The following is a 144,179-nucleotide window of genomic DNA, read 5'->3' as shown; positions in this document are numbered from 1 at the left end:
TAGCTGGATCACCTATGTATGGCTTCAATCAGCTACCATTCACCTTCCCTAGGAAGGGTTTTCCATTCAATTTTATCAATTGAACTTCTCCACCATCAGTAATCTCCTTAATAACATAGGGTCCTAGCCAGTGCACCCTAAATTTCCTTGGAAATTTATCAAATTTACTGTCATATAACAAGACGAGATCATTTACCTTGAAGGTGTGCAATTTGATGTGTTGATCATGCCATGCCTTTTCATGCTCCTTTTGAACTTGTTGATGAAATCTAGCTAGAAATTGGTCCTCCTCGAGCTCTTCTAGCTATGTGAGCCTCTCTTCCAGGGCTCTGTGGTTCATCATTTCTATGAGTGCCACTATGCGCAGACTAGGGACAAGGTATTCCATTGGCATCACAGCTTCTACTCCATGTACAAGCCTGAAGGGCGTTTTCCCAGTCAACTTCTTGCAAGTTGTTCTGTAGGCCCATAGCACAGCGAGTATGTGCACATCCCAGTCATTTCTCTGAGAACTTCGAACCTTCATTAGTGCACTCTCTAGTATCTAATTAAAGGCTTCCACCATCCCATTGGCCTGTGGGTGATAAGGCATTCTCTTCTGATGATACACCTGAAATTCTTTTGTCAACGCGCTGATTGTTTCATTAAGAAAGTGTGTACTGTGATCACTCATCAAGATCTTTGGGCAGCCAAATCTTGTCAATATGTATTCAAAAAGAAACTTCATTGTTGTCGCACCTATATGGTCCTTCACATGCTATGCCTCCACCCACCCAGTCAAGTACTTAGTCACGGTGATGATGTATCGCGCACCTGTCTTCTTTCCTGGAGCCTGAATTGGGTCCACAATGTTGATCGCCCATTTCTCGAATGGTTGTAATGTCACTTGCAGCATCAAAGGTAGTTCATCCCTTCATGAAGGCCTGTGAGTCCTTTGACATGCATCACATGCCCTACAATATGCTTTCACATCCTTATGCAGGGTTGGCCACCATAACCCAGCATGTAGAACCTTCTACGATGTTTCTTTCCCTGCATAAAGACCTCCTACAGCTCCTCCATGAGCCTCCGTGAGGATGCTGCTTCGCTCAAAGTCAGGTACATAACGTCTCAATATCTCGTCTGACCCCATTTTGTATAAGTGTCCTACAATGACAGAGAAGTCTGTTGCGTGCACTACTAACTCCTTCTTTTGCTGGCTTGTATACCCTTCTCGAGTTGATCCCGTCGTTAGGAATTGTATGATATCTTCAAAGTGGCTATCTGCTACATGCACCACAAAGAGCTGCACGCCAAGCATCCCTTCCTCTAAATTAGTAGGTTCTTCTCCTATTTCAATGTGCGATAGATGATCAGGTCTCGCATTCAGTCGTCCTGGCTTCACAATAACTTCAAAGTCATACTCCTGAAATAACAACAACCATCTGTAGATCTTCCCCCTCAACACAGGCTTATTGACCAAGTATTTCAATGTAGAATGATCCGTATACATATTAAAATGCCCACTTAGCTATAGTTCTTGAACTTTTGGAGCACATATACCATGGCTAGTCCTTTATGCTCTGTTGTGGAATAGTTTTTCTCAGCCTTAGATAGCTTCCTGCGCGCGAATGCTATAGGATGGTCAAATTCCCCCTCACTCGCCTTTGTCAGCACGGCCCCCAGCGCGATACATGAGGCATCCACGTGCACATGAAATTCCTTTTTCCAATCTAGGAAGACTAGGATAGGCGCGATGATCATTTTCTCTTTCAGCACGTCCAAGCTCTTTTGGCATTCATCACTCCAATAGAACGTAGCATCCGTTTTCAACAATTTCTCCATGGGCGCGGTGATCTAGGCATAGCACTTGATGAACTTCCTATAGTATCTGATATTCCCCAGGGTTGTGTGCAACTGTTTCACATTCCTTGGTGCCTCCAAGTTGATTATCACCATGATCTTCGTGGGATCCACCATCAATCCCTGTCTTCATACCACATGACCCAGCAGGATCACAAAAGGGACACAAAATAGACACCTCTTTAGATTGAGCGCGATTTGATATCTCTAACATGTATTTAACATCAAGTGGAGACTTGCCACATGACACTTGACCAGTCCAAACACTGTCCAATCGTCAAAGTATACCTCCATAAACTTATGAATGAAGTCTTTGAATGCTGCAATGACTACGCGTGAAAATATTGCTGGCACATTCTTCAACCCAAAATGCATTATAGTGTACTGAAAACATCCCCATCCAATCACGAAGGTCACCTTGCGTCTATCTTCAAGTGCGATTTTTATCTGATGGTACCAAGAGAACCCATCAATGAAAGAGTAGGCTTCCTGGCTGCCTGCATTATCTAGGACTTCATCAGTGAACAGAGTCGAGAAAGGATCATGCACACAAGCGTCATTCGGTTTCCGGAGATCCACACATATCCTTATTTCTTCTTTTTGTTTCTTCTCCTGAACCACTATTGAGCTTACCCAATCAGATTCTTCTACTAGTTCAATAATTCCTGCCACGAGCATCTTATCTAACTCAGCGCGAACCCTTTCCTTATACTTCATATTAAGGTGGTAAGGTCTCTGTTTTATAGGCTTCGCATCTAGCTTCAGGGTGATGTTCATGACACCCAGCTCTCCTATTATCTCTTTTAAATCAGAAAAATTCGTGGGGAACAAATCCTGATATTCACGGAGGAGCTCAACGACCTTGTCTACTATTGCCTCATCCCAATATTCCCCAATATTTGAAAATTTCAACTCTGCCTCTGTGCCAATATTGACCTGCCTAACTTTTAGCGGTGCGGTTATGTCTAGATCCTCTATCTGCAGACCTTCAACCTCGCAGTGACCTTCAGTTTCTAGAATATTAGTTTTTTGGAGATCCTCATCTTCTTCTTTGGCGATCACGTTATAGAATTCTAGTGCATGGCTCAGCTGGGTAGTCCAATCAGGTTGGATCAGGTCCAAAGGATCTTGTGGGACCCAAAAGATAAGTGCCTTAACCGCTTGTAGCACCGCGTCAATACAATCAAACCCATCCTCAAAGCTGAACGTCATTAAAAATCCCTGGCACAAGACATCCCATTCCTCAGTGCCATGGAAGAGCTCTATCTCCAAGTACCAATTCATTGGTATGATGCCCAGGGTATGACAAAATAGATGCACCCATTCAGGCTGGGGCTCCGCTCCATAAGCCTTAGTCCACTTAGCTAGGTGATCACATCGATCATCCTTCCCATCATACTTGTCTGTCATCCACACCTTCAGCTATCCAAAATGTATTCTCATCATCCTCTTATAGTCGCGCCAATCACCAAAATTACCCTTGTGCGTACCCCACCATCTTGCAGGCATAGCACGCAGTACCCAGTCCAAGGTCTGGAAGTGATGTTTCTCTGGCAATTCTCTTTCAAATGATTCTAAAAATAAATCAACATCAGTTAGCCCATTGTAATGAGGTAGATCCCTGACTTTAGATGACACACAACGTAGCGACTTGGTCATCATATTACAATGTAGCGTAGATACTTCATGCAACCATTCTGCCAACATTCTAGTTCTTCATCCAAATCTGATGTGCAGGAGCTCTCGCGATCCCATGCAATACGTCTGTCTGCGGTTGGGTTTACCCAATCCTGGTTGTGCACCATTATCTTGAAAATCTGGTCCAAATCATCAGCACTTTCATAATTGCGGACCAGTTCTGTGTAGCACGATCCTTATGTAGGGTCTAGTGGCACCACTATGCGGAGTGACTTCTTTTCAAATATCATCTTTTGCTTCTTCAGGTTGATTACCCCATTCATGTCAGTGGCCCAATCGATTCCAAGGATTGTAGGGTAGGGATTTCTATCATCCACGATCTCTATCACCTCGAAATCTGCCAGGGCGCTTGCGCCTTCTATATCAACTATCACCCCCTGCAGCCTTCCCATCGAGATAATCTTCTGTTGATTCACCATCCTTAACTGTATCAGAGACCACTAGAGCGCAGGTCTTCCCATTCTTTCCCAAGTTTGTTTTGGCAAAACATTCGCGTCAAACCCCAGATCCAGGATAACATGGTCCATCTCGTATTCTCCTATCTACGGGGTGAGTCTCATCTCACGCCCAGTCCTTACCTTATGCTTGCCAAGATTCCTGACCACGCGCAGTTCACCAGTAGCACCATCCTTACCATCGCACCAATTGATCAGTTCCTGCAAGCCCTTCACAACCTTATTGTCACGAAGAAGCTTCATACAGGTCTCCAAGAATGTGGTAGTCATGGATGGGTCCATTTCTTCCACTAGCTTCTCCTAATGTCCCGAGGTAGAGGCCTCAGCGAAGCTTTTCTTTGCTTCCATGAATGTTTCTTTCGCGCGCTCCGAATCAAACTCAATCTCCTTTTTTAGTGCTTTGTAAACCCATTCGCCTTCTACAGGCTGCTTCCCTTTATCCTCCCCAGATGTGGTTCCACTCCGCATAATAATGTTTACCTTAGGGTCTTCCTCGCAAGGCTCAACCCTCATCATCTGGAGGTTCTACGTCGGCTGTAGAGGCTGCGCCCCTTTTCGCGAATCTTAGCCAATAATATTGGGCAATCCTCAGTCGCATGGTCAAACTGAGTACAGTAGCGGCATGACAATCACGTTGGATTCAGACAGTCCCTCGTGTAGTGTCCTGGGCCTCCGCAATTGTAACAAATCAGCTGCCCTCAGCCTCTCCCAGGCCCTCCTCCACCTCGGCCTTGGCCGCGCCCCTGATACTCACCTTGTGTTCCCCCAACACCTTGGTCTAGAGGCCACGTTTCTATCTGCACCCTGTATGCAGGTGTCCTGTCCATCATCAATTCATAACTTTGACAATTGCGCTCGTCATGGCCTACTGATTGACAGAAGTTGCAAAAGAGTTGTTGTGGTGTCTACACAAATTTCTGCAGCAAATGACAATTATCGGTCATATGTTTCCCAATCACCTATCATATAGCACACCATAGTGCAGACCCTGCACTTGGCCCTGTCGCGGCCTCTGGTCATATAGGCATTGGTCCTCCTGCTGCAACATAGTTTGCGAAGATTGGGTAGTGATCCTTGTCATGCCCCTATCCCTTCCATTTTATGCACCAAACTTCTTTTCACGCCTCAGGCTGAGCTATTCTATCTTGCTTCAGACTTTGCATTTTGAGACAAAGGTTTTGCAACTTCGTATGAATCTGTTGAACTCCCAGATTAGCATTCTGCATTGGTGTTTCATGCAGCCACATCATGATTTCCAGAGCTTCTGCCTGGGTCCCAATCTTCTGTTGTGATAGTGCAACCCTTAGATGGGGTAGGAGCGAGACTGCAAACCATTCGTGATGTTGTCCATCAGTTAGGTTTATGTTGGCTTCATGGATTGTACACTTCAGTCTCTGATCCAAATCCTAGGGTGTCTCCCCCCCCATCATCATAATGTAGTTGAACCCTACAATCGACTGTGCTTGAGACTTAGTTCTAGTGAATTCTTTATTCGGCACAACTTGGATATCTGCCAACGTAGATGTTGGGTTATCAATGTTGTACTTAATGTACCACATTAGTGCATGGTCCTGCAGAGTGCTAACCAGCATGGCTTTCTTCATTTGGTCATTTGTGATACCCTAGGCTTCCCATACAGCCTTCGCAACGAACTAGAACTAGTCCAGATCTTCATTCCCTATGCCCTTGAATACAAGTAGTTTTACGGAGTTTGCCATATTGAATAGCAGAGGTGGTGGTTGTGTGGGTGATGGGGTGAGCAGTGAAGGCGAGGATGGAGGTGGTGTAGATGGATCGGATGAGGGTGGAGGCGGTGTGGTTATTCGAGGGAACCCTTGTCTTATCAACTAACTAGCCCTCAGGGGAGAAGTCTGCAGTTCTCCGTTGTCGTCACTCAAAGGAGGCATGATCAGTGGGCTATACTCAGGATCCTTCCTTCCTTCATCCCTGAAAGGCCTTCCACTTCGCGTAGCTCCAAACATCAAAGTAGTTGCATAACTCACTTTTCACACAAGAGCATCTTAATCCAAGTATTTAGTGACTTTAAATACTTACCATGCAGCCCCTTAAAGTAGCGGCGTTCTTCTTTGCTGTAACTAACAAAAGTATCAACCGAGAACTCTGTCACAAATCCTCCTATGATGCGATCGAGCCAATGGTCGACAGCACGCATGATATTATCTTCAGAGGCTTCCAATATCTGCACTAACTCCGGTGTCTAGACAATCGAATTTTTGAGTCTCCACCTTCCTTGGCAGTCTGCCAACTTCGCAATCCACTCATATAACTCAACCGGGAAGGAGAAGAAGAAGATTTTTTGTATTTCAGTGTACAGATATATGTACAACCACTGCTCTTTCGTCAATCGCGGATTCTTGTTCTCTTGCGCCAATAATTTGTGGATCTTCTTATCCAGCCAGTCTTCGATCCCTTTCTTAGTTGGATTCCAATGATACGATATCACACATCTCATTATGCAGATCCTAGTCCCGGCAATGGAACCATTTTTTGGCTTGATGGGCCTTGACCCAGGTTCAACATTAGGCAGCCAAGCAAATCCATACACTACTGGCCCTTTCGGTATCAGCCCGTGGAGCGTAGACTGAAGTCTCACCCAAAGCAGTATGGGGGGGATGCAGGAACCAAGTTTCCGTACCCTGAAATGTTTGTGATGTCATTTTATGCCCTAGCTCTATGTTCATCTAGGTTGATAAGCCTTTTAGGGCTTATCAATATACTTCTCTTAATCACCCTTAGACCTTCGCAAAGGTCTACGATTATCTTTCACGGACCTTAAACATGTGAATCTACAACTTCAGCGCCTCTGCGATCACTCCCAAGTTTGTTATTACCTAGATCGACTTAAGTATATAATAACTTTAACATGCATTAAGACATTCCTCGCATAAACAAATATTATGAAATGTGTTTGTGTAATAATGTAAAACATACAGATTTGCGCATCTACACAACATTCAATCATAAACCCATTATTCATCATACCATAATCACATTTATTCATAATAGAAGTAAGACAGGTAAACACAGATAATTCCAGAAAAATCTCTTTATTAATGCTTCAGATCTTCCCAGAGACTCAAACTACCCTGCACACTCAGCTACGGATTCTACTCTAGGCCTCTACGCACATAGCTGCAAAGCCTATCTTCTACTCTAAGACTCTTCACTCCTCACTTCTAAAGAACCATTGCATTCGTTCTTCCCTTATCAACCAAAAACTGCCTTATACTCTTCTAAGACTCTCCCTTTTATACAATCCCCTGGTACGTGGACCAAGGGTAGATCTCCAAAACCGACACAAATTTTCTAAACTAAGGGTAGAAAACCCTTCTATATATAGACATCTTTGCGCTCCGCGACAAAAAAATGTGGAGACTATACATTTCTTTACAAAATTCGGGACTTTAGCCCCAAAAACTTGGGTGTTTAACCCAAAATTAACCCTAGGGGACCCGTTCCCAAAAACTTGGTTATCTGTCATCTTGCCTCTGTATGAAGAACTTGTTTCTTTTAGTCCATGATACGTCGAAGGAAAATATGTACTGTTCGAAGTGAACCTTGGTGAAAACACAACACTTGTGTGCTAAATGGTGTCACCTACTCTAGTCGGTTGTTTTTGGGTTAACCCTAGTCAACTCAGTAAAGTAGGGTAAGGTGAGGGGGAAAACCGTAACAAGCACGTCAGAGGTATAATGAACTACTTCTCTACTGGAACAACCTTTTCTGCTCACAATAAGTCGGGATCCCTCTTCCACCTCTGAAATGAGTAAGTTCTATGCACAGTTACAAAAATGAAAAAAGTGAAAAAAATTTGAAAAAAAAATGAAAAATGAATAAGGAGAAAGCAGAGAAAGGCTTCCTATGTAGAGAGGTGATGCAAGTAACTCTGCTGGGGTACTGACCAAGCTCATTGGTAGCGGATCCATGCTTGTGTTCCTATGTGACTCCACCGGGGTACTATCCAGTCCTGCTGGCAATGGAGCAACACCAGAGATGAAACTAAGGCTTTGGCGACTATACCGCTTGTGCATCAATATACCCCTCAACCCCAATCGAAACAACTATGTTGAATTTGCTTGGAATGTGTGTCAATCAACCAAGAGTTTGGAAGATGCTACATCTTACAATCAAGCTAGTGTGAAACCAAGAGGAGCTGAGAACTGAACAATAATTCCGAATTTGTTAGACTTGCTTTTCACGAACAAGGTCCATTCAGAGAGCTGGAGTTTTACCAGTGTGTCGCCAAGTGTTATAGCGGCTACAACCACCCTCCAAAACTTTGCCTTAGCTTCTTTTTGGAGCCTCCCTTCCAACCTTCACAGTAGCTTTCCTTGTTTCATCAAGTTCACAAGCTTCAGTGTATTTCTTGCATAAAGGTAGCCTATCAATCATAGCTTGATGCATTCCCCTCATAGGCTGTTCACCCTAACTTGGTCTAGCTACAGGCTGAGAAGCTTCCCCAAGAAAACTGTGCATTTCTGGAGGTCAACCAGCCTTCCCTCCAGAAATTGCGCAATCTTGTCTAGCAGCCTGTTGGGCTCCAAGATTGTGCAATTCTGCCAGTCAACACTCCCAACAGGAATTGCGCAATTTTCCCTAGCAGGGCTACTCAGCCAAAAATTTGCACAAATCTAGGCAGCACTCAGCTGCTCTGCCTAGAAATTGTACAAATCTCCTGCGCAGCCAGCCCAGCTCCCAGCAAAAAATGTGCATTTTTCTCCAGCAATCAAGCAGTCTCTTGTATGTGCAGTTGAGTTGATTGGTTCCCTCTGGGACCCAGCAAAACTACCTTGCATGCATGGGCTACTTCTCCCAAGGAAGCATGCAAGGACATACCTTGTTTCAGGGATCTATGTTTAGCAGTTGGAGGTTACATGCAAGGATCATTTCAGAAACCTCCCACCAAGTGTCGCTTTCCTATATTTGTGGCATGTGCATCACAACCTCGATGTTTTCAAAACATATCAACCAAACGTTGCAGAGCTCATTCCTCACATCAACCTTGTAGCTATGACACCCCACATCACATCTAGGAGCAGTCGGCACATTCATCTCAGCTGCTTTGAGGTAAGCCCACTTCCCATGCCTTCTATTACATTTATATCACTTTTTGTTTTTTCGCTTGTATGAGTATTGTTTTCTTGATTTATTTGAATGCCTATTGTCGTTTACATGTATATTAGCTTGTCCTAGCACCATTTCATTGTTTGTCAATATCTCATTGTTGTCACATGCATGTTGTTCCATTTTCTGAATTTGACATTCATCATTTGCATGTATGATCATTCACTTATGCTTACACTCAATATTAATATGCATTCACTGTCCTATTTTCTTTTAGTTGTCCGTTGGCGAGTCGGGCCAACCTTGGCCTGGACTCTGCCTTCACCAAGGCTGCATTGCACAATCTGGGGAAGGACGACTCTACCTTCCTCTCTAGAGATGTGCATTTTTTCCCAACACTGGCCTCGAAGACTGTTTTGCACATTTCTGGAGGACAATGACTGCTTGGCCTAGGAAATTGCGCAAATCAGTCCCTGGGCCTGCAGTCCTTCCCAGCTAGAATTGTGCAATCCCAACAATGAGAAGCCGGACTAGACTGTGTATTACGCAGTTCCAGCAGCCAGTCAGTCTCCTAGCAGCCCAGACTGTGCCTTGCATAGTCTTGGCAATCAGTTTCCTGACATCCCGACCGAAATTGCAAGTCAGTTCTCAAGTTCATTTTGCTTTTCGACTGACAGATTGCATGCGATGAGTGTTTCCATGTCTCTAGCTACTGCAGGTGTTCATCTACCTCTCATCAATGCAGGTACAATGGTTTCCATAGGGCAGAGTCGAAAACACCATTTAGAGCACACTTGGAGATGCAATCGATCAAATGTCTATGAGCTTGCCTACTCACGAAGATATTAGGCTGTTCGTAGACAAGGACATCAAGATATGACAACAACAGCATCACAGCAAGCAACATCATAAACAACAGTTGAAGGCAACATATCGAATTCAGCAAACACAGTGAATGGAGTGAACAAAATGAATGCAATGAATGCAAGAGGAAGGTTGTTGACAACACAGGGGTGGAACAAAGTCACAAGCTCAAGATGACGAAAGAAACTTTGGAGACTCAGGCTATGAGGTAATGGAACTACATGATGATCGCGCGAAGACGGGGAATGGAACAAAGAAGGAGTTGCATGTGCTGAAGCAGCAACTCAAGGAAGAACATGAAGCTACACAGATGGACAAGTGAGTTGCAGCAAGAGTAGGAATAGTAGTGGTCGCAACATGCACTCACGGATGAAACTGCGCCTGTACCAGTTAAAGATACATCCCAATAGCTCGCAAGGAGCATACATGGTGAGCAGTGTTGTTGATTGCAGGTAAGGGATTCAGCAACATGCATCCTATTGTGTGCGCACATGTATCCCAACCAATTCAGCATACTCACCCAAGAATACCATGCACATGATCGCAGATGAGTTGGATGAAGGGACCGAACCAATGCACTGGTTGCAACAGAGGCAAGAGTTCGCTTTAGCAATATGTCACCATGAGGTGCATGCACACCATCATGGACAACCAAGCTTGGCATCAACTCACCACCTTCACCATCACAAGAATGTCAAATAGTTGATCTCATCACAGCAGATCGAGTGTTAGTGATGTCTTTCTTAGCTTTCTCAAGCCATGTTGTCTCACATGAGTACATGTGCATTGTAACGTTGAGTCATGTCAAGTGTAAGTCAAGTGTCAATAATTGGATGTAATAGTCCTAGAGTAGGTGAAGAGTCATGAGGGTAGTTGAACTGTCATAAAGGGGAATGTCAAGGGTCACCTAACCCTTTGCTATAAATAGCCCCTCATAGCTCATTGTAAGGGATTTTGGTCAACCAAGCTTTTGTTAAGACTATCTTGAAGAAATCTTGGACAATATTGTAACGCGCCTTGGCTTCTCCACTGCATGGAGCTAGTTCATATCTTTGGAGGAGTAGGCAGATGTGGCTATAACGTTTCACTGTTGGGGCTAGCAGGTTTACATGGATGTATTGTATGATTCGAACTTACACTTCTTTATATAATAAGAGCCAACACATTTTCACACATGTATTGCATCTGTTGTAAGACTGATCTTTAACACTTGTAATGCATGTTGCATTAACCCGTGTTCTACATCTGAACTGATTCATTTGTTGTAATGCATAATCTATTAATGGAAATGTGTTGCATATGTTTTTAATGTTGTCTCATCCATGTTGACTGCTCTGCCAAACATCAGACAGACCTTTCACATGAGCCTTGATCTAACAACTGTTACACTCGTTCAGACTAATCCATGAGTGATATACGTGTTATCTTACCTTGTATGTTGTGACTAGCGCATCCGAGTGGACTGCTCCACTAGAAGCTGTGTATGTCCTATGTGTGTGTGTTCCTAGCCGAGTTGGGACTGATCCCTTTCAACCTCAAACTCACCTTCACCCTCATCCTTACCCACCTGTGTTAGGACCTCTCATGCACCTTTCTTGACTCACTGCAGCAGTCACACCCTTGCTACTGACAGGTTTAGCTTACTTGCCTCTGTGCAACATCGTGGTCAAGGCCTTATTATACAACCCACTACTGGGACTCCTACACCAAAGGGTGTGAGGTCTAATTGGGACTTCTTACCAGGGAGATCCCCTTACATGTTGGCGGGTCCAGCACCGTCAACATTTTGGCACTAGAAGGAGGGCTAGATGACAAGCTAAGTCCTCACGTCTATTTTGAATCTGTACACATCTATCATGACCCACTATCGAAACGCTCTTCCAAAATGTATGTCTTATGGAAATGATTTCATCATCCCGAAAGGATCTCGGATAACTTGTCTCATAAAACTTTTGATGGTGGAGGCTACATAGCCTTGGTAAGGCACGCAGTCGGCAGTGTAGGCTCATGTGAAAGACATGGATTGTTTGAAGAATACATGAGCTGCGCGGTGTTCATCTACACGCTTTGAGGGCACCCAATGCATTGGTGTGCCATGCTGCCCAAAAAATCCATTCATTCTCTTTCTCATCTGGTCACAGAGATAGACCGTGCCTTCAATCACTATGACCGTAAAGCACTCAACAAAGAAATTATAAAATTACGAAAAGCACTCGATGAATCCATTGAACAATTTCATGCACGCTTTTGCAATCTTGCATATCGATTCCTGGAAGATGATATTGATTGGGAATTTATTGATGGAAAATTTGAGTATCTTCTTCACATATCCAAACCCTTCTCAACACACTTTGGTGATGGAGCTGCACAATCACAGGCAAGCATAGTTGTTATCACAAGTGATTGTCCACCTTCACCTTATAAAATATCTCCACCACTGTAGAGTGATGTGGGAGATCATGCACACACCTCGGTTGAACTGTCACATCCTCCCACCCCACCTGCTCTTGAGATTTGCGCAGATTTGACTTGCAAGCTTATTGGTTGTCACGTGGACTCATTCCCTCAACCTTTGTCCCTGTGTTCTGTTGATCCTCCAAATTATACTGTCTTGTATTCACCCACTCTGGACTTCTCACTAGTTGTGAACAAGGATCAAGATGTCGATGGTGTTGGGGTTAAGTAGCCAACCTGTGCCATCATTCATGATGAGTGTGTGCGAAAATCTAAAGAATATCCTGCGGTGAAGGATGACTCCCTCCCAGTCGCACGTCCTCCACTTCATCCTGACATCCCTTGTGATTCTACCACTGTGTATTTCCCCTGTGAAAACTCATTTTCAGATGCTTCTACTTCTTATCATTCACAAGACACCTCAGATGTCAGTCTACCATTACAGTGCAGAGAGGACACATCTTCCTCGGAAAATCCGTTCAATCTATCATTTATATTTCTTGAAAACACAGAGGCTGAACATATTTGCTTCTCATCTACCCCTCTGACCAATTCATCAAATCATGAGGATGCTGACAAACATCTCGAATTTTCTGATCTTGGTTGTCGTGATCTATTCACTTTCTCATCCGATCACGATGTTAATTCAACTGTTGTTAATCTATCTAAGACATTTGTCTATGATGATCTGTATTTCCATGAGGCTGAAACCCCCTAGACTATTGAGGCACTTCAGCCCAAGCTGATGGTTATGTCAGGCCCTCGCTGTCCTAAGGTTGGTTTCGCTTCCGGTTAGGAAATTGTTGAAACACTCAAGGCTCCTCATCACTCTCTACTCTGCATAGAAGATCAACCAAACACCCAGATTTCGCTTCCTCCACATGAACTACACAATCCCATCGCTCATGCATTGGAGGAATCTTACACAGCAAGCACACATGCACAACACAAGTGGTCTACCTTCCTAACGTTTTCTTGCATGTCACAATCAAGAGAATTCATACACTCAACATCTTCATGCAGTGAAACACAACATCATGGCAGCACCACAGAATGCTTGTCATGCACTTTCATTCATCTTAATTATGTGGTTGCTTGTAAGTTCAGTTTGTGTTTGTCTTCACTGTTATATCTTTCTTGTTTGTTGGTTCGCATAGCTATCATGTTCATGAACCATGCCTTCACCAACATGGGTCAACAAATGTGCCGGTGGCTGAATTGGAAGTATCACTTCACATGAGAGGACCCATGCACTGTTAGCTTAGGAGTAGGAGTAGTGTTTCCTTTTGAGTTGTTTTCTTGTATGCTTGTTTGCTTACTTTATTTGTTTGATGGTTTGTTTTCTTGCTTGTTTTCTTATTGACTTTTCTTTTACTTTCCCTTCTGCTCTTTCTTTTCTTTATTGTTTCGTATAGTTCGCTTGTTTCATTTGTAGGATAGTTTTGCATGAAAACCATGTATGTCTCTTGAAATGAGCTGGGTGAAGTACAAGAGGGCTTGTAAAGTTATCACTACTTGGTTATCTGTCATCTTGCCTCTGTATGAAGAACTTGTTTCTTTTAAACCATGATATGTCGAAGGAAAATACATACTGTTCAAAGTGAACCTTGGTGAAAACACAATTCTTGCACACTAACTGGTGTCACCTACTCTAGTCGGTTTTTTTTGGGTTAACCCTTGTCAACTCAGTCAAGTAAAGTAAGGTGAGGGGGAAAACCTTAACAGGCACACCAGAGGTATAATGAACTACTTCTCTACTGGAACAACCTATTTTTCTCTCAATAAGTCGGGATCCCTCTTCTGCCTCTAAAATGAATAAGTTCTATGTACAGTTACAAAAATGAAAAAAGTGAAAAAAGTTTGAAAAAAAAAATGAAAAATGAATAAGGCAAAAGAAGAGAAGGGCTTCCTGTGTAGAGAGGTGATGCAAGTAACTCTGTCAGGGTATTGACCAGGCTCACTGGCATCAGAGCCATGCTTGTGTTCCTATGTGACTCCACCGGGGTACTGTCTAGGCCTGTTGGCAGTGGAGCAACACCAAAGATGAAACTAAGACTCTGGCGACTATATTGCTTGTGCATCAATATACCCCTCAACCCCAATAAAAAAAACTGCGTTGACTTGGCTTGGAATGTGTGTCAATCGACCAAGAGTCTAGAAGATGCTACATCTTACAATCAAGCTAGTATAAAACCAAGAGGAGATGAGAACTGAACAATACTTTCGGAGGTGTTAGAATTGCTTTTCACGAACAAGGTCCATTCAAAGAGCTGGAGTTCTACTAGTGTATCGCCAAGTGTTGTAGCGGCTACAACCACCCTCCAAAATTTTTCCTTAGATTCATTTTGGGGCCTCCCTTCCAACCTTCACAGTAGCTTTCCTTGCTTCGTCAAGTTCACAAGTTTCATTGTCTTTCTTGCAAAAAGACGGTCCATTGATCACAACTTGATGCATTCCCCTCATAGGTTGTTCACCCAGACTTGGTCCAGCTACAGGTTGAGTAGCTTCCCCAAGAAAACTGCGCATTTCTGGAGGGAAACCAGACTTCCCTCCAGAAATTGTGTAATCCTGTTTGGCAGCTTGCTAGGCTCCAAGATTGTGCAATTCTGCTAGTCAACACTCCTAGAAGGAATTGAATAATTTTCCCCAACAGGGCTACTCAACCCAGAATTTGTGCAAATCCGGGCAACAATCAGCTGCTCTACCCATAAATTTTGCAAATCTCCTGGGCAGCCAGCCTAGATCCCAACCAGAAATGTGCATTTTTCTCCAATAGTCAAGCAATCTTTTGCATGTGCAGCTGAGTTGACTGGTTCCCTCTAGGACTGAGCAAAACTGACTTGCATGCATGGGTTGCTTCTCCCAAGCGAGCATGCAAGGGAATCCCTTGTTTTAGGGATATATGTTTAGCAGTTGGAGGTTACATGAAAGGATCATTTCATAAACCTCCCACCAAGTCGCTTTCCCTAGATGTGTGGCATGTGTGTCACAACCTCGATGTTATCAAAACTCATCAACCAGACGATGCAGAGCTCATTCCTCACATCAGCCTTACATCTCTCACACCCCACATCACATCTAGGAGCATTCAACACATTTAGCTCAAGCCACTTTGGGGTAAGCTCGCTTCCCATGCCTTCTGTTGCATTTCTGTTGCTTTTTGTGTTTTTTCTTGTATGAGTACTATTTGTTTGAGTTTAATTCCTACTATTGTTTACATGTATATTTTCTTTTCCTAGCACCATTTCAGTTTTCATCAATATCTCACTGTTGTCGCATGCATGAAACTATTTTCCATGAACGGTCACCGATTCGGCGACTCACCTCACCCACATGCATGTTGTTCCATTTTTTGAATCTGACATTCATCATTTGCATGCATGATCATTCACTTATGCTTACACTTAGTATCAACATGCATTCACTGTCCTATTTTCTTTCAGTTGCCCATCAATGAGTGAGGCCAACCTTGGCCTGTACTTTGCCTTCACCAAGGCTACATTGCATAATTTGGGGAATGAAGGCTTTGCCTTCCTCTCCAGAGATGTGCATTTTTCCTCAGCACTGGCCTCTAGGACTGTTTTGTGCATTTCTGGAGGACAGTGACTGCTTGGCCCAAGAAATTGCACAAATCAGTGCCTAGGCCTACAGTCCTTCCCATCTAGAATTGCGCATTGGGAAATCCCAGCTGCGAATAGCGAGAATAAACTGTGCATTGTGTAGTTTCAGTAGCCAGTTAGTCTCCCAGCATCCCCAGACTATGCCTTGCACAATCTTGGTAGTCAGTGTCCCAACCTCCTTGCCAAAATTGTGCAACCTTCATGATCAATCACACAGGTATGTTGCAAGTCAGTTCTCAAGTTCATTTTGGTTTTCAACTGACATATTGCTTGCCATGAGTGTTGTAATGTCTCCAGCTACTGCAGGTGTTCATCTGCCTCTTAGCAGTGTAGGTACAATGGTTTCCAGAGGGAAGAGTAAAAAACACCATTTAGAGCACACCTAGAGATGTAGTCGATCAAATGTCTATGAGCTTGCCTACTCACGAAGATATCAGTGTGTTCATAGACAAGGACATCAAGATATGACAACAACAACATCATAGCAAGCAGCATCATGAACAATAGTTGAAGGCAACATACTAAATGTAGCAAACACAGTGAATGCAATGAATGCAAGAGGAAGGTTGTTGACAACACATGGGTGGAACAAAGTCGCAAGCTCAAGATGATGAAACAACTTTGAAGACTCAGGATATGAGGTAATGACGCTACATGATGATCACGCAAAGATAGGGAATGGAACAAAGAAGGAGTTGCATGTGCTAAAGTAGCAACTCAAGGAAGAACATGAAGCTGCACAAACGGACAAGTGAGTTACAGCAGAAGCGGGAACAACAGTGGGCGAAACATGCACTCACAGATGAAACTGTGCCCGTACAAGTTAAAGATCCATCCCGGCAGCTGGCAAGGATCAAACATGGTGATCAGTGTTGTTGATTGCATGCAAGGGATTCAACAGCATGCATGCTATTGTGCACACGTATACAGCCCAACCCATTCAGCACACTCACCAAGGTGAAGACAAGAAGCAAGTCCAACTGGAGTTGAACATGTACTTCGGTAAGTTAATTCGCATGACCACCAGCACACACTTGAATGTCAGCACAGACATTGTGCAGCAGTGTGTTGTCGGTTCAGCTGCACCTAAGAAGACCATGTGCATGATAGCAGATGAGTTGGATGAAGGGGTTGAACCAATGCACCGGTTGCAATAGAGGTAAGAGTTCTCTTCAGCAAGATGTCACCATGAGGTGCATGCACACCATCACAGATGACCAAGCTTGGCATTAACTCACCACCTTCACCATCACAATCATGTCAAAGAGTTGGTCTCAGCATAGCAGACCGAGTTTCATTGATGTCTTGCTTAGCTTACTCAAGCCATGTTGTCTCACATGAGTACATGTGCATTGTAACATTGAGTCATGTCAAGTGTAAGTCAAGTGTCAATAGTTGGATGTAACAGTCATAGAGTAGGTGAAGAGTCATGAGGTTAGTTGAACTGTCACAAAGGGGAATGTCAAGGGTCACCCCACCGTTTGCTATAAATAGTCCCTCATAACTCATTGTATAGGATTTTGGTCAGCGAAGCTTCTGTTAAGACTATCTTGAAGAAAGCTTGGATAGTATTGTAACACGCCTTGGCTTCTCCACTGCACGGAGCTAGTTCATATCTTTGGAGGTGCAGGCGGATGTGGCTATAACGTTTCACTGTTGGGGCTAACAAGTTTACATGGATGTATTGTATGATTGGAACTTACATTTCTTTATATAATAAGAGCCAACACGTTTTCACAAATGTATTTTATCTGTTGTAAGATTGATCTTTAACACTTGTAATTCATGTTGCTTTAACCCGTGTTCTACATCTGAATTGATTCATTTGTTGTAATGCATAATCTATTAATGGAAATGTGTTGCATGTGTTGTTAATTTTGTCTCGTCCGTGTCGACTGCTCTGCCGAACATCAAATAGACCTTTCACATGAGCCTTTCTCTAACAACTGTTGCACTCGTTTGGATTGATCCGTGAGTGTTATACGTGTTATCTTACCTTGTATGTTGTCACTAGCGAATCCGAGTGGACTGCTCCACTGGAAGCTGTGTATGTCCTATGTGCGTGTGTTCCTAGCCAAGTTGGGACTGGTCCCTTTCAACCTAGAACTCACCTTCACCCTCGTCCTTACCCACCTATGTTAGGACCTCTCATGCACCTTCCTTGACTCACTATAGTAGTCACACCCTTGCTACTAACAGAGTTATCTTACTTGCCTCTGTGTGACATCGCGGTCAAGGCATTGTTATATGACCCACTGCTGGGACTCCTACACCAAATGGTCTGAGGTTTAATTGGGACTTATTGCCAGGGAGATCACCTTACATGTTGGCGGGTCTAGCACCGACAACAAACACATAACGACATGACAATTGACTTAGCATCATTTGACTCAACGATAATACTCAAAACTAGCTAAAGACTTTCAATGGGGTTCAATTAACTATAAGACAAATGGATTTCCCAACCCAGACACAGGTGTGATGGAGTGTCATGTTCAAGAGCAACATATTGCCTTTATGATAAATGTAAAATGAACACCTTTCCCCAATTTTCCCCCACATTTTTGGCAAGTACCTCTTTATTTTTTACAAGCTTTAGGAGGATAACATATGCTTGTCTTGTAAGCTCATCCTTCAGATGATTCCATCGAAGTATTTTTAACGAACCTTAAGAAGGAATGGTTCAGTCCCGTTATGCTTAACGAGTCCTATATTGTTTAATTTTTATGAGTCCATTAAAGGGGTAACTCAAAATCATTTTCTCTTAAGAGTTTGAAAAAGACACAAAAAGAGAACTCATTGAGTTCTTTTAACGTAAATTTTTAATGAACCCAAAGAAAGCAAAGCTCGGCGTTTTTCACTTTTAGAGAGTCTGAAGAAAAACATAAGTAAACTCCATCATGTTCTTTTCGTACATTTAGTCTCTCGGGTCTGGAAAAGGTTGAAATAATACAAGAGAGAACTCTATTGACCATGTTTGATCAACGTATACATTTTTTAGAAATAATCCTAGCTCAGTCTATAAAAGGGGTAAACTTATACTCAGTGGGCGGTTTTTCATTTACTTTTACGAGTTAGAACAATCAAGTGCTCAACAATATTTTCATGTTTTGAGAGTCTGAAAAGGGATTAAAGGAGGACCCTATGTTTTTTCTTTTCCTTAAGTTTTAACGAGTTCGATAAAAATGTACTCATATTATCGACTTTCAATTTAATTAATGAGAAGGAAAAGACGGAAAGAACTCGGCATTTTCATGTGTGTTTTACGAGCATGAAATGATAGCAAAAGAAGCTCAAGCTTTTCATGAGTAATGAATCTTGAAAATAATAACCAAAATAGACTCAAGATAGGTTTCATTTTTACACAAGCTTGAAACAGAGAAAATTGTGCTTGAGATAAGTTTTCATGCCCCCAGCATAATGACTGCAAGGGCACATGCCTGCCAAATTTTGTTTCATTCACCTTAGTAGACTATGGTTACTAATAGGTGGATGAAATGAAGGTTCATTTACGAGATCAAATGAAAAACTTTCTTAACATTTATGAGTTCTAGTTAAATACTCAACTCAAATAGGGGAGGATTTGTTTCATTTTTTAATGAGCTTGACATAGGAAAAGAACCATCCTCGTGCACTTGTTTCATTTTTCAACGAGGTTGACACAGTAAAATAACCATCCTCATAAAGATTTGTTTCATTTTTTAATGAGGTTGACACAGTAAAAGAACCATCCTCATAAGGATCTGTTTCATTTTTTAATGAGGTTGACACAATAAAATAACCATCCTCATAAAAAAATTTCATGGCTTCCAAATGGAAGAAACACATATCAAGGGACACCCCTTGATCATGGCTTCCAAAAGGTCTTCATCATATGGAAGAATAGTTCCCTGGAAGGAACACATGTCAAGGGGATCAATAGGGAGAAGAAAATCGTATTCAAACACCCCCATTGAATTTTTTACCACGTCAGTTACCAGATATAAGTCAAAATAAGTCAAGCACATAGTGAGAGACTTGCTTGTATTGGTAACTGAAAACATGGGATAGGTTGGCACAAAATTAACCCGTGGCGGGGTAGGTACCACTTCCATATAAGGAACATTCAGGGGTGTCGTAAGACTGGTAGTTAAAGCAAGATCAATATAAGAAAGTTGATCAACTATCATAATGCTTCCATTGTGAGGGAAGGACATCAAGCGAAAGGGTGTTGATACGACAACTTTCATGGCATAAACATAGTCTCACCCAAGGAGAAAATTAAAATATAAGGGACCTTGGACTACCATAAGATCAATACAGATAGTTTTACCTTCCAAGGTAATAGGTAACTTAGGAAGGATCCCTAAAGGTTCACTAATGGTTCTGTTAAAACCTAACATATTATGTGTAACATGCACAAGGTGAGGGGAACCCAAATCTTTCCAAGTAGTCAAGGATAAAATACTGACAGAAGCACCTTCATCTACATTTGTGCGATGCACATTCTTACCATAAGACTTCACAATGATTTGGAAAGGGGTGGAAGAAGGAAGACGAGGTTCTGTCAATCTACTCCAATCAAAATAAATAGCCTCATTACTTGGATGGGGTTCAAAAGAAACAAATGAAATGCCCCCATGTGTATAATAATCTGAGGTAACATGAAGAACCTAAGTGGTATGAAGTTCACTCTCTAAAGGGAGAGTGGGATTTCTCGAAGATGGAATCGATTCGCCCACTTGATCAACAAATGGTCCATCCACCTAAGTGACACATGTTTTACCCCCCCATGTAAGAGTGAGATTGTCTGTACTTGGATTTAGATCAATCGCTTCGTCAATTGAAGGTGGGGGGGAGAATGTTTGCGGTAATTAGTTGGAAGTTGTTGCTGTGAAATAGTAAGTTTTTCCAGCAATTTTGAGGCTTCATCCATGTTAGGAAATAGGTGACTATGATGATTCCCTTTGCATAACCTACAAGGAAACCTGACTTTAAGCTTTTTCCCCAGAATATGAGAATCACAAGTTGATGGATCAATAGTAAGTTGATGAGAATTATTTGACCATACTTCCAAAACCTTAGGAATACCAGGACAATTAATAAGGAAGTGGTCACCCTTACAAATCTTACAAGGGTATTTTGGCTTATGATGCATTGTAGAAGTTCCCTAAACATTACCAATACTTATGGCCATGGTTGGTTGGTTGACCACTTTCTTATCTCGCTTCTTCTTCTTCTTCCCTTTCTTCTTCTTCTTAGTCACTTGGTTACTAGCATCAAGGTTTTTACCAAGCGAAGAAGAAGAAAGGGAGGAGGACATGTTAGATGAAGAAGGTAAAGGGTCAATAGTATGTTGGTGATGTTGAGATGGAGAAATTGGTCGAGGTGAAAAACTAGGTTGAGCTAGCACAATTGGAGTATTTGGAATTAAAGAAGTTAAGAACAACCATACAGGTAAACCTATCATGAATCTAGGAAGTGACAATGTAGCCATATAAGGAGGACCGACATTTTCAAAATCAGGAAAAGGATTAGGATTCTTGTTAAAAGGGAGGTATTTATCGGTAATTTTCAGCATTGTTTCCATTAGATTCAATCCAAATAAATTTTTATTATTAAAAATAAATAATATTCACAATCCACACCTAAGGTCTTGTAAAAAGTAAAAACAAACAAGATAACACATGCTAAAAAATATAGGGATTCAAACCATACAAACTAACTTGTCACAAAGATCAATAATTACTAGTTGGTGATGAAATCCAACGTCATAGAGATCAAGGTGATTTTTTTTATAGAAATGCACATTTGGAACCAATTACGCTGACAACCTACTCAATGAAATAGTATGGGGCAAGTGAATTTTCTTATGCCATCTATAGCAAAAATTACCCTCCAAAAAGTCCAAGTGAGTCTAGTCAACGTCTATTCTATGTACAACAAACCTTCCCTCTGTTGTCACCTTAGGTAGAGCCCTAGGATTATGGTCACTAAGTTTACCAACTACAACAATCTTACCTAGGGGGATAGTCATAAATCAGATGTACATGCAAGGGAAAAGTAGAAAAGCTCAATCCCCTTGAAATCTCCTCAACATGGTTAATTAGGTTTACTTTCAAGTGACCCCAAGTACATTTCGGCATCGTTTTAATATGCACAAATCACTTTATCATAGCCAATTAAGTGGGTATGATCATTTCACCAGATGCGACATGATCTCGTTCTTAACTCATGTATAAGAAGAGCTTCCCAGAGAAAATTTGAAATAATTGGATTTCTCTCTCTAACATAAGATTCTATTGTTTGTCTGTAGCTTTGGAAATTTTACTCACTTTCCTATTCCAAAGCCCTACACTTAAGCTACTGTAGGTGGTAAGAGCCCTAAAAATAATAAAAAATCTAAATGAATTTTATTAATGTTGCGTTATTAAGAAGTTATTTACTCAAAGGGTAAATGGACATGAAACTGATGGTGTTATGACTTGACTCAAAACTCTAATGCATCAAATATAAAATTTGTAATCTCTTCATTTCGATGAATTCTAGCTAGAGTAAGTAAAGAGGTTCTTCTTTAAAATATTAACTCCAGAATGCACCACTTCTAATTTTTCAATGCAATTCAAAGCTCTAAGTTGCAAACCACACAATGTAATCTATACACAATTTGCTTGAAAACTATGCAAATGTAATCTATGCACAATTTCTGTGAACACTATGCAAATGTAATCTATGTATAATTTCCTTTCATGAAATGAGAATTCTAACCATGCAAATGTAATCTATGCAAGAGAATTATTAAAAACAAACACAAGATGATTCCAAAGCAGTGAAAGGACAACAAGGCTATTTCCCTTCACTAATCCAGCTAAAGAACTAATCAAGTGTAAGTAAAGGAAATTGGGTGAAAATTCCAAAGATAAAAAATAATGACACTCAAATGATTAACACTAAGACACAATTCATCCAAAAACATGAAAGAAAAAAGCATGCAAAAATTGTTTAAAAACTGAGACAAATCTTTGAGCAATGACCAAAGGAAATCAAATTCAAAACACCCAAATAAATCCTTAAAATGAAAATTCTTGAATGAATGTTATGAAATCAACGTTTAAAGTGTAATTCTGATTAAACTTCAGTACTGGAATAAAAATGACTTATGTTTTCAATGTAGCATAAGAAGCACATCTCGTCAAAACACTAATTCTTGAGAAACCCTACCTTTCAATCCTTGAAAACAAAAAAATATCAAGAAAACTCCTTCACAACCCCTGTTCAAACACACGAAGACTAACTAGAGGCATAAACAAGTGTAATGAAACCTTAAAAAACAAAAATTCAGATTTTAATGAGAGGAAAAGTTATTTTTTCAAAAGTTCTCAAATATGCCCAGGTAGACAGTATAGTAAAATGCATATACACATTGTTGCTAAAGTTAATCTGTGTATATCTATGCTCTGTTTCTAAACAAAAACTGTGCAGATTGAGAAACTTAAAGAAAAAACAAAAAAATATCCAAACAAATCACAATATATGAAAAATCATTAACTTGTCAAGACCCAGATAGAGATATCAAAAAAAAATCAAGAATAAAAAATAAGGAGATGGAAGAGGATAGGACATTCCCCAGCGGAGTCACCAATTTGTTATAGCTGACAAATCCCTCTTTCTGACAAGAGAAATCTCCTTAGATCCTAGAAGGAAACTAGAAACAAATAGACAATTGAAATGACTTTTTCCCTAAGTTTATCTCATTTGAATTATAGATATAAAATATGGTAAATGAGCCTCTTACCTATTCGCGAAATACTTTATGAAGATCCCTTATTGTGTCTCAATGTAGCCTCTCAATGCTTGAGAAAACCTATAACCATGAAAAAAAGAAGAGTCAAAATCATATGCGATATAATAATTCAAGCAAACTTAACCTAATGATCAAGGAGATTAGGAATTGAAATTGCTTTAATGAACATCTAAATAATTATAGACCATTCATCATTCTGATAAGACAATTCAATGGGGAAAATCATTCATTTGTATTAATCAAAGATAAAGAAGAGCCTTACAACCTTTGCCTTGATGTAGTGAGGTTCCTCCCAAATTCATCCAATCTCCTCCTTATATGATAAAATTTCTAATCTCAAACTAGCAGCATAAGTGTATCTTCTCTGGGTTCTGACCTCCTCAATCTCTCTGCCCTCTAGTCATTTTATAGGCCAAGAGGAAGAAGTTTTAGATCCAAAAGAGGAGGGTGAGATCCTCTAATTGAGGGATTAGGGTTCCTTGAGGAAAGGGATTAATATCCATCATCTGAGGGTTATAGCTTGAATAGGCATCACCTAGAAGCTTTCATTTGGGATATATTCGACCAACTATGTTTCTAGAATGTACTTTTTTATTTTTACTTTCTTTGCTTCATCTACGCGGTCCACAACGGTAGACAGAGTTAAGTTATGCACTATTCTCAGGGATAAGTTCAGCGAATGCGCAGAAAATTCTAAGGAAAAGCATCCAAGACCTACTTAACAAAGTATACAAGCTATTTTTCCCAAATTTCTCATCTTCTTAAAGGTATTTTTGGTTTGTTTGACCTCTAAGGGAGTTCAATGAAACATGTTCACAGATGGAAAGAAATATGTTTATATCGATCAAGTGTCATGGTGAAAAAATGATGTGTAACAGCGTTACCACAATCCAATCCCGAATCACTAGGCCCTAAATCGACACCAGTCTCTCAAGATTTACCACAATCCAAACCTGGATCACTAGGCCCTAAACTGAGACTTCTCCCTCATACTTTACTGTGTATCTTGCCAAAACCGGTTAAGGGATTCCTAGGCATTTGGGAATTAACCTTGAGACCACCTCCACCCTAGATTTTGAAATCCATGTGGCAAGCCAAAGCTCAAAACTGAGATAAACATCCCAACATACCATGGCATCCAGAAAAAGGCAAGGCTAGGCTAAAAACCACTGTCATAACCCGACAAAACCATGTCATTAACAGTAAGAGAACCATACACCAACATGAAAAGTCATGCATGTCTAAACCAACTAGGAAATCACACATGCAAAAGGTTACCTACAAGTATTCCTACTAAAGCTACCTGATCCTTCTTTTCCTTCCTTGATCCTTACTTTCTTTCCTTTCCTTTCCTTGTTTTTCCTCCCTTACTCCAAAGCTAGAGTGCTCCAAGAAAACTCTAAGTGACCAAGAGTGAGAGAGAGAGAGAATAATGAGAGAGCTCTAATACTTGATTTAACAAAAGGTTACCAACTGATCCTCAGAAGCCGTTTTATTAATGAGGGCTCTAATTTCTTCATTTTCCATTATTTTCCTTCAATTTCCTCCTCACATGCAACTTGTAACCCTTCACCTTAATTTTCTCCTAATTTCCTTTACTTTCATAAATAAATGTGCCAAAATTTCCTTTTTTAATTTTAATGTCTTTACCTTAGCCTTTGCCAATTTTCGTTAGCCAAAAATACACATCTAGTGATGCCCACTAGGATATCTTTGCCCAACTTTCAGCTTGGAATAAGTGTCCCTTAATCGTGGTCTTATTTTTCCTTTATTAACTTTTATTACATGAAATTTTCAGCAGGGCTATTACAGAACCCTCCCCCTTGGGGAACACCGTCCTCAGTGTTAAACCACACCAAAACCTCATAAAAAATGCTGAAAAGAAAACATACTGCCCATAGAGCTTTGTAACTTAGCTCATTGTAGTATTTACAATGAAAGACCTGCTCAAAATAAAACCATCATGACAACACGACAATATAACAACCATAATAACATGACACCCATACTTCTTATTGGATATTTATAACTTAGCTCATGGAAGTATTTACATCCATGTACATATACATACATATACCAAAACATCAATAAAACATATGCTAAACATATACCAACATCAAACTAAAACTGATTTGTCTCAACCGACAAACAATGAAGGATACAAGGCCCGCAACTAATCCGTCATCTCCCATGTAGCTTCTTTAGGCCCAAAGTGTTTCCACTACACTTTAACTTGCTCAATGGCTCTATTCCTGAGCATGAGATGTTTCAACTACAATATGCATTGAGGCTCCGACTGGAACTCTCCTTCTTGCTCCACCTGCAATACAGACTAATCAATAACATGATCAACGTCCTTTATATACTTCTTAAGCAATGAAATATGGAAAAAATCATAGAATTTAATTGTTGGAGGCAATGCAATTTGATATGCCATTGGTCCAATCCTCTCAAGGATCTCGAAAGGCCCACAATACCATGGTGCCAACTTGGCACATGAACCAATCCTCAAAGAGCTTTTCTTGGGCTTGATGTGCAAATACACTTGCTCCCCAACCTAAAATGCCTTGAATACCCTGTGCTAATCTACATAACTCTTATGTCTATCTTGTGTTGTCTTTAGATTCTTATTTATAACCTGCATTTCCTTCTCCATGTCCACCAACATATCTAGTCCAATAAGTACCCTGTTCACTGGATCACTCCAGCTAATGAGAGTGTTACAACTCCATCCATACAGTTCCTCGAAAGGACTCATCCTCAATGACTCCTGGTAACCATTTTTGTATGTGAACTCAACCAACGGAAGATAATCCTCCCATTTCCTCTATTGGTACATCGCGTACACCCTCAACATATCCTCCAAAATCTTGTTGAGTCTCTTTTTTTGTCCATCTATCTACGGATTATAAGTTGTACTAAAGGCCAACTCTGTACCCAAACCTGCAAATAGCTCCTTCCAAAACATGGAAGTGAACTTTTCATCCCTGTCCGCCACAATATTCTTTGGAACACCATGCAGTCTCACTATCTCCTTGATGAACACCTGTGCTACCTCACTGGCTGAATATGTAGTCTTCACTAGAATGAAGTGAGCTACCTTTCTCAATCTGTCAACCATGACCATAATATAATCATGTTGCCTCACTGTCCTGGAAAGAACTGTAATGAAATCCATGGAAATGACCTCCCATTTCCATTCTAAAATCACTATCGGTTGTAGTAACCCACATGGAAGCTTACATTCTGCCTTTACTTGCTGACAATCTAAACATATAGCGAAGAACTCTGCCACTTCCTTCTTCAGATTCGGCCAATAGTAGAACTTCTTCATCGTCATCAATCTCTTCTGATATCTTGGATGACCCGAGTATGGATTGGCATGAAACTCCCACAAGATAATATTCTTGAGCTTACTACAATTCAGCACATAGATCCTGTCTCTAAACCTCACCAAACCATCTGTTGTGAGATGATAGTCTTCATCCTGGTCACCTATACCTGTACTTGTACCTACACCTGTACCTAAACCTATACATGTACATGTACCTATACCTGTGCTCTATTGTAACCTATGAATTATCTCCATGTACTTTTCATCTCGTTGTCGTACCTGCAAGATCTTATCCTATAACTCTATCTCATGGGAGCTCATAACTGCTATATGATTTACCTGTACCTTCCTGCTAAGAGCATCTACAACCTGGTTCTCTTCCCTTTGATGTATCTAATCTCAAAGTCAAACTAACTAAGGGAAGGAAACCATCTAGCTTGTCTAGCATTTAGATTCAGTTGGTCAAAAAAATACCCCAACCCACTTTGATCTCTCATCAATGTAAACCTCCTGCAAAGAAGACAGTGTCTCCACATCTTTAATGCATGTATGATCGTTGTTAGCTCAAGATCATGCGTCAGGTAGTTCTTTAGGGGAATTTTGAGGTCTAAAATGGGCCTCCTAAGAAAAATGTACAACCAAAATAAACTTTATAAGAACCAATAGGATTCAATATGATGATGTCAACCATGGTGGATGATTCACCATTTTTGGAGTAAAAAAGTAAAAAGATTAAAAAATATTAAAATAATAAAACTACTTTTTCAACTCATATTTTCAACTTATCTCCATAAGGTTTTGCTCAAATTTCAAGCAGGAGTACTCATTAGATGAAAAATTTAATTCCGTGTCGAAGGAGTACCCATGTTGCATACTTTTGATGGACCCTGCTACACGAAAAATGAGAAATACATGAAAAAACGTGATTGCATTCAAATTTTTCATGTATTTTTCATGTTTCATGTAGCAGGGTCCATTGAAAGTATTCAACATGGGTACTCCTTCAATGAGGAATCAAATTTTTCATCCAAAGAGTGTTTCTGCTCGAAATTTGAGTAAACCCATAGGGAGATAAGTTGAAAATATGAGTTGAAAATTCATTTTTTTCTTTTTTCCCTCTAAATTTTGATGATGCAATCTAATATTATTTTATTATTTCCACCATTATTTTATAATCTCCTTAGGAGGCCCATTTTATACCTCAAAACTCCCCTAATGCTTCTCATGCTTATTTAGTTTCTGTGACTCATAACACACTACCTGTCCTTCTTACATGAGAAATCCACCAAGTCCTCTCTTGCAACCATCTGTACATACTACAAACTCCTTGTCCAGATCCAAAATCTTTAGCACACGGTGCATGTCTCAAGAATTGCTTAAGATACTAAAAACTAGCCTCACATTCTTCTGTCCATTCGAACTTCTTACCTTTCTGTTGTAATGATGTGATATGATATGTAATGCGTGAGAAGTTCCTGATGAACCTCCTGTAGTAACCTGCCAATCCCATAAATGATGTCATATTATCCACATTCTTAGGAGTTTCACACTCCATGATTCTTATCTTTTCTGGATCCACTGCTATACCATCCTTGGAGACAACATGCCCCAAATAATATACCTCAGTCTGAAAGAAGCCGCACTTGCTAAGTTTAGCATATAATTGATGCTCTCTTAGCAATTTCAATATTGTTTCTAAATGTTCGGCATGCTCTTCCTCATTTTTAGAATATACCAGTATATCATCAATGAATATATAACAAACTTTTCCAAATAACGATGCAACACACTATTCATCAAACACATAAATGTAGCTGGAGCATTAGTCAAACTGAATGGAACAACAACAAACTCTAGTGCCCATACCTAGTTCTAAACGCAGTCTTGAAGAATCCTCTTCCTTGATGCATACCTGATGGTATCTCAATCTCAAGTTGATCTTAGAGAACATTGCTTCTCCCTTCAACTGATCAAACAAATCAGCAATCCTTGGCAAAGGGTACCCATTCTTGATCATTACCTTGTTCAATTGTTTGTAGTCAATGCAAAATCTAAGAGTACCATATTTCTTCTTTACGAACAACATTGGTGCGCCCCAAGGTGATACACTTGGCCTAATGTATCCCTTGTCAAGCATTTCCTTTAGCTACAACTTTAACTAAACCAACTCAAATGTGCTCATCCTATAAGGTGCTTTTGATGCTAGAGCTGCCCCTAGCACCAACTCAATAGAAAATTCTACCTCCTTGTGAGGTGGAAACTCTGTAATGTCCTTCGGGAATACATCCTGAAACTGCTGCAAAATTGGGTACCTGCTTAACATATTTGCATACTCAACCTCCTTACCCTTGTCATTAGAAATATGTAATGCAAACATGACACAACATTTTTTGCAACTATGTGTAGCATGCATAGCGGTAACCATCCTCACTGACGTAGGCTTCATCTTTCCCTGTAAAGCCCTCTTTCCCCACTATCATCCACACACCCAATGGCCTTGTCGAAGAAATCCACTCTGGTTCTGTGAAGATATAGCCAATCCATACCCAAAATCATACTATACGATCCCAATGCAAATACATTCAAGTGTGTTTTTGTAGGCATACCATTTAACTCAATGCACAAGCTCTTACCCAATGGTGAACTCACTTCTTTGTACCTGTAACCAATTGTACCAACCAAGATTCTACATGCACTTATTTTCTCAAACCACACTTATCCACCAAGTCAGGATTAATATAACTATAGTTAGATCCAAGATGATTCAAAATAGAAATAACTTGATCTCAAACTTTACACTCCATCTCAATTATTGACACCTGATGATCCACCTGCCTGTTGTCCACAGCTGCATAGATCCAAGGAATGCTATGACCAACATCACCAATTGTATGTGCCTCCTGAGCACTGTAGATCTGGGGTCTACTACCACTCTGATATTGTGGACAATCCCTCTTACGATGATCCTTACTCCATATCCAACACCGCAATAGTTCCCTACCACTGCCTCTAGCTTGTTTCTCTCCACGTCCCTTCTTAGTTGTATTGAACCTCTTGTAAGGAACTACATTTTCTTTCTCACTTGCATCTTGAGGTCTTCCTCTCTCTAGTGGCCATTTTCCTTTAGCTTTCTCATTTCTTTTCAAGTCATGCTTAGGCTCAACTTTGCACTTTGACTACTCATAACAATGCTTCAACTTTTGGATGGCCTCCTCCAACAATCTAGGCTCATCGAACTCAATTCGGTCTCTGTATTCAACTAGAAATCCATTGATGGATCTTTGAACCTTGGCCTTCTCCTCCTTGAGGGAAGGGACATACCTCAACATCTCCAAAAACCTACTAGTAAACTCATCATCTATCATAGAACCCATCTGCAACTCATAAAACTCCTTATCCCTGTCTTCATAGTACCTCTATGATAAGTACTTCTTCTTGAAGAGCCTTTCAAATGTATGCCAAGTCAAATCATCCTCATGTGTACCTTTGAAATTATTCACATCTTCCCACCAGATATTTTCTTTACATTTGAGACTGAAAGTGGCTATCGTTGCTTTCATGTTTTCTGATTTCTAAATAATGATGCAATTGGAAGAATTTCTTCATAGCAAATAACCATTTGCATCCTGTGATTTATTCATCTCTCCACCAAAGGTAGGTGGTTTTTCTTTCTTAAACTCATCTGGAAAGTATCCCCTATCACTCCTCCTATAAGGATGATAAAAATGATGATCATGATGCCTTTCAGAGCCAGAACTGGAACAGTACCTGTGTCTATCACCTCTCCTATCTGGAGTGTCCAAAAACTTGTCATATCTGATCGTGTTAGATCTATCCGACCTATTTCTACTAGGATACCTACTACCATATGCCCCATTAGTTTTTTCCTCGTGTCCATGGCTGATCCAAAGTGGCCCCTATCACTGTAATTCTAAAAAACTCTAACATAGTATAGCATTCACCTCTTCTTGTTTCTCTTGTGCCTGCATGATTTTGTCATTGTCTGCTTTGCAACTCCTTATTTCTTCCTTCAGGGTTCTAAATGTGTCTACCAAGTTAGAAGAGTGCCCCACACCACATTGTCCATCTTATGTATAGGGGGATTCTATGTAGTCTACAACCTTGCTAGCCATCTTATCTCTTTCTTGTAAGGCATACTATGTCAGCTAAACCAAATCACAATAAACCAATGCACCTTAGCATAATTTGGGGAGGATACCTTGTCTGCAATATCATCAAATCAGTGTGATACATGTATAACATAATCATGATAGCATATAGACATATATTGAATAAGTGCATCAATGCATAAACATCATTCTAGTTAGGGTCTAGTCATCAATGCAAGGCCATATCAAAAATGCATGCTATGACCTCATGCATGACAACAACCATTACTCCATTGTACACATTTCCACATGCAACTATCAACATGCATATGCAATTCCTAATCAACTACACATACGTATGAACACATGTAGTCGAGCATAAGTGATCAATTCTTGTAACCAACCTACAAGATTGATACATGTAATAAAACAACCAAGAATGAAACCTAACATACAAGGATGTAATCAAGCTGCATATAATCATGGAACCAATCATATACTCTTAACTCTGCATCCCACAAAATCAACATCAAGTTCCTCATGACAACCTTACTACAGTGATGATCAATCATTATACAATGCCACAAGCAAATGCAATGCAAGTGTAAGAGATAGACATGCAACCAACATGCTTGCATGACCAACACATTCACCCAAGGAGAGTGCAACCACACTCTGATACCAATCTGTAACACCCCCTCCTCCCAGGTCTAGCCAGGAAACTGACCATCCGGGGTAAACATGTGACCAAAGAGGCTACTATAAGGGATTCAACCTCCTTGGTGAGCTTAAGTAAATGGAATCGATGACACACCTTAAGAAAACCCATCCACATTAGTAACAACGCCCTCATAAGACATTTCAGCCACTCAAACATCCTTTCCCTGAGTCCCACTGATCTTTTAATCCTTTTAAACCCTGGTCGCTCTCATGCTATAAGCAAGACAACGTCCAAAAGCCAACTGATGGGCCTCTAAATTAGACATAAATTAAGGCCCATCTAACCATCCTTCAGCACATTATACCTCTATTTTTTCATTAGATAATGTATTTTTAACTTTAATATGTTCATTAAGAAGGTTTATGAATAATTGCATATTTGTGCCTAATATTATTTATTTTTGTGGAATATTATGAGAATATTGGGCATATTATGAAGATTTGAAGGAGGAGATAATTTAGGGACTTTCTCCCTACTACAGGAAGATCAATATTAAATAATAAATAAATAAGATATTATGGAATTATGGCACAGATTGTGGAACTCCAATGATTGAGAAAATCTAGGAATGTGTTCCCTGCCATTTAATGGATATTCCTAGTATTGGGAACCAAATCCACTAATCAAGGGATTTTGGTGGGGAAAGTTTCCTCCTTTCATAGGGAATGATTCCTAATCATTTTTTATAAGTACCAAGTCGAATTTTCCTCTAGGGGTGGATTTTTATTAGTCTTATTGTGGAGAGAACTCGTATTTTTGCATCTCCGCTATCATTTTTTGCAGGGATGTAATTGTATTGATGAAAATAATGAAGATTGGTGTCATGTTCAGCTTCTAAATCTTGTTATCATCTATAGGACTCTGATTTTCCTTGGGCTTGGCCATCCTAGGAGCCTTAGAGCCATTTTGCATCATTTTTTTTTATTCTTTTCACCTCTTATTCACATGCATCTCTTGTTCTTGTTTCTTTCTATTTCTGCATTTAGTATTAATGATTTCTTGTTGTAGGATTGGGTTAAATGGTTAATGTAAGTTATTTTGTAGGATCACAAGCATCATTTCATCCTTGGAAAATATTTGTGAGTTCATAGTAATCATTGAGTTGCTTGGATTAATTTACTTATTCTCAAATCTAGATTTCTGGAACTCCTTTGTGGCAAATAGCAACAAATTTCTGTTATTTTTTAGAGCATGATAACGAGCTTCAATCAAGTTGATTCCACTTGCATTAGATCAAAAGAACATTCTATTTAATAAAAAAAATTACCCCATTTCATTTTCACTTAATTAGGTTAGGCATTTGATAGATTTACTAGCTCACTAGTTCTCGAATGTTTGGATTTTAGACTAGTAATTTTTCGTTATTTAATAAAACTTTCCCATGTATAGATGGATTTTTGGATAGATGCAAGCAATAATGTGTGTTTTTTTAGGATCTTCTACATTTCAGGGATACCTCATCTCATTTTCCTCATCCAAGTCTCATCCGCCCATGTCGCCAAAATCCACTAAAATCTCAATCCAAATTCTTGTTTTATAAACAAAAATTGTCATTTCCATTGAGCAAATCCACCCATCTTGAAGCCCTTGCTTGACTTTTGGGTAGTGTCCACCACCTCCATACCTTATTCTTTAATTATCCACCTTTCCCCAGCTCCATTCCACCTTCTAGACCACTTCCTAAGCTTTCAGCATGTTCTTGTAATAAAATAGGGGATCCTGTAGGAACTAGTACATCCTGTAGACATCCTGTAGGAAATCTTGTAGCAGCCTATTTTGAGCCCGAATTGAGAAAAATCATAATTTAAGATAGGATTAGGCCTCTACTTTACCTCCAAGCCATCAAAACCATTGTACCCCTCTTCCTCCACACCTGTCTCCCCTGCCAAAGAACAAGGAAAGATTAGCATTTTCATTTATAAAATGAAAAGATAAAGAAAAATAGTTCTTTTTATTTCTTAATTAGCACATGCATGCAACAGTTAATACTCCCTAGATCAGATTCCATGCTCAGTTATTTTAAATCATCACATGTGATAAATAGGGTTGAGTTAGGTTTCTTTTACATTTAGTTCATGATCTTTATGCAATTAGAATATGTTTCTTTCCTTGTAATTTATTTCTTGCAATAGGTTAGGGTTTCCATTTCAAGCAGTTCATTTTCTTAAATTAGTTTAGAATTTTATTTCATTACATGCACTCCATTACATCATGACAGAAAAGGAAGGAAAAAATTGTATGCTGCACATATAGTGTTGATACCTCTTAATTTTGTACGAACCCCAGGTTCATAATTAAAGTCGGTAGCCTTGGGAGTTATAGCATTCTTGTTGCAATACTGAGGCTCACTGTTGCAATATCGAGGCTCATCACCAATGTCTTTCTCACAGGCCTATGTGCCAGCATCCCTAGACTCTTTTCAGCAGACCTATGCTACCATCCCCAAGATTTGAACCACTTTTCTAGCCCAGAATCATGGCCTCTGCCCAGAACTTGTTACAACCTCTAAAATCCATCAAAGACATGATGACAAGATAAACAAATCAAAAATCAACCTTAGGACTAAGCCTGAGCATCCCCAACTAGGACTGAAATTCTGTCAAACACTTGGCATCAATTCAACCTATAGGTCTAGGATACAAGACAAAGCATAAATGACTAAAAGAACTTATGAAACATAACCAGAAGGATCACCACCTTCTCCGTTGAACTATTATATCATCAATTAGGTCTTGCATCCATCCATTTAGCAATTACAATTAGATACATGAAATAAACATGACATGAACCAGTCATATAACCAGCATAAAATCATACAAATATTAGAGATATGACAGCCATTAAATCCACATATAAACAAGTGTAAAAGTAAGATAACTTAGCTTTTATTAATTATAGGAAAATATGACCAGGTTCGAGACTTCCATGTACCACTCAACCATAGACATGGTTGAAACAAATACCTCTTTCAGCCAGTCACCCCCATGCCATATTCCAAGAATGAATGTGGGATCACCATCATCAAACTATGATCACACCAAAACCGGTGCTCTGATCACAATCGAACTAAACTTGGAATGTCATCCGGAATCCATCTCTATCCTTAAGGAATTTTGTGTCTCCTTGCCTCTCAAGCTTTACCGCAATCCAATCTCAAATCACTAGGCCCTAAATCGAGACCAGTGTCTCAGGCTTTACTTCAATCCAAACTCAAATTACTAGGCCCTAAACCAAGACTTCTCCCTTGGGATTTACCGTGTATCCCGCCAAAATCGGTCAAGGGATTCTTAGGCCTTTGGGAATGAACCTTGAGACCACCTCCAACCCGGATTCTGAAATCCATTTGGAAAACCAAATCTCAAAACCGAGATAAACATACCAACATACCATGGCATCCAGAAAAATGCAAGGCTGGGTTGAAAACCACTGTCATAACCAGGCAAAACCATGCCATCGATAGAAAAAGAACCATACACCAATATTCAAATCCATGCATGTCCAAACCAGCTAGGAAATCACAAATGCAAAAGGTTGCCTGGAAGTATTCTTGCTTCAAGAAAAATCTAATTGACCAAGACTAAGAGAGAGAGAGAGGATAATGAGAGAGCTCCAATACTTGAACTAACAAAAGGTTACCAACTTATCCTCAGAGCCTTTTTTATTAATGTGGCCTCGAATTTCTTCATTTTCCATTATTTTCCTTCAATTTCCTCCTCACATGCAATCTGTGACCTTTCACCTTACTTTTCTCCTAATTTCGTTTATTTTTATAAATAAAGGTGCCAAAATTCCTTTTTTCATTTTAATGCCTTTGCCTTAACCTTTGTCACTTTTCCTTAGCCAAAAAGACACATCCAATGATGCCCACTAGGATATCTTTGCCCAACATTTAGTTTGGAATAAGTGTCCCTTAACTGTGGTCTTATTTTGTCTTTATTAACTTTTATTACATGAAATTTTCACTAGGGATATTACACTAACTCCCAAAAATAATCTAGGAGTACATCCATTGATTCTTAATAGACCATGGTTAGTTATAGCTGATGCATTCACAATTTCTAGATATGGTGATATGTTCATTTCTGATGGCAATACTACTAACAAATTCATGTTACATCCACCTGAAAAAACAATAACTGAAATAAAAAAATGATGTTTGAATTGAATATGATGATGATGAATACTTTGAAAACATTCAACCAATATTAACTATTTCAAAAAATGATGAAGAAGGAGTTAGTGAATATAATGAACAATCATGATTTTTCTTCATATAGTGAACAAAATTATTGTGTGCACATGATAGATCAAAGTTTTTAGGAAGATTATGGAATTGAATATTTTTCATATCGATGGTAAAAAATATCATTAAACTCTATGGCAATGTTTGGAAATTCTTTGGTAAAAAATCATCTAAGTAAAACATTAAACATTAATAATAACTTAGAAGAAATTCAAAAGAAACAATTGATAAAGATACTACAAAAACATTTATTTGCATTTGTGTGAGAATACACTAATGATGAGCCCCAAAAATGTACAATTATTTGGGCTCATTCAACCTCCTAATTTGACTTAATCCACCATTCTCATTGGTTTATTGCATGTTTTTGATTATTTTCATGTTAATAGAGTGAATTTGGTTAGTCATTATGCCAACAAGTCTAATGGGTGCTTTGTGTAGCCTTTTTGGTCAACTTGGAGACAAAATTGAAGGTCTTAATGAGCACTTGGCAGCCAAATTCGTGGGAGAACAAGCTAGAGGATTTGTAGGAAGGTGTCCCCTTCATTTATGGGCCCTTACCTCGAATTCTCCACCATCAGCTCGGAGTTCAAGGGCCACCGAATCAATCAGCACAAGGGCAGCCAAGCAAGTCAAGTAGGACTGCTGTTAACTCCAAGTTTTGGGCAGCCGAGTCCCTAAAGTTTAGGAGGACTGTTGGGTCCTCAATTTGTATAAATAAGAAGGCTTAGGGCCTCATTTTGGTTAGCCAGTGTAGCCAGTGGATGTTAGCTAGTTAGCCAGTAGATAGTAGCTAGTGGTTAGTCATTTTGCAGCCATTAGTTAGCTAGTTTGTAGTTCGATTTTTATGCAATAGATTAGCTTTGCTTTCAGCTCATTTTCAAGTCCTTCTTGTGGACAGTTTTGATGTAACTCTTCATTTCTTGATCAATAAAGATGAATCCAGCTTTGCACCAGCTCTAAATCTCTCTTGGGAGGCTGTAGCTCTTGGGGTTGGGCCCATCTCAAGCGCCCAGTACCTCCTTCGTTTATCTTTATGTGTTTGCTGCGTTCTTAAAATAAAATCTGCTATCTAGATTTAGATCTTGCTTCGTTATTTAGATTTTAGAATATATTGGTAGGATAATAACAGGAAAAAGCTCCAAAAAAGGGTCAGCAAACGCTTTTGGTTTCACCTCTTCCTTATTGGATCAGGGGCTGGAGTTGAAGTAACCATGTTGTCCCAAACAAAAACACTTTCTTTGCTTCACCATGCAATCATTAGTGTTTGAATCTCGTTCGTAGAACTTGATATCAGTTTGGATGCATGCTTAGGTTTATGATCACTTAGTTTCATAGTTGTTTCACATGGTTTCACTGCAAATAAACTTCTGTTCATTTCCTTTTGCTGTTAGGTCAGATTAGAGTGAAGTAACTAGGTCATAGGTTTTATAACTAGATCTTTGTTTTCTTGCATGTCTTTGTTTGTTCAGTTTGAAAAACCACTTGCAGAGTACCTGTTATCCTTCCTTACCTGCCCATACTCCATCCAACCTACCTGCTTCACCCTTCACTTATAACCCTTACCTTACGTTTGCCTCATTCGCTTACTTTGTCATGATTCTCATCTTCTTGTGCATCATCGCTTCCTCCATCCTTGAACAAATCCAATCGCTCCTTAGCCTCATCCAACAAGCCCTAAACCTCTTCACACCCCTATTTCACCTCCATACTCATTCCTCCATATTTTTCCCTCCATCCATGCTCCAAAATCCCATTTCGAAACATCCTGTAGAAGAATTACAGAACTTCCTGTAGAAACCCCTGCAGACTTCCTGTAGAAGTTCATAAACACGGTTGCATGGCATCCAGACTTTGTGAAACTCTTTGAAAGGATGTTAGGGACCCCTTAGACCCTCTCTAAACCTTCCCAACCTTTCCCAAGCATTTATCCTCCTTGATCCACCTCTGCACAGTGAAAAGCTAGTTAAAAGCACATGCATGATAATTCCAACAACTTAATCAAAAATACAAAAAGATGTTTTCTTCAGATAGTGATAACTTAGACACATGCATTTTACCTTCCTAGAAGTAATGGCATCTCTTCTCATAGTTTGCATTCTCATTTTTGCATCAGTATGACTAGTTGGTAGAATTAGGGTTTGCTAGGGTTTGTATTTCTTTTTGGCTTTCAGTTTCTTTCCGCAAGTAGATTAGCTTCCTTTGAGTTAGCTTTCATCCATCAGTTAAAAAGCTTCTTCTAAGAGCTCATAGAAGTTGGCTTGAGCCCCTAGCGGACTTGTGCCAGCTGACCAAGTGACAGCTGCGGCAAGAGCTAGTACTTGTGCATACAGCACCGTCGCTTCCAAGTTTGTTACGAACTACCGGGTTGATAAAATTAAAGAAGGGAGTTCCAGGAGTTGTAGCATTATTGCTACAATACTGGGGCCCACCATCTTTTTGGCGCCGTTGCCGGGGAAGCGTCAAAGTATTGGTGATTGTTGCTATTCTTCTATTTTCTACTACAACCTTCTGCTAAGTAGTTTATTTCATTTCCATTATGCAATTTCATTTATGCGAAAGTAGATTAGCATTTCTTGCTTTCATAGATTAGCATTTCAATTCCACAATTTCATTTCTGCAAGCATAGATTAGCATTTCAATTCCGCAAGCGTAGCCTAGCATTTCATTCCTGCAATTTCATTTGAGCAAAATAGATTAGTCCTTTCATGCTTTCATTTCAATTCTGCATTTTCGTTTTAGCAAGATAGTTAGTTGCAGTTCAATCTATTTCAGTTTTGTAGGTAGAAGTAGAAAAAAGAAAAAAATCAACCAAAAAGATTTCATTTCATGCCTTGTAGGAGTAGAGATAAGTTAAAAAAAAAAAAAATGATTGCACAACCCCCCACTGCTTCACACAGCCAACGTTATCTCTTCTCCGATGGTTGTGATTAAAGAACCCCTGGGTGGACATCAAGGCATATCTGAAGAACCTCTAGGGGAGAAGAAGAAGAAAACATTCCTCTGGAGCAAATGGCTACAAGCAGAAATGTTGGGAGCAGTCCCTTATCCAAAGATGAATTTGCAAATCAGCTGGAAGATTTCAAGAGTGATATGAGGCAGTTTCTTGCCATGCAACTGGATATCTTGCGGATCCAAAAGAAGCAAGAAGAAGCCAAGAGGGCTTTGGCCATTTTTTGTCCTAGGTGCACTAGAAAGCATCCTAGGAACGAATGTCCATTGTACTCCATAGAAGTGTGTTTTGTCTGTGAAGCATACCATCCTACAGATCAGTGCCCTTCCTTACCCAGATTCAAAGCTGCATATCAGAGAGCAAAAGGAGCCACTGAATCACCCTATTATATAAACCAAAGGAGGCCTCATGGACCCATACCCTACCAGCAGGGAATGCAAGGTACATCCGAGACCTATTATGACCCCTATCAAGCCACTTTCATGCCTTCTTGGGGTCCCCCTGCTCATCCTTCCTGGTTCACACCTCCTCCTTGTTCCTTCACAGATCCATATTATGCCCAACCAGTTGCTCATTCATTTCACTCTTATGCTCAGCCACAGCCTCAGTGGAATGCACCTTATCAAGAGTGGAGGCCCCAGTACAACTCTCATCCCGCTCATTTTCCTCCACCACCTGCTCATCCACAACCATCGCCTCCTCCTCCACCAAGGCAACCCCAAATGCCTACCCAACCACAATGCCATCCATCTCCATCTCAATTTCACACCTCCACTCAACTACCCGTACCATTTCCAAAACCACACAATGGAGCAGCTCAACCCCATTGCAAATCTGAGGCACAACATATCCAAACAACTCCTCTTGAGCCCAATGATCTTCACCAAAGCTCAGGAAGAGTGTTGCAAAGCAGAGATTATATTGACATCGTTGAAGGACCAAAAGCAAAAGAAGATTCCAAAGAGGAGATCAAAGAACCATGGGCTGCACTTGATGAAGAGAAGAGATCAGAATCAGAGATCGAGAGAGTTCCCTCATGGTTACCATCAAATCTTCCATGTATTCAAGAGAAAGATCAACAAAAAGAGGAAGATCAGAAGGTCATGATAGAAGGTGACATGAAGAATGATCCAGATCAGCAAAAGAACCAAGGATATCAAAGCTATATTGAGATATGGTTTCAGAAGGTCACTAAGTTGCAGCAGTACTTTCTTCCTCAGCTTTGTTTGATCCCTTCAACGCCAGATCATTTGGTCTCTGAGATCTGGATACTTGTCCAAGCATGCATTTCGAGCCTTCACATCATTTTTTCTCTAATCTCGATGTGCACATGGCTCCATTGGAAGTATTCTTATACTTGAAAATGATTTTGTTTTTCAAGTAGGGTAGGGTAGAAAAAAAAAAAAAAAAAAAAGAGAGAAAAAATGAAAATAAGAGAAAAATAAAAATCTAAGGTGAAAACCTCCTTGGAGGCGCCTTAGATTGGCTCATTGATTGAAAACCTCCATGAGGCGGTCAATGGGTTGGAAAAAAAAGAGAAAATAAAAGGGAATAAGATCTTTGGGTGAAAACCTCCCTTGGAGGCGCCCAAGGCAGGGAATTAGGGTGAAAACCTCCATAAGGCGCCCTAGTTGTTTTTTTCAAAAAAAAAAAAAGAGAAAAAGAAAAAAGAAAAATAAAACTAATTCCATTGGCTAATTGCAGGTTGCAAGAAGTACGTTTCATGACAGGAGGAGCACTCAAATCAAGGTTAAAGGAATTTTTCTTGTGCCTTCTACAGGAAGCTCTGTATTTCTACAAGAAACATCTTGTAGAACCTTTGGACGAGCCAAATCCAATTTCAAAAGTGAATCTAATGGTGGGAATCTGTTGATCAGGCCTACAAGCACTTGTGTGTCCATCCCTTGCCTCTCTCCATCATTTTTTTCACCTCATTGTGCTTCTCATTGTGCTTCTACAGGAACTTCCTGTAGAAATTGTGGGAAACTAGACATGGATTTCGAAAAGTGGTTTGGCGAACATGGTAGCTTCTTCAAGGGTTCAGAAGCCCTCATGCAATCTTCCAACTCCTCCTCCATCATCTCCATACCTGCATCACAGCCCAAGCTCAGTTTTCCCTTCCATGCAAACACATGCAAAGTGCCTTGAAGCAAAAACACATGGAGCAAAATTTGTTTTTACCATAACTTGAAAACCATGCATCCATTTGACAAACTATTTTATGGGGAATTGTACAAGGTTGATGGCAACATGCCTGAACAGTTCCATGCAATTCCGGTGCACGGTTTCCAAGAAATCAGCCTCCATCACCATTAGCCATTTTTGCATTTTCTCCATATCCGTGCATCCATTTCAAAACCTGTTTCATGGGGATATGCATGTGAGTGATGGTAACCTACCCAAGCAGTTTCAGCCGATTCCGATGCACGGTTTCCAAGAAATCGAGCTCTGAAATCTTCAGCCATTTTCCATTTTTCTCGAAATCCGTGCATCTATTGATCACGATTTTGCTATGGGAGATGCATAATGATGATAGGAACATGCTCACCGAGTTTCAGATCAATCCGGTTTACCGTTTGAGAGCAATGGCGAAAACAAGTTCTGGTTTTGTGACCATGCAGCAGCAGCAGCTTGAAGGTGCAGATCTGAATGTGGAAACAATTGCATGCAGCTCAGATCCGGCCAGAGGACACCTGCACAAGGAAAAGCAATCAAAAATCATCAGCCAATCCCTCATGCAATCAAAGGATCCAAGCATGCAGCAGCAGAATCAGAGCATGCAGCAGCAAAAAGCTTCACAAGCAGCCGTTTGACTTCAGGTACGTGACTAAACCTTGTTCATCTATTGCATGAATCTAGTCTAAGCATTGCATGAACGAATGGAATGGTGAAATTAAGCCATGGATGTAGCAAGACACCCAGTTCTCTAGCGCTCAAGGAAAAATCACGCAGCATACGTGTATGGTCATTCATGAAAAATTTGAAAAACACAGTTAATGGAAGATTTGTTGAACTCCAGTGCACAGGGCATCAGATGATTGACAGATAGATGAAGACATGCAGTTCATAACATCACTGCAGTTCTAAAAAGCCAGCGCACATGTTTTCGCCAGCTCACCACAAATCACGCAGCAACTAAAGTAGGCTCGGCTGAATCTCACGAATTGTTGTTCATCTGCACTTGCCACATCGTCAATTGAAGTTTGCACAAGCTGTTAACTTGTCGTCCTCCACCGAGCTTCTCGGTCCAGTTTGAAATCCTCCCACGTACCGGGCTCATTTAGAGGCGCAGTGACATCCTTCACAAGCAGACGAGAGTTCTACAAGAAGAAGTTCTATAGGAAGTATGGCATATCCTTCCAAAGCAGAAAAGCTTGGACTTTTCTTCATCGAGTTTGCAGTTCTGAAAGAGCAAACCATGCAAGATCTCGATTTCTGAGGTTAACAGAAGCTGTGGACAAACTTAAACTCCAGGCTACTGCTAGTGTAAAGGCTGGCAAGGAATCTTCTGGAAAAAAGAAAGTGCTGCAAGCTTTGGAGAATTGTAAAAAACCATGTGGAGCTTCTTGATGAGCCTTTGACAAAGCTTGGTGAGGCAATCTCAGTAAAGGAAACCCAATTAATTAAAACGATAATGTCTACACGTTTTGACATGGATATTGAAAAAGAGACTGAGGGACCAGCCAGAGTTGTCTCTTCCAAAGAAGTTGCATCTTGTGCCAAAAAAATTAGTAGAACATTTCAGTTGGATCCAGGCAGCAAGGATACTAATATGGATGAAGTTCTAAGAACTGCTGTAAATGATGCTGGTGAAAACGACAACAAGATAAATCAGAAAGTAGACACCAAGGGCCTTTTGGCAAAGAGAGATAAGATCGAAGATGATTACTTCCATGCAATTTTCAAAGGGATTGACTCATATCAGAGCTTCTTAATTTACCTTGACGAACAGGTAGCTGAAATGGATTCAAATTTGCATACATTTCTCAAAATTTTCAAGTTTGATACTTGAGGATGCTAGTGTAGGCAACATTCACCACTAGAGGGTCAGGTCTCAAGGTCTTGGAACTAGCATCAGCAAAATTGAAGAAGAAGACACCCCCAGCCATGCAAGCCAAATCAGGAAGTGTAAAAACGGCTTCTACAGGAAGCCAGAAATCAGCTACAGGACTTTCTACAGGAAGTCCTGAAAACACTATTTTGGCTTAGTTCTGATTGATTGTCTTGTGTCTCCTTGTTTCACTGATGTTTGTGAAATTTATAAAAGAGGAAGGTGTTTTCAACTTGGGACTTGGGTGTGTTCGTATATTGCTACTTATTCCATTTACTAATATGCTTAAGCACAACAACCTGCTTACCAAAGCCTTTGAAAAGTGGGGTGATTTGGTGATGGCTTCATTCTGCTAACTGGTCCAACTTAGCATTTGAGGAATTGTTGGCAAGATGTTCATCTTTGGTGATTTCTGTGAAGATCTTACTTTGGAGCTGAGAGGTGATAGTTTGATGGTATATTTGCTTTCACACAAAATGCTGGTGAATTGTCTTTGACAGAGAAGAGGGCACCATTTCTTCCATATGATTGCATATACTTGTGCACTCATAACAAGGCTGAGGATTCACTAAGAAAAGCAGCAGACAGTGAGGAAGAAGAGCAGAAGGGCGAGAAGACAAAGGCTGCCACAGCCAAGCTGAAAGGAAAAGCACCCTCAGCCAAGCAGGCTAAGACAGTGCCGACTGTTTCTACAGGAAGACAGAGAACTGATAGCAGACTGTTTCTACAGGAAGTTAGCAGACTGTTTCTACAGGAAGACAGAGAACTGTTTCTACAGGAAGTTTGAAAAGAGGGAAGCCAAAGGAGAAATCGGCCGAGACTTTAGCCAAGGAGGCCACCAGGGCTATCAAAGATGAGGAGAGAGATTGGTTGCTCAGAGGATGAGCAACACTTTCAGTAGGGGGGTGATGATGAGCCCCAAAACTGTACAATTATTTGGGCTCATTCAACCTCCTAATTTGACTTAATCCACCATTCTCATTGGTTTATTGCATGTTTTTGATTATTTTCATGTTAATAGAGTGAATTTGGTTAGTCATTATGCCAACAAGTCTAATGGGTGCTTTGTGTAGCCTTTTTGGTCAACTTGGAGACAAAATTGAAGGTCTTAATGAGCACTTGGCAGCCAAATTCGTGGGAGAAAAAGCTAGAGGATTTGTAGGAAGGTGTCCCCTTCATTTATGGGCCCTTACCTCGAATTCTCCACCATCAGCTCGGAGTTCAAGGGCCACCGAATCAATCAGCACAAGGGCAGCCAAGCAAGTCAAGTAGGACTGCTGTTAACTCCAAGTTTTGGGCAGCCGAGTCCCTAAAGTTTAGGAGGACTGTTGGGTCCTCAATTTGTATAAATAAGAAGGCTTAGGGCCTCATTTTGGTTAGCCAGTGTAGCCAGTGGATGTTAGCTAGTTAGCCAGTAGATAGTAGCTAGTGGTTAGTAATTTTGCAGCCATTAGTTAGCTAGTTTGTAGTTCGATTTTTATGCAATAGATTAGCTTTGCTTTCAGCTCATTTTCAAGTCCTTCTTGTGGACAGTTTTGATGTAACTCTTCATTTCTTGATCAATAAAGATGAATCCAGCTTTGCACCAGCTCTAAATCTCTCTTGGGAGGCTGTAGCTCTTGGGGTTGGGCCCATCTCAAGCGCCCAGTACCTCCTTCGTTTATCTTTATGTGTTTGCTGCGTTCTTAAAATAAAATCTGCTATCTAGATTTAGATCTTGCTTCGTTATTTAGATTTTAGAATATATTGGTAGGATAATAACAGGAAAAAGCTCCAAAAAAGGGTCAACAAACGCTTTTGGTTTCACCTCTTCCTTATTGGATCAGGGGTTGGAGTTGAAGTAACCATGCTGTCCCAAACAAAAACACTTTCTTTGCTTCACCATGCAATCATTAGTGTTTGAATCTCGTTCGTAGAACTTGATATCAGTTTGGATGCATGCTTAGGTTTATGATCACTTAGTTTCATAGTTGTTTCACATGGTTTCACTGCAAATAAACTTCTGTTCATTTCCTTTTGCTGTTAGATCAGATTAGAGTGAAGTAACTAGGTCATAGGTTTTATAACTAGATCTTTGTTTTCTTGCATGTCTTTGTTTGTTCAGTTTGAAAAACCACTTGCAGAGTACCTGTTATCCTTCCTTACCTGCCCATACTCCATCCAACCTACCTGCTTCACCCTTCACTTATAACCCTTACCTTACGTTTGCCTCATTCGCTTACTTTGTCATGATTCTCATCTTCTTGTGCATCATCGCTTCCTCCATCCTTGAACAAATCCAATCGCTCCTTAGCCTCATCCAACAAGCCCTAAACCTCTTCACACCCCTATTTCACCTCCATACTCATTCCTCCATCTTTTTCCCTCCATCCATGCTCCAAAATCCCATTTCGAAACATCCTGTAGAAGAATTACAGAACTTCCTGTAGAAACCCCTGCAGACTTCCTGTAGAAGTTCATAAACACGGTTGCATGGCATCCAGACTTTGTGAAACTCTCTGAAAGGATGTTAGGGACCCCTTAGACCCTCTCTGAACCTTCCCAACCTTTCCCAAGCATTTCTCCTCCTTGATCCACCTCTGCACAGTGAAAAGCTAGTTAAAAGCACATGCATGATAATTCCAACAACTTAATCAAAAATACAAAAAGATGTTTTCTTCAGATAGTGATAACTTAGACACATGCATTTTACCTTCCTAGAAGTAATGGCATCTCTTCTCGTAGTTTTCATTCTCATTTTTGCATCAGTAGGACTAGTTGGTAGAATTAGGGTTTGCTAGGGTTTGCTAGGGTTTGTATTTCTTTTTGGCTTTCAGTTTCTTTCCGCAAGTAGATTAGCTTCCTTTGAGTTAGCTTTCGTCCATCAGTTAAAAAGCTTCTTCTAAGAGCTCATAGAAGTTGGCTTGAGCCCCTAGCGGACTTGTGCCAGCTGACCAAGTGACAGCTGCGGCAAGAGCTAGTACTTGTGCATACAGCACCGTCGCTTCCAAGTTTGTTACGAACTACCGGGTTGATAAAATTAAAGAAGGGAGTTCCAGGAGTTGTAGCATTATTGCTACAATACTGGGGCCCACCAACTAACATGAAGGGAATTGATCAGAATACATGTATGCATCACATTTATATACAAGATAATTCTAAACCATTAAGAAAACCTCATAGAAGGATGAATCATAATTTGAAGGAAATTGTTAAAAAGGAACTAAAAAAATTTCTTAATATGAATTTGATTTATCCAATTTCAGATAGCCAATGGTTTTCACCCTTGGTGATTGTGCCTAAGAAAAATTGAAAGTGGAAATTATGCATAGATTATCAAGAAGTAAACAAATATACTCTAAAATATCATTTCCCACTACCTCTTATTGATCAACTATTAGATACTTTAGTAGGAAAGAAATATTTTTCTTTTCTTGATGGTTTTAATGGATATAATAAAATTCAAATGGCACCTAAAGATCAAGACAAAACAACCTTTACATTTCCATGAGGTATGTATGCTTATAGGGTACTTCCTTTTGGTTTATGTAATGCACCTGCTACATTCCAGAGAGCAATATTAGGTATACTTTTTGACTTAATCCATGACTATGTAGAATTTTATATGGATGACTTTATTGTCTATGGGATCACTTTTAAAGAATCTATGGAAAAAATAGAAAAAGTCATTGTTAGATGTAAATAAGTTAATCTTTCATTGAGTCATGAAAGATGTTTTATGATGTTTAATGAAGAGGTTTTTTTTTTTTGGTTTCATGTGTTGGAATCAAGGTGGATGCATCAAAATTTGAATTCATTTCTAAAATTTTAGTACCAACATGCCAATGAGATGTCATAAGTTTTCTCAGTTTCACAAGTTACTATAGAAGGTTTATAGAAAAATTCACAAAAATAGCTTCACCACTTTTCTAACTTCTTACAAAGTATTGTGAATTTTTAAGGTATTTAGACTTCTGTGATCCATAATATGTTAGATAATCTTCGGCATAATCACATAATCAATCTTGTGTCGACGCGTTTCGAACCAACCAGTGTGGTTCATCGTCAGGACAAGTTGAGGAACTAATCTGGCTTAGCGTGAATAAATAGCGTGTGCAGAGACTCCAACAGCTATAATGCTAACGGCTACTTTTGACCGAATGAACTTGGTCAAACCACCAACCTCGGTAATCTAAAATAAATAGGTATAATATTATTATTATCCAAAAATCAAATTATGTTGGTCATTATATACAATAATTAATCTATATTTAATTCCTATAAAATACAAGTACTAATCTATATTTAAATAAGATGGTCATTATATTTTGTAACATATATTAATAAAACTATAATTAATTATTATAAAATACTAGTAAAGGTAATACTCCTAGTTATTTATAGAATCTAGTTATGTTAGGTAATTGTGTAATAATTAATCTATATTATAAAATATAAGTATTAATCCCTATTTAATTAAGATGGTCCTTAATCCCATAATATATTAATAATATATATTTAATTATTAAAAAATACAAGTAGAGGTAATCACTCATATATACTTTTAGAATCTAGTTATGTTAGGTAATAGAGTAATGATTATTTAATGGTCTTAGGTAATATAATATTTAAATATATTGGTCCAATAAAATAATAAGTTATATATATTTTTCAAATAATCAATTTATTAATAAATCAAATTAGAATGTAAACCATTAATCATCCTAGAATTTAGTTATAGTATAACTAATAATATCGTTATATCATCAATTAGATCTATATTTATTATAAATTAACCCAGACCTTAGGTCAAAATACTATTACCTATAAGAGCTTACTATAATATATGGTAGAAAGTTTACTACTATACTAATCATAATCTATCTTAAAGGTCTAATAATCATCAAATCTTAATACATAATTATTTATTCCAAATTTTTACTCAAGTTAATAATGTCATTAATACTTATACGGTTGACAAAGGGTTATTTTTATGGTTGAGGGGGCTAGGAGGACAAGGCTGGGACCCAACAACTGCTAATCTTCCAGCCATCATCCCTATTAAGGTTGTTTGGCCTTTTCTCAATCTCCAGGGCCTCTCTAAATTTGCGATGGTGAAACTGCGCAATTTTGGCAATGACTTGAGCCTCCTCTATACATACATGATGCATAGTTTTTCCCGCATGCTCAGCCAGGGCTGAGGACTTGGTCCTCCCATGCCTTAAGTCAGCCGAATGCTCGCTAATCCGCTGATTAATAGAGCGACCAGTCTCACCAATATAAGGGGTCCCACAGGAACAGGGAATGAGATAGACACCCTTCATGTCCTTAGGGTCAATCGGGTCTTTCACCGACCTGAGGGATCCACGGATAGTATTGAGAGGTCTAAAGGTAGTGGGCACATCATACTTCCTCAGAATCCTTGCAATCCTGTCCGTGGTTCCTTGGATGTACGGAATGTTCACACCCATGGTACGATCATTGGGAGCTTTCCGGATCGAAGGCTCCTTCTTGGCCCTGAGGAAGGCTTTTTGACCTAAGTGCCTATCATAACCATTCTTCTCGAAGACTTCAAGGAGGTGAGCCTTTTCCGCTTCCAGGCTCTCCTCATCCGAAATTCTAACGGCACGGGTGGCAAGCGTGCTAAGGACACCTAACTTCTGAGCAGGGAAATGGTGTGAAGAAGCATGCAAATATTGCTCAGTATGCGTCTTCTTTCTATACACCTGATGAGAAAAGGAACCATCCACCTTCTTCGAGATGAGAACATCCAAGAATGGAAGACAACCATTCTCTTCTTTTTCCATCGTGAATTTAATGGCGGCGGATTGGTTATTGAGGTGACCGAAGAAACGATCCAGCTCGACAGGGCCATGAGACCAGACAACACCAGTGTCATCAACGAATCTCTTCCAAAGCTTTGGTAGGAGACGAGAGGAGGCTAAAGCCTTAGACTCAAAATCCTCCATGAAGAGATTTGCGACGACAGGGGACAAGGGGGAGCCCATGGCAACCCCGCAAGTCTGCTCATAGAATTCACCCTCAAAACTGAAAAAGGTAGAGGTAAGGCAAAGTTCAACTAACTTGGACGTATCAGGGTCAGTTAGCTTATTAATTACCTTCATGGCCTCATTGATAGGGATACAGGTATAAAGAGAGACCACGTCAAAACTAACCAAAATGTCCTCTGGATCAAGATTGATATTTTTAAGATCCTTAATAAAAGCAGCCGAGTCTTTGACAAAGGACTCAGTCTGCCCGACCAAGGGTCTCAATTTTGCAGCGAGGAACTTGGCCAGGAGGTAGGTCGGACCTCCGATCGTATTGACAATGGGTCTCAGGGGGACCCCATCCTTATGGATTTTAGGGAGACCATAAATCCTAGGAGTGATGGGGTTACCCTCAATAAGTTTCTGGGCAAGAGGAATCGTGGAATTGCACGATTTGATCGCAAGAGCGACTGCTCTGGAAACCTTCTTGAGGGGATTCTTCAACAGCTTCTTATAACTCCCACTATTACAGAGATGGTCCAACATCTTATTTCTGTAATCTTTCTTATCCATGATAACAGCAGCCCCACCTTTATCAGCTTTCAAGACCACGATGTCAGGATTACCGTTCATGCTCTTCAGAGCCTCAAACTCGGCCTTGCTGATATTGCTACGGGGAGGCTTAGCCCTCCTCAGGGTAACGGCACAATCCTGCCTAATCGTGTCTTTAATCTTATCAGGAAGGTTCTTAATACCATATTCCACATCGCAAATGATGTCTTCAACCGGGATCTTCCTGGGGGCTAAGGCAAAATTTAGACCTTTCCCTAAGAGATTAAAAACTGCAGGCGGGAAGGAAAAACTTGAAAGATTTACCACCTTATTACCTTGAGGTCGGGAACCCGAATTACAAACCGACATACTCTTGCTATCAAACTTACCATACCGGCTATCAATCCCAACTTTATTATTACCATGTCTACTAATACTCTTATTACAGATTGATTATGTGATTATGCCGAAGATTATCTAACATTGTGAATTTTATTAGAATTTTGATTGCTAGAAAGATTTTGAGTTATTAAAATGGAAAAATTATGAAGCATCAATACTAAGAGGACCAAATTGGTCCCTCCCATTCCACATTTGTACTAATGCTTCAGATATAGCCCTAGGATTTGTATTGGGACAAAAAGGCTTGACTCCTTATGTTATTTATTATACAAGTAAATATTTGACTCATGTAGAGTTAAGTTACACAGTTATGGAAAAGGAGATTTTAGTTGTTGTTCATGCTATTAATAAGTTTATACATTATATCATTAGTTATGAGACTTTCATTCATATAGAGCATTTGGCTATTAGATATCTAATGAGAAAACTAATCACTAATGGAAGAATTAGTAGATGGCTTTTATTGCTACAGGAATTCAATATTACCATTTTATATAGGCTAGGAAAAGAAAACACGGTTGTTGATTTCCTTTCCAAGATGCAAAATGATAATAATGATACTCCTGTAGTAGATAGTTTTCGTGAAGAATATATTTTTTCAATATCTACTAAAACTCCTTGGTTTGTAGATATTACTGACTATTTGGCTACAGGAAAATTTCCTCCACAATTATCAGCCAAAGAAAAACAAAAATTCATCAAAGCTAGTGCACCCTATTCTTGAACTGAAGGAGAATTGTACCAAACAGGACCTGATTTGATCATTAGAAGATGTGTTCAAGAGGACGAAGTACCTGATATACTAAAAGCATGCCATGATGAACCATGTGTATGACACTTTGCTGACAGAAGGATTGCATATAAATTTCTTCTTTTGGGATATTATTGGCCTTCCCTTTTCAAGTATGCCAAGGAATATGTCAAAATATGTGATAGCTACCAAATATTTGGAAGACATATTCAATTAGATGAGATGCCTCTACAACCACAGGTACTAATAAAGCCTTTTGAAAAATGGGCTCTATATTTTGTTGGAACCATCAATCCTCCATCCAAGCAAAAGAGGTATATATTTGTTTGCAAAGATTATGTTACAAAATGGGTAGAATCTAAGCCACTTACTTATGCTACTGAAAATGTTGTGGTTACATTTATTTTTTAGGATATTTTTACTCGATTTGGTGTTCCAAGAGAAATTGTAACATATCATGGTGCTAAATTTACATCTAAGATGGTGAAGAATATTATGGAGCAGTACAAGATCAGACACTGCAAATCTACTCCATACCATCCATAAGCCAATAATCAAGTGGAAACCACCAACAAAGTATTTGAAGATATACTAATCAATATTGTACATTTGCATAGAAGGGATTGTGTAGATAGGCTTCCAGAAGCACTTTGGACATACCATACCACATGGAGAAATATTACTGGGCACACTCCTTATGAGCTTGTCTTTTAGTAGTAAGTTTTTCTTTCTGTTCAATTCCAAGTGGAGACCTTCAGGACAACAACAAAGTTGGAGCTTGATCTCTTTGAAGCCCATAAACAAAGGATGGATCATTTTAATGAGCTAGATGAGATCCAACAAGATTCCATACAAAGAACAAGCATAATTCAACAACAGAGGACAAGGTGGCACGATAAATTCATCAAAGTCAAAAATATCAAGCTAGGTGATTGGGCTCTTCTCTTTTATTCCAAATTTAAATATTTTCAAGGGAAATTTTAAACACATTGGTTGGGTCCCTATGAGATAGAAATTATTTTTTTATAATGGAGCAGTTAGAATTAAGACTATTGATGAAGAAAGGATCACCTTCCTTGTCAATGGGCATAGATTAAAGTTATATCATAAGCCTTTGACAAGAGAATAGTTTGTTAAAAATATGCAAAAAAATCTAATATAAAGTTGAGAGGGAAAGGGATTTTTCTCCTCTACTACCAAACGAAGCGTAATTTATTTTTATTTAAAAAGAAAATAAAAATAAAAAAGGAAAAAAAAAAACGTAGTTATGAAAACTAGCATTGTTGGAATTCCTATGCAGAAAATCTTAGTTGAAAACCAAGGGATCCTTGGCAAATTAGATTTTCTCATTTCCCTTACTTTTGCCCATTTTCCTTTATTCCCTTTCATTCTTTGCAAACTAAAACTTTCAAGTTCAAATAAATTTCTTTGAATAATTCATTTCTCTTTTAAAGAGAAATTTTAGCAGTCACCAGCATCATCAGTCATTGTCAAAATCTAACATCAACAAGTCTTAAAGCAGCAACCAATAGGATTGAAGATAAAATTTCATAATTAAACAAAAAATTAAAAATAAAAGGAAAAAGAGAAAAACAAAAGCAAAAACATAGTTATGAAAACCAACATTGTTGGAATTCCTATGCAGAAAATCTTAGTTGAAAACCAAGGGATCCTTGGCAACTTAGATTTTCTCATTTCCCTTCCTTTTGCCCATTTTCCTTTATTCCTTTTCGTTCTTTGCAAAATAAAACTTTCAAGTTCAAATAAATTTCTTTGAATAATTCATTTCTCTTTTAAAGAGAAATTTCAGCAGTCATCAGCATCATTAGTCATTGTCAAAATCTAACATCAGCAAGTCTTAAAGCAACAACCAACAGGATTGAAGATAAAATTTCAGAATTGTTAACATTCTGCAGTTGATTCAACATTCCATACCCAATTCTTCCAAAATACATCATGGACCCACAAGCAAGAAAATTAAATTCATAAAAGTAAGGTATGCATCATGAGGTAACTAGAGGAATGGTTAATGAGCTTCATTAAAATAAATTATAGATCTTTGAGTGGATGGTTTTATTAGCACATTATTGATAGACCTTTGAATTAATGACCTGCATTTATTTTGTGAATTTAATCATATCCCATATCCCATCACCTCACACTCTTATATGTCATTCCATCATATCAAAAACTCCCCTTATCACATGCAAATAATTTAAATCCCAAAATCTACGATGATATTAATGGATCATATCCAAATGAATTGGGGTAATTATGAATTAAAAAGGGAGAGTTATATTCCAATATTGTCACCACCTTAAGTCATTCATCTCATTTTAACCTCACCACTTTCAAACTTCACCCATTTTGATATTTGTTTCTATATTGAAACCCTATCAAAAGAGATAATTCAAAGGTGAAGCTTCTTTTTTCACAATGATGGGGGTTATTGTTCATCATGAACCTGTGGGAGTGAATTTTCTCAGCGCTTATCCTCAGGTCTGAGAACAATTGTAGAAGGTAGGATGGCTCAGGTTATTTGAGAAGTTTAATGGACACGAAATTGAGGTAACCAAAGCGTTCACTTGGGCCTTTGACAGAGTAGAGGCAGAAATTGGCGACATTAAGCTAAAGATAATCCAGTTCTTCATCATTGAGGCAACTGAACTTCTAAGAAATGGTGAGAGCTTGTTTAAAAACCTGTGGTTGGAAGATGAACAATGGAAGTATTTTCTTCATAATCCAGGTATGGATCTCTCGGCCTTCAAAAAAGGATTCATATGTCTGCAATAAAGTATAAAGGGAAAAAATTATTCTTAGTAACACAAAAATTATTTATTTGTGAAGGGATATATGGAACCCTACTCTTTTATCATGTTAAACATTTATTGCACTTTATCAAGGGAAAAGAACTCAATCTTCCTTACTATCTTATGTGGAGCTTGAAAAATATTGTCTTCAACATTCAGAGGGACTCTAGGAACATTCATCGAGCCTTATATCATCATGGGTTAATAAAAATCCTTGTAGAAGCACAGTTGAAAATCAATGGTGATAATTGGCATAATTTCCTTGAGAGAAATCATTTTGTGGAAAGCACAGAGGAAAAAAATGTGAAGATAACTCGAAGAAGTCATAGGAGGGTTTCTACAAACCCTAACCCTAAGCCCGAAGCAGAGGAAAATGAAAATTTGGACATGGAAGTTACAACAGAGACAAAGGTTCCAAATGTTGAGGATGCAGTAGATAACTTTCCACTCAGTGAATTCATGAAGCATGCAAAATATTCAAAGGGAATACCAAAGAAGAAGTCACAAAATCAAAAGAAAGAGGAGAATGAATTGGAAAACTTTATAAGAAAGAAAGCTAGCAAAGAAGAAAAACAAGTCGAGGTGCTCAAAGAAAATAAAAAGAAATCTCAGAAATAGGGCAACAAGAGGAAAAATATTCAGAAGGCAGTAGAATATATGCAGCTAGAGAGGAAGAGCACGAGATTGACAAGAAGTATGACTAAACAGGTCAATCAAATTTCACTTGAGATCATTAGAATTGATGAAGCAGAAGAAGAACCACCAGAGATCGTCATAAGGAAGACTCCAGAAGTAGACTTTGTCCAACAACATGCTTATTATTATTTTGAGACATTAGAGAAAGATGCACAACATAAGCTAAATTATCCCCTGGAACCAAAATTCCATGAGAATGTCTTGCATGATGATACTCCTATGTTTGATCCACCTGAGAAAGAAGTAAATATTCCTTATCCTAGAGAACAAGAGATCATTAAAACTTTAAAACAAGAGATTTATGAATTTGAAGTATTAAATAAGAACATAAAGGATGAGTATGAAGTGATAAAAGCTCAAAAATAACACTATTCTACTAAGGATGTTTTATTGGTACAAGAAAAATCAAAATCTCAAAGGAAACAATAAAATTCTCAGACAAAAGATCAAAGGGTTACAAAGTAAATTGTTTATGAGAAAACCAAGATGGTCGCTAAGTGTAAGGAGCAAGCGATAAAAAACAACCTTGATGTTTTGGTCCAAGCATTAGAGGCAATCCTCTAAACAACACTGCAAATTTTGAAATTTTTTGCATGAGGACATGCAATACCTCCAGTGTGGGGGAATGTTGAACCTTCAAATTGTCCTCCTTTTGACAGTCCATCTTCCATTATTGAAAAGGTAATCATCCATTATCAGCTCAAAATCTATGTTTTTCTTTATGAAGTTGGTTTAGCTAAACTATAGTTACTGAAATGTGCACTTTCTACAGCTAACCTAAATTTACGTAGCCAAATCAAAAGTTCTACAAGTTTGCACGTGCTACAGAACAATAAAAGCACATGACTAGTTGCCAAATGTCATCAATATGGAGGTCCACCTATTGGTTACAAATGGAATCTCACAGGATAATCATATCTCATTAGTCAAATTTGTGGTCAACGTGGCTATGGCATACCTATTTTGTGAAGAGTATCAAGTGATCATTTCTACAATCAAGCGAGTGAGGATAATTAGCAAGCAAGAAATTTTTGAAGACTTGTTGACTTGATGATGTGTCAAGAAATGTCTTCACATGATTCACTCCTTCAGTAGTGAATCATGAGAAGCAAAAATTATATTTTGAATCAAATACTTAAATGCAGATTTAAGTTCTAGTTTCTAAGAAATAATTCGTCAAGTTGTTTACTTTTGAAAACATTATAAAAAAACCTCATTTGTAAGTGAATAAGTTAAGATCAGAAATCGTTATTATTATTGTTTGAAGTTCCTATTGTGAAGAATTTGTTTCATACGTTGCAAGTAATACAAGTTTTGTTCATGGATTACTTATAAATGTTGTTGGCACTTTTCTTCATGTGATCTAAGTTCCCAATAACACACTCATCAAGAGGCCCCCTTGAAGACATGTGAGAATAGTATAGATGACTTTCATTTCTTCGATTTAATTTCTTTCCGCTCTGCATTTAAATTAAAGTATGTTTCATTTAGATATTCAGTTCATTTAGATGCTTTGTTTCATTTTAATGCTTTGTTCTTAAATTCAAATTTCACTTATTTTCCTTTGCTTTTCTACAGGTCCATTTCTTGATAAGAAAACAAGAACGACCAAAAATATTTACTTTAATGATCTTATTTCTAGCTTAGTCTTGGATTTATGTTTGAGCAATTATGATTAGTTCTAGTTCAGTATGCGCACACTAATAATCTCTTAGGCTTCTTGTATTTTGATTATTGTCATTTACTTTCCAATTGTAGCATAATCTTGTTGCTTTCACAGGTCATAGTATATATTTATTTTCAAGTCTCATAGATCAAATTTTCTTTAATTGGCAAATTAGAATAGGAATTGCCTTTGAATTTACTATAGTAGATTCATAGAATAGATTTGCATTAAAGTTCATAGAATAGATTTCATTTCCAAGAAAAATAGCTTAAGTTTTCCTTTAAAAGTACAATAGAGTAAAGTCATTTTTCAAATTTCAATAGAATAAGATTTCATTTCCTTGTTCAATAGAATAGAGTTTTGAAGCTTTCATATTAGTATAGTTTTCTTTGAATGCATTTAAATTTGCAAGTCTTGAATTTCGTATTTTATTTGATTTTGGTCTCTAAGAAAGAATGTGTGTGTGTGTATGTGTGTGTGCCTACCAAGATCTTTTCATAATTAGATTTAAATTTCATCTTGCAAATAGAGTAGTTTTATTTTAAAATAAAAGTTGATAGCATAGCATATATAGGTCAAGTATACTTCACAGGTTCATGAACCCTGGATTGATAATTTAATGCAAATTAATTTAACCAACAATTAAAATACCCAACAGGAAGGTTAGGAGATATTTGCTATATATTGTGGCCTAATGCATTAAATGTGCAGGATATTAAGGATTTATTGTGTAGAATGCATTGCAGACCAGAAAGACAAAATCAAGGAGGCTTGTTCCTCGCTATAGGTTCATCAACAACTCAGTTTACTCATGAGTAGTTACTACCTCTCAGTGGCTGTGAGTACACCAAGTGACCATATCCACCTTTTTAGGAGTTTTGGAGGGAACTAGTCCTCCCTTCAAGGAGTCTACCCCTTACCCACTTTTTGTATAAATAAGAGACCCTAACAGCTTAGTAGGGATTTGAATTGTAGAGGCAAGATAGCCATTAGCAGAGGAGACTTCTACTTGTTATTAGCATTGTTATGTTACATGTTTGAAAACTTTTTAGGTTAATGAAAAGCATCATTTTGTTCTCATCCCGATTTTGATTCAAGGGATCTCAGTATCCTTGGGTTAGGGCCCAACCCAAGTGCTCAAGGCCCTTCATTTGTACATTTCTTTTGCATGCATTTAGTCTAGTTTTGATTTTCTGCAAATCTAGTTTATGAGAAAAGAATTGTCCCTTTAGGTTGATAAGTGAGCTCTTTCTTGAAGCTTGGTTGTGTACCCTATGTTGATAAGCACCAAAAATATTTTATTTTATGTAATAAGTTGATTATGTTCTAAATTTAGCTCATCATTTCACTATCATTTTGTTTTCTACAATTAGTGGTTTGATAGTTACTTAATCATCTTGTTTTCATTAGTTGAACATGGTACTTTGTGTGAAAATGGACTACCTGGGTTCATAGAATCTATTAGAATCACTTTTCATGCATGATTTTCCTCTCCTTCAACACCTTTCCTTTCACTACTCATTTCTGCAAATTGTCTATGTGTTGGAAACTCCCTCACCAAGCTACAAGAGATCTCTAGTTTTGCTTCTTCATTGCACAATTTGGTTCACTAAGTAGGCCTGGGGTTGGTAAGGTCTCATTCACCCTTCCATAGCCTTACACCACCTTCATCCATCTTCAAACCTCTCCTAGATCCCATAATATTGCTCTCAAATGCTTTCCTATATCAAAATATGGAATCCTCTAACAATCCTGTAGTAGCACACATATTACTTCAAATCGCTTCTAGAATTTTATCCAAATCTTGTCTTTCATTTCTCATCGCTCCAAAATTTCATTTAATCCTTGAATATGGATTCGAGAATACCAGAGACCCCCTAGATACTTTTCTTTCATAGTTGTAGCTTCAATTCTGCAACTAGGTTATATTGCTCCTGCTATGTGTTAGATAGAATTAAAGTGACTTACCTTCGACACTCTTGAGTATTTGATTGTCTTCTTGAAAGTAGAATAGAATTTTCTTTAGTCATTCCTTTCCTGCAATAAAATAGGCTTATTTCCTACAAAATAGATTAGGGTTACTTTTCTGTCATTTACTTTCTGCAAAACTGAGTAAGGTTACTTTTCTGTCATCTACTTTCTGCAATATAGATTATGATCTCTTTCTATCATTTACCTCAATGCAATTGGATTAGGGTTTATTTAATGTCATCTAATTCTCTATAGTAGAATAGGTTATATTTCGGTCATTTATTTTCTTGCAATGTTAAGATAAGTTTGTTTTCCATTTACTGAATCTTCCAAATATTTCCTATAGCATAGTTGTCTCTTTGCATCTTGATTCACTTCATTGATTCAGATCAACTTAAGTAGAACCTTACCTATTATGCATATAATACTAACACCTAATTAAGTTTGCAACATTCTTGTTGTGATATTGGGGATCATCACTTTTTGAAACTATTGTCCGGGAGGTGTCAAAGTAGGTATTGTTTTTCTACTTTAAGTTGGTTCTTTCTCATTCCATTTCATGAAAAAAAAAATTGCGTCATTATTTTTGTTTATAAAATACATAAGAATAAAAAAATAAAGTCATTCGTTTCATGCCTCATAGAGCTAGGGATAACTCAAGGAAATTTTTTCCTAAAACCCCCACTTCTACAAGTAGTCAACCTTCACCTTTTGGTGACTCTAGACCTCCTACTCTATTGATAGAGGGTTTGGAGGCCTTTTTGGGTGAACAACTAGAATTTTTTTAGGAACCCATATGAGAAGAACCTCCATCACCCATTGAAAATATGGCTGGAAATAGGTAGCCTAAAGTATTTCTTATTAGAGATACAAATGGGGAAGCCAAGATGAATAATATTAGCCCCACCAATCTCCCACACTTTCATGGAATGGCTTCTAAGGTCCCTGACACCTTCATGTTTGAAATTTTTGTAGTCTGCCAAACATATGATTAAGCCTATGATGAGAAGAAACTTAAATTATTTCCTTCCACCCTCAAGGATGCAACCTTGCACTGGTTCATGAGTTTGGAAGGAGGTGAAATTACTACATGGGCCCAGATGCAACAAGCATTCAACAAAAATTACAAAGACCATTGCAGGGCAAGGGACCAAAAAGAAGAAATATTCATAATGACTTAAGGGCCAGAAGAATCCCTAGAGGACTTTGAAGAAATATTACAGTTGAGCCACAAGAGAGCCAACTACACCCTTGATATTGAGTCGATGAAGCTAGTTTTACTCTTAAGGGTCAAAGAAGAGTTGACGGAGACCCCCAACATGTTGACCAATGGAGATATTTACTAGCTAAATTATGAAGACATCAAAACAATGTTCAAAAACCACTCTAGAGCTGCAAGGAAAAGAGGTTGATCCAACCAGGGTTTGGTAAGTCCTTCACCTTCTACTTCAGCCATCAAGAATGAAATAGGAGGTATGTTAGAGGATTTTGAAAGTGAAATTTTACATAATTTTACCATGTAAATGGACACAATGTAGATTAAGAAAAAATAAGAGAAGGCAGAAAGGGCATTAGCCATATTTTTCCCTAGATGCACCAAGAGGCAACCTAGAAATGAGTGCCCATTGAATGTTATATAAATATTCTTTGTGTGTGAGGAAAACCATTCAACTGAAAAGTTTCCATCTCTTCCAAGTATGAAAGTGGTGTATCAAGGAGCAGAAGGAGGCATGGAGCAACTTTTCTTCATCAACCAAAGGAGGCCACAAGGCCCTACACCATATCAACAAGGTATGCAAGGTATACACTATCCACCTTATTTCAATACAAGTCATAATGTACCATTTCGGCCTTGGTATCCTCCAAACAACTCACCATGGTTCATGCCTTCTCCTTGACCCTATCCTGCTCAACTTGTCATTCCGCCTTTCCAACCATACCAGTAGTAACCTCCTTGATGGGGTTCAAGGATCAAGGCCTTAGGCACCTAAGAACATGCCTTAATGCCTCCCCCCTCCTCAACCTCAACTACCCAAAAATAATCCACCTAAGAAAACCAAAATTCCTGCTCATCCCAATATGAACCCAAACAATAAGCAAGCCCAACAAGTCTATAGTGGAGAGACCTCATATCCTACCTATATTATATAAATCTAATAAATAAACCTCATATATGTGAAGGTACTTCCTAATTATTACCCACATTATCCAACACAATATCTTGAAGAAGAGAAGGAAGAGAGTACTCATCAAGCCAAAAAACCTCCCTATCTTGAAAGGTTGATCCATCCTAAACCACACACCCTAGAAGAAGTTGAACTTTTAAGAAAACTAAAAAATTTGTGTGTCAAAATACCTCTCCTACAGGCCATCAAATATGTTCCCATATATAATAAATTCATCAGGGAATAATGTATTAGGAGGACAAGAAGGAAGAGGAAGGATGCCCCCACTATCAATGTCATTGGGAAATTGGCTGATCTAATTCTTGGGAAGGTCATTATTCCAAATTATTTGGATCATGGTAGCCTATTAGTGGATATAAACATCAAAAATATTGTATTCCCTAACACCCTCATTGATCTAGGGGCTACAATTAATGTCATGACCAAGGAGACCATGCTTAAGCTTAACCTACAAGGAGACTTAAGGAAAACCACAATAGTGTTGGAACTTGCAGACAGATCCACAGTAGCACCTAAAGGTGTTATTGAGGATATAATGGTTTCCATTTATTTCTAGGATTACCCCATTGATTTCCTTGTACTCTATTCTAATACCAATCTCAATAGCTATCCTCTCATCCTAGGAAGACCTTGGTTAGCTATTTTTTATGCTTATATCAACTCTAGAGTTGGGAATATGACAATCAAGAATGGGAAACTCACAAAATAGATTGTACTATAGCTCCTACTCAGCCTCTTGTTAAGCATGATTTTACTATCTGGGTAGAAGAGGAAGAACTTTATCAATCATCACCCTTCCACGTTTGTTCATTAGAAGCCACTATTGGTAGCAGGAAATTAGATGAGGATAATCTAATTGACAATTTTCTGCAAAACAAGTATCATGTTGCAATGAAAATTAATGAACTGAAAGAGAAACCTTTAGAACAAATTGAATATAGTCCATGGGCATAATTAATAATTGCTAGTTTTGATCAATATAATGTTAAAATTATAGAAATCAACACTTCTAGAACCCTAAAAATCATCCCTTACCTTTTAGCAGAACAAGAGGAACAATTGCTCATTGTTTTAAGGAAGCACCTTGATGTCTTGTCTTTGGATTACAAAGAAATGAAAGGGGTCCACCCCTTAGTATGCACACATCATATATACATTAAATAAATCCACAAACATGTTCACCAATCTCAGAGAAGAATGAACCCTACACTCCAGGATATTGTAAAAGAGGAATTGCAGAAATTGTTAGATGCAAGATTTATTTATCCTATTTCAAAAAGTGAGTGGGTGTTACCATTAGTCATTGTACCCAAGAAGAATGGGAAATGGAGAGTCTACATTGATTACAAAGAACTTAATAAGGCTACCAAGAAACATCACTTCCCTTTACCTTTTATTGACCAAGTTTTGGATGTTCTTGCAAGAAAGAAGTTATTTTCATTTCTATATGGTTTCAGTGGGTACAATCAGATCCAAATCAGTCCTAAAGACCAAGATAATACTACTTTCACGTGTCCATAGGGGACCTTTGCCTATAGGGTCCTTCCATTCGGCTTGTGTAATGACCTTGCCACCTTCCAGAGGGAAGTATTGAGTATTTTTGCTAATCTTGTACATGACTCGATTGAAATTTATATGGATGACTTCACACCTTATGGAGATGCTTTCCAGGAAGCCCTCTCTAACTTATGCAAAGTTTTGAAAATATGAAATGAAATGAATTTCTCTTTAAGTCCAGAAAGTGCCTTTTTTTATGAGTGTAGGAATTGTTCTAGGCCACTTCCTCTCTAAGGAAGGGATCCAGGTTGACCCTAATAATATTTCCATTATCAAAAGGGTTCTTGCTCCACATAAAGAAAAGGATGTTAGGAGATTCCTAGGACTAGTTGGATACTATAGGAGATTTATCAAATATTTCAGTAAAATTTCTTCCCCTTTGTTTGGTTTACTAAAAAAGACTCATATTTATGTTGGACAGACCATTGTCAAAAGGCATTTTAGGAGCACAAAGAAAAATTGACAATTGCACCAGTTCTCAGGGGACCAAATTGGGCCTTGCCATTCCACATTCACACAGATGCATCAGAAAAAGAAATGGGGGCATATTTGGGGTAGTTGGAAGGTAATTTTCCTTATGATATTTAGTTCATTAGTAAAAAAATTTCCAAGGTTGAACTCAATTATACACTCACTGAAAAGGATATTTTATCTGTTGTACATTCCTTGAATAAATTCAGACATTACATTACAGGGTATCATTTTTTAGTGCACACTGGTCATGTAGCCATTAAGTATTTGATGAATAAACATGATGTCAATGCTAGAATTATTATATGGTTTTTTATATTACAATAGTTTTATTTGACCATTGTTGACAAGCGAGGGAAAAAAATGGTGTTGCAGATTTATTGTCTAGACTATAACCCTGTTTGTAGAAAATGAAGAGATGGTAGATGATGAGCTCTCAAATGAACACCTTTTTTCCATATCATTGTTTTCACCTCAATTTTCTGATATAGAAAAAATTGTGGTTTCTAGCCAATTCCCTCCTAATCTCTCTTCTAAAGAAAAGAGAACATTTGTCAAGAAAAGTGCCCGTTACACCTGTATTGAGGGCAAACATTTTAGGTTGGGGCCTAATTAGATCTTGATGAGATGTTTGAGAGAAGATGAAGTCTTTGATATCCTCTTAGCATGTCATGATGGACCCTGTGGGGACCATTTCATTGCTAAGAGGACAACTTTCGAGATTCTTCATGAAGGATATTATTGGCCTACCCTACATCAAGATGCCAGAAGGTACACTTCTTGGTGTGATGAGTGTTATAGAATGGGGAAGCCTACATAAAGGGATGAGATGTCACTACAACCTCAAGTGACTTTCGATCCATTTGAGAAGTGGGGCATGGATTTCATTGGGCCTATTGACCCCCCATCTAGGAAGAAAAGTATATCATTGTATGCACAGATTATCTAACCAAGTGGGCTAAAGTGAAGGAAATCAAAGCAATAACAGAGAAAAAAGTGGCAGAATTCTTAAGGGAGAACATTTTTTACAAATTTAGTTTCCCAAGGGAACCAGTCATTGACCAAGGTGTAGAAAATCATGTAGATTCACAAGCTAATGCAATTTGCTAAAGCAAGAGACAAGAACCTACTTCTACTCTTTACAACGGAAGCCCATAAACATCGAGAAAACAATAATCAATAGAGGAAGAGAATCAAAGGCACATTACACAATAAATATCTGGGGAAAGCCACATTAACTCAAAACCCCACTATCTATTTTGTATTAATCTGAAAAATGAAGATGAAATTACAATGCTTGTTCTCTCTAGAAAAATCCCAACACTCAGCAAATTCAATATCCATCTCATAAGCAAGCTTAAGGCCAAAGCTTAGCCTCTTCGCAAGCTCTCTAAGTTTCTATTCCAATGTGTAATTGCTATTAAGGATAGCTTGTATTTAAAGGGGAAAAAGCCTCTAAAAATAGCACAATCCATCAAGGATCAGTTCCTAATTGCATGCACTATCAGTGCAACTCAGAAAAACCTAAAACAAATAATACACTGTCCCTGCACTCTAGTCCCAACTAGGTCTTTCTCAGAGTCGACATGCATGAGTTTCTGATGAGTAAATATTCACTTAACTAGAGTAGCACTAGTGGAGTTCATTAGTGTCACCACTGACTGTTAACTCACTATTAGTTCTCTCAATCAGTTTGAGAACAAATTTAACTAATCTGACTCATGAAATTGATTCTTCTATTTTACAACTCACAATAAACTCACATTGGATTCCTACAAAGTAGGGAGAACATATACATGACTTCCAAAAGACTTCCAACTTGAATTTCCTAAGTTAAGTAAGTTTAATAAACTTAATTTAACTATTTTAAGTTGTTATGAGAACAAAATTTGAATTTAATTCATAGTTTAATTCAAGGACAAATTAAACTGGAATTTCTTATTTCCATTTCTCAACACAAGGAACTCAATTCACTTCCAACTTGATAGAGGGGATAATGAGGCAGCACCATATTAGACATTGTAAGTCCACCCCACATCACCCTCAAGAAAATGGGTAAGTGGAAGTGACCAGTAGAGCATTAGAAGGCATCTTGACTAAGGTTGTTAGCAGTAGCAAGAAGGATTGGGAAGACAGACATGTTGAGGCCACTTGGGCCTACAATACCACATGGAATAACACCACTGGATTCACCCCCTTCAAACTAGTCTATGGTAAGAAATCCATGTTGTCCATTGAATTTGAATATAACACATTAAGAATGGCAGAAAAAAATGATTTTGTACATCACAAGAGCTTAGGATGAGAGGCTCTAGTGGCTAAATTCCCTTGATGAACTTAGGTTGTAGGCTCTTATGCATACTGAAGTGGTTCAATTAAAAATAAAGGTTTGGCATGATAATCACGTCAAGGTGAAAACCTTTCACGAGGGTGATTGGGACCTCTTATATTATTCCAGGTTTAAGAACTTCAAAGGGAAACTCATGAAGAAATGGTTGGGTCCTTACCTAGTGGAGAAATTCCATGATAATGGCTCTTTTCAAATCTGAACCATTGATGAGGAGAAGATACCACTTATGGTCAATGGTTATAGGTTGAATTTTTATAAGAATCCCTTGTCAAAGTGTTGATAGTGCTAGAAATCCACTAACACAAGGGTATCTCACCGGTATTAAGTACTAATTAGAATCTACACTGTTTGTATAGAAATTAGGTTATAGATTTGCAACTTCTCATGAAGTTTTAATCAAAATCACAAGACACAAACCTACACTACCTCTTTGTGGACATTAATTCACAATTTAGAACAAAAATCTCAAACGTGCAAGAAGAAATAACACACATGCAAAAAGTATTTCTATTTGGAGAAAGAAATCTGCTAAAAAACTGAATGCCTCTTGCATTAATTAAATGAATAGAGATTTATTACAATTTGTTTTCTTGACTAAGCTACCCTTGCAAGTGCACAACCTATCTCTTTGCTCACTGAAGGCCTTTGACCCAGATTTAGTCAAATTTTTCCTCAACTTGTGGGAAAGTAATAAAAAATTTACCTTCTACCAAGATATGATAGAGTTTTGTATCCGCTTCACTTTTGGTGAAGCCCAAACCGATGAGATAACTATCGATCCCGATGTAACAAGCACTTTCGCATTTTTGTTGTTCCTTTCAAAGGAACAACACTTTTTGGGCAAACTGGTCAAAAATGCAGTGTCGCTTTCCACCTACTTTTGGAGGCCTTCCCCTTAGCAAAATTGAGTGCAAAATAGCTTGTTAGAAAGCTTGTTGAGTCTAATTTCCAGAACATCTTGAATTTTGAAATTTGGAGTTTATTTGCTCTGTCAAAAGTCCAATCTCCCAAGACTAGTAAAAATGAGAAGAATGAGGCTGCCGAAATGCATAGTGATGTTGCAGTCAACTTTTTAAGGCCTTCCTCAACTCCAAATTGAGCTCATGATAGCTCATTGGAAAGCTATTTGTGTCTAACTATCAGTTAACTCATCAGGTAAGTCATTTGGGCATCTCGTATAGGAGAAAAATTGATCTTACCAAGGTCACTCCAAAGGTGCACTAACCCTCCTGAGGCAAATGATGTTTTCGACATTTCTCCCAAACCATGAAACAAAGATGTTTTCTTCGTAAATAAATTATAGACCAAAACCTCTCTCACTTTTCTCACATTGATCTTTTCTTACCCAGAAACACAGTTTGAAGAAAACTGTCCCTTATGTGTGGTGAATGGCTTGTTCCTTGGAATGACTTCTTGACAAATGATGGAGACCTGATGTTTAATGATATGAAATGGCCTCATAACTTTTGATATCCATCATACCTCCTCCACTTTTGCATGTATTTTCCTTTGTTGTTCCCTACAAGGAACAACACATTTTAAAGTGTTTTTGTTGTTCCTTCAAATGAGCAACACTTTGGGAGTATTTTCAAGAACAACCCTTCCTTCCTCTTATGGGATTATTCCTAGTTCATCTCAACCACATTTTACTGATTCCCTTTCATGGTATGAAGTACACTACTTTTATGAGGACAAGAATTATGGATTCTATTGAAGTGAGTTAATATCATTCACGTTATGATCTTGAACATGACAGCTCCTTGAAAAGGACACAATTATTTATATACTACTTTACTGCATTGTTTTCTGTTGAACATGATACTAATTGATCATCTTAATACCATGTTGGTTCCACCCTTCCTAGTTATAATCTTCTCTATATGTAATAAATGAGATTATGGGTATATTTTTTCTATTGACATGTTCAACTTCTTCTACCATCCCAGCTCTTAAAGAGTACTGAGCCTCCTTCTGTTTATCATAAAAATGTGTAATAACAACAAAATTTTGTTCACAGATAGAGGATAGGGGGTCTCATTACGAGCCAGCCTACCGTGTTCATAGGACTGTAACAAAGTGAAATTCCCATTATGGCCACCACACTAGGGTTATGATCCATTGGATAGCCAAAATATCCTTGGAACAAGAGGTCTCATCATGAGCCGGCCTAATCACTTTTGCTACTTCCTAGTGAATGGCAGTGTGGTTATCTGGTTACCATGCCAGAACACTGATCTCTTCTATAGAACAACACTGGAATTCTCCATTTATAAATTAAGGATCTTGGCTCATACGGGTTAAAAAGCAACTCTGCCGAGGCTATGGACGCCTGCTAGCAGCAGAGGCTCTGCTTATGGTATTGTGTTATAGCTCTGATATCACTTGTTATGGCTCTGATACCACTTGTTATAGCTCTGATACCAAATGTTATGAAACCAGATCAAGAAAAGATAGAAAAGATAGATCAACGCCTTAGAATTCAGCCTCTTCGAGGGGGCAACCTCCTTTACATTACACAATTGAACAATTCTTGGATGATACAAATGAAAAGACCTCCTTTCTATATATAGGAGTCTAAGGGGTTATAACATAATTAGAGCCGACATAACAATAATAATGTAAGAGCACAATAATAACAATAGTGGGCTTCTATGGGGCACAATAGTAACAATATGGGCACTACATGGGTGTTGGTGAGGTAAATCCCCTCTGCGGACAGAGGCGATCCCACTAGCCTAAAACAAAACTAGCCACAATCAAACCACGCTGCCACGCAAGTTCCTAGTTATGCATCAAAGGTGAATTAAGAAGACCAACCTGGAATCCAACGCTGTAGTTGAAGCAGAATTGGTGTTCCCGCTCCCTCGCTCCGACAGGTCACAATCCTTGCGATCCTTGCAAACGGACACCTGCACATGCAAAGGAGGAAACAAATACAAGCATAAAATCCACCAAGGCACAACTATATTTCAGTCAGAAAGGAAATAAATCAACATCACCATAATAGACAATGAGATTGGAACTATAATAACAGTCGTTCTTTAATTAATAATAGACAGGAAAAGTTACAACCAAGGTTCTGACGCTGAACCTTTCCTCTGGCTGGGCGAGCAGCTATATGCCTTGCAATAGACTACCTCTCTCTCAGACTTCCGGCAGCATAACCTCTCTAGCATTACTCCAACAACTCAAGAACTCAGAACTACAACACTTCGGAACTCATCAACTTGGAACTAGCACTCCATGACTAGCTTGTCAAATGCATAAGGACAAGCTTATATAGATGAAGGAGGGAGGAGGAGACGATGAACCGGGACACCTATTGTGGATTAACATTATCCCAAAAAGCCATTAAAGATGGAGATAGGATAGAACCCGACATAAGACTGATTTTTTATCCTCAAAAGGCTCCATGTAATGAAGGAAACAACAGTCGGGCGTGCGTTAAGGAAAAAAGCATGACCAAACTTGGTTGGCGCGACTGTTGCTCTAAGACAAGGCGCCAATGGTCGCACCCTCTTTTGAGGATCTCCATGATTGGCGTGGGTAAGATACTGTGGACCTGCGCCAATGGAAAAAAAGCACTTTTCAGGGATAATCTGTAGAAGGTGTCTTCAGGGAACATAAAGTACATACTCAGGGGAACACAATGCAAGTGTTTTTAGACTTTGTCACTTCTTATAACTCCCGGGAGGAGTCCTCCAAAGTACGACAAGAGGAGTAACAGGGATGGTGACAAATTACTGTGTAACAGATGCCCCCCAAAGCATGAGGCTCGAGCGAGAGAGAGGGGTGAAATGCTTTGCAAGAACACATATAGCTGCCGCCGAGAACCTGCATTGAGAAATACTATTGATAGCTCAAATACATGATGTACGTGGTATGGTCGCAGCCATCCATAAGAGAGTACATGATAATTTAGATCCATAGTATGGACGCAGCCATCACGTTAGGATCAATGAATTGACTCAGGTATGGTCGCAGCCATCCAGTGAATGAGTCAAGTATTAAGAATCACGCCTGGATTACAACAGACACAATCCAGGGTCTTGCACTCCATCTCGACCCAAACAAGAGTACAAGTTCAAGCATGTGAATATATGAGCTGAAGTCGAACACGCATGAACATCGTCTGATTACCAGTCAATAGTGGAAACTGTTAACAGACGCGAGAGGTACCACCAATAATGACAATGGCCCTCAAGGTACTATAGGTACAATCTACGGCGTGTGAATTAATGATCTGAAGTCGAACACCCGTAGAATCATTCGATCGGAGGCTAATGATGAAAACCTCACGTCGAACACGAAGAACCTGCCATTGAGGCATGCAGGCTCCAAGGCACCGGAAAGGAGTCTCTAGATCAGCTTCCTGGATAATGAGCTGAAGTCGACAGGAAGTGACCTTGATCGAAGGTGGGCCATAATGTTTCCCACATCATTGACACGAGACGGAGAGATGATGTTGTGAATCAAAATTGTATGAGCTATCAGAGGGAGGTTGTTTCTTTGCAGAGGTCAACTTCTCTTGAACATACCGGCGGCACTAGAGTGGAGTTGGCAGTATTTGACATCGACGGATCAGAGGTCATAGTGGCGAGGCAATGAGCAGATGAGAGGTCAAATAGGATTACCCAATCCCACGGAGGCAAATGAAAAATAAGATGAGATGTCCCCACCCAGACACAAAAGCAGAGGAGTGCCATGTTCAAGAGCGACATACTGCCGACACAACAATAATTATGGTTCCAAAATTTCTTTTCCCCCCACCATTTCTGGCGAGTACCCCAATTATTTTTAACAAGCTTGATGGGGATAGCATATGCTTGTGATGCGTCATTTCGACAAAATCCGTTGTCATCAGGTTTTAACGAGTCTAACAAAGGAAGAACTCAGCGTCTTTTCATGTTTAAAGAGTTTGAAAAGACAGCAGAAAAGGAAACTTCAGGGATGTCCTTTTTCGTAAAGTTGTGTCTCTCGGGCCTGAAAAAGTATAAAATAATACCCGAAAGAACCGCCCGATCATTACGATCGAGGAGTACTTTTCATAATTAGTGATTTCGACCTGAAAAAGTAAAAAAGCGGTCAAAACCACGTCGTTTCGTAACCATTAACGAGTCCGAAACGACAAAAACCCGGTAATCTTTTTAAGTTTTAACGGTCGACAAAAAGAACTTAAAACGACCGCCCCTTATTAACATTTAACGAGTCAAGAGGAGCAACTCGGCAATCTTTTCCTCTTTAAATGGTCGGAAGAGAGCTGAAAGTAGACCTTCAATTTTATTCTTTTTAACGAGTCAAAAAGGAAAAAATACTCGGCAATCTTTTCATATTTTACGAGTCAGAAAAGAGCTTAAAGGCGACTCGTCCTAGAGGAACGAGTGGTATAAAGGGTAGCAACTGGTTCCGGTAATGGTGGAACTGCTCAAAACATGTAATGGTCAAGAGGCTGGCTAATAAAACCACTCATTGCTGCGGTTCCTCAGGAAAGGAAAACAACCAAGTGAAAGCATATGATCGGCCAAAGAGATGGTGGCGATGGAATGAAACAACCAAGGCTCATCTAGCAGAATTTAGAAGATAAATTGCAATCACGAAATGTAAATCAAGTATGGGTTCATTTTTACACAAGCTTGAACCATGGAGAACTCTGCTTGGATTCGGTTTCATGTTTACACAAGCTTGAAACGAAAAAACTATGCTTGTTATAAATTTTCATGCCCCCAGCATGATAATGCAAATCGAGGTACATGCCCCCCAAGCTTCATGGCATTCACGGAGTGGATGGAATGAAGGTTCACTCTCGAGATTTGTGAAAGACTCGACTTGTATTTTACGAGATCTTAATCAAAAGACTCGATTTGGAAAGGGAGTTGTTTCATTTTTTAATGAGGTTGACGCAGTAAAAGAACTATCCTCATAACCCTTGTTTCATTTTTTAACGAGCTTGACACAAGACAAGGAACTATGCTCCGTCTTATGTTTATTTTTTAACGAGCATGAACTATGTGCTAAAACTGCTCGAATCTTGTGTTTATTTTTTAATGAGCATGAACTGTGTGCTAAAACTGCTCAAATCTCCAGTCATATGATAAGAATGTCTCACGTAAGATGCCATTTTTTATGGAGCTTGTGCCTTACAAAGCTATGCCCCGAATCCTTTCTTTATGCAAGTTCGGAAACGACTAATCCTACGAGTTTAAAGGGTTAGACCTACAGGTTTAAAGGGAGGACCTAAAAATTTAAAAAATAAATAGCCGCCCCTTGCTTGCACTCAAAAAGGTTTGCATGCCCCCAGGCATAAAATAGAGTTTCGAGGTCTCCCTCTATTCGAGCTGACAAAACATTTGTTTTATCAGGAAGGGTTGCCTTTTATTCGAGTTGACAAAACATTTGTTTTATCAGGAAAGGCACTACCTCTTACAGGTTACCCAAAGATTGTTCCGTTGCAAACAACACACTTCTTTGGCGATGTCTACCGAGATAAACAAAGGTGAGTGACCCTATTCCGTCAAACACATAACTTTGACAAAAGAATCTTATTCTAGAACAACCCCTCTTCCAATCACGAACGGGGTATGGACTAGTCATATTCTTCCGCGGAAACCTACTCTATACCCAAAGTTTTCTCTGCCCGAAGCAGACCAGGATGCATGCCCCCTGGGCTCCAGTTACATCCTTCCGAATTACTTGCGCTCATCGGGAAGAAGGACTGGGGGTGGAGACATTTCTTGCGTGAATAGACCATCTGAGGATGGAACTTCTGAAGTCAAAACCGGGTCAACTGTCATCTGGACCTTTGGAAAGACCGGGTCAACTGTCATCTGGACCTTTGGACTTTCGTCTGGTTTGGATTCAGGTGGTTCATCATTCTTTACAGTGATAACATCATCTGAGGATGGAACTTCTGAAGGCAAAATCGGGTCACTTGTTATCTGGACCTTTGGAAAGACCGGGTCACTTGTCATCTGGACCTTTGGACTTTCATCTGGTTTGGATTCAGGTGGTTCATCTTTGATGACAAACATTTCCGGAACAAAGTGGTGTATATACGACGAGGGTAAATCAACAGCGTTTCCGCCCAGGGACTGGTCTGGAACAGGCTAAAAATCAACACTCTTTCCGACCAGGGACTGGTCTGGAACAGGCCGTAAAGCAACACTCTTTCCGACCAGGGACTGGTCTGGAACAGGCTGAGCAACATTCTTTCCGACCAGGTACTGGTCTGGAATAGGCTGAGCACAGCCAGGTTCGGGAAGAGAGAGCTGGACCAAAGAGGAATCAGGCTTGATTTCTTGGTCAGCAGGGGAACGTTCTGCAATTGTAGAGAGACGTCGATAACCAGCAGGAAATTGAGTTGGGGGAGCTGTAAGACTTTCCAATACAATAGAGGCTCTATCCATGAATGGAAAAAGTTGAAGGGGATGATTGCCTTCACAAAGTCTACAGGGGATTCGAATCTTCCCTTTTCCCTTAACATTTCCAGCTGATAGAGTAGCATCACCATGATCTCCAGAGGATGATGCAGGGCGGTCCCGATCGTGAGCCCATACTTCTAAGACCCTGGGGATGCCAGGACAATCACGAAGAAGATGGTTTTCCTTGCATAATCTACAAGGAAATTTAGCCTTCCGCTGCGGAGCAGGAGGAGACTTTACTTCAGTTATATTCGGGGTAGATGGGACCTTTGTTTTGGGAGACTTCTTCTTTTTGGTCTTCTTCTTCTTCTTCTTAGCCACCTGGTTACTTAGATCCAGAGTTTCACCAGGCGAAGTAGAAGATGAGGACGCAGCAGTAGGCGAAGAAGGACAGGGGTCCACCTTGGAATCAAAACGACGTTGCTCGGGTGGAGGAGGTGGTGGTGGAACAGGAGTTATCACACTCGAGACCACTGAGTTTGAGAACACCCATACGGGTAAACCGATGGTGAACCCAGGCAAAGACAAAGTTGCTATATACTGGACACCGACATTTCCGACAGAAGGAATCGGACCAGCCGGGGGACCACCTTGGCCGGTGGGCTCAGGGAAGGATGCCATTGAGTTAGAAAGAATCCAACTTCCTACCGCAAGCGAAATTTAACCGGGTTATATGTGATCGTGGTCAAATAAATTTTAAGACACTGAACTTTGAACTTGACCTTTTCACTTTTTAAGAGTCGAGAAAAGGACGAAAAGATGACTCTAGTCTCCTTCGAATATTTAATGAGCACGAAGTGACAAGACGCTCACAGGCACCTTTTCGTTTAAGGAGTCCGAAAAGGATCAAAAGTGACTGCTCTGGAATTCTAGGTAGAGGGTGTGCCAAACTTTTCGCAAAACCACAGAATACTTTTTAGGGTATGGGTGGTCGATCTTCGTGAATGCTGTGTTCACTGCATTGTGAATCGTAGGGCGGCTGACACGGCTTCCTATGGATAAAGGCTTTATTCCTATAGGGGTCTCCCAATATATACGCGACGGTACGTGGGAGCACAGTCCGTATTGGCACTTATCGTTTCACCGTCGAGGAATCACCCAACCACTCGACGGTAAGCTACCAGGTTTAACGACGCCGGAACACGTCTCTAACCTAGACCTCTAGAATATTTGTGTTATGTTCCAATGCGTTGTTATGTTCATTGAGTTTATTTTATAGTTTATCTTCAATTATGTTTCAGTTTTTTGGTCCTACCATATGTGGTCTCTCCAAACTTCTTAAATGCAATCTATATGCCAAAATTATATCATTTCATTCGATGAATTCTACCTACAGTAGAGTAGAGATATTTTTTTTCACAAACAAAATGATCATCAAGCAAGTAACAAAGATCCTAGTGCAGCTAATAACAAGAAATAAAAGTTTTTTCCTTTTCTTTTTAAAAGCGACAAATAACAATAAATGCTAACTAATATAATGCAAAAAGCTCTTTTGTTTTTTGATTTTTAAGATGGCATAATGCATGTAAACAAACCTCAAGAGATATCCACGAGTACAAACACAATCACTCAATGGACATAGAACCAATTCAGAAATATGAAGATGAACTGTCAAAGAAAGGAAAACACAAAGACGTTCAGTGAACCATGTGATCTAAGTTCAAATGAAGTCAAGCAAGATCCAAGCAAGCTAGAAGTGAATCACTAGATGAGTGCGGAAAACAATCAAGAAGCTGACTGGATGATCAAACCACAACGTCCCACAGAAGGCTCGACATGCACAGCCACTAGGTACTCTAGGGCTGGGATACAAAATCGATAGAAATAAGCAAACAACTGAAGGATGAAAGTAACAACCAGTCACACAGAGGTCCAACACACTTCCAGAAGCAGCAAAAGATATGGAAAAAAAAAAAATCTGAGTTTAAGGAGCTTTGAGCTATCAAACTGGCAAAATTCACAGAGATGGCGCGACTGTGAAACTGCAACTCGCGCTAACAATTAATTGGCGTGGGTGCCTATGGAGCAACATGCACCAACTGGCGCGACTGTCAGAAGAAAAAACGCGCCAGCCGCATTTACTGACCCAAAAAAAAAATATAACTACCCAGGGTCTGACTGACAGTGCCCAGAAGAACCAAACAGCAGATAGTAATTTCAAAACTGACTCAGAAAGTTCATTAACTCAGGCAAGCGAGAGAAAACCAATCATGCAAGACAAACTCCAAATAGCTTCTCCCCAGTGGAGTCGCCAAATTGTTGGTGAGGTAAATCCCCTCTGCGGACAGAGGCGATCCCACTAGCCTAAAACAAAACTAGCCACAATCAAACCACGCTGCCACGCAAGTTCCTAGTTATGCATCAAAGGTGAATTAAGAAGACCAACCTGGAATCCAACGTTGTAGTTGAAGCAGAATTGGTGTTCCCGCTCCCTCGCTCCGACAGGTCACAATCCTTGCGATCCTTGCAAACGGACACCTGCACATGCAAAGGAGGAAACAGATACAAGCATAAAATCCACCAAGGCACAACTATATTTCAGTCAGAAAGGAAATAAATCAACATCACCATAATAGACAATGAGATTGGAACTATAATAACAGTCGTTCATTAATTAATAATAGACAGGAAAAGTTACAACCAAGGTTCTGACACTGAACCTTTCCTCTGGCTGGGCGAGCAGCTATATGCCTTGCAGTAGACTACCTCTCTCTCGGACTTCCGGCAGCATAACCTCTCTAGCATTACTCCAACAACTCAAGAACTCAGAACTACAGCACTTCGGAACTCATAAACTTGGAACTAGCACTCCATGACTAGCTTGTCAAATGCATAAGGACAAGCTTATATAGATGAAGGAGGGAGGAGGAGACGATGAACCGGGACACCTATTGTGGATTAACATTATCCCCAAAAGCCATTAAAGATGGAGATAGGATAGAACTCGACATAAGACTGATTTTTTATCCTCAAAAAGCTCCATGTAATGAAGGAAACAACAGTCGGGCGTGCGTTAAGGCAAAAAGCATGACCAAACTTGGTTGGCGCGACTGTTGCTCTAAGACAGGGCACCAATGGTCGCGCCCTCTTTTGAGGATCTCCATGATTGGCGCGGGTAAGATACTGTGGACTTGCGCCAATGGAAAAAAATCACTTTTCAGGGATAATCTGTAGAAGGTGTCTTCAGGGAACATAAAGTACATACTCAGGGGAACACAATGCAAGTGGTTTTAGACTTTGTCACTTCTTATAACTCCGGGAGGAGTCCTCCAAAGTACGACAAGAGGAGTAACAGGGATGGTGACAAATTACTGTGTAACAATGGGTACATCAATATAATAAGTGGATTGTACTAATAACAATAAGGGGTTACACTAGTAGTATAGGGGCCTAACATGCCCCTCTCCTTCAAAAAGCATTGTCCTCAATGCTTGAGTAGTTCTTAATGCTTCTGTATAAAATTCTTGTCCTCCCATGTGGAATCTTCAGCGGGTAAGTTCTTCCACTTGATGAGATACTCTGAAATTGATCGATTTCGTAGCTGTCGGGTTCTTGTTTCTGTGACTGCTCCAGGTTCCAATATGATTTTTCCTTCCTCTTCAATTTCTGGCAATATTGTTTGAATTGGGATCTTTTGCAACTTTTGAATAAGTGGCCATACTTCTTCGTCTTTCTTCCATTCATCCCTTGCTTCGTTTATCCAATTTGGTTGGATAATAGAAATAGCACAAAACAATGCTTCCACATCCTCATCCTTGAAGAGTCTTCCCATTAATTAAGGTCGCCATTTTTTAAGTGCATGTAGTATTGCCAACATTTCCTTCTCATAAATAGCTTGCTTGAGATGTAGTAGTAAAAATACGCAATCACCTACATAAAAACATTTTTCACTACGATGTTGATCTACCTATTGTTTCATTCGATTTTGCACCAAAGTGGCGTTATCCTTTAAAATTTGGAGAACTTGTTGTTGATTCTCGATGTGATCTTTCACTGCTTGAACCTTTTTCTTCTTGATATGTCCTTCTATCTTTAGAGTTTGAGGTGTGGTAATTTCTTCCAATCCTTTACATGATATGGTCGGATTCATTTCTTGATGCTCGATGTGATCTTTCACTTCTTGAACATTTTTCTTCTTGATATGTCCTTTTATCTTGATAGTTTGAGGAGTGGTAATTCTTGCCAATGCTTTACAAGATATGGTTTGATTCATTTCTTCTTTCTCTGGGGTGGGGTCCTGGCGTATATTAACTTCTTTTGATGTTTCTTGATCCTTTTCTTCTTCCTCTTCATATTCTATGTAAAATAATTTCTTCTCAGCACACTTATGACCTTTAGTGCATTTGCTATCACAATTGTAACAAAGCCCTTTTTCTCTTTTTTCTTCCAATTGTTGTGGTGTAACCCTTGTAGGTTGTGGAAGGCTAGGAGAAGCAACACTTCCATATTTATAGTTGTGAGGGGTATGCTTCCTGGTTTCCATAATTTTGCTTTCCACTATGTCACAAAGTCCTTTTAATCTTTCCAATTGTTGTGGTGTTGCTCTAAAGAAGGTGTTGCTCTTTGTATCCTCATAATGTGCTATTATTTCCTCTGTGAAAATTGACCACGTAACAAGTTGTTTACGAGAACAAAGCCCTTCATACCATAAAAATTGATTCGGTTCTAAATATGAAGATGCAATACATAGCTTTTGTAACATTGGTACACCATGTAGATCAAAATATTGCTCCATCTGAAGTATCCAATTTACCAGATCCTTGCCATCAAACTTCCTCATCTTGCTTTTTCTTGATTTTAGGAGCTCGATCTTGAAATGACTATAACTCTGTATTTTTGGATCTTTAAGTTCTAAAATTGCGACTTGTAGTAGCCCTCTGCGTCCTCTTTCCAATGCCAGCAGTCTGATCCAAATTGGATTCTTCAAGAAAGAGTTATGCACAATCTACCAAGATGACCTGATTATAGACCTTTCCAGAAGAGAAAATTTGTATGAAGTGCCATGAGTCACTATTTCGACCTTTGGCTCTGAAAAATATATACAAGAAACTAAAGTCCGTCCTCTTTCTACAACTTCTTACAAAATTTCAATCTGATGCTCAGAGAGAAAGTTATGACGATTTTCCCAAGGTCACCTGTTTGGAATGTAATTCAGGAGTCTGCAAAAAGACCAAATTCCTCAGATCATATCTCCGCAAATATAGTGCGAAAAGCTCTGAAATTTGGACCCGAGATTCAGCGCGATATCTTCTCAAATGGGGTTTTTTTTAGCTTCTGAAACGTTGCATAAAAAAAGTTACAGCGAAAATTCCACGATGACCTATTTGGAGCAGCGAAACCCTAGAATCCAAAGCTCTGATACCAAATGTTATGAAACCAGATCACAAAAAGATAGAAAAGAGAGATCAACGCCTTAGAATTCAGCGTCTTCGAGGGGGAAACCTCCTTTACATTACACAAATGAACAATTCTTGGATGATACAAATGAAAAGACCTCCTTTCTTTATATAGGAGTCTAAGGGGTTATAACATAATTAGAGCCGACATAACAATAATAATGTAAGGGCACAATAATAACAATAGTGGGCTTCTATGGGGCACAATAGTAACAATATTTTTCTATCTTCTTGTGATCTGGTTTCATAGCATATTGAAGTTATATCTTATCATCAATTATTACTATGATACCCTTTTATTATTGTCTCTTTTTATTGGAGAAGTTATTTTCTTAATTTTCCCCTGTTTTGAACCTTTACGCATGAGAAATTGTTTTCAGATCAATCGCATCATTTTCAGCTAGAATACTGTTAGCAAAGCATCTTTTTGGCATATTGATGTCCTTTTTCTTTTTCGCATAACTTATCATCAATCCAAAGCGTCCTATCTCTTATTCATAACTATCTTTACACACTTTGCTCTCATTATAACCATAACTCTCGAAGTCCTATCATCGATATGTGTACTCTGCTTCATTTACTGTTGTATTGTTCATTCCCTTGCCTTTCCATCAGCATAACACCTTTCATAGGCTTGATGGTCATGTAATCCCTTTTCCAATTGGAGGGGGGAATGTATGCATTATGGGATAGCATGCGATATGATTACTGCACTCTGCCATAACTTCTTGATATGACAAAATATTAGTATTGCATGTATACAAAATTATTCTGATTGAAATTTTTTCATGCATCTTATCTATTGCTATTCAAAACTAACACTGTGGATTCAAGAACATTGTAAGCAAAATAGTGATTTGTTTACAGGAGAACAACAAGTATGGGGGGGGGGGGGGGGGGGGGGGAACTCTATTCGTAGCATGACCACACTATTGCAACTAACAGAAGAGGCTTGAGCAACTCGCGAACATGAACAATTGTTCAAACATGATGTGCTTGCATGGATTCCACCTTTTGCATCACTTTCAGCATCAACTCTGCCTACATCAGCTTCAACAAATGCCAGCCCATATATGCCATTCCACATTTTTATTTTTCAGAGGTAAGACTTGAGGTAAACTGGCATAATTTTCTGATTTATTACAAATTTAGAAGAATTTAATGAAAATACATTGAGCATTATTTATCATCATTCATTCCACATCTTTACCATTTTTCAGAGACATATCATCTTTCAGTTTGGGGGAGTGTTTCTTTCATTCATTTCTTTCTTATGACCATGTCATTAATATTCTTTATCATCCATTGATATTCTTATTCATTCTCAACACCTCCCTTATTCCATGTTGTTTTACACCAAGCATAGAATTCAACAGATGGTAGCAACCGCCTCAAGTTGTTTTCTAGCATTGCATGAGGGCATGTTAATTCTTCAGTTTGGGGGAAGAATTACTACGTATGATGGATGTTTTCTATTTTATTTCTCATTTAAGGCATACAATTTCATTTTTATATAGTGCAGAAATTGATTTCCACATATTTTTAAAACTATGAACTCAATTCTTGTGATTTTTGGAAAACACTGACGTATCATTAAAATACACAAACTCAGATAATTTCAAGTTAAATTAGTTCATAAAATTTTGGAAATCATGAACTATCACCTATAGCCATTTTTTTTATATCTCATGATCCGTGCATCAAAACGATCTGATTTTTGGATCATAGAAGCATTAATATATTATAAATATACTTTCAACATTTCAACAAAATTTGGTTTGTATCTTTTGAAAATATGGTTAATGAAATTTGATATTACTTATATCATATTTTGCTGCAACTTCATATACATATAAGTTGAACATCAATGTAAAAATTATTACGCCCTCATCAAGATTGCTAAAATTGAATATTCATTAAGTGAGGAAGAATTCATTTGTTTTATCCATTTCATGAGCTGGGATGAACAATTTTTGTATTATTGCTTGGTTAACACAGAGTCATTGGGTTGCACGAGGACATGCAATATATTCAGTTTTGGGTTGCATGAGGACATGCAATATATTCAGTTTGGGGGTATGTTGGGCCGTTAATATGTCATTATTATTATCACTTTTGAACGCTTATTCCACCCATTTCTACCATTCTTTATCATGTCATTTATCATAATTTATCATATAATTCTATTTTATAATTATTTATGCTTTTATGGATAAATATTATTTCTTCTCCTTTATTTTTAATAAATTGATTATTATGCATGTTTTTACCAATGATGGTTTATTAATAAATTTGTTCACCATTTTAGCCTCCAAGATATTTTCCAGATTGAAGATTTGATCATTAAATGTGCCAACTCATAAATTCGCTAGAATAAGAAGTGACAATTTTGTATTGAACGGTTCAGGAAAATGGAGAAGAATCTGGAAAATCTGAAACATGGGTTTTGTTCAGAACGGACAAAATTAGTTTTATAGTGAGCAGTTTTCCAAAATTCGGCCCGTACTAAGAGAAACGGAAGGTTCTCTGAAGACATTTTTCTCAGATTCACTGTTGTGGCCGTTTTCCAAATTATCCCAGTTGCAATGCCAAATTCGACCTATTCCTGTTGAATGATTGATGGAAAGATATTTCAGATATGATCTTGCTTATCAATTTGTTGAGAACAATCCAATTTTGTAATAGAAATCATATTGTAATCATATCTGTTGTAACTTCTCTCTGCTCTCTATGTATTTAAATGAGAACAGAGATCAGAGAAGATGATGGGGATTCATGATGGATGATTAGAGAGAGAATTAAATGGGTCAGTAGATTAGAGATAGGATAGGATAGGATAGGAGGAAAGGGGATGGATCTCTATTATTTCAAATTGTAATTCTGATTTACAGACTTGTGGTGCCAAGAGAACGCGATCATATTGTAATGTCACTCAAGTTCAATGATTAATATATAATTTGGAGGTTGCTATTCATTCACCTTATCTGAAGTAGCCTAGCAGCATTCGCTGGCAGCTAAGGGCCCAGCCTCTGGTGGATTAAGTTGCTGCTCTATATTATATCTTTCTGATTTCTGCAAGTGTGGTTTGTTTAATGATTACCTTCTGCAATTGAATCGCGTTGCCATTTTCTTCCATCATAACAAGATTATTATTCATTACAACTTAAATTGTTATGCTATTCATTTTGGTTATAAAGCTTCGTTGTTCACTTCAGATTTTTTCGTGCATTACAGGTTGCTTCTTATTTAGTATTGCTATTCATTTAGCTCTGTGGTTCATTTCCATTTAGCATTTCTGCTCATCTTCAATAATTTAGTATTACTATTCCTTTCCATTAATATTTCATTTCTGTAAGATGAGATTTGTTGTTCAATTCATTTCTGCTAAAGTTAAGCTATGTTGTTCAGTTTTTCAATAGACTTAGTCATTGTTCTTTTCTGCAAGGATTTGATTTCATCTTTTAATTGATATTGCATCAAGTGTGTTTTAGTAAGTATTTCCAATTGAATTGCAATTTCCATTTATTTGCTTTAGTGTGGATTGAAAGATCAACAACTGTAAAGAACATTGACTGTAGCTTTCTAAGTTCTCAGATTGGAGATCTTGCCTATGATTGATTTTCATTTGCTTCAGTTTACAGGGGAGAGAGTTATCATTACTGAGTCCTTGACTGATGATTGTTTGAGTGAATGATTTAGTTCAGAACATTTCAGTTTCTTGTTGTTCCAATTAGATTTTGTTTCCAGTACTCATTTATCTTTGCATTTTAAAGCACTACACTGCAAAACATTATTCTTGAGCAAGTGAATGCCTCAGACTGAGTACACTCTTGAGATAAAAATCATCCCTAGGTTGAGAATTAATGTGAAGATAATTAAGAGTTAAAAAGACACCTTTTATCATTCAACAACAACCTTCACCTCCCAACTTCCCTGTTGAAATTAGATTTTTATTCAGATCTGGAACATGCCTTACCTCCTTTAATATCATTGATTTCCATTTTGTTGTTTCATGAAAACTGTACCCATTCCAATGATTTTACATGGTTTATCATCACCAAATCGAACCTGTCCAAAATCTCCTTGAACATAATCATGAAAATGTTTCCTATTAGGTGTGGCATGGAATGAGGCCCCTGAATCTACCACCCAGCATCAATAATATTTTTAATGAAAGAATCAAAGCATTTTACAACATATCACCTGTCACATTTGCTTCATAATTTTTTTCTTGCTACACATCTCCTTCTTTTCCCTTCCGAGACTTGTAGTCTTTCTTCAGGTGTCCTTTCTTCCCACATTTCCGGCACACTATCCCCAATCTAGACTTTTATCTGCCTTTCCTTGACTTACTGTGATATCTTTGGCTCTTTCCTCTTTCCATTTTTCCTCCCCTAGTCTCTGCAATCAAAGCATCACCTAATGTCTCACTAGAGTTTTTCCATCACATTTCCTCACTAAGGATTACACTAACAACATCATCAAACTTTAAAGTACTAGATCAAGAGACAAAGTTACTAATGGCCACAACTAAACCATTCCAAATTTCTAGAAATGAGCATAGAAATAATAGAGCCCTAACTTCATCATCAAAAGTTACCCCTATAGAACTTAACTAACTGGTAACTGTATTAAATACATTTAAATGATCAGCAATAGATCCACCTTCTAACATATTCATATTAAATAAATGCTTCATAAGAAATACTTTATTTGAGGCTGAGGTTTTTTCATATAGTTTGGCCTATGCCGACATTAAACCCTTTGTTGTCATTTCCTTTGAAATATTAAAGGCTACCGACACTGCTAGGCACAACTGTATTGTTCCAAGTGCCTTTCTGTCGAGAATATCCCATTCTTTGTCTGTCATACTCATTGGCTTCTTTTTCTTTCCTCTCAATGGTAGGTACATATCTTTCTGATACAAATAATCTTCTGTTTGCATCTTCCACAGCTGGTAGTTTTGGCCGTTAAATTTTTTGACCCTAAACCTACCATCTTCCACCATTTCTCCCACTCGAACCAGGAACCCTTCTCTCCTATGAGTTTATCAACCAAATATACCTTCGACTCTGATACCAGTTGTAATAAAATTATATATTATAGAGCAATGGAACACATAAAAATATAAACACAGAAAATAAATAAAACAAGAGAGACATAGATATACGTAGTTCACCCAATTTGTGCTACGTCCACGGAGAAACAACTAGTCCTTCCTTTTATATTATCCATAAGAATGAAGAGATACAACCTACAATAGATTAGTTGTTATTCCCTCTTCACTCTCATACAATCTCCTCTCTTTTTCTCATTTAGAATACACATCTACATAGCCACAATAAAATTCCCTTATTTATAGCGAGGGGTTTCCTTCTAGGGCAAAAAACCCTAAATTAAACATAACTTATACCATCATATTTCCACCTAATGAACGACCCAGATTGACTACGAAATTACAACATTTTACAAGGAAAATTTACATCTATTTTTAGCTTTGGGGGCATTGCCCCATGGACCCCCCTAGCGGCACGCAAAAATGAGCGGCGTTTCCACCCCATTACGAACTGGGGACCAATGAGGTGATACCTTTGAATAAAGAATATAATCAGGCTCCACACCCAACATGACTAAAGTCCCACTGCTTAACTGACCTCCACTAGTTCCTCCAAAAGTTTGAACTAGTTTAATTGAAAACAACCTGAGATAATTGACCTTGATTGCTACAAATTATCAATCACACATGCAGAACTAAACTTGAACTCCTCCAACTCAAATTTACTAAGTAAAATGGGTGACACAATCCATGTCACACAAGTTAACATCATCCAAGTTGTCTGCTAATTTGGAAATTTGAATTTTCTCAATTTCATTAAGGAAAAATCAAATTGAAAATTTCTTGCTACATTTTTTCAATAGTTTGGAGTGGGAGTCCCATCCGGGACGATTCCTCAGTTGCCATTATGCTAAACTTATGATTTTCATTGGCCAGAAATAGTAACATATGTGTAATAGCCCTGAGTTGAATTCCACATAAATAAAAGGACATTATGAAAGCAAAAATAAGACCAATATCATTGGACACGTATTCTAAGTTGAATGAAGGGGGAAAAAATTACATTGGGATCTGCTTTTGGTTAATTATTTTTTATTAGCTATGGAAATTAGCTTTGGCATTGGAAATAGTCATACGGTAAATAAATGGATAATTATTTATTACAAGCTAGCATGGACATGTGGCAAGGATGCAATAGAAATAAAGTAAAATGAAAGAAATTCCACTTCATCAAGTGGGGAAGAGGAAGAGACAAGAAAAGGAAAAAATAGTAAAAGAATGTGCATGCAAGGAAAAATGAAGAAAAATAAAAGGAAAATAAAATAAATTGGGGAGACAACATTCTAGCATTCTATTTTGGGAAAAATAAGGATAAAAGTAGAGAGAACACTACAGTAGGAGAGAAGAGAGAAGCAATTGGACACAAGCAAGGAACATGTAAGGAAAGGAAAGGAGCACAAGAGGAATTTGTGTGGTAGCCAAGAGGAAGATTTGGACAATAACAAGAAAGGGCAGAGAATAGTTGTGGATTTGTAGAAAAGAATGTGCATGTTTGATTATGTAGTTGGGATTTGAATGCATGGTTCATGCATTGGTTTATTTCTCATTTTTGTTGTCATTAGCGTGGGATTTTTATGGATTGACAGTCATGTACAAACTTGTCTTATACCATTTCCTGGATAGCCATGATGTAGTGGGTTCCCTGTTTGTTTGAGCTTTCGATTGCTAGTAGATTGGATCCTAGTTGAGGTGGTCTTAGGAAAATCCCAAGGGTCGAGGGTGGAGATAGTTTTCTCTAGGAATCTCTTGACAGGTGGGTGGAGATAGGAAAATTCCTTTGTGTATGGTGAATAAATTCTGAGACATCCAATCTTGCATATGTTTTGATTATTATTGGACCAATTTAGGTGAAATCACTGTGGCTTGAGGGTGGAGGTGGTTTAATCTTTGGATTCCCTATTTGGTTATGTTTTGGCCGAAAGAAATATTTGGTTCAACCCAATCTATGGTCAAGTGGTACATGGAAGTCCCTAATTTGGTTGGTACTATGCATATGTTGATATGTCATAATCTCTAATGAGATCAATGAGCATAAGTTTTGGTTTAATGTGTATTTATGTGACTGGTTTGTCATGCCTTCATTCTGGTTAAATGATGGTTACATGCATGGAATATTTCTTATTATATAATTTTCTCATGTGATTGATTTTTTTCATGGTTTGACAAGCTAATGAATAGTTTATATGAATGAATGAGCTAATATATGTTTCTTACATCTAGTAAGAGAGGGTAGTAAGCCTTCTAGATGAATGTATGATGAGACTAATGAAACAATGAATAATTATGCATTCATGATCTACAAGTACTATGTTTACAAAGTGTTTGTATATATTATTAACATGTGTCTGGAAAGCTTGAATAAGAACACAACTTACAAATGAAGTCTAAATCCTTATACAGATTGTTGTGAAATTTCTGGATAGCTATGGGAAGTTGGCTTATAGGATAGCCCTAAAAATCCTGAAACAGGACAATGGATGCATGCACAGATGAATGAAATTTCGGCCACAGTTGCATGGAGGATGGGTTATGTGTGTGATTGGAGCCCTCTGGTCACATTGGCAAGCCTACATGGGTGAGGTTGGGTTGTAAGCTAGGTCAGAAAGAGGTTCCAACTTAGGGAAAAGGTCACCAGTGAAAATTGTTGGACATCAGGGTGATTGTGTGTGTTTGATTGTTGCAACAAGTCCAGACAAGTGGACCCCATTCCCATAACTAAATATTGTAAGTTGGGTAATACATCGTAACTCTCGGCTCACATTTACCCTAGTGTTATTGCTGCAACAAACACCCTCCAAAATTTTCCCTTCACTCGAATTTTGGAGCCTACTGTGGATCGTGTGATCAGTCGTTCTTTAGTCACTTCTTGGTTGGTAATTATTTGTTAATATTTCAAGCTCTCTTCTTATATTTCAAGTGTCAAAGTTACCTACTTACACATGCTTAGTCTATAATGAATTCATGAGCACATTATTTCACATAAGCTTGAACAAACCTAGCGCAGTCCATCAAGACAGTGTATGTGCTATGCTCAACCCATGTCGACATTTAGTGCGCATGTTCATTGACAGTCTCTCACTTTTGACTATGTTGGTACTTCTATTTTAGTGAGTTTTTCAAACTGTCGCTTTTGTGCACCTTCACTCTCGTGAATGTTGCTTTCATGTTTTCGATTGTCGCTTTTTCTTGCTTTCACTCTAATTAGTTTCTTTTTTCATGTTAGCTTTACTCTGACATGTGTTACTTTCACTGTCATTTGCATATTGCAAGTGTCGTTCACTCTTTTCTTTCCATATTGCATGTGTCATTTTTGGGAATGGGAAGTGTCACTTATCACGTAAAATAGAGTTTTGCCTTGTTTCAAGGGGAAACATTTTTGATAATTAGTTTTTCCTATCATATAGACATGTTTCACACTCATTTCCAATTTTTCAAGCATTGTCACACAAGTGTCACCACTTTCATCGCAAAGTATATATTTTGTGTCGCACTTGGTAGGAGTCGTCACAAAGTTGTTGCATTGAGGAAGGCATATTGTTCATACTTTCTGAGTGTTCCTTGTCATGTCGTCAAGTGATCTAAGTGTGTGATCATGCTCAAACTCTCTTTTTTTCTCATCTTCATCTCACTAATCCAACAATTATTCCAACTTGGAAAACTCCCCGACCTAGCCACTCAGCCTCATTTTTCCCAACCTGAACTGTGCACTGCGCAATCTCATCCCTCTAGAAGCATACTTGTCCCTTGGCACTATATAATTTGAGCCTCTACCTTCCAAGGCTGCACATTATGCAATCACATTGCTCAAATGCAGCCTCTGACCTCCAAAACTATGAAATTTCTCTATCCTACCTCAGACCTCATCCTTGATCTCTTGAACTGTGCAATTGTGTAATCACCTAGCCTTCCTACCTCCCATAATTGTGAAATGGGAAAACTCAAGGCTCAATCCTCCATCTTGAGTCCTTCAGTCCCTCAACTACGTAGTCCCTCCGCTCAAGCCTCTAGAATTGAGCATTGTGTAGTATCAAGGATCAAGCCTCTAGACTAAGTCTTTAAGTCCCTCAACTGCATAATCCCTTGGCCTCTGTCCTTCCAGAACTACGTAGTGGGCATCTTCAAGACTCAAGCCCTAGACTTGAGCTCTTAAGCCCCTCAATTTCTTAATATCTTAAACCTAGCCATCCTAAACTATGCATTTTGTAGTCTCAAGCCTCATTCCTAGACCTTGGACTCTAGAACTACCTATTCCCTTAGCCAGTCACCAGTTCTAGCCCTAATAGGTGAGTTCATGAAATATTTTAGGTTAGGGGTTTTGGGATTGATTTTGGTTGGTCATGAATGGCTTTCAGTTGCAATTACTCTATCTTATCATGACATGATGATGATGGAGGGAAAGGAGAAGGGGACCATGCTAGAAGATGCATATGAAGCTAAAGGGATAAGATGATCATCAGGCGAGAAGACAAAGGAACACCTTATTACAACAGAAGATCAAATATTAGGACTGCATGAAGGCTCCATCTGATCCAAAACCCTTTGGAGGGTGGATATGAAGAACAAAGCATATCTCTCATGAAGATGAAGCATTTCACATCTCTTATTGAAGACAAAGTAGTAGCAAAGAGTGGCTTGACATTTCCATGTCATCATGCAATCCATGTCATTAGTGTCATGTCATGTCATGAGTCATCATGTGCCACATCATTTGTGGATTATGTAAATTCTATATTAGAAAATGTAATGTAAAGTGGAAGTCCAAGAGTCATCCATGTAATGTGAAAAGTCATGTGGAAGTCGAAAGGTCATAGAGAACTCAAATAATCATGAAGGTAGCCCAAGAGTCACATGGGAGGTGAATGATCACCCCATTTGTTATATATACACCCTCATCATACATGTAAAGGACTTTTCACCTTGGTTCCTCCTACTAGGCATTGGAGAGGAAGATAGTTGTTTTGGAGGAGCAAGTGATTGCTCTAATGCTCCACTATTGGGGCTAGTGGTGTTCATTGTCTTGATGTATCTTGGAACTTTTACTTAATTCAGAAGCTCATTGAGCTGGAACACTTTCATGCATATGTCGTGAATATTGTAAGATTGTTCTTAGAATGTTTGCGATGTATGTTGTTTGTCATATTTACTAAGGAAATTGAACTATTTCGGTGGCTTTGGTACTTATCTTGTTAAAGGTGTGTTTTGTACTTGCTTTAACAATTGTTTCTTCCTTGTGAACTATTTCGTTGGTTGATCAATGATTCATTATTATGTATGTGCTCATGTGCCTTTTCTAGATTAGTACTATTACTTGTCTTTAAAGGGTCCACTTTTCTCCCCCTTTTGGTAGAAGGACCTTGATACTTTTTGCAGCTTAACATTTCAGAAGGCATACTCACTTACTAATCTGAAAATACCTTTGTGTTACTCTCTTGGGTCAAACTTTGTAGCCAAGGAAAATCTACAAGGATATATGGCATTTGGTTTGATACTTCGGATGGCTCCTACTCCAAACAATGTGAGGTCTAATTGGGACTTCACATTGGGGAGACCCCTTGGTTAATAGATTTCTAGCACTGTCTACAACTAGTAAGTATGTAAACGTGGGTAAATGTGGGGTGGAGTGTTACAGAGTGGACACTATAGCAAGAGAGAGGAGAAAATCACTTGGACACAAGCAAGGAACAAGCAAGGAAAAGAAAGGAGCACAAGAGGATTTAATGTGGTAGCCAAGAGAATATTTGGATAGCAGCAAGAAAGGGTAGAAAATAGTTGAGGATTTGCAAGTAACAATGTGCATGCTTGATTATCTTGTTGGGATTTGAATGCATGGTTCATGAATTGGTTTATTGGTAATTTTTGTTGTCATTGGCATGGGATTTTCCTGGATTGATAGTCATGTACATCCTTTCTTATGTCATTTCTTAGATATCCATGATGTAGTGAGTTCCCTATTTGGTTGAGCTTTGGATTGTTGGTAGATTTTGGATCCTAGTTGAGGTGGTCTTAGGAAAACCCCAAGGCTTGAGGGTGGATATGGTTTTCTCTAGGAATCTCTTGACAGGTGGTTGGAGACAGAAAATTCCTCTGGGTATGGTGAAGAAATTCTGAGGCATCCAAGCTTGTATTGCTTTTGGTGATTTTTAGACCAGTTTAGGTCAAATCACCGTGGCTTGAGCATGGAGGTGTTTTAATATTCAAATTCCCTGTTTGGTTATGTTTTGGTTTATCCCATATGATCCAACATCCATGCTTAGAAATGGAACGGGGATGATTGGCTGAAAGAAATATTTGGTTCAGCCAAATCTATGGCTGAGTGGTATGTGGAAGTCCATGACTTGGTTGGTACTATGCATATGTTAATATGTGATATTATTTAATTATATCAATGAGAACAATTTTTGGTTTAATGTGTATTTATGTGACTAGTTTTTCATGGTTTCATTCTGGTTAAATATTGGTTACATGCATGGAATATTTCTTATTATATTATGTGCTCTTGTGATTCATTTTCTTCATTGTTTGACAAGATATTGAATATTTTATATGAATGCATGAGCTAATATATGTTTATTACAGCTAGTAAGAGAGGGCAATAATCCTTCTAGATGAACCTCTGACAAAACTAATGAAACAGTGAATAGTTATGCATTCATGATCTACAGGTACTATGTTTACAAAGTGTTTGTCTAAATAATTAACATTTGGTTGTTAAACATGAATCAAAACAGAGCTTAGGAATAGCATGAGAATACTCAGTAACATTGTTGCTAAAGTTCTGGGAAGTTGGTCTATAGGCTAGCCCTAAAATTCTAGAATTGACTTTGTGGTTGTAGGCACAGAAATAGGAAATACCATCCATAACTGCATGGAGGATGGGTTATGAGTGTTGTTGGAGGACTATGGCTGCTCTAACAGAATTACATGCATGCAGCTGGGTTGTAAACTAGGTCAAAAAGTGGTTCCAACTTAGGGAAAAGGTCACTAGTGAAAACTATCTGACATCTCGTTGATCATGTGTCTTTGAGTGTTACAGTAAGGCTTGGACAAGTGGACCCCATCTCCATAACTGGATATTGGAATTTTTGTCATGCATAGTAACTCTTAATTGATATTTACCATGGTAAGTATGTGAAAGTGGGTAAATGTGGGGTGGGGTGTTACATAGAGGACACAAGGAAATTTCGGCCACAGTTGCATGAAGGATGGGTTATGTGTGCGGTAGGAGCCATGTGGTCGCACTGGCAGGCCTGCATGCATGCAGATGGGTTGTAAGCTAGGTTATAAATAGGTTCCAGCTCAGGGAAAAGGTCACCAATGAAAATTGTTGCACATCAGGGTGATCATGTGTCTCTAAGTGTTGCAGTAACTCTGGACAAGTGGACCCCATTTCCATAACTGAATCTTGGAAGTTAAGTCATGCATAGTAACTCTCAGCTGATGTTTACCCTCGTAAGTATGTAAAAGTGGGTAAATATGGGGTGAGGTGTTACAGAGTGGTATCATAGCAGGTTCACAACACTAGACCTTGGGGTAAATGCAAATTGTTATGCATGCATGTCATTTGTCTATATGTTGATCATGCATGCATGTCAGTTATTATATTATTATTGCTATGTGCATGATGATTTAACAATTTTATTTATGTATGATTGATTTGCTATTGATATTATTATATATCATGCTAACTTGTGTTGACCTCTGCAAATGTAATAGCCTCGTTGGAATTGAATTGAGGTAATGTTTTGATCATGCATTTTATTTTATCTAATAGTGGTATGTTGCAGGAAAATAGAAGGCCATATATGAAGAGAAAAATGGTTGAGTACAGTTCATATGACTCCCCACATAGGCCAAAAGAGAAATTAGTGGGATGGGAGAAATCAGTTGGGCGGTAGGGAGAGGGAGACTATCTTAACTTAGCAGATAAATTAAGAAGTCTAAAGGTAGAGATCATAAGTTGTAAAGCAGATAATGAGTGGTTGATTGAAGCCTAGGAAAGGCTTTTGAAAGCTCAAGAAAGGAAAGTTGAGGTTGATGTAGTTATTCTTCAAATTCTTTCAGATTTACATAAAAATGTACAGCTAGGGACTAGCCATGGAGATAGACAAGAAGAAAAGACTAATGGTGTAGATAGAATTCGGTATATGAAAAGGTATAGGTTGGACAAGGATGATACAATAAAGAGTGGAAAACTCTTGGATACACTTGAGAGGAGGGCTAGTACGCATGGATTTTATTTTATCTCTACTTCTAGAAGACATCATCGTCATCACCATCAGCATTATCATAGTAGTGGGAAGGAGTATTTCCAAAAGAATTTAGGAAAGCCAAGCCTCCTACTTTTGATGGTGAGATGACCAAATTAGAAGAGGCAAAAGCATGGCTGCTTGGGATGAGGAAATTTTTCAGACTTCATGATTACTCAAAGAATATGAAGGCCAAGATACCTACCTTCAATCTCAAAGGAAAAGCATATATATGGTGGGAAGATGTCAAGCATGTCAAAGGCATTAGGGAAGAGATGCTAACTTTGGAATAATTTAAAAGAATCTTTAGGAAAAAGTACCTGTCTGAGAGGTATTATGATGGAAAGGCCAAGGAATTCTATGATCTCAAGATGGGTTCCATGTCAAATGAAGAATATACAACCATATTTCTAGAGTTGTTGAGATATGTACCCTATCTCAAGGATGAGAAATCAAATATCCAAAGGTTCATCAGTGGATTTCCATTATCATTCAAAGACCAGATTGAGTTTGATGAGCCTTAGTCATTGGAGGAATCCATCAGAAATTTGAAGCATTGCTATGAGCAGTTAAAGTGAAAGCCTGAGTTCAAGTGTGACTAGAATGGTGGAGAGAAGCGAGGAAGATCTCAGGATGTAGGTGAAAATGGAAATATGGCTCCTCATAACAAGTCTAATGCAGCTGAGAAAGGACATGGATCTCATCCTTTGGAGCAACTAAATAAAGGCAGTGGAAGAGAACCATTGAAGTGTTGGACTTGTGGTGGATACCATCGCAAGAAAGATTTCCCTGTGTATCAAGGTGGCATGCCTCGGATCTATAGTGCATGGGAGATGCAAACAGTTAGGGAGGTAGGTCAGAGCATTCCCTGGAGTTACATAGAAGTTGATAATAGGCAGGCAGATCACCAGACATCCATTATCAAGATGGAAGGTAAGATTTGTGATTGAGTTGTTTCTATTTTTATTGATACAAGAACAAATTATAGTTATATTAGTCCTGAAATGGTGGATCAGTGTTGTTTGGATAAGTAAGTGCATGCAGGATCTTGGTTGGTGTAGTTGGATATAGCAAACAAGAGAAAAGTTCATCATTGGGTGAATTCTTATGCATTTGAGCTTAATGGTATGCCTACATTAGCAAACCTAAATTTGCTTCCTTTGGGTGCATATAGAATGCCTTTGGGGATGGATTGGTTGTTTATTCATAGTACCAAGGTAGACTACTATGAGAAGGCCATTGAGTGTCTGGATGATGATGGAGAAAAGAGAGTCTTACAGGGAAAGAAGAATCCTACATCAGTGAGGATGGTTACAGCCATGTAAGTTAAGCGCAGTCGTAGACAAGGTTGTTTATTGTTTGTAGTTCATGTTTCTAGTGACAAAGGGATGGATGATGAGGATGGTGAAGTCCTGAGGAGGTATCATATCTTCCATTAGTTTCAAGAGGTGTTTCTTATAGAGATTCTAGAGTTTCCTCCTCATAGAGAAGTGGACTTCTCTATTGAGTTGATGCTAGGAGCAGTGCTAGCATCTAAGGCACCCTACAGGATGAGCACTCCCGAGTTGGTAGAATTGAAGTTGCATCTTAAAGAGATGCTTGATAAGGGGTGCATAAGACCAAGTGTATATCATTGGGGTGCACCAGTGTTGTTTGTAAAGAATAAGGACAATATTCTCATATTATGCATTGATTACAAGCAGTTGAACAAAGTGACTATCAAGAATAGGTATCCATTGCATCAGGTTAAAAAAAAATTTGATCAACTAAAGGGAGATGCAGTACTTTCAAAGATTGATCTGAGATCAAGATATCATCATGTGTGCATCAAAGAAGAATACATTTATAAGATTGAATTTCATACAAGGTATGGGAGCTATGAGTTTGTGGTGGTTCATTTTGGAATTACCAATGCTCCAACTACCTTCATGTGTATGATGAACAATTTTTTGCGCCCTTTGTTGGATAATTTTGTGATAGTATATGTTGATGATATATTTGTATATTCAAAGAATGAGGAAGAAAATGCAGATCATATTGCAGTAGTGTTGATATTGTTGAGAGATCATAAGTTGTATGCCAAGCTCAGCAAGTGTAGCTTCTTTCAGAATCGAATTCATTACTTAGGACATGTTGTTTCCAAGGAGGGGATAACAGTGGATCTAAAAAATATTAAGGTTATCTTGGAGTGGCCAGCTCCAAAGAATGTGAATGAGGTCAGATCATTCATGGGACTAGTAGGTTATTTCAGGAGGTTCATCAGAAACTTCTCCAAGATTGGCTATCCTATCACATCTTTGCAAAGGAAAGGAAATAAGTTCGAATGGACTACTAAGTGTGTAGCCATCTTTGATCAGTTGAAGAAATTTCATACCAATGATCTAGTTTTGAAGATTGCAAATCCCAATAAATACTTTGTGGTTTGTACATATTCTTGTAAGGAGGGACTTAGTGGAGTCCTGATGCGGCAAGGGAAGGTGATCTGCTATGAATCATGGAAGTTGAATGAGCATGAGCATAATTATGTGACTCATGATCTTGAGTTGGAAACTATCATTCATGCATTAAATATGTGGAGACATTATCTCCTTGCCAGGAAGTTCATTTGATGAGTGATCATAGTGGATTGAGGTACTTGTTTGACCAAACCAATTTGAATGCAAGGGAAGCTAGATGGTTTTATACTCTCAATGATTTTGAATCTGAAATCAAGTACATCAAAGGAAAGGAGAACCGGGTTGCAAATTCTCTCAGTAGGAGAGTACAGGTGAATCATATTTTAGCTATGATCTCTTATGGGATAGATTTGAGAGAGTGGATCTTACATGCAATGCAACATGATGAGAGGTACTAGCAATAAGGTGGGGTGATAAGGATGAAGAGTATCACCTCACAATATATGGTTTGGTCGGGTTCACGAGTAGGATCTATGTGCCTAATTGTAGATAATTGAAGAATCTTATTTTGAGAGAGTTTCATGTCAATCCATATTCAGGCCATCTAGGATACCAGAAGACTTTGATAGTAATTAAGAATTTCTCCTAATTCCTAACTTGAAGAAAGTGATGAGCCTCATCATTGGGTAATTGTATGGGCCTTAATTCACCTCCTAGCTTAGTCAAACCAACTCTTCTCACAGCTTATTACATGGTTTGATTATATTTTGTTTAATGAGACGAGTTAAAGTGAGATATTATGCTTAGTGAACTAATATGCATTGAATGAGGTTTGGAAGAGAAAATCAAGGAACTTTGGCAAGACTAAGGTTTTAAACTCGAATGGGACAAGGGAGAGAGATTGTAGGAGGTAAATCCTCCTCATTTACTCCTCCCCCATTCAAATATTCCTCCATTAATCCCACCAGCTTGGAGTGCAAACATCCAAGTCATGAATATCAAAGGCAGTCGAGCAAGTGATAAATAAAGAGTTAGTTCATCTCAAGTTTGGGAGCCGATCATCCCTAAATTTAAGGGATTCATTGGGGACTTTAGTTGTATAAGTAGAGAGGCCTAGAGCCTCATTAGGATTTGAATTTTTGATGTAAAAAATGCTAGTTATTTTGGAGCTCCAGACTTGTGGAAGACTTGGATGTAATTTTCTGTTTTGGTAATAAGAATGAGCTTTTTCTTGATCCAGTATTGAGTTAACTCAGACGGCTGAGCTATTGGGTTAGGGCCCAACCCTAGCAGCAAAGGCTCCTCTTCTTGTATCTCTATCCTTAGCTTAGTTTCAGAGATTCATGGTTAAACTGTCTTTAGAAGTATTTCATTGCAAGTAGTGTAGAATTGTTTAATTGTTTATTAGTTTGCTTCCATTTGTCCCTTACTTTAGTAGCAAGTTAGAAGGGATAAAATAAGCATCATCAAGCTGTTAGCAGGTTTCCTGGCCTCACTTCTTCCTTCTGGGATCATGATTTGAGGAAAATACCCTTATGCAGCCCCAAAAAGATAGATTTCCATTTATTTCATAGGATTTAGAGTTTGTTGTACTTAACCTAGCATTTGATCGGTTTTGCAAAGTAGGATTTTATTTCCATCTGTTATATCTTCATTCTTGCAGTAGATCTCATTCATGATTCCATTTTATTCAGCAATTTCCTCATGCATAAGGTAGACAATTAGTTCATTAAATTCTTCTTTTCTAGCTCATGAGAATTCTTCTTGTTTACATGACTTTTTGGAAATTACACATGTTTGATGCAGAGCAGGTGCTTCAAGAGTGGAAAGAGATCTCATAGCAAGCAACCACCTTCAACTTCATCCACCCATAGGAATTCCTTGTTTTCATCAAGGCCTTCACCAATTTCATCATTTTACATATAAATTCCCCCAAGCATGTTGAGCGAATCCAACCATCTCCTAAACTTGGTTTTGTTTTCTGAGTGATCCTAGGCCTTTTCTCACTCCATTCCACCCATAAACCACCTTCCCTAAGCCTTCCGTAACCTCCAACACTCATCGTTTTTCTCTCGGTTGTATCCTGTAGAAATACAGAGAATCCTATAGGTTTCTAGTAGATCCTATAAGTTTTCTTGTAGTGGCCTATTTTGAGGCCGAATTGAGGAAAAACCTATAGGAAGTCACCCAAAGTCACCCAAGGGTCTCCCAAACCTTCCAAACATCCACCAACATCCCTAATCCACCTGCCACATCACCAAAAGAGATTAGCTTGCGCACTTGATTTTTCATGAAAAACATAAAAAGACAAAACAGATTTATTACAGTCCTTTACATGCATAACTGTGATGTTTGATGTTTTAATTTCCATGCTTAGGACATTAGCATTTTGTTAATGTTAATTTAGCATTATTGCAAAGCATAGCTCTTAGCAGTTAATTAGGAAATGGTGTGCCTTAGCTTAAGTTTCATTATTTTTCATTATTGTAGTATATCAACTCTCTCTTAGAGTATATTTCTATTTCTTTCATCAAGGAACCAAGTTTCTTCTGAATCCATAGAAGTCTGGCTTGAAAACCCTAGTGGTCTCTCGCCAGCTAAACAGTGACAAAAGGTAGAACCATCACTTTTACTTGTGTATACAAAACTGTCACCTCCAAGATTGTACAAACCCTGAGTTGATAAAGTAAAGCTGGTAGCCCAAGAGTTGTAGCAATCTTGCTGCAATATTGGTTCTCATCGCTTTTTGGTGCCGTTGCCGGGGAGATGTGTGAGTAATATGTGATTACTGCTTTCTTTCTTCTATTTCTTGTTTCTAATATTCTGCCATTAGTTTCATTTCTGCAAAAGTAATTTAGTTTTCCTCCTTTTAATTCCGCATTCTTTGCTTTCCTTTCCATTCTGCAAGTTAGATTTCAATCAAGTAGTTAATATTTTCATTCAGTTAGTAGTTTTCATTCAGTCTGTAATTTCAATTCTGCAAGTTAGATTTCAATCAAGTAGTTAATCTTTTCATTCAGTCTGCAATTTTAATTCTACAAGTTAGATTTCAATCAAGTAGTTAATCTTTTCATTCATTCATTAGTTTTCATTCATTCTGCAATTTCAATTTTTCAATCACTTGAAAATTTTGAAAAAAACACAAAACCAAACCAAAAACATTTCCTTTCATGCCTCGTAGGAATAGGGATAACTTAGGGAAATTTTTTCCAAATACCCCCACTGCATCAAAAAGCCAAACTTCCCTGTTCTTCGGTGGCTGTGAACTGGAGGAACCCTTAGGTTAGCAACCAAACATATTTGAAGAACCTACAGGGGAAGAAGAAGAAGAAGAACCCATTCCTAGTAAGCCAATGGCTAAAAACAGAAATGACAGAGGGAATGGAGAGAGAGTTGAGGGTGCCTTCCCCATCATGGAAACCAATGGGGACACTAAGATGAAAAATATAAGCCCCTCTTCTCTTCCTCATTTCCATGGCCTGACCACAAAAGATCTCGACACTTTCCTATTTGAGTTTGTTGTTATATGCTGAACCTATGACTACATAGATCATGAGCAGAAGTTGAAACTATTTCCATCTACCCTCAAGGATGTAGCTTTGCACTGGTTCATGGGTTTACCTGGGGATAGCATCACAACTTGGGCTTAGATGCAGCAAGCCTTCAACAACAAGTATCGAGACTACTGTAGGTCTAAAGATACTAAAGAGGAAATTTTTAGGATGACCTTAGGTAATGATGAATACCTAGAGGATTATGAAGAAAGATTCCAGCTTAGTTACAAAAGGGCCAAGTCACTGAAGCTGGTAATACTTAGAGGAGTAAGTGAAGACCTTTTGGATACCCTACACTTGTTACCAGGAGGATATATATACCAATTACCCTATGAGGATATCAAGACTATCTTTAGAAACCATTCTAGGGAAGCTAGGAAGAAGGGTAGGGGAAGTCAACCTATGGTCAGCACATCCTCTTCCAATTCATACATCAAGGGTGAAATTAGAAAATACTGGAATATTTCAAGATTGAGATGTTGTAAACCCTTGCCTTACATATGGACACTATGCACATTAGGAGAAAGTAGGAGGAAGGAGAGAGAGACTTGGCCATTTTCTGTCCTAGATGCACCAGGAGGCACCCTAGGAATGAATGTCCATTGAATTCTATTGAAATTGTCTTAGTCTGTGAAGAAAACCACTCCAGAGACAAGTGCCCTTATTTTCCTGGACTCAAATATGTATATCAAGGAGCTGAAGGGGTCACTAAAAAGCTCTACTACATAACCAAAGGAGACCTCATGGGCCTAGGCCATACCAGCAGGACATACAAGGGTCACCCCATGCATATTACAACCCAAACCAGACCACATCCATACCTTCTTGGGGACCCCCTACTCATCCTTCCTGGTCTGCACCTCCTCCTTGGTCCTTTGCATCTCAGTATCATTCCCAGCCAGCCAACCAATCATTTCAACCATATGCTCTGCCACAACCTCAGTGAAATGCACCACCCCAGGGGTGGAGGCCCCAGTACAACAATGTTCCTGCTTTATTGCCTTCACCACCTACCCAACCACAGTTTTTACACTCTACTCCACCTAAACAACCCTAGATGCCTACCTAGCCAAATCTGAACCTGAACAACAGACATGCACAACAAGTATACAGTGGAGAGACATCATATCCAGCTTATGTTGTGGAGATCCAGGAAATTAACCTGAGATCTGGGAGAGTTCTCCCAGATAACCAACCTCCACCTCCACCTAGGGAGGTTGAAGAAGAAATAGAGGAAAGCATTCTTAAAGTAAATCCACCCTTTCCTGAGAGATTAACTCAACCACTCCAGCCTACCCAGAAGAGGCTGAACTTCTGTGAGAATTGAAAAACCTATGTGTGAATATTCCACTTCTCCAAGCCATAAAGGATGTACCTATTTACAACAAGTTGATTAAGGAGAAGTCTTTCAAGCATCCAGGGAGGCAAAAAAGAGATTCCTCTACCATTAATGTCATTGGACAATTTCCCGACTTAATGTTGGGGTAGGTAATCTGTCCAAAGTATTTGGACCCTGGAAGCCCTATAGTAGATGTGCACATCAATGGCACTATTTTCCCACACACTTTGATCGATCTTGGGGCTGCCATCAATTTGATGACCAAGGACACCATGCTCAAACTCAACCTCCAAGGTTCATTGAGAAGGATCACAATAGTCCTGCAACTTGCAGACCACTCCACATTGACCCCTGAGGGGATTATGGCAGATGTTGTTATGAAACCAGCTCACAAAAAGATAGAAAAGATAGATAAACGCCTTAGAAATAAGCCTCTTTGAGGGGGCAACCTCCTTTGCATTACACAAATGAATAATTTTTGTATGATACAAATGATAAGACCTCCTTTCTATATATAGGAGTCTAAGGGGTCATAATATAATTAGAGTCGACATAACAATAATAATGTAAGGGAACAATAATAACAATATGGGTACTACATGGGAACAACATTATAATAAGGGGGTTGCACTAATAACAATAAGGGGTTACACTAGTAGTATAGGGACCTAACATGCCCCTCTCCTTCAAAAAGTGTTGTCCTCAACGCTTGAGTAGTTATGGATGCTTCTGGATAAAATTCTTGTCCTCCCATGTGGAATCTTCAGCGGGTAAGTTCTTCCACTTGATGAGATACTCTAAAATTAAAATTGATCGATTTCGTAGCTATCGGGTTCTTGTTTCTGTGACTGCTCCAGGTCCCAATATTAATTTTCCTTCCTCGTCAAGTTCTGGCAATATTGTTTGAAATGGGATCTTCTCATTATGTAAGTTTTCCATTTCTTAAGTGCATGTAGTCTTGCCAACATTTCCTTCTCATAAATAGATTTGTGTAAATACTTTCCTTTGATTGGATGACTTTCGAAAGAAATGGGTCTTTCTTCTTGCGTTAAAACATCACCAATTCCATTTCCTAAGGCATCATATTCCACAATAAAAGTTTTTGTGAAGTCTTTCGTAGCTAAGACCAGTGCTTGGCACATTGCCTCTTTAAGATGTTCAAAGGCCTTCGTTGCTTCTAGAGTACATGAAAATGCATCTTTCTTCAATAATGTTTTTTTCGGAATGTCTTTAGTCTTCATTCTTATTTGATGATATCCTGAACGAAGATCCAACTTGGTGAAGTAAATTAGTCCATGCAATTCATCCAATACTTCATCAATGACAGGAATGGGAAATTTATCTTTAACAGTGAGTTTGTTGAGGTCTCTATAATCTGGACACATGCACCATGACCCATCTTTCTTGTGCATCAATACTACTAGAGCAGAGAAATAACTTTGACTAGGTTGAATTATACCAGCCTCTAGCATTTCTGCAACCATGCGTTCAATTTCACTCTTTTGGGCATAGGGATATCTGTAAGGCCTGATGTTTGGAGGAACACTTCCTAGAATCAAATGAATAGAATAATCATGATCACGAATAGGTGGGAGGCCTTTGGGAGTCTCTAATACCTTGGAATGATTGTACAAGACTTTTTGGAGAGCTGGAGAAATAGATGATTTCGATGTGGGAACCTCTAGCAAACATAATTGTGAAATTACACCTTGTTTTTCTTTCTTTAGAAGCCTTGTTAGTCCATTAGATCTGATTATAGTTCCCGATTTCCCTGTGATACCCCTTAATTGAACTTCCTTTCCTTCCAAAGAAAATTTCATGAGAAGTTCTTGAAAATTAAAAGCTATTGTACCCAAGGATTGTAGCCATTGGACACCTAGTACAACATCAACACCACACAATGGAATGGAAAGAATTGGGCTATTCAATAAATATTCTCCCATGGATAGCTTGATATTATGGCACTTTCCATAGAAATTTATGGTTCCTCCACTTGCAACCATCGCTTGACACTCTAGTGCTAGATATAGGAAGCAATTCAATTCATTGGCTATCTTACAATGAATAAAATTATGGGTACTCAACACTATTACCTTTTTCTTCTTGATATGTCCTTCTATCTTGATAGTTTGAGGAGTGGTAATTCTGGCCAATGCATTATAAGATATGGTCAGATTCATTTCTTCTTTCTCAATGTGATATTTCACTTCTTGAACCTTTTTGTTCTTGATATGTCTTTCTATCTTGAGAGTTTGAGGAGTGGTAATTCTTTCCAATGCTTTACAAGATATGGTCAGATTCTTTTCTTCTTTCTCTAGGGTTGGTTCCTGTTGTATATCCTCTTCCTTTGATGTTTCTTGATCCTTTTCTTCCTTCTTTTCACAATCTATGTAAAATAATTTCTTCTCAGCACACTTATGACCTTTAATGTATTTGTTATCACAATTGTAACAAAGCCCTTTTGTTCTTTTTTCTTCCAATTGTTGTGGTTTCAACCTTGTAGGTTATGGAAGGCTAGGAGAAATAACACTTCCATTTTTATAGTTGTGAGGGGTAGACTTCCTTCTTGCCATAATTTTGCTTTCCACTTTTCTTGCCAACCTGAATGCCTTCTCTAATGAATCAGGTTCCCAAAGATGAACCTCATGTTGAATGTTATCCTTCAAAGTCCCTATGGAGACATCAATCCTCTGCTTCTCTAGAATATCATTTTTCCTTATATTCAATTTTTCAAAGTCCTCAATGTGTTCTAACATTGAACACTTTTGTTTGAGATTTATCAATTGGCTAAAGAAGGTGTTGCTCTTTGTATCCTCATAATGTGCTATCGTTTCCTCCGTGAAAATTGACCACGGAACAAGTGGTTTACGAGAACAAAGCCATTTATACCATAAAAATTGATCTGGTTCTAAATATGAAGATGAAATATGTACCTTTTGTAACAGTTTCACCTCATGTAGATCAAAATATTGCTCCATCTGTAGTATCCAATTTACCAAATCCTTGCCATCAAACTTCCTCATATCGCCTTTTCTTGATTTTAGGAGCTCGATCTTGAAATGAATGTAACTCTCTAATTTCAGATCTCCAAGTTTTGACATTATGTAATGCAATATCCCTCTGAGTTTTCTTTTTAACCCCGTAAGTCTGATCAAGATTGGATTTTGCAAAGGAAGAGTTATGTCAAATCTCCCACGATGACCTGATTATAGACTGGTTCAATATAGTGCACTTGTACGAAGTGCCATAGGTCACTGTTTCAAGATTAGGAACTGAAGATGATGTAAAGAAAACTACAGTCCGTCCTCTTTCTATGACTTCTTATGAAATTTCAATCCGATGCTCAGAGAGAAAGTTATGACGATTTTCCCAAGGTCACCTGTTTAGGATGTAATTCGGGAGCCTACAGAAACCCTAAATGTGTTGGACTATATCTCTAAAAATATATCAAAACAAGATCTGAAATTTGGGCCCGAGCTTCACCAAAATTTTGGCTCAAATGGGTTTTAATTTCAAATTCTGAACCTTCGCAGAAAAATAATTATAGCGAAAATTCCATGATGACCTGTTTGAGATGGAATTCTGGAGTTTTCAAAAACCCTAACTTCCTCAGATCATATCTCCGAAAATATAGCGAGAGAAGATCTGAAATTTTGACTCAAGGTGCAGAACGATTTCGGCTCAAATGGGTTTTTGTTTTAGCTTTTGAAACTTTGTAGCAAAAAATTTATAGTGAAAATTCCACGATGACCTATTTGGAGCAGCGAAACCCTAGAATCCAAAGCTCTGATACCAAATGTTATGAAACCAACTCACAAAAGGATAGAAAAGATAGATAAACACCTTAGAAATAATCCTCTTCAAGGGGGAAACCTCCCTTACATTCAAAAAAAGGATAATTCTTGGATGATACAAATGACAAAACCTCCTTTCTATATAGAGGAGTCTAAGGGGTCATAATATAATCAGAGCCGACATAACAATAATAATGTAAGGGCACAATAATAACAATAGTGGGCTTCTATGGGACACAATAATAACAATATGGGGACTACATGGGCACAAAATTATAATAAGGGGGTTGCACTAATAACAATAAGGGGTTACAATAGTAGTATAGGTACCTAACAAATGTGATGGTCTCCATTAACTCTTGGGAGTACCCTACATATTTCCTAGTTCTCCAGCCTAAAGCTAAGCTTACTGGTTACCCTCTCATCCTTGGGAGGCCCTGGTTGGCCACTGCCGATGCTTAGATTAGCTGCAAAGCCAGGAATATGACCATCAAGAATGGGCATATGTCCAAGCATTTAGTCTTATATCCTCATGCTCAGCCATCTCTAGAACATGATTTACCTTTATGTCTGGAAGAGGAGGAAGAAGATGAAGTTTATTCTGCCGAACTGTATACCTTAGAAACAACCACGGGAGGAGGACAATAGGACTAAGATGATTCAATTGAACACCTACTCCAAAGTCCAACTCCCAGTACATTGTCCCTAGAAGAAGTAGTAAAGGAAACCCAGAACAACCATCCAATTGATCTGTACTTGGCCAATTCCAACACTCTCCATGTCAAAACCATAGAATTTGGCCCTAATAGAACTTTGAAAATCAATCCATCTTTTCTATTCTCCAAGAGGAGAAGTTGTGCAACATGCTAAAGGAACATCTAGATGCCTTCACTTGGAGTTACAAAGAAATGAAGGGAGTGCACCCCTTAGTGTGTACTCACCACATTTACATCAAAGAAGGTTGCAAGCCAGTTTGACAACCCCAAAGGAGGATGAATCTAGCTCTTAAATATATAGTCAAAGAAGAACTGCAAAAATCATTAGATTCAGGATTCATTTATCCTATCTCTGATAGTGAGTGGGTCTCTCCTTTGGTGTTAGTTCCCAAGAAAAATGGTAAGTGGAGGATTTTTGTCGATTACAGGGAGTTGAACAAAGCCACAAAGAAGGATGATTTCCCTCTACCTTTCATCGACCAAGTCCTAGATGGCCTGGAAGGGAAAAAGTTTTTCTCTTTCCTAGATGGATTCAGTGGGTACAATCAAATCCATATTATCCCGGAAGACTAGGATAAAACCACCTTCACTTGTCCTTGGGGTACTTTCGCCTATAGGGTCCTTCCTTTTGGCCTATGCAATGCTCCTGCCACTTTTCAGAGAGTAGTCCTAAGTATCTTTGCTGAGTTAGTCCATGATGCGGTATAAATCTATATGGATGATTTCACACCTTATGGGGGTGATTTCGAGGAGGCTTTGTTCAACTTAGGTAAGGTTATTCACAAATGCATTAAGATGAACTTGTCTCTTAGTCTCAGGAAATGTGAATTCTTGATGACTGCAGGGACTGTGCTAGATCATTCAATATCTCAGCAAGGACTACAGGTGGACCCAAAAGAAATAGCTATCATCCAAAGGGTCCCACCTCCTTAAAAGTAGAGAGATGTCAGAAGTTTCCTAGGGTTAGCTAGATACTATCAAAGGTTCATAAAGGAATTCAGCAAGTTGGCCTCTCCTTTATTTGGGTTGTTGACCAAAGAATCTGAGTTTATATGGTCAAACAACTATCAAGAGGCCTTGGAAATCCTAAAGAACAAGTTAACCACTGCACCAATTCTCCGAGGCCCAAATTGGGCCCTTCCTTTTCACATTCATGCTGATGCTTCACGAAAAGCCATAGGATCAACCCTAGGTTAGATAGATGAAAAATTGCCTCATGCCATTTACTTTATCAATAAGAATTTGTCAAAGGCCAAACTGAACTACACAGTGATCGAAAAGGAGCTCCTGCTGTTGTGCATTCATTGAACAAATTTAGGCATTATATTACAGGCTATCAAACATTTTTCCATACTGACCATGCTGCAATCAAATATTTAATGAATAAACCTGATGTGAATGCTCGTATTATAAGATGGTTACTTTTATTACAACAGTTTGATCTAATTATTATTGATAAGCCCGGAAAGGAAAATGTTGTTGCAGAATTTTTGTCCAGATTAACTCTGCCTGGAGGTGAGGAGGGAATGGTTGATAACCAGCTACCAGATGAGCACTTATTTGCCATTTCATTTCTCTCTCCATGGTTTGCTAACATAGAAAACTATTTGGTATCTGCACATTTCCCACTGAACTTGTCCTCTAAAGAGAAAAACAAGATTATAAGGAAGAGCGCCCCCTTCACTTGGATTGGGGGAAATCTCTTCAAACTTGGCCCAGATCAAATCTTGAGAAGGTGTGTTAGGGAGGAGGAAGTATTTAACATCCTTCTGACCTGTCATGATGGGCCTTGTGGAGGTCACTTTGCAGCAAAGAGGACAACATTCAAAGTGTTACAAGTAGGCTATTATTGGCCCACTCTTCATCAAGATGTGAAAAGACATACTAGTCAGTGTGATCGGTGCCAAAGGATGGGGAAGCCTACTCTAAGGGATGAAATTACTCTGTAGCCTAAAGTGACTTTCGAGCCATTTGACAAGTGGGGCATCGACTTCATTGCACCTATTGACCCTCCCTCCAAGCAAAAATAGTACATCATTGTGTGCACTGACTATCTAACTAAGTGGGCTGAAACCAAGGCAATTAAGGAAATTTTATAGCTCCAAATCTCACTCTTGATGTTTGTCATGCTGCACTCATGGCCTATGGCAACCCCTCCTTCCAGACCTAGTCCAAATACTTAAAAAATAGTGTTTTACTCCCTATACATGACATTGCCCTGAGCTAAACGGGTGTGTACGCGGGTCTGTGTATATCCAACCCACGTATATGTCATAAAACACTTAAAAAAATTAAATCTCGTTAATTTTGGGTGGAGATCACGGGTTTTACCTATTGATTACCTATTAGTGCCCATGGCCCAACTGTTCCCAACGAATTCCCAACTCAAAAAGTACTTTGGGAGGAGTATAAAAAGGCTTCAATGGGAAGGACTAAGGAAAGGAGAAGAGAGAGAAAGATCACTCTGCTGAGATTATCCCTGACCAGGTCTGAAGATCCTTGTGCTTCCAGCACTTCCCCCATTATAGGAAATCCTTGTTTCCTTGTGTTATGATGTCTTTCTACTACTTGAGATATCTTGGAGCAAGTCATGCAAGGATTTTGTTGAAGGCTTGAGACTGGATAAATCTGGAGGACGGTTCCGCTTGGAGCCTACAAAAGGAAGACTCAGGTGAAATCATTCCTTTTTGTACTTTAGTTATCTATAATAAAAGAAACACTTGTCTTGTTCCTGATATAAATCTTCTTCATGTTTATGATATCAATGTTATGATTCACATATGAATGGTTGTTTTAATTGTATAACTAACTACCTTTCAATATGCTATGAAGATGATTTCTTTATGATGCTTAGTCAATATACTGTTGTGCTTTCTGGAATTGATTTTTTTGTAGGTTGAAGGACTAAAAGGAACTCCAAGAGGGTTTGGACCCTGGCTGGATCTTCCCAAACGAAGGACCCCCAGGTGCACCTCTCTTCGTGTAGTTTGTTTATATTAGCATCATGGTTGTGTGGAATGTGTGTTTTTCTTTGTAGATAACCTCCGATCTGCTAGGGTATCAACCCAAGACCCTAGGGGAATTTATCCCTTAATAGGCAACAACATAAGAGAAGGTAGTTGAGTTCTTAAGGGAGAATATATTTTACAAATTTGGGTACCCTAGAGAACTGGTCACTGATCAAGGCGTTAGTTTACCTCCAACGTGATTGAAGACTTGCTCAGCCAACACAAGATCAAGAATAGAACCTCCACTCCCTATCACCCACAAGCTAATGGGCAAGTGGAGGTGACCAACAGAGCGTTGGAGGGCATCTTGACCAAAGTGGTTAGTAGCAGCAGGAAATATTGGGTAGATAAGCTAGTTGAGGCCACCTAGGCCTATAATACTACTTGGAAGACCACCACTGGATTCACACCCTATGAGCTGGTCTATGGGAAAAAGGCCCTAATGTCCATTGAGTTTGAGTATAACACATTAAGGATGGCATCCCAACTAGATCTAGATCTCAGCAGTGCACAAAAAGAGAGATTGTTGCAGTTGAATGGTTTAGATGAGTTTAGAATGCAGGCCCTCCTACACATAGAGGTAACACAACTTCAGAGGAAGATATAACATAATAAGAACATCAAGGATAAGAAATTTCAAGAAGGTGATTGGGCCTTGTTATATGATTCCAGATATAAAGACTTTAAGGCAAAGTTAAGGACAATATGGTTAGGGCCTTATGTTATAGAGAGATTTCATGATAATGGTTTAGTGTAGATCAGAACCATAGATGCAGAGGCCATTCCTTTACTTGTTAATGGGCATAAACTAAAAGTTTACAAGAGGCCATTGTCAAAGCAAGAGTTCATTGATGGTATCAATAAAATAGTGATGGTGATGGAGCAAGTTTCAGCTCCTGCCTCATCAACTCACTGAGAAAAATGAAAAAGAAAAAGAAAAAAAGGACTCAAGTGAAAAACTCTATTACACGCCTGAGTCCCACTATTGGGCTGAAAACCTCTTGGGGCGACCCAATGGTGTCGAAAAAAAGGAAAGAAAAAAAAAAGAGAAAATGAAAAGATCCCTGGGTGAAAACCTCTCTTGAGGCACCCAGGGAAAATAGCTAGGATGAAAACCTCTTAGAGGCAGACTAGTTGTTTTCAAAAAAATAAAGAATAAAATAAAATAAAGAGAAAAAAATCATGAAAATTTCTATTTACAAGTCAGCAAGGAGGACGATCAAAGAACAAAGGAGGATAAAAAAGGGACCTATTTCACTCACATTTTTATTTTTCCACTCATCATCATTCATCACTCCACCATTTCTTTCATTTTTTCACTCCTTTGCTTCAGTTTACAAGGGGACTGTGTTTTCTATAGGATCCCCTGTAAACCTATAGGATCCCCTAAAAACCTACAGGATGATCCTGTAGGAATTATAGTGGCTCGGGAATCCTACAGGAAGTGACCCTAGGGAGAGAAAATGACCTTCCATGTCAAAAACTAACATCCCTACATCACCATTTCATTACCATACCTCTCTCCACCTTGATCACCCCTGCATTCATATAAAAATAAAATAAAAAATCAGTTTAAAATAAAAATAAAAAAATCACAGTCCTCAAGAGAAAACACAGAGGAAAAAATGAAACAACAGGGTAGAAGGGAATAACACCTGAGTATGTTCCTCATTATTCACACTCATAGACTTCCTTTCTATCCATGTCATCATCTTCAAAATCTTAGCTGAGTGTATGATTAAAAGTTCTGAGGGAGAAGCAGCTACAGGACATCATGTAGGGAATCCTGTAGCAACCTATACCATAGAATACAAATTATGATTGCAGCACGCTTCCAGCATGAAGATCCAAGAGCATAAGGAGCTCAAGAGAAGTAGCAGCACCATCATCTTCAACACCAGGTACCTGCACATCAAAGGAATCATTAGAGGGCAATAAAAAGGAAGGAAAAGTAGCATGCAGCCAACACACAGCAAGAACCTCAAGTCTTCAACAACTGCAGCAAGGTATTAGCACCATAGGTAAGTATCTCGCTTCACTCTCTCATTTGCATAATGTAGTCAAAAGATGTAAAAGTTACGAGCAAGTTGGTTTATAAACGAAAGGTGGACAATTAACTTGGCCACCTTCATTCAGTTGACGAAGACAAAATAGTTGGTCCTCCCACATGTGGCAGCAGTCAAGTCAAAGAAAGAGAGGAGAAGGACAAAAGCAGTTAAGTCTATGAAGGCATGAACTGGGAGTTGATTACGAGGAGAGGGGAATGATGAGGTGGTAGTGGGGACCAATAGTCAAAAAATAGAAAATGTACCTCCACTACCAGCACACCACCTCACATAACTCGGCCATAAGAGGAAATAATCATTGATCCCCATGCACTCATGCATTCATTTCCTCGAGGCTCACTCTAGCAAAGTCGCTCTCATACCAAGGCAACATATAGAAGAGAAAATTCCACCTTTCCTCTACACAAGACTTCCTACAGGATTACACAAAAAATCCTACAGGATCGGAGAAGAATCCTACAAGATACAAACAGATAGTCTATAGGATTGGCCAAGAGGAGTTTCAGAAGGGAAAACACAGGGTTTGGCTACAACAAACACTATGACAAGGTAGGCTCTATAATTACATCCCTTTTTCAAAGTGAATTAAACAGAGAATCAACTAATGTTGAGTGAATTTGGTAGTTGTGTAAGGGAATTGTCTCCACAGTTCTTTTAGTTATTTACTTCTGCATTCAAAAATTGTATCAACCATCTCAGCTCCTCAAAATTCACCAACAAAATGATAGGGGGGTTTAATAAAAAGGAGCCCATTAACACCGTGAGAATCCACCAACACCCTCAAGTGTTAGAAATCTTCACAAGGCATAATTGGATGGGGTATTTTGAAAAATTAAGAGGGTATGATGATGAAGTGGCCCAAGATTTTTCTCTCTCCCTCATTCCACTGACCAAAGTCCATGCCATTGTTATGGTGAGAGGCCTCTCCATAGAGCTCACCCCTGAACTCATAAGCAGGATTACCACACTTCCCTTAGGAGTGCCTTGGAGAAAGGAAGACAAGGGAGATAGCCAGATTGCCAAGAAGAAGTTCTTTTTAGAGGGAGAGGAGCCCATTAAGGACAAAAATGGAGTAAGGAGAGCAAGCCTACCATACCCTTGGAATGAGGTGAGATACCACCTTATCAAATACATATCATGTGAGGGTAGGTATAGTGTGGTTTATGGGTATCACTTTAGGCTTCTTGAAGAATTGAGGTTTGGAGCAGAAACACCTCCTCACCACAAGCTCAACATACCATACTTCCTTCTGCAATCACTGATAGATACAAGCATAAAGGTGCAGGAGGGAAACCACCAATAGTTATCCCACCATGGGTTAATAAGAATCATCATAGAAGATTCCCTCCATAACCTCAGAATTCCTATCCAATGGGAAATTTTCAGAGACATGCAGACAGAGGAAGATATCAAAGCCCTCACATATGACATTAGTCCTACTGTCAGTGAAAAAGATGAGGAAGAAACTGAAACAAAAGGAGAAGAAGCAGAGAGGGATGAAGATGAGATAGATGAGGAGGAAGAATAGGAGAAAGAGAAGGAAGGTGATGAGGAAACATAGGAAGATGTCAAGGAGGAGACTGATAAACAAGATGAGGATCTAGAAGGAGGAGAAGAGGGGAAAAACATAGAGGAAAAGGGCAATGGAAAATATGAGGCAAAAGACAAGGAGGAGTCACCTAGGGTGTCTCCAGAACCCACTGAGAGAGAAGTAACAACTGCCTTCACTGCTCTTAGCACCCCTATAAAAAAAAAAGGCAAAAGACAGAGGCAGACCCCCTTATATTTTAGAACAAGGAAAAGCACAAGGATAAGGCAGGGGAAACCCCAAACTCTAACCAAAATTCCCATTGTAATTGAGGACTCACCTAAACAGCAGGAGAAAATTCCTCCTCCTATGAAAACTCAAGAAAGAGGATCCTCAGCACAAACCTCCCCTAAGTCTCCTATCACCTATGTGAGAAGGCCTGTAACTAGATCCACCTCATCCAAAGGAAAATAAATCCTACAGGATACACAACAGGACCTATAGGAAGCAAAAGCAGTCCTACAAGAGACTTTGCTAAACCTACAGGAGACTCAAAAATTGGATAAGGAGGGAAGCCTACAACAAGAAACTAAAGAAGAGAACCCAGAGCTAAGGGAACCTAGCCCCCAACCTAACCTTGACTCCTACTACAAATTTATTGAGGGGGGCAGGGTCATTCCACAAAAATTTTCTATTCCATTATTATTTGAGCTTGAGAAGGAGAGAGCCAGAACTCATAGATGGATGTAGATTGCTAAGTCCAAGGGGGTGGAGGGCATTGGTCACATGGAGGAGAAGCTTAAAGAGATGGGCATAGAGCTAAGTAGCTTGATGGACAGAGAGGCCATAATGAAAAATCAGTTAGAGACAGAAAATTCATGGTTGAAAGGATAGTTGCAAGAAAGAGAGAATCAATTGGCATGCATGGCCAGTCTCTCTTTGGAAGAAATCCAGTGCAGGATGCTAGCTAAATCCTATGCCCTATACCGTAAGGAACACTGGTTGCAGTTCCAAATCAAAACCGTAGCACAGAGAGGCACTATGCCATTTCAGGATTATAGACAGTTCATTTATCTTTGTGATCAAAGTACATTGGAAGATAGGGCCAAGATGTTTGAGTTTTATTTGCATAATATGGCCTTAATAGACATGAATATATGGGACCCTGATGCCAAGCTAGGAGATTTACAGTTGATGTCTTTGGCATCATGGATGAACCATGAGGAAGCAAGGGCTACAGAAATGAAGAGGATATTGGAAAGAGAACAAATAGAGCCTCTTATGATCAGAGCTGAGCAGTCCAATCCGATGGCCCTCATCGGTACACATAATCTAATTACAAATGATCCTTAGCTTGCACCCAGGTATCTTGCTGCCCAAGAGCAACCAATTTCACATTTTGAGGACATGTTTAGGTTGTTAGGGGATGACAACATCCATGCTTGCATGAGGAGATGGAACACATTGCCATAAAATTTAAAGATAAGAGAGTACCACTCTCCTCACAGAATGAGAGAAGAACTGAACATGACACCCATGTAAAAGAAATCTATGCAAAGGCTCAATGTTAATTGGATTGGCTTGAGACTCTGTCCACCACTACTCTTAGGGATGCTAGAAGGAATAAAGGAAGAAGAAGAAAGGAGGTAGTGGGAGGAGGTAGAAAAGAAGGTAGGTTTCTATGAACAAGAAGAGGAAACCACAGCAGAGGCATGGGATGTCAGGGAGGCCACTAGAGCTATGAAAGACATGGATATTGATTGAGTTGCTCAGAGGATGAGCAACACTTTTAGTAGGGGGTGATGATGAGCCTCATCATTGGGTAATTATATGGGCCTTAATTCACCTCCTAGCTTAGTCAAACCAACTCTTCTCACAACTTATTACATGTTTTGATTATATTTTGTTTAATGAGATGAGTTAAAGTGAGATATTATGCCTAGTGAACTAATATGCATTGAATGCAGGTTTGGAAGAGAAAATCAAGGAATTTTGGCAAGACTAAGGTTTGAAACTCGAATGGGACAAGGGAGAGAGATTGTAGGAGGTAAATACTCCTCATTTACTCCTCCCCCATTCAAATATTCCTCCATTAATCCCACCAATTCAGAGTGAAAACAGCCAATTCATGAAGATCAGAAGGAAACCGAGTAAGTGATAGATAAAGAGTTAGTTCATCTCAATTTTGGGAACCGAGGCTCCCTAAATTTAAGGGGGACTTCAGTTGTATAAGTAGAGAGGCCTAAAGCCTCATTAGGATTCGAATTTTTGTTGTAAAAAATGCTAGTTATTTTGGAGCTCCAGACTTGGATGTAATTTTCTGTTTTGGTAATAAGAATGAGCTTTTTCTTGATCCAGTACTGAGTTAACTCAGAGGGTTGAGCTCTTGGGTTTGGGCCCAACCCTAGCAGCAAAGGCTCCTCTTCTTTTATATGTATGCTTAGCTTAGTTTCAAAAATTCATGGTTAAATTGTCTTTAGAAGTATTTCATTGCAAGTAGTGTAGATTTGTTTAATTGTTTATTAGTTTGCTTCCATTTGTGCCTTACTTCAGTAGCAGGTTAGAAGGGATAATGATCCTTCTGGGATCATTATTTGAGGAAAAGACCCTTATGCAACCCCAAAAAGACAGATTTCCATTTCTTTCAAAAGATTTAGAATTTTTTGTACTTAACCTAGCATTTGATCGGTTTTGCAAAGTAGGATTTTATTGCCATCTCTTCTATCTTCATTCTTACAGTAGATCTCATTCATGCTTCCGTTTTATTTAGTGATTCCCTCATGCATAAGGTAGACAATTAGTTCATTAATTTCTACTTTTCTAGCTCATGAGAATTCTTCTTGTTTACATGACTTTTTGGAAATTATGCATGTTTGATGTTGAGTAGGTGCTTCCGGAGTAGAAAGAGATCTCATAGCAAGCAACCACCTTCCACTTCACCGAGCCATAGGCATTCCTTGTTTTCATCAAGACCTTCACCAATTTCATCATTTTATATAGAAATTCCCCCAAGCATGTTGAGCGAATCCAACCATCTCCTAAACTTGGTTTTGGTTTCTGTGTGATCCTAGGCCTTTTTTTACTCCATTCCACCCGTCAACCACCTTCCCTAAGCCTTAGATCACCTCCAACACTCATCGTTTTTCCCTCAACTATATCTTGTAGAAATACATGGAATCTATAGGTTTCTAGTACATCCTGTAGTAGCCTATTTTGAGGCCGAAATGAGGGAAAACCTCTAGGAATCCACCCAAGGTCAGCCAAGGGTCTGCCAAACCTTCCAACCATCTCCTGAACCTTCCAGCCATCCACCAACATCCCTAAGCCACCTGCCACATCACCAAAAGAGATTAGCTTGCTCACTTTATTTTTCATGAAAAGCATAAAAAGACAAAACAAATTTATTACAGTCCTTTACATGCATAACCGTGATGTTTGATGTTTTAATTTCCATGCTTAGGAAATTAGCATTTGGTTCATGTTAATTTAGCATTATTGCAAAGCATGGATCTTTGCAGTTAATTAGGAAATGGTGTTCCTTAGCATTGAATTTCATTTTTTTTCATTACTACAATAGATCAGCTCTCTCTTAGAGTAGATTTCTATTTCTTTCATCAAGGAACCAAACTTCTTCTGAATCCATAGAAGTCTGGCTTCAAAACCCTAGTGGTCTCTCACCAACTAAATAATGACAAAAGGCAGAACCATCACTTTTACTTGTGTATACAACATTGTCACCTCCAAGTTTGTTAACCCTGGGTTGATAAAGTAAAGCTAGTAACCCAAGAGTTGCAGCATTCTTGCTGCAATATTGGTGCTCATCAGAAAGAGGTGGTTTAGTTTATTGCTAAGTGTTTGGAATGTCAATAGGATAAAGTTGAATGGAAGCATCCAGCTGGTTTGTTGCATCCTATTCCAATTCTAGAATGGAAATGGGAGGTCATTTCCATGGATTTCAATATAGGATTTCCAAGGACATCAAGACAACATGACTCCATCACAGTTGTGGTTAACAGGTTGAGTAAGGTAGCTCACTTCATTAGAGTAAATAATACTAATTCATCTAGGGAAGTGGCTCAAGTCTTCAATAAGGATATAGTGATGTTGCATGGAGTCCCCAAGAGGATTATATTAGATAGAGATTCCAAGTTCACTTCCAAGTTTTGGAAGGAATTGTTTGCAATATTGGGGACAAAGTTAGCCTCCAATGCAACTTATTGTCCGCAGATAGAGAGAATTAACAAGATCCTTGAGGATATGTTGAGGATATGTTGAGGATGTGTGTCATGGATCAACAAAGGAAGTGGGTGAAGCATCTTGCACTAGTGGAGTTTTCTTATAATAATGAGTATCAAGAATCCTTGAAGATGAGTCCATTTAAGGCTCTCTATGGGAGGAGTTGTAATACTCCTATCAGTTGGAGTGATCCAGTGAGCAAGGTGTTGGTTGGACCAGAAATGTTGAGAGAGATAGAGCAGGAGATGCATGTTATCAAAAAGAATTTGAAGGAAGAACAAGTGATCTGAATCGGATCCATCAAAGACTGGAAAAGAACCATGACTGTATCAGGTCAAGATGAATCTCTAAAAATTCCAAAAATAGCGATCAAAAACACCTTGAACCAGTGGCAATGGTAGCCAGCGTGGAACGACGAGGACCTTGGTCAAAGCGCGCTGACCGAGGCCCATGGAGACTGCGCAGGAGGTCAAAGTAGCCCCTGGGAGCCCCGGATCGGGAAAAGGAGGTGATTTTTGAAGCCCGAAGTGGGGGAAGCCCAAGCACTTGGACACCTGGCGAACCACAGAACCGCGGGCGGGAAAGGAAAAAAGCGATAATCGTACAAGGCGGGACTCGTGCTCTGGAAACCAGCGGTATTGATCGGGGCACCCTCAAATGGTAAACAGTTTTGGAGAAAGTGGAGCGATCCCACTTAACGATCGATGCGTGGCGGAAAAGGTGAGAGAAAACCACCATTGATCGCGCGTTATCAGTCGAGTAGGTCAACCACGCAGGACGTGCGTACGACGTTGGATCTAGGGAATCCAGATTGGACGGCTGAGATTGTGCCCGATGGAGGAAGCAGAATCGATGAAGGATTAAGCCACGTTTGTAAATATTTGAGGTCCGTTTGACCGCCACGGTGGAGGAAGAATGCATCCACGACGTAACTGAAGAAATGAACCAACGAGCAGGCTGGCGCTGTTCAGATGGGGACACATGGCCACTTCCTGAGCATTCATGCTGACGCCGAACAGGGAACTCCAAGCACAGCTGCAGAAGGTGAATCGACAGAGGCGGAAGAGGAACTGAACGGGCATGAGTTCGAATGGCTAAAAGCCATGAACAACGAAACAGAATACACAGTTGAACACTGAGAGACAGAAACTAGAGAAGAAGGCAGTAAAGCAACAGCAGGAAGAGACAGAGGGCCGAGCTGACCAGTGGCAGCATCGAGCACCAGAGCTTGAAGATTCAAGCCATCCCATAGAGGAATCTCTCTGGACTGAGCATCATATTTGGCTTTGTCCATTGTAGACCTGAAGGTCACAGAGCTGGTAGGAAGAAGAAGAGTCTGTGTACTCCAGTGGCTTGGGGAATCCAAGAACCACCCTGCCAAGCAAACCTGCTTCAGGAGAACTCACATTGAGTCCTTGCATTGTAATTCTCTGCTTAAAGACACAATAAAACAAGGCCACCACTGAAAGCTGGACTGGAGACGTAGCCCTGGAGAATAGGGTGAACTCCTTATTAAAATTGCTTGTGTCTTTGTGGTTGCTTACTGTATTTCTCTATTGTCTTTCCATTTAAATGTCTGTGTATTGGCAATCTGATCGATCCATTGCTTAAATAACACAGAACACACACCGGCACATGAGTCTGTAATACCTTTTGTTTAATAAACTTTAAATTGGTGTCACTCATAGGGTGATTATCAGATCAACAGGATAGGCAGAAGACCTATGCGGATCAACATAGAATATGTAACAGTCTTGGTGAAAATTCAACGTAATAAAAGTTAATAAAGGAAAAATAATAACCACAGTTGATGGGACACTTATTCCAAGCTGAATGATGGGAAAGACATCCTCGTATGGGTGTTCATTGGTTTATTATGGCTAAGGAAATTGGAAAAGGCTTTAGAAAGGAAAAATGGCATTTTTGGCACATTTATTTATGAAAATAAATGAAATTAGGAGAAAAGGGAGGTGAAAGGTCACAGGTTGCATGTGAGGAGGAAAATGAAGGAAAATAATGGAAAATGAAGAAAATATAGGCATAATTAATAAAAAGGCTTCTGAGGATTAGTTGGTAACCTTTTGTCAGTTCAATTTTGGAGCTCACTCATTATTCTCTCTCTCTCTCTCTCACTCTTAGAGACAAAGTTTTCTTGGATCATTGTGGCATTGGATCAAGAAAGGGAAAGAAGGTAAGAGGAAGCAAAGATTAAGTAGGGAAAGGCAGGATCAAGCAGCTACAATAGGATTCTTTGCAAGTATCAGTTTGCAGGTATATTTTCCTTGCTAGATTTGGGATGCATGGTATTGCATGTGTTTATTTTGTTGTTATGGCATGGATTTTTCCATGTGTAACAGTTTTTTCAACCTAGCCTTGCCATTTCCAAATAGCCATGGTGTGATGGGGTTCTCATGTTTTGGTTGAAATAGATTTCTGGATGGATTCGAAGTTGAGTGAGGTGGATCTCTGAATGATAGAGCAAATGGCCTAGTGGTCCTGAACTAGATTGTGGATCACAATAAAGCCACTGGCATAGTGATCCCTAAGCTAGACTATGGGTTGCGGTAAAGCTAGGATTGTATTGCCTTGGTGGGCCTACGAATCCTTTCCAGTGAATGGCAAGACATACATTAAATCCAAGAGGTGGTTTGCACTCTGCTAGGCCTAGTAATCCCGAGTTTTACATATGTGGTAAAGCTTGGAGAGTGGGTCTCAGATTAGGGCCTAATATTTTAGGTTTGGATTGTGGTAAAGCCTGAGACACTAGGAGATAGGAAAATTCTTCACATTGTAGGTGGAGAAATCCCGTGGCATCCATGCTTGTTTCAGCCTAGTGATCGGGTGGAGCTCATGATAAATAATTTTATGACATGTTTATTATGTTGGCATAGTGATCCAGGATGGATGACAGTAAATCTTGGTTTCTATTAATGAGGGTGAGGTGGTTTAGCCTTGGGGTGCCCTGGTTGGTTCTTTTGGTTTGAGTCCCACATTCATGCTTGGAATATGGCACAAGGGTGAATGGTTGAAGAGAGATTTGGCTCAGCCATTCTGTGGTTAGGTGGAACATGGTAGTCACATCCCAGGTTTGGATTTTGCATCATTAATGAGAGGTTATTTCTCCTTGTATTTCTATGAGTATTATATTGATTTACATGTGGACCATATGGCTGTGATTTCATCGGTATTTCTGCTACTATTATGTTGGTTATATATGTGTTTTATGATAGTCGCTATGTATGGCTCTCATCATGTTTTTACTTGTAAATGAATGGACGATGTATCTATGACCTAATAGATGATAATTTAGAAAATTATATGAGGGAACAATGGTTCTTAGCGATTCTCAGATAAGTATGAGATCCCTACGCTTAAATCTATTATTTACACCTATATATTACAAATTTGTGATATGTTTAACAAAATGCCTTTTATGGCTAGTAGGGGTCCGGTTAAGGGCTTATTCAACTATTTTATTTTGCATCATTGTTTCCTTGTTATTTTATTGTTCTGGAGATGTCATTCAATTCTAGGCTTTGGGCCTGAAAAAGTGGCTCAAAACCCAGTGACACTGGCACAACACTAGACAAAATAGTCCCTAGACGTTGGCATGCTTATAGCATGAGAGCATCCAGAGCCTCCTAGATGCTGGTAGGCCTATAGTATGAGAGCGTCCAGAGGTCAAGTGATCAAAAACTTCAGTGGGACCCAGGGGCTAGTTTCCTAAAGTGTTGGGATGGTTCTTAGGGGTCTTGTAGCTGATGTGGAAGGTATGTATGTTGTGTTTCCATTGATTCCATTTCCTTAAGGTCACATAGGAGGTTGAATCTGATCATAGTAGCCTCTCGTCACATGTTTACCCCAGTTGGCTGGTTACTTGGGTAGATGTGGGAGGAGGGTGTTACAAAGTGGTATCAGAGCATGGTTCACCCCTCAAACTAGATGGGTGGTGTGTGTTGGTCATGCATGCATGTCAGTTGCATGTGTGTCTCTTATGCTTGCATTCCATGTGCTTGTTGCATTGCATGGTGTTGATCATGGTTGTAGTGATGTCGCCATGTGGAAGTTGAGGTTGTTGTTGTGGGATGCATCATCATGAGTGTATGACTGGTTACATGTTGTTATATGTCACTTACATGTATCATTTTGTATGCTTGGTTATATTATTGTATGCTTGGTTGCATGTATCATTCTTGTAAGCTTGGTTTCAAGTATTGTTTGCTTATGCTTGATTATATGCATTCATGCGTGTGTGTGGTTGATTATGCATTGCTTATGCATGTTGATGTTTGCATGTGGCCATGTGTACAATGGCATAATGGTTGTTGTCATGCATGAGGTCATGGTATGTGTAATTGATATGGTCATGCATTGATTGTTGGACTCTAGTTAGAATGATGCTTATGTGTTGATGCACTTATTTGTACATGTATATATGTATATATGATGTTAAGATTATGTTATACATGTATCATGTTGATTTGATGATCTTGCAGATGAGACATCCTCCATTAACTATGCTAAGGTATATTGATTTATTGTGATTTGGTTTAGCTGACATAGTATGCCTTACGGGAAAGAGATCAAATGGCTAGCAAGATGGTAGACTGAAAGACTCTCCCTATGAATTATATGAGCAGCGTGGTGTTGGGCGCTCTTATAATTTGGAAGACACATTAAGAAGCTTGAAGGAAGAAATAAGGAGTTGTAAGGCAGACAATGATAGAATCATACAGGCACATGAGAAAAAAACAGAGGTAAATGCCATACTACTGCATAGTTTATCAGAATTGTAGCGACAAGGGCCACTTCGAATCAGCCATGGATAGGAGGACAGAACTAATGGGGCATATGGTAGTAGGTCTCATGGTGGTCACATTTCAAATAGAGATGACACTATTAGAGATGATAGGTTGTTGGATACTCTGGATAGGAGAGGTGATGGATAAAAGTACTATTCTAGTTCTGGTTCGAATAGACATCATGATTGTCATCATTATCATACCTATAGGAGGAGTGATAGCGGATACTTTCCAGATGAGTTTAATAAAGTGAAACCACCTACTTTTGATGGAGACTTTAAGAAGCCAGAAGATGCAAAGGATTGGATATTGGGATGAAAAATTCTTTGAATTGCATAATTACACAGATAACATTAAGGTCAGAGTAGTGATCTTCAGCTTGAAAGGTAAAGCAGACATTTGGTGGGAAGATGTGAAGTGGGTCAGAGACATCAGGACAGATGACTTGACTTGGTATGAGTTTAAGAGGCTTTTTAGGATGAAATACTTTTCATAAAGGTACTACGACAATAAGACCAAATAACTCTATGAGCTAAATATGGGATCAATGACATATGAAGAGTAAATGACCAAATTTATGGAGCTATTGAGGTATGTACCGTATATTAAAGATGAGAAGGCTAAAGTTCAATGATTTGTCAGTGGATTTCCATTAGCATTTGGAGATCGGATTGGGTATGATGAGCCTCAGTCACTTGAGGAAGTTATTGGGAAATTGAAGCATTGTTATGAACAGTCAAAGTGTAAGAATGAATCTTAGCAAGGATGGGAAGGGAAAGACAAAGATAAAGGTAAATGGCAGCAAAAAAAAACAAGGCCTCAGATTGCAGACGAGAAAGAAAATGTGGCACCACAAAATAAGTTTAATGTAGCTAGATAGGGACATGGGTCACAACAGTAGCAACAGCATAGAGGCGATGCTACTGGTTGGTTTTGTTGAAATGTGGAAACAAGAATATTCCAATTTAATTTGTCCTTGAATTAAATTGTGAATTAAAATCGAATTTTAGTCTTAACAGCTACTTGGAAATAATTAATTAAGTTATTTTGACTTAATTAGTTGGAGAAATTCAAGTTAGAAGTCTTTCTGAAGTCATGCAAGAGTTATCCCTTAAATTAAGGAGATAAGATTGAGTTATATTTGAGTTGCAATTAGTTAACTCAGTTTACTAAGTTAAGTCCAGTTAAATTAGTTCCAAACTATTTGAGGAACTAATGGTGAGTTAACAATCAGTTGATGCATGCATGTACTCAACTAGTGTACTCCAGTTAACTAAATATTCCCTCATCAGAAACTCATGCATGTCTATTCTGATAAAGACCTAGTTGAGATTAAAGACAAGGATAATGTATTATCAGTTGCATGTGTTTTCCTAAGAAAACTCATGCATGCAATCAAGGCATCATTCCTTGAGGATTGCGCAGTTCTGACAGTGTGTGAGATCAGGAGATCATCTACTAGGTAGAAGAGGTTTTCCACTTGGTTGAAGGAGAATCATCCTAGAGGAATAGAACAAGGAAATAGGAGCTTGGAGGGTAGAGAGGAAGGCTGGTGAGAAGTCAAGATTGCTTGTGAGCATCTGTGAGGATTGTATTGAGAACTAGCTAGCTGTGAGAGCTACGGCTTTGTATAATTCCTATGTATTTCCACCTTGTATGATAATACAGATAGTGGGGTTTTTAGCTGAGGCTTTCCCCAAAGTATTTTCATGTGTATTGTGCAATTGATTCTTCTTATTCTAGTTATATTGTTCACCTCGATCTTTAAGCTTTCACAAATTGATAGTAGAAGTAGGTTATAGTATTCTACTTTGATTTATATTGCATTATTGGGTTAACCTACCATGTAGATTTTCTACATGGTATCGAAGCTGGATTTGTAGAAATTATCTACAGGGTATCAGAGCTGTGAACAATATACTAAGAAGAGAATTCGAAGTTTGAAGTTTGGGGTTGCAGGTGCAAATCGAATTCATATCATACTTCAAGGCTGGCCAATGGAATTCTATGGCTTGAGACTCGAGTATGCCTTGGAAGGTAGCTTGAATTGCATAGCATGGAAAGATAGAATGGATGTTGTATTAGAAGACAATGACTTGAAGGATTTCATTGATCAAGAAATCCCAAAGCCAGCTTCAACTAATGCACAAGAATTGGCTGAGTGGAAGAAGTGTGTGGTGAAGGCGAGATGGATCATCCTTGAGGAAGTTCGAGACCATATTGTCTCGAGTCTCCATGGGAAGGATACTCCATTTTCAATGTGGAAGATGTTGAAGGACCTCTACCAGAATAGTGGCAACCAAAGGAAATTAGTGCTCAAGGATAAGCTTTGAAGAATAAAGATGGAGAAGGGCGATACTATTTCCACATATCGGAACAATCTCACCACCTGTAGAGATGAGCTTGGCAGTGTGGGAATAACTACTGCCGATGAAGATATGGTGAGCCTCGCTCTCCTTGTTCTTCCAAAGACTTGGAATAGCTACCAAGACTCTGGAATGGAAGGGAGAAACTGTCAGATTGGGAACGACTGTGCTCGGATCTTATGCAGGAGGAGAGTAGGAGGAGCACATGAGATGGTTCTTCATCCAAGAATGATGATGAAGAAAATCTGGCCTTAGCAAGTAAGGAAAAGAAAGGGAAGGGGAAGGCTTCCCATTCTGAATCAAATTCTTCTCATGGAGGGAATAAGGGTGAGAAGTCTAAAGTGAGATGCTTTAATTGTCATGAGATGGGACATTATGTGACTAATTTCCCATTGAATAAGTCCAAGAAGGGATCCTCGAAAGGATTGGAAGGTGAGGCATTAGCCTCTCAGTTCGAAATGGAATTTACCCTCATCGCATGCATGGTGTCATCGATGATGGGTTGTGTCTGGTATCTTGACAGTGGAGCCTCATTCCACATGACTGGTGATAAAAGTTTATTCAGTGCCTTGGAGGAGAAAGACCTCAAGATGTGCATAGATATGGGTGACGATGGAAGGTATAGTGTTTCAGGAGTGGGCACAGTTGCTTTTCAGAGGGAGCATGGAGCTCCTCTCACTTTGACAGATTTGAAGTATGTACCTGGACTAAAGAAGAACTTGGTATCAGTTGCGATGTTGGAAGACAAAGGCTACAATGTTGTCTTCAGTAAAGGAAAGGTGTTCCTAAGAAACATGGCCACGTGTTAGACCAAGAGGATAGGGATTTAGGTGAAGAATCTCTATAAAATAGAGGTAGATGATTGAGCAACATTGAGTATGAAAGCAGAATTGGTGCAAAGCCAGGACATTGGTGAGTTGTGGCATAGGCGGTTGGGCCATTTGCATCATGGGGCTTTGAAGATAATGCAACAGATATCTACAAGACTTCCCAAAGGTAAACTTGAGTAAGTTGACACATGCAAAGGTTGTACCTTCAGAAATTAAACCAAGTGTTCCTTTCATGATTGAGACAGTTGAGCAGAGGCTATCTTAGAGCGAGTTCATACTAATGTGTGTGGACCATTCTCGACAGCATCCACAGCGAAGAAAAGGTATTATGTGATTTTCATTGATGATTATTCTCGTAAATGTTGGATTTATTTCATGCAGAATAAGGACCAAACCTTCACAAAGTTTTGTGAGTTCAAAGCTTTGGCCAAGAAAGAGTCAAGGAAGAAGATCAAGGCCTTGAGAAGTGACAATGGTGGAGAATATGTCTCTCAAGGGTTTAAGAACTTCTGTGTAGTGGAAGGAATTAAACGAGAGTTAACGGCACCTCATAACCCACAACAAAATGGGGTGGCTGAGAGGAAAAACATAACTATTGTAGGGGCAACACAGGCAATGCTGCATGACCAAGGCCTACCACTTCACTTGTGGGCTGAGGCATGGTCTATTTTCATAATAAAAGCCTGCATCACATACTTGGGATGAAGACACCAGAGGAATATTTCTCCGGTAAGAGACCAGATGTGGGTCACTTCAAGATCTTTGGCTCATCGGTATATTTCCATGTGACAAAGGATGCATGGAAGAAGCTTGAGCTGACAACCAAGTTGGTGATATTTTTGGGGTACACTGATACACCTCACAACTATCGGGTGTACTTGCCTACCAGTCGGAGCACAGTGGTTCGCAAAGATCTCATGTTTGATGAGCAGAAGGCCATGTGGGTTTCCCTTGAGAGGGAGCTCCAACTATAGGCTGTGGAGGAACTGTTGGTTCCTAAGGAGGAGGAGCCTTAGACTGATGTGGAGTAGCCACATGCAGAGGTTCCAGGAGTGGAGACATCCACTCTAGTAGATGCTTCCAAAGATGGACGGAAGTGCACAAGAGAAGCTGACAAATTGTTGGAGGATGTGAGAGAGAATGTAGGAGCACCACTTTCTCAGCGTAGACAGAGGAGCTCACCTGAGAGGTACACTAGATACATGGCCCTTGCTGGGGAATGTGTTGAGACCGAGCCATCTTCCTTTGAGGAAGTAGTTCAGAAGTCGATTTGGGTTGATTCTATGGTGGAGGAGTATGACTCCATAGTTAGTCACAGTGTTTGGGATGTGGTTTCGAGACCAGAGTACAAGTCAGTTGTGAGTTCCCTTTGGCTTTATAAGGTAAAGCAAGCTGCTGATGATGGGAGGATCATGTTGCTATAGTATATTTCGATAGAGGAGCAAGATGTTGACATTTTGACAAAGGCATTGTCAAAGTGTAAATTCGAGTTCCATAGAGACAAGATCGGGGTGGCAGATAATCCCTTTCTTGTTGAGAGGGAGTGTTGAAATGTGGCAACAAGAATATTCTAATTTATTTTGTCCTTGAATTAAATTGTGAATTAAAATCGAATTTTAGTCTTAACAACTACTTGGAAATAATTAATTAAGTTATTTTGACTTAATTAGTTGGAGAAATTCAAGTTAGAACTCTTTCTGAAGTCATGCAAGAGTTATCCCTTAAATTAAGGAGATAAGCCTTAAATTAAGGAGATAAGATTGAGTTATATTTGAGTTGTAATTAGTTATCTTAGTTTACTGAGTTAATTCCAGTTAAATTAGTTCCAAACTATTTGAGGAACTAATGGTGAGTTAAAAATCAGTTGATGCATGCATGCACTCAACTAGCATACTCGAGTTAATTGAAGATTCCCTCATCAGAAACTCATGCATGTCTGTTCTGAGAAAGACCCAGTTGAGATTAAATACAATGATAACGTACTAGCATTTGCATGTGTTCCCTTATAAAGAAAACTCTTGCATGCATTCAAGGCATCATTCCTTGAGGATTGTGCAGTTTTGACAGTGTGTGAGATCAGGAGATCATCCACTGTGTAGAAGAAGTTTTCCACTTGGTTGAAGGAGAATCATCCTAGAGGAATAGTGCAAGGAAATAGGAGCTTGGAGGGAAGAGAGGAAGGCTGGTGAGAAGCCAAGATTTCCTGTGAGCATCTGTGAGGATTGTACTGAGAGCTGGCTAGCTGTGAGAGCTAAGGCTTTGTATAATTCCTATGTATTTCCACCTTGTATGATAATATAGATAGTGGGGTTTTTAGCTGAGGATTTCCCCAAAGTATTTTCATGTGTATTGTGCGATTGATTCTTCTTCTTCTGGTTATATTGTTCAGCTCGATCTTTAAGCTTCCGCAAATTGATAGTAGAAGTAGGTTATAATATTCTGCTTTGATTTATATTGCATTATCGGGTTAACCTACCATACATATTTTCTACAGGTTTGAGTGTTGCACATGTAGTAAGGAACACCTTAAGAGATATTGTCCACGGAATCAAGGTGGTAGGCCTCAGATATATAGTGTGTAGGAGACACATACTGTTGGGGACGTTGGTCAGAGTGTTCCTCGTATTTATGCATCATTGGATAACAAACAAATAGACAATCAGGCATCTATCATTGATATGGACGATAAGCTTTGGGATCAAGTTATTTCCATTTTGATTGACCCTGTATCTAATTATAGATATGTTAGTCCTAATTTGGTGGATAAGTGTGGTCTGAGTAAGGAATTGCATGGAGAAACTTGGTTAGTGCATTTTGCTATAGGTACACAGAAGCGAGTTCATCATTGGGTAATAGCTTGTCCATTTGATTTTAATGTTATACCTACTGTAGAACATTTGAATGTATTACCGTTGGGATCATACAATATGTTTTTGGGCATGGATTGGTTGTGTCTTCATAGAACCAAGGTCGATTGTTATGAAAAATCCATTGAGTTTGTTGATGACAATGTGGAGCCAAGAGTCTCATAGGGAAATAAGAAATCCACATCAGTTAGGATGGTGACATCTATGCAAACAAAGTGCAGTCGCAGAAAAGGGTGTGTGTTATTTTTAGTTCATATCTCTAATGACAAAGGTAAGGAAGTTGAGGATGCAAATTTTTTGAGTAGGTACCTAGTTTTACAGTAGTTTCAGGACATGTTTCCCAAGGAGATTTCATAGTTTCCACCTCACAGGGAGGTAGACCTTTCTATTGAGTTAGTGCCAGGGGCAGCTCCATTATCAAAGGCACCTTACATGATGAGCACTATAGAGTTGGTTGAGCTAAATTTGTAGTTAAAGGAAATGTTGGACAAAGGATACATTATACCAAGTGTATCACCTTGGGGCACAACAGTATTATTCGTGAAGAAGAAATATGGAACTCTCAGATTATGTATTCACTACAGGTAGTTGAAAAAAGTGACTATTAAGAACAGGTATCCATTGCTGAGGATTGATGACTTGTTCGATCAATTGAAGGGATCAGTAGTGTTCTCAAAGATTGATCTAAGATCCGGATATCACCAGGCACACATCAAAGAGGAGGACATTTACAAGACAACTTTCTGGACTAGGTATGGGCATTATGAGTTTGTTGCAATTCCATTCGGTTTGACTAATGCTCCAACTATATTTATGTGCTTGATGAATAGTGTGTTGCGTCTATATTTGGATAATTTTATTATTGTGTTCATTAATGACATATTGGTATATTCTAAAAATGAGGAAAAGCATGTCGAGCATTTAGTAGCAGTGTTGAGGTTATTGAGAGAGAATCAATTGTATGCTAATCTCAGCAAGTGTATTTTCTTTCAGAATGAGGTACATTACATGTGACATGTTGTCTCCAAGGAGGGCATTTTTGTAGATTCAAAAAAGATAAGGGACATCATGGAGTGGGTAGCTCCCAGGAATGTGGATGAGGTGAGATCTTTCATGGGATTAGTAGGATATTACAGGAGGTTCATCAAGAAATTCTCACATACTTCTTATCCTATCGCATCATTTCAAAGGAAAGGTAAGAAGTTTGAATGGACAGAAGAGTGTGAGGTTAGTTTTAAGCAGCTTAAGTAGTTGTTGACACATGCAACAATGCTACATATTGTAGATCTGGACAAAGAGTTTGTAGTGTGCACAGATGCTTGCAAGAGAGGACTTGGTGGAGTCCTTATACAAGATGGACAGGTGGTATGCTACGAGTCATGGAAAATAAACGAGCACGATTATAACTACCCAACACATGACTTGGATTTAGTAGCGATCATAGATGCATTGAAGATGTGGAGGCACTATCTTCTTTGTAGGAGGTTTGTACTAATGAGTGATCACAATGGGTTGAGGTATTTGTTTAACGAACTGAATCTGAATGCCAGGCAAGCTAGATGGTTGGCCACGATCAGTGAGTTTGAATTCAAGATTAGGTACATCAAAGGAAAGGAGAATAGGATCAAAGATGCTCTTAGTAGGCAGGTACAGGTAAATCACTTAGCAGTTATGAGCTCTTATGGGAAAGATTTACAGGATGGGATCTTGCAGGCAGGTCAGCGAGATGTCAGGTATATGGAGATTGTGCAAATGTTGCAGCAGAATATTGGTAGAGGTACAGGTGATAGTATAGGTAAAGGTACAGGTGGTAGTACAAGTACAAGTGGTAGTATAGGTACAGGTACATGTAACAGTACATGTACAGGTACAGGTAGTGGTACAGGTATAGGTACAACTACAGGTGCATAGGATGTGGAATATTATCTTATGGCAGACATATTGGATAGATTCAGAGACATGATATATGTTCTAGACAGTAGTGAACTTAAGAAGTTGATCTTGAGAGAGTTTCATGCAAAACCATATTTAAGTCACCCAAGTTATCAGAAGACATTGATTGCAATGAAGAAATTTTATTATTGGCCTAATTTGAAGAGGTATGTAGTAGAGTTTGTGGCTAGGTGTTTTTCTTTTCAGCGTGTGAAGGTAGAGTGTAAACATCCAGGTGGAGTATTATAGTCGATTGTAATTCCAGAGTGGATATGGGAAGTCATTTCCATGGATTTCATCACAGGTTTATCGAGGATAGTGAGACATCATGATTCCATGATGGTTATTGTGGATAGGTTGACAAAGGTTGCACAATTCATTCCAGTGAAGTCTACATTCTCAGCTAGCGATGTAGCATGGGTATTCATTCGAGATGTGGTCAAATTGCATGGTGTTCCAAAGAAGATTGTGTCAGGCATGGATTCAAAGTTCACTTCTAAGTTTTGGAAGGATTTGTTTGCAGGTTTGGGCATAGAGTTGGCCTTCAGTACAACTTATCATCATCACACATATGGACAAACTGGGAGGGTCAACGGGATATTTGAGGACATGTTGAGGATGTACGTCATGCATCAGCAACAAAAGTGGGAAGAGTATCTTCCACTCATAGAGTTCACTTACAATAATGGGTATCGGGAATCTTTGAAGATGAGTCGATTTAAGGCATTGTATGGGTAGAGTTGCAATACTCCCATCAGTTGGAGTGATCCAGTTAATAGGGTGTTGATTGGACCAGACCTGTTGGCAGACATGGAACAAGAAATGTAGGTAAACAAGAAGAATCTAAAGGCATCATAGAATAGGCAGAAGATCTATGCAGATCAGAATAGGTTGTTCAAGGAGTTATAGGTTGGGGAACAGGTGTACTTGCACATCAAACCAAAGAAGATCTGCTTATGGATTGGATCATGTGCCAAGTTGGAACCATGGTTTTGTGGACCCTTTAGTATTGTTGAGAGGATTGGGCTAGTAGCCTATCGACTTGCACTATCTCGAAGAGTGAAAGTCCATTATTTTTTTTATGTGTCATTGCTTAACAGGTGTACTTGCACATCAAACCAAAGAAGATATGCTTACGGATTGGATCATGTGCCAAGTTGGCACCATGGTTTTGTGGACCTGTCAGTATTGTTGAGAGGATTGGGCCAGTAGCCTATCGACTTGCACTATCTCTGACAGTGAAAGTCCATTATTTTTTTTATGTGTCATTGCTTAAGAAGTATGTTAAATATGTTGATCATGTGATTGACTGGTTTGTATTGCAGGTGGAACCAAATGGAGAATTCTAGCCAAAGCCTCAGTGTATATTGCAGAAAAATGTGCTCATGCTCCAAAATGAAGAAATCAAGCAAGTTAAACTGCAGTGGAAGAACTTTGAGCCTGATGAATGTACATGGGAGATGGTGGATCAGATGCAGGCTTTTCATTTGAGACAAAGCAGTTTTGGTATGGTGTTTTGGTATATTTATTGGTATATGTTTTGGTATATGTTTGGTGATGTTTTTGTATATGTACATATGTATATAGATGTAAATACCACCATGAGCTAAGTTATAAAGCTCTAATAAGAGGTATGGATGACATGTTATTATGTTGTCATGTTGGTTTTCTTTTCAGCGGGGTGATCATTGTAAATACTCCATCGAGCTATGTTATAAATCTCCATGGGCAGTATGTTTTATTTTTATTGGTCTCGTTGAGGTATAGGTGTGGTTGAACACCAAGGATAGTGTCCCCCAAGGGGGAGGGTTCTGTAACATCCCTGGAGAAAAATCCATGCAATAAAGTTAATAAAGGCAAAATAATAACCACAGTTGATGGGACACTTATTCCAAGTTGAATGTTGGGCAAGATATCCTAGTGTGGGTGTTCATCAGTTTATTATGGCTAAGGAAATTGGCAAAGGAAATGGCTAAGGCTTTGCAAAGGAAAAATGGCATTTTTGGCACATTTATTTATGAAAATAATGGAAATTAGGAGAAAAAGGAGTTGAAAAGTCACAGGTTGTAGTGAGGAGGAAAATGAATGAAAATAATAGAAGATGAAGAAAATAGAGGCCTCATTAATAAAAAGGCTTATGAGGATCAGTTGGTAACCTTTTGTCAGTTCAGTTTTGGAGCTCTGTCATTAGTCACTCTCTCTCTCACTATTGGACACTTAGATTTTTCTTGGAGCATTTTGGAATTGGATAAAGGAAGGAAAAGAAGGCAAGAGGAAGCAAAGATCAAGCAGGGAAAGGCAAGATCAAACAGCTACAACAAGATTCTTTGCAGGTGTTGGATTTCATGTGTATTTTCCTTGCTAGATTTGGCATGCATTGTATTTCATGTGGTTCTTTTGTTGTTATGGTATGGGTTTTTCCAGGTGTAACAATGTTTTCAGCGTAGCCTTTCCATTTTCGGATAGCTATGGTGTGATGGGGTTCTCATGTTTTGGCTGAGCTAGAGTTTCGAATGGATTCAAAGCTAAGTGAGGTGGATCTCTAAATTATAAAGAACATGGCCTAGTGGTCCCTGAACCAGACTATGGATCATAATAAAGCCACTGGCCTAGTGACACGTGAGCCAGACTATGAGTTTTCGTAAAGCCAATATTATGTTGCCTCGATGGGCCTAGGAATCCTTGTTAGTGAATGGTAGGATATACGGTAAAGCCAAGAGGTGGTTTTCTCTCCGTTTGGCCTAGTAATCCCAGGTTTGGGATATGCGGTAAAACCTAGAGAGTGGGTCTGCGTTTAGGGCCTAGTAATTCAGGTTTGGATTGCGGTAAAGCCTGAGACACTAAGAGACAAGAAAATTCTTCACATTGTCGGTGGAGAAATCCAGTGGCATCCATGCTTGTTTTGGCCTAGTGATCGAGTGGAGATCATGATAAAGAATGCTATGACATGTTTATTGTGTTGGCCTGGTTATCCAGGTTGGATTACAATAAATCATGGTTTCTATTAATGAGGGTGAGGTGGTTTAGCCTCGGGGTGCCCTGGTTGGTTCTTTTGGTTTGAGTCCCACATTCATGCTTGGAATATGGCACGGAGGTGAATGGTTGAAGAGAGATTTGGCTTAGCCATTCTGTGGTTGGGTGGAACATGGTAGTCCCATCCCAAGTTTGGATTTTTCATCTTTAATGAGAGGTTATTTCTCCTTGTATTTCTATGAGTATTATATTGATTTATATGTGGACCATATGGCTGTGATTTCATCGGTATTTATGCTGGTTATATATATGTTTTATGACAATGGCTATGTATGTCTCTCATCATGTTTTTACTTGTAAATGAAAGGACAATGTATCTATAACGTAATAGATGATAATGTAGCAAATTATATGAGGGAAAATTGGTTCTTAGCCATTCTCAGATAAGTATTAGATCCCTACACTTAAATCTGTTATTTACACTTGTAGATTACATATTTGTGATATGTTTGACAAAATGTCTGCCATGGCTAGTAGGGGTCTGGTTAAAGGCTTGTTCAACTATTTGTTCTTGCATCAGTGTTTCCCTATTATTTTATTGTTCTAGAGATGTCATTCAATTATGGGCAGTGACCTAGGCTCTGGGCCTGAAAAAGTGGCTCAAAACTCGAGGACACTCGCACAACACTGGACAAAATAGTCCCTGGATGCTAGCATTCCTATAGCATGAGAGCATCCAGACCCTCCTAGACACTGGCAGGCCTATAGTATGAGAGTGTCTAGAGGTCAAGTGATTAAAAAATTCAGTGGGGCCCAGGGGCTAGTTTCCTGAAGTGTTGGGATGGTTCTCAGGGGTCTTGTAGCTAATGTGGAAGGTTTGTATGTTGTATTTCCATTGATTCCATTTCCTTAAGGTCATATAGGAGGTTGAATCTGATCATAGTATCATCTCATTGCATGTTTACCCAGGTTGGTTGGTTACTTGGTTAAATGATCGGTACATGAGATCTTAGACAATTATTAAGGTATTACAGACTCATGTGCATGGATATGCCTATGTTACTTTGTGCAATGGATCGATAAGATTGTGAAATACATAGACAATGAAGCAGTTAAAGAAACATAATAGACAACACACATAAACACAGCAAGTTTAATATGGAGTTCACCCAAAACTCCTGGGCTACATCTCTTGGTCCAACCTTCAGTGGTGGCCTCTCTATTATGTCTTCAGAAGCAGAGTTTTACAACAGTGAGCTCATATTGAGCCTCCCACAACAGATACAAAACATTAAGGCTTTAATTGGATCCCTCAAGTCTCTTTTGAGTACACAGACTCTCCTCACTGACTCTCTATCTCTGTTTGATCTCTATCTCAGCACTGCTTCCCCTGTTTTCTATCAATATGTGGCTTTAAAGCCAATCTGCACTGTCTGTTCATTTCCTCTTCTCGGGCTTTCTAGCTCCAAGCCTTTGTCAGCTCGAATCCCCCTTATGGGCATTAAATAATCATTGCTAATGATTTTAGGGGAGGTGGCCACCTGTTCTGCAACAGAAGAGTCCATCTGGCCGTTGAAATCCCTGAAACAGCCATTCTCTGGTTACACAGAGAAATGCCTTCAAACTTGGGAAAATCCTCCACAACACAGTCTTTCGGACTTCAAACATTCATAAATCCCCACTATATTCCTATTGGGTCCACCCTCAATCACTATCACATATTGCAACTTCCCATTCCATGGCTTCCCCTTTGTATTTTTTAAATACATTAAAATATCTCAAAAATCCAATAACAATGGCTTTAACCGGATTCGAAATAATATATATTTTCATTTGCAACCCTTTCGGGTCTAGGTTTCATCGCATCAACGCTTCCTATTGTATTTCGTTTAATAAATGAAATACGTGAAAACACATAGAAACTGTCATTTGACAGATTTGAATTTATATAGAATATTGTTTAAAGTGTTATCGGTTCCGGCGATCGGATTGCACATATACATATGTTTGTGTGTGTGTGTATAGCCTCGCTCTTCGGTGTAGCTCCGATGCGATACTGTGATATCCCAATCGCAAGTCGCTCGGTCTTCAATCTTCGTAAGCCCTCCCCTTGGTGTTTTGCTGATGTGATATCTCAATTCAACTTGGACCGTCGATCTGCGTGCTTGATCGACGGTCCTCATTGATTGCACCGATCGCTGTCACATTTTCCATGTGGTCAGAGCCAATGGCCTCCAATCGCCTCTGCCAATTTGTGATTTGGTGATCGGATCTGGATCGTTGATCAACCAGATCCAATGGCTCCTATGCGTTGCTCCTTTCTCTGCTGATAAGCCTATTTTTGATCATTTCTTCACGGTTTTGGCTGCCGATAGTGTTTTCCGCCCGTTCTAAGGGTTTTTCCTCATGCGATAGTTTTGATCCTTTAAAGTATTTTGAAGACTTAGAGAGTTCTTAGATCCATTTTGGATCACGCCTTCCCACTGAAAAAGATTTTGGACCACCAAAAGTTGGTTTTCAAGCATCAATCAAGTGAGGATACAACTTCCTCACTTGCCCAATCTCTATCCATTTTGCACTGCTTGGTTTTGAACCTTTGAGTCTGATTCTGAGGTACTCAACATCCCCTCTACGTGTAGTTCTCACCTTCCTATCCAGAACTATATCTTCCTACAACTCATTGAGATATTCAGGCAACAAATCATCAATAGAAGGAAACTGACTTTGCTCTTCAAGATCTTCAATCAATGAAGGTTCAAATAGTCTCAAGTTCTCTGCTTTAACTACTAAATAGATGTGCATGTAAGCTAGAAAATCAAGGAAAAAAACATTCTCACCAATTTTCTCAAGTATCTTGAAAGGTCCATGCCTTATTGGCTTCAGCTTCTTTCCTTCACCTTGCATTCTGTCTTTGCTTATGTATAGCCAAACTTGATCACCAACTTGGAAGCTATGCTCAATTCAATGCTTATCATGCCTTGCCTTGTACTTGGCTTGGCTTTTTTCCAGCTATTCCTGCATTGCATGGTGAATTTCTTGGATCTGTTCAATGAACTTAGTTGTTTTGTCCACATCACTGTGTCCATCAACTGTTATGTCTTTACTAAAGACAAAATCCAAGGGAGACCTTAGCATGAAACCAAAACAAGTCTCAAAAGGAGATCTCTTTGTAGAGGAATGTTTAGCATGGTTGTAAGCATGTTGCACATAACACAAATGTTCATCCCAAAGTTTGGGATGTTTGCTGCAATAACCCCTGAGCAGCTGGATCACTGTCTTGTTGACCACCTCTATTTGGCCATTTGTTTGTGGATGAAAGGTTGTGCTCTTCTTCAGTTTGGTGTCCATCAATTCCCACAAACTTGACCAAAACTTCCCAACAAATCGGGAATCTTGATAAGATACTATGGAAGTGGGTAACCCAAAATGCACCTAGACATGCTGAAAGAACAACTTTTCTGTTTGTTCAGTTGTAATCTGCTTGTTACAAGGTATTAAAATACACATTTTGCTGAACCTATCCACAATAACATATAAATGGTCATGAACTTTTCTAGATTTTGGCAATCCCCCAACAAAGTCCATGGAAACACTTTCCCAAGGACGAGAAGGAACTAGAAGTGGAGTGTACAAGCCTAGTTTTCTATTGCCGGGCTTTCTTTTAGCACACATGGTACACCCTTTAATATATCTAGAAACTGTTTCATGCATTCTTGGCCAATAGCAGAATCTTTGCTGTCGTGCAACTGTTTTACTTACACCAAAATGACCTGATATTAGAGAAGTGTGTGCTTCTCGGATTATATTAACTCTTTTAGTTTGAGGAATGCATAAATTTCCCAAATGATACAAGAGTTGGTCCTTAATATGATAATCCAATTCTTCTACTTGTTTGCCATGACTTAAAGTTGCATATACATCTTTAAAATCTACATCTTGAGCATATTGTTCAATGTAGCTTTCATGCAATACTAAATTATGTTTAAGTATAGTAGATGCATTTATGATTGGTCTGAACAACACATCTGCAACTTTATTGTGTATGCCTTTCTTATATCTGATGACAAGATGGAACTGTTGTAGAAAACCCATCCACCTATAGTGTCTTTTTTGTTGTAACTTAGTTTGTGAGTGCAAATATTGAAGTGGTTGATGATCAGTATGTATAACTGTTTCTTTGTCCATTAAGTAATGTTTCCACTTTTTCACACCTTGTACTAATGCATACAATTCTTTATCATATGTGGGATAATTAACTACTGCAGAATTAAATGTCTTAGAATGATAACATATGGGTTTTCCATGTTGCATCAACACTACTCCCATGGCATAGTCATTGGCATCTGTTTCAATCTCAAATGGTCTTTGAAGATCTAGCAATGCTAGTACTGGTGCTGTACTAATCTTTTCTTTCAAGGTGTCAAAGGCTTTCTGTTATTTGCCTCCCCACTGAAACACCTTGTTCAATCCTATTAAAGCATGTAAGGGAGCTGCAATCAAGGAAAAGTTAGCAATAAACTTTCTCCAATATTGTGCTACTCCTAGGAAGCTTCTAACTTCTGTAGTAGATTTGGGTTTAGGCCAGTTCACAATGACTTCAACCTTAGAGGGATCTATGTTCAATTAACCACCCCCTACAATATGACCCAAATACTTCAAATATGTTTTGCCAAATTCACATTTTGATAACTTAACATACAGATTTTATTTTTTCAAAACATCTAGAGTCTGCTTTACATGATTCAAATGTTATTCCCATGTTTTATTGAAAACAAGAATGTCATCTAAATATACAATTACAAAATCATCAATAAAAGGTCGGAGTACATCATTCATAACTCTCATGAAAGTGGCAGGATCATTAGTTAAGCCAAAAGGCATAACTAGCCATTCATACAACCCTTGCTTCATTTTGAATGTAGTCTTCCATGCATATTGCTCTGCAACTCTGACCTGATGGTAACCACTACGCAAATCCAACTTTGAAAAGTAAATAACTTCTTTCAACTGATCTAATAGATCATCTATGCAAGGAAGAGGATAACGATTCTTGATCGTTATTTTATTTAGTGCTCTATAATCAATGCACATCCTCCACAAACCATCTTTATTTCTCACCAACACAATTGGAGATCTGCACGGTGATGTGCTTGGCCTTATGAACCCTTTCTTGAGTAGCTCCTGTACCTACTTCTTGATCTCTACATTCTCTAAAGCAGATAACTTGTACATTCTGATGTTAGGCAATGGAGCATCTCGCTGCAAATGAATATCATGTACAATTTCCCTTTTTGGTGGTAGACCTTTAGGTTCTTGAAATAGGATATCATATTCTGAAACAAATTTTTCTAAATCAGATTTCTGTTTATCACCACAGCCTTCAAATACATTGGTTTTATCAAGTTTCTTTTCCTTTACAACCATTAGTAAAAATTTCTTGCATGAATTTACAATTCTTTTCATCTGCCCTGAGTTTATGAGAGTGTAGTTATTTTTGAGCAGATGAGCTCTTACAATATATTCTATTCCATCTTTTTTGAGTTGATACTTATTTTCGGCTCTATAGAAAATGGCTTTTCTATCATACAAGTAAGGACTTCCTAAAACAATACCACATATATCCAAGGGAACTATGTCTAACTCAACCTCATCTACAAATGTTGACCCAAAAGCAAACCTAAGTTTACAATGTCTAGTTACTTGCAGCTTTGCTTTATCACATACCCAACCTAATGGATATGACTTCTTGTGAGGTGTGGTTAGTCATCCCAACTTTTTTACAATTGCTTCAAAAATCAAGTTTACTTGTGAACCACTATCAAATAAAGTATCAATCTTTTGATTCTTGGAAATAACTCTAATATGAAAAGGCTCATGTCTTTTTCTCTCATTTTCTTCATTATCATTAGATTGTGTAGAATTACTAGTAGATGCTTCAGAATTTTTACCTTTTATAGCTATAGCTAGGAATGTTGTTTCATCACCTGAGTCTGACCCCAAATCTTTATGAATAGCAGCAACAGTCTTCTTCTTCTTGCTATCAAACTTCTTGGGTTTCACCTCCAGATGCAAAGACCAGAAATATTCATCATCATGTCCATATTTCTTGCAGTAAGTGCATGAAGGTTTGTCTTTCTTTACAACATTTGCCTTCCTCTCTTTCCATTTATGCTTCCTCTTTTCCTTATTTTTGCTTTTAGTGGGTTTTGATGATCCGCCAATCTCTGGGTTCACATTCTTGCCTTTAGCCTCCAGATGTGTAGCCTGAACTCAGACCTCATCTATGCTAGTAGGGTTAAACATGAGAATGGTGTGCCTCAAATAGCTGTGTAGACCACCTCTATACTTCAGCAAAGTTTCAAGCGAGTCTAGAGAAATGCCTAGAATTAAAGCTCTTTTTCTAAATTCTTGGGTATAGCTTTGTACACTTTGCCCCTTTAATTGGCGAAGAGTTTGCCAACTCATCATGGCTTGCTGCATATAAGCTAGTGGATAGAATTGTTTTTTAATGGCAAAAACAAATTCACTCCAGGTAGAAAGAATTTTACCATGCTTCTTCAAATCAACTTGGGTCCTGCCTTCCCACCACACTAGGGCAATTCCTCCAAGGCGAAGGCTGGCCAGCTGAATATTTCTCCTTTCTGAATCAATGTTCTACACCCTGCAATATACATCAATCTGTCTAATCCAATTATCTAGCTTTTCTGCATTTAATTCTCCATCATATATTGGCAAATCAAATTTTACATCTAATTTAATCACAGAAGTCTTCTTCTTTTTATTTTCAGGGCTAGAAGGAGGTGTGGATAGAGGAGGCTCTTTTCCTTTCCCTTTGCCTTCAGAATGGCCATCTAGAAGAGGTTCCTCTATTCCTTTGTCTTGTTTGGAGGTTGAAGTATCTTCACCTTGACCTTTCTTAAATTCTCGATACATCTCTTCTACCATGGCTCTCATGGTCATGAAACTATCCATGAACTGAGAGTCTGATTCTGAGGGAATTTCTTTGGCCGTTTTCCTCCTAGGATAGATTCTTCCTATTTCTCGGTTAGTCTCAACCGGTTCTCCTTCTCCTAATTTGATCTTTGACCTAGTTAGCATTCAACAATCTAGCACAAGCTTGTCTAACCTTAGCAAACCTAAAGCTCTGATACCACTTGATCTATAAATGAGATCTTAGACAATTATTAAGGTATTACAGACTCATGTGCATGGATATGCCTATGTTACTTTGTGTAATGGATCGATAAGTTTTTGAAATACATAGACAATGAAGCAATTAAAGAAACATAATAGACAACACACATATATGTGTGTGTGTGTGTGTGTGTGTGTGTGTGTGTGTCCTCACTCTTCGGTGTAGCTCCAATGTGATATTGCGATATCGCAATTGCAAGTTTCCTAGTCTTTGGTCTCCGGAAGCCCTCCCCTTGGTGTTTCGTCAATGTGATATCGCGATTCAACTTGGGCCGTCGATCTGCATGCTTGATCGACGGTCCTCATTGATCACGCCGATTGCTGTCGCATTTTCCATGTGGTCAGTGTTAGGTTCCTATACCAATAGGTGTCATATTTCATGATTGACTGTTAAAGTGCCAAATATGTTCATCCTTCCCATGCTGCAAAGGTTTCCATATTTAGAAGAAAAATCAAAAAATTTAAAAAATGAAAAGAGGGTATGCCCTAAAAGAAAAATCAAAGGGCAAAAAGAATGAATTGGTCAGGAAAAACAAAGAAAATGAACCCCCAAGAAAAGACCAAGAGAGTGGGCTTGTCAAAATGCCACTACTATCCTATTTCTTGCAAAGAAGTTCAAAATTTTGTGATCAGTGACTTCTGTCACACTTGATGGATGTCCCAACAGTTCAATCTAGGCCTCTCCATGTTTAAATTTCTTGTTTTAGAGCTAGAGAATAAGTTCTGTCCAAACAGTTCATGCTTGGCAGATCAGTAGTTAGGTAGAGAAGTAGGGGTGATCAATAGCTGAATCTGAGCCCCTGGAAGAGATAAGGGCAGACTTATATAGGAGGACAGTTAAAAGAAAAACAAGAGAGAAAGGGTTTGCTAGTTCAAATGCACCCAATCAAATGGAAGAAAAAATGTTAGGTGTATTAGGCTGGGTAAGCAGTTTGAGGTTGCAGAAGCAGGTTTGTGAACAATTTTGTCTTCAAAAGATGATCTATTTCATGGATATCACAGGTGCCATGGAAAAGTGGCTGCAAAATAGTTGGAGCATGACTAATTTCCCTCCCATTCCTCCAAGAACATTTACTAACATTCCCTCAAGGACATTGGGATCTGCTCAGTGGTCCTAGTCCATTTCATTTCATGAAAATACTAAGTGGAACTCTGTGTTTACTTAGCCAAAACAAGCCACATTTCTTGTGTAAAAAGAAAAAATCCTGTCATTTCCTTTTCATTTCCCTAAAAACCTAAGTTTCTCCTTATAAACTTAGCGTTCTCCATTCATAAAACCATATTAACATCCTAACTCTATTATATAACTCCTATAAAAACCCCTTTCCTGTATTATGTAAATACATAAATCCTTAAGTTTCTAAAATATCCCTCCCTCGGCTAAAGTTATAGCCATATTTTAATTTTTGTCGGGAGTTGTTGGTCCACCCGGGGCCAATAACAACCCTCCCCGCACACACATAAACCATGGGATTTAATTAACGTTTGGCTAATTAAATAACCAACCCACCCAAACCCAAAGTTGAATTACATTGAAAAAACCCCACGGAAACCTTGTGAAAGGTTAAATTTATCGTGCGGGTCCCATATATTGTCCCCCCGCTTGTTTTTATATGCCGCCAACCGTTGGATCCGGTCCCCCAGATCGGACGGCCCGTATGAATATCGGAATACCCCTAATCACCGAACAATAGCGTCCGGGGGATGGGTGGTATTGCTGTCGTACCCTGGGACGCGTGTCACCTTCCCGGCGTGATCGGAGCCCCCCCCTTCAATACCACCCTGGCCCAAAGGCGGTGCGGGGGCCAAACCACTTACCGCCTATGCCCCTGCCCCGCTGACATTACCCACTCGTCACCCTCACGTCATCAGACATGTCATCCGCCACCCCGCCCCTGTGTCATCCTCCGTGTCACCCGCCACGTCACTGCCAAGTCGACCTTCCATACCCCCGCAACGCGACAAAATCATTGCGTCATGCTGACGTCACCCAACCAAAGTGCGCCAAAACCTGCCAAAACCAATTTTTTTGTCAAATTGGCGTAAAAAGGCCATTTTTGTCCATTTCTGTTCATTTGTTCTATGCAACGTATTCATGCGATTTTCGACCAAAATAGTTGTTTTGTTGCACAGTCTGCCACCCAACTAATTCCAACCTGTAAACCAATCTCCAAGCTCGGCCAGCCACCTGCAAATCGCACAATCTGCCGGATATAGCAGGTATTTACCCACATTTCCTTCCCGAACCCCATTTTTTTTAATTTCTCTGCAAAAAATTGCCCTGTGAACTCAAATTTAAATCAAAAAATTGTGCTGCCTCTAAAAACCACACGTTTTAACCACTTTTCTGCCCATCTTCTCCAAGAAATTCTTCAGAATTTGTCTCCCTCTGCAAATTCACCCATTTAGCTAAAGTTCAAGCTCATTTCGGCCTGCAGTTCCCAAAGAAGGCCCCAGAAACTGATATTTTACCTGCTATGGCTGTGAAAACCCAAAATTCAAATTCAAAATCACTAAACACTGTGTAATGGAGACTCTAGTGGCACTGAATGTTGCTCCTTTCAATGCACCCCACAAGGAATTGGAATGGCTGCCTTTGGCCGATAAGGATTTTCAAATCCAAGACTTAGTTGGGGACAAAAACCATCTACAAGTATTTTGTAAACTCAGGAACAGTTATCTAAACAATAATAATTTCTATGGGATATGGGAATCAAATTTACCCATGTACTACCTCCCCTCTGTTAATGTCTTCCCTAATATAATTCGCCTCTGTTGTGACAACTATGAGCCAACACAAAGGGCAGTCAAAACTCCATCTGGAGCTATCCTCTTCCACATAACCTCTGACTCCATAAATCAAATGCTAAATTTCAAACCAACTCAGTCTTTGACTCCTCTTTCTATGAAATTCTTGCTTGATGAAGGCCCCAAATTGCCCAGTTCAGAGGTAGCCCGCATTGCTCAAACATTTATGAGACCAGACTGCCAGCCCACTGGGCCACCTCCTTTTCACCATGCATGGTTCAATGAAGTGGGTAGATTACTTGTTGATATGATATCTTATATTCTGGGGTTCAAGACAAGTGAATTTGTTGATGAGACTGTGTTAGTTTTATTGTCCATATTCACTCCAGGGCAGCCCCCTGCTGTCAAATACAACTATGCTAAATTCATTGCCAACAAGATCCATGACCAGCTCTTAAATCTAGACAGGGAGGGAGTCTTCAAGTACTCATCCTATATCTACCATCTGCTCCTGTATTATCAGCCAGACAGTTTCCAATTTCCCATTAGAAATTTGGATTCCAAAGGAGAAAAGAGATCTGTGATTTTTTGGACCCCAGTCTTTCATGAAGTCCACAACTCTCCTTACTCTTACTGTGAGTTTATTGACATGTTTATATATCCAGCCTCTTCTCTACTGATGAGGACTCCTCCTCCAAGATTATCTTATGATATGCAGAAAATTCTACAGCTCTCCAAAAGCTACAAAATAGGTGACTGGTACTTTTACCAGAATCACACTGAGATCAGGATATATGGCTGTGAGCTGTGCCCCTACAAGCTGCCAAAATATGTGCCAATGAGACTGTTTGCCTTGGAATATTACAGGCAATTTATCAATTCAGATTTGACTCATTTTCATAGTACCAAGAAAAAGGCTCAACTGAAATTGAGAGACCAGTTAGGCCCCTACATCATGAACAAAAAAGAAGGATGGCAAGATGCTGATAAGATATTGGGTGAAAAACTCAGATTAAAAAGAAGCTTTTGGTGGGTACCCTATGACCCAAATGGCTTTATCACCGAAAGAAAAATAAAATATAGGCTGTCAGCCTATGAACATTGCAAGATCCCTGAAATAGAACAATTTGCCAATCAAAATGAGTGGGTAGAAGGCACATTGGTAGAACAGATAACTGAGGAAGAAAAGATGGAACAAGCAATGAAAAATCTCGAAAAGACTCTTGACCTGGACTCTTTTGGACAGGTGTCATTCAAAGTGCCACAGCAAACTAGAGAAGGCACATCAACTGCTGAAACTTCACAGCAACCGGCCCAAGAAAGCACTACACCGACTGCTAGCATATCAAAGGGCAAAGAGGTGCTGGATTCAAAGCAGCACATAATGACAGATCAGCCATCATCATCAGAGTAGCAAGGCCAAGGACAAAATCCTCCTGTCCAGACCCAAGCACCAGAGGTACCAGCATTACAGACTCCTCTCAATGAGGAAAAGGGCAGAAAAAGGGACAGAGAAGAAACTACACCTGTAAGTGGATCAGCGGAGCAGCCAGAGACCAAAAGGAAAAGAGTAAATCCTCTCCCTGAAGAGGAAATTGTTGAAGAAATCACAGAAAGCCCAAGAGAGGAGAGGGCAACCAGCCAACAGACATCCACCAGCTCTCACAGGCAAGAAGGGGAGAGGCAGCAGAGTATTGAAGTTTCCTCCTCAAGGCTGCAAAGTAAGCAACGTTCTGATATTAAAAGAACATTCATGGACATTAAGGCCCAGAATGAGCCATTGAGACTACAACTGTATGATCGGTTTCTCAATATGACTCCCACCAAACAGCAAAGGTTCATGTCTGCATATGATATCAAGGAGGGAAAGATGATCTTGAGCCACTTTAAGTCTAAAGTGCAGCAGCCCCAGACAGCTGCTGATTACATAAGGACAAATCTGGAAGTCCTTGCTAAAGACATCCACCCTATGGACCATATTGAGCTGCACAAGCAAACAGGAGAAATGGTTTCCTCTACATTGGCAGATAAGGCAATGTTGGCCCATAATTTGCAAGACTCATTGAATAACACATCTGCTCAATTAGACTTGGAGAAGGTTTCCTCCTTGGCCAAAGACAATAGAATAAAGACCTTAGAAGATATAATTATTGAGCTGGGACATAATCCCAAGGATCCCAAAGGCATCAAAGCACTAATAAAGAAAAAGGAAGAAGATATTGTTGCGCTTAGGAAGCAATTGAAGTTGCCTGTTACCATGCACCCACAAACTACAGAACTGGCACAAGAACAAGCAGAAGAAGACATGATGGATTCGCTGATGAAGATGAATCAAAGGCTCAGTGAGACAGAGCAGGAGTTAGAAAGAGCATTGCAAGCCAAGCAGGGAGAGTCGACCTCCAACCATCTGAAACAACTCCAACAGTTACCACTGCCCCTCCCACAGTTGCAGCAGCAATCCCTTCCACTATCCTGGCATCAACAATAGGTACATCAACAACACCAGATACTTCAGCAGCAACAACAACAGTAACAGATGCCAGCATGAGCATGGAAAAGATGATGAAGGAAATAAAAGAATTAGAACTCCAAATGGCAGAACTGAAGGAAGCCAAAGAAAAACTGGCCAAGTTAGAGGTAAGCTATGATAAATCCAAAATAACTGTGGCTGAAAAAAAAAGAGAGGTAAAGGCCTTAGAAAATAAGATAAAATCCTTAGAAAAAGATCTTACTCTTCATAAGCCTTTGTCAGAGATCAGAACAATTTTGTGGACTAACATTGGCAAATCTATCACTGATCAATGGCAATCAATTCAAACAATCCATGAGCAAATTGATTTGATAGAAATGGCCCGAGTAGAGATTCAAAAGGCCAGAGCATTATTGGGAAACATGCCCGAACAGGCCAATAGACTAATTCAATTTTTGAACACGCACACCAGGGAACAACTAGCAGCTCTGAATATCAGGGATAGAATAGGCACCATTTTGATAGTGAAAAAGGTGCTGACCATGAGGAATTTTATACAGAATCTGGAAAGGAGGTGCCAAGAAATGCAGATAGAAATAAATGCCTTTACAGAGAAGTTTATAGTCTTGCAGCAAAAGGGTCTACCCAGTTTATTAACCAGCAGTCAGAGACTGTTGACACATGAGCAATATGCTCACAGGGTAAACACATTTGCTGCAAATCAAATCACAACATCATCAAGCACTTCACAAGACACAGCACCCCCTTTTGGATAGAGCTTATATGACAAATTCGAAAATCTGTTCTATATCGAACATGAAATAAGACATCTTTTTGCAGTCGAGCCCAACTTCTACAGGTATACTGAAGCTGATGAAACACTAATAAAACTGTAGAGACATCAATTGCCAACAGACCAATGGTGGCAGAGCATGTTAGAGGTTTTTCCAATGTAGTTTTTGTTCTCTTTTTTGATCATCTGCATTTAATCAAATGTCAAAACATGTGGCACATACCATAGAAATGAAAATAGCAGAAGGGGAAATCAAGCTAGAGCTATAGCTCATTAAAGCAGAAACACGCACAGATGAAAGATCCGGGGCAGCAACTCAGCAATGAAAATTAAAGAGACAGCTACCAGCCGACTTGTTGAGTCAAAAAGTCAAATATATCAGACCACCTAAGGCGGCCAGTACAGCAGCAATTACTTCCGCATTCATTTCTACCTGTTTCCAACAGCATTTATTTCCCTTGTAAAAGTAGATGGATGGAGTTATTGCTTGATATTTTCTCTATGAGATATTTTGTAACTCTTTTTGTATAAATACCTCCCCATGAGATGTATTCGGGGTTGGTTGGTGAATATCATTCTGGACCTGCGCTGTAAATTTAAGAACTCTTCTGAATAAATATTGCCGGAATGCTATGCGGATGAACTCTCTGGTTATGGAATTGATGGTAGAAGCCCATGTTGCAGAATTCTCAGATTATCTCATGGATCAATAAGTCTTTTAAACTCTTGTTTTACTATCTCTGTGTTTTATATATCATCTAAGTATCATGTTCTAAATTGCAGGAAAAAAGAATAGCCCAGAATTTACTTTGTTGTACTCTGTGTTCAATTCCTGTAAATTTTTATGTTTTCTTCAGGACTAGCATAGGCAGGAATTCTTGACTGCTCCTGTCTCCCTGGTTCTTACACTCTGAATATAATTAAGGAATTCTTAGCTGCTCCTTGGTAATATTTACTCACTTTCCCTCTGTTAGCATAATGAAAGATCCTTAATTGCCTTTCATTCCCTGACTCCATTTCATCTTATTCCAGCTTGAAAATTGTTCCATGTTTAATTATCTTGCTCTGTAGTTCCTCCTTCTGTCAAAGAAACCATACCCAGAAGTTTATTTTCATTGACTCCATTAACCCAATGGTCTGAACTTCTCATACTTTGCATCCCTGTTCTATTGAATGTCACCATCCAAACATCAAACAACTATCTGCACTTCATAACTAGCCTAACATATAGCAAAACAAAGCTAAATCATAAAGAGAGAGCCCTCTCTGGCTGCAGATTGGCTAGAATTTGCATCTAAAAGATTGGTTAGTGGTTACCTCGGTCGTAATCCCTTTTCTCAAATCTTTTTGGGAACAACCTGAGTGATAACAGTCAGCACCGATGGCCTCCAATCACCTCCACCTATTTGCGACTTGCCGATCGAATCTGGACTGTTGATTGTCCAGATCCAACGGCTCCTATGCATTGCTCCTTTCTCCGTCGATAAGCCTATTTTTGATCATTTCTTCATGGTTTTGGCTGCCGATAGTGATTTCCACCCGTTCTAAGGGTTTTTCCTCATGCGATAGTTTTTATCCTTTAAAGGATTTTGAAGACTTAGAGAGTTCTTGGATCCATTTTGGTTCAGTAAATGTGGGAGGAGGGTGTAACATAATATTCAAGTTTCAATTTGGAGAGCATATGTACTTGCATATCAAGCTCAAGAAGAGATCCTTGAAGATTGGATCATGTTCCAAGTTGGAACCTCAGTATTGTGGGCCTTTTGAGTTCTTTTAGAGGATTGTACCAGTGGCCTAC

The sequence above is a fragment of the Pinus tabuliformis genome, chromosome 6, assembly GCF_031772625.1.
Source record: "Pinus tabuliformis cultivar Carrire ecotype Pingquan chromosome 6, CPIR1, whole genome shotgun sequence".
In the NCBI taxonomy this organism is placed as follows: Eukaryota; Viridiplantae; Streptophyta; class Pinopsida; order Pinales; family Pinaceae; genus Pinus; species Pinus tabuliformis.
Note: the sequence above shows the minus strand (reverse complement) of the source record.